The sequence below is a fragment of the Panthera uncia genome, chromosome A2, assembly GCF_023721935.1.
Source record: "Panthera uncia isolate 11264 chromosome A2, Puncia_PCG_1.0, whole genome shotgun sequence".
NCBI lineage: Eukaryota > Metazoa > Chordata > Mammalia > Carnivora > Felidae > Panthera > Panthera uncia.
The window spans coordinates 55,535,766-55,679,944 of record NC_064816.1 but is presented as its reverse complement, the minus strand read 5'-3'; the positions used below and the strand labels follow the sequence as shown (position 1 = coordinate 55,679,944).

Genomic DNA, 144,179 nt, shown 5'->3' with positions numbered 1-144,179 from the left:
TTAGAGGGATTTTTTTCTCTATTATATTTATGAACATTCATCTGGTCAATGTCTTGGGTTCTGTATTTGACTCTCGTTATCTTTACGTTGGTTCATTTTGTCATTCCTGCAAATCTGTCACCTTCTTCATTGCTTTAGTCCTTTTGTATTTTTCCTCTGAAGTTACTGTGATTATCTCAAACTTTTTTTCTATATCAGGAATTTGATTTCTGGCTCCTTTTAAATTATGTATCAGATCTGTCATAGTGTTTGGATCTCTTTTCCGCATCTCTTTTCCGCATCTCTTTCCTTTTCATTCTGTTATTTTATTACCTCAATATTGAGCTAGTTTGATTGGGGGGCGCCTGGGTGGCGCAGTCGGTTAAGCGTCCGACTTCAGCCAGGTCACGATCTCGCGGTCCGTGAGTTCGAGCCCCGCGTCAGGCTCTGGGCTGATGGCTCGGAGCCTGGAGCCTGTTTCCGATTCTGTGTCTCCCTCTCTCTCTCTGCCCCTCCCCCGTTCATGCTCTGTCTCTCTCTGTCCCAAAAATAAAAAAAAAAAAAAACAAAAAAAACGTTGAGCTAGTTTGATTGAATTCATACCCTCTTTCAATTCATCTGCATCATGAAAAACACCTTGAAGTTTTCTTCTGTTTCTCAAATTATGTTTTCTTCCAGACTGGGTTCTTTATTTCCATGCAATATTTTGTGCATTTCTGTTGTTACAAACTTGCATAGCTGTGCGCCATTTCTTTTCATCTTGCACATACTAATGATGGTCCCCATCTGTCCAGATCTTCTATTTTCTCTGCTATCATGTGGACAAGTCCCCCTTAGTGTTTTCTCCACCTGATCTGACACTCCTGGGTCTTCCCCTGTGAGCCACAATTGATAGTCTAAGAGTTGTTTTAGACTAAATTGTGTGTCACTTGAGGGCACGTGTGGTGTGGGTCGGAAGCAATGCTGTCCCAGCTGCAGGTGCCTGAAGACCTTACCAGGGCACTGCCCGTTGCTCTCTCTTCTGCACATTCATTCGGTGTCTTGTATCTGGGACAACCATCCTCACAGAGATATGTCCCACTCTCATGGGCATTGAGTCATTTTCTTCATGTTTTGGGCAAAACGCCAAAGAATCCTGAAAATGGCCCCTTCTGGCCTCCTCTATAATCCGTGGTGATGTGTGAGATGTCCTACTAAGAAAGATTTTCCTTTTCTCTTCCCCAGGGCTGCATAGCTACATACTGCATCCACTTTTCTTCCAGTTGGAGGCTATTTGGTATTTCTTTTATATACTTTTGGTATTTCTTTGCGACAGTCAATGAAAAGGAGGATATTCATGAGTTTAAAATCTCTCTCAGGGGGGTGCCTGGGTGATTCGGTATGACCTTGATGAGCTTCCAACCTTGGCTCAGGTCATGATCTCATGGCTCATGGGTTTGAGCCACGCATCAGGCTCTGTGCTGACAGCTCAGAGCCTGGAGCCTGCTTCAGATTCTGTGTCTCCCTCTCTCTCTGCCCCTCCCCCACTCATGCTCTGTCTTACTCGCTCAAAAATAAATAAACATTAAAAAAAATTTTTTTTAAATCCCTCTCAGGAATTTCAGCAAATGACCTTAGTGGACCATCCAACATATTAGAAGTTAGACTCCAGAGCCCAGCCTAGATTGGCAAGGAGAGAAACTACAAAATGAGAAGGGGTACTGGGGGATTGCAGCAAGCCAAGGGGGAGAAGAGGAGAAGCAGAAAGGAGAGAGCCCAGCTACATGGCCAGATACTGGGTATCAGATGTAAAAAATGACCAATGAAAGATCCATAGAAACATACGCATCATTTGATGTGCTTTGTTGCATTATGAAACTATTCCGCGGCTTCAAAATTCCAGCCCTGTGGACTCCACACACAACCTTGGGTGAAAATACTGTGCTGGCATTATGGATGTCATCCCAGGAAAAGAAGCAGCATGAAAAGAGCAAAGGAAGTAAAACTCTAGAACTCAGATCACAAAATCAGTAGAAGTCAGGAGTGATCAAGGGAATTATAATTCCTCCCCCACTATTAAGCCCCATATGTATTGCCAGGGGAAATCAGGTTTTAAGATTTCTTCTCAGCCAAAGGGAGGATGGGGTGACATCCAATATACTGACACAGTTATAAATGTTTAATAATAAAAGTTACAAATTGCCCTTGAGACAATTTTGGTTACATCCACGTTTTTTGAGTTTTGATAATGTGGAGTTGTAGTTATGCTAATTAGTGTAGTTATCAATGTGGGACTATGTCAGAAGACTTCTAAAGACCTCTCATATGTAAATATTTGACGAAACTATTATTCCTTAGGAATGTTTGCATTTTTTTCATTGAAGTAACATTTACATATGGTGAAATGCAGATCATAGTATGCAATCAATACATTTTGAAAAATATCTACACCCATGTAAGTGACACTCAGTCAAGATAAAGAACATCTCTATCATCCAGAAAATTCCCTTGTACCTGCTTCTAGTCAACTGTCCCCACTCAAAGCAACCACTACTCTGATTTCTGTCACTGTAGATCATTTTGCCTTTTCTAGAATTCCATATAAATGGAATCATACAGTATGTACTTTTTTTGTCTAGCTTCTTTTACTCATATTATTTTTGAGATTCATTCATGCTGTTATATACATCAGTGGTTTGTTCCTCTGTATTGTTGGTTAGTATTCCATTCTATGGATGTGATACAAATTGTGTGTCTATTCTCCTCCTATTTGACATTTGTGTTGTTTTTAGTTTGTTTGTTTTTTACTATTTTTTCTGTGTATCTTCATGTGAAGATATATTTTTGTTTAACTTTGGTAAAACCTGTAAATGGCATTTCTGGGAACTGCATTAGTTAATGTGCTGGAAAACACCAGTTTTCCAAAGTTGTACCATTTTATACTCCCACAAGTCATATGTGAGACTTCTGGTTGCTCCATATCCTTGAAAACACCTGATATTGTCCATCTTTTTAACATTGGCCACTCAGTTGGATGCATAATGGGACCTAATTTGGGTTTCAGACTGCATTTCTCTGGTGACTAAGACATAAACATCTTTTCATGTGCTCATTGGCTGTTTGTATTTCTTCTTTCTGAAGTACCTATTTAAGTCTTTTGCCTTTTTTTAAAATTGGGTTCTGGTGCCATTTGTTGAAGAACCAATTGACTATGTGTAAGTCTATTTCTAGACTCTCTTCTATTCCAATATCCATTTGTCCATTGTGACACCAATACCATGCTGTGTTTCAATTACTTTAGCCTTGTAGTAAGTCCTGAAATCAGACTGCGTGAGGGCTTCAGCTTTACTGTACTCTTTCAATATTGTTTTGGCTACTCTATATTCTTTGCACTTCATGTAAGTTTTACAATTCACTTATCCATTTTTCCTGGGCTTTTGATTGAGATCAGATTAAAACTAAAGATCAGTTTGGGGAGCTTTTACATTTTAACTAAGTTGAGTCTTCCAATTGATAAGCATGGTATATTTCTGCACTTACTTAGACCTGTAATTTTTCTTGCATAAAATGCAAGTGCATTTTATGTATATATAATATATGAATAATGTATACACAAATAGTCAAAAAATATGAATGTGCGATATATTTTTTTAAATTCTGGAGTTCTAAATGACTGACAAAAGACTCAGCACAGAGGGAGAACCCTCAATGAACACTATGTAGAAGTTTTAAGTACTACTATAATAATGATGTTTTGATTTTTAAGCATGGTAGCAGCTCTTAGTGAAGAAAAATGATACTGGAAAGAAGACGTCAGTCTTGTGTAAACATCTTCCCCAGGCTTACCTCCCATGACTTGTTGCCCCGCTCATTTGTTCCTCTCAGAGGTTTCTGCTCATTGCCACTTAGTCTGTCCCCTTGCTTCCGACCGAGTACCACTCCCTGGGGTCAGGTGCTCCCCGCCTCCTTCCCAGACCATTGAAATAATGTCCTAACTGGTCTCTGTGCCTCCAGTCCTCGAGTTGCCAATTCACCCCGCATGCTGGACTCCAAAGTTAGTTTTCAAAACATACACCTGCATATGTAATATATGTTTGTTATTTCTGTTAATTAAAGCAGTTCAGACATATTGGTTGTTTTCCTTTAATATGGCTTGCCAAATATAATCTCTGTATATCTATGGTTATTCTGTTAAAGTAGAAATGATTAATCTCCCAGTAAATAAATTAAAAGAATATGCTCTGAGTAATTTGGTTGTTAAAATATCTGAATCATCACTCAGATTTCTTATCTAGTTACGAAAACATATGAAATTGAAATACTGCATTAAAGCAGAATACATCTTCTACCTCTGTGAAAAAAAAACCCATTAACTTACCACCAAACCAAATCACTGGACTACATGCACCCTTTGCAGAAGAACAAATAGAAATTGAAGTCTCCTTGGGGCGCCTGGATGGCTCAGTCAGTTAAGTGTCCGACTTCGGCTCAGGTCATGATCTCACAGCTCGTGAGTTCGAGCCCCATACCAGGCTCTGTTCTGACAGCTCACAGCCTAGAGCCTGCTTCGGATTCTGTGTGTCTGTCTCTCTGCCCCTCCCCTGCTCATGCTCTGTCTCTCTCTCTCAAAAATAAATAAATAAATAAATAAATAAATAAATAAATAAAATAAAAAATTTAAAAAAAAGAAACTGAGCCTCCTTGATTAATGATCTGAGTTGAGTCTTCCTGATTGTGACATAAATCATGATGTAAAATGTGATTAATGCTGACTGGATGTGAATAAAATCCACACTACCTGGAAGCCATGTATTCAAAGACAGATGGTTTGCCATCACGTAAACTACCCTAAGAGAAGGCCCCCTGTGTAATTTTCAAAATATAAATAAGCAACAGGAAATTTCTCCTCAATAGAATTACAGTTTTGTGCCTTAAGGTGGTATATCTGCTTTATTTTCATTACCAATGACTCTACAATCCATTCTACAAACGTGACATAATTATGTTGAGGAAAAAAAACAAAACAAAACAAAGAGATGTGATACGCTGCTGTGTTTCTGCTTGCCAAGTTGGAAAATGCTCTACCGCTATATTCCAGCAGTTCCGACTGACAAACTAGCATCCATCATGCTTTGCATTACAATTTTTCTTTGCCATTTTCTCCCAGCTCATCATAACATAATTATGTTCCATTTTTTCTAGCCAGGGGCCTGTATTTTCTTTCATCCAGGACAACAGCTGCGAAGCCCAACCTTGATGCTTCCTCAAAATGGTGAAATGTGTTTGCTTTTTCTTGCAGTCTTGGCAATTCCAATTTTCACACTCCTGCTTGACAAATTTTCTTGCTGCCCAAAAAAACAAAAAAACAAAACAACAACAACAAAAAAAACCAATCAGCCCTGAAACTTTCATAGGGCTTTGCAAAGGAGCTCCCACGGTACTTAGTTCTTCTCTGTACTGTAATTGATCCTTGAGCCACGTTGTTTGGGAACGTGTTGAGAACACTAGCTGCTCTCGTTCTTTTTATAGCTTCATAATTGCCAAAGGAGAATTGTCTTTGTGTCAAACCCATTGGAACATTTTTATTCTTCTTTCTATTTATGTCTACTCATATATACGCACATCAACATTTTCAGAGAGATAGGGATGTCAGGCCAAAAGCTTGTCAATAAAAATCTGATGCTTCATGGCAAAAATTCTAAGATCTTGTGTCCATGGCAATAATAGCTACCAGTTTTTTGAGCGTTACTCTGTAATGAACACAGATAGGTGTTCTGAATGCTTTTGGTGAAATAGCTCACCCAAGCTTCACAAAAACAGTGAGAGAGGTGCTACTATGATCCTCACTTCTCAGAGGAGGGAAAATAGGCCGAGAGGGGTTGGAGAAACTTGATGGAGACCCCACAGTGGATGTGGTTGTGCCGGGCGGGGGGGATATCCAGGCAGCCAGAGCCTACATCAAGTCTCTTGCCCTCCCACTGTCCATGGTGGTCATCACCAGCTCCCAAAACACACGAGGCCCAGGTTTATCCCCTCCTGGGCTTGTTCCTTGGGAAGTACAGTGATGTTGAAAACCTGATAGACAATCCAAGACTTGTATACTAGATGCCTTCTTGAAATTTCTCTTCCTGATTTATATAGAATTTAAACTGCTGTGGTCCTGGCTGCACACTATTTATTTGAGTATTTACGGTTTTCTTTCATCCCCACGTGGCGATGTCGAATAGGAAATACAGAGATTCACAAACTGCCAGTGAATGGAGGCTTCCATGGTCATGTAAGACTGGAGAGGCCACTTGTGGGAAGACCAGAGACAGAGACACAGAGGTACCTGTGGAGTGCCAGACACTCTTCCAAGCCTGGGTGGCAGACATGTGACTAAAGAGGCTTTCAAGATAACCCAGCCCCAGTCACCAACTGCCTACAGCCCCTTAAGAGACCCCAAGCAAGGACTACCCAGCTGACCCAATCAACCCCCCCAACTCGTGGACTTTTGCTATTTTTTTTAGCCACTCTCTTGGAGTGGTTTGTTACATAGCCTTAAGATAGCTAAAACACCAGGCAAAACATCGGCAGAGAATATCGGGGAGAAAAAACCCAGCAGGCTCCCATGTCAATCAACTGTTTGCAGAAGGACCCACTGCTGTGATGTTCTCATAACATCTGTCGCACTGGGGCCAGGGGTAGTATGTGGGTAGGCATCTTACCTGTTGGACTTGTATCCCGTAGACTGGATCTGACTTAAGAGTGACATAATGCATTGTGTCAGTTATCAAAATTTTGCTTATCATCTGGGGACTGAGAAGAGTCTATCAGTCCATAAACAAGAACCAAGAGGAAGGACCTTACAAAGGCAGATAAAGTAGAATCACTCTCTTGACCAGGCAATGAGCAACTCACCATGTCTGAGAGGCTGAGTCTGTGGGCCATTAGTGATGCCTACCAGGTGTACCCAGGCCAGGAGCAGGGAAAGAAGAACCCCTGTCAAGAGCCTGTCTGGTTGTACCAGCCTCTAGGGGCTGGGGAGGAAAGAAGTGAGTGGCACAATGCCCACATCCCAATCAAGTCTGCTAAACTAAAAACTTTTGTAAGCAAAACTCTTCTTATGCTTCTTGTATGTTCCTGGCTTTCTCTTTTGTACCCCTTGATGTTTTTAACAAGTTCTTTTTAAAAAGTCCATCCTAGGGGCACCTGGGCGGCTCAGTCAGTTGTGTCCAACTCTTGATTTTGGCTCAAGTCATGACCTCACTGTGAGTTCAAGCCACGCATCAGGCTCTTTGCTGACAGTGCAGAGACTGCTTGGGATTCTCTCTCTCCTTCTCTCTCTGCCCCTCCCACTCATGCTCTCTCTCACTCAAAATAAATAAATAAACCTGAAAAATAATAAAATAAAATAAAATAAAATAAAATAAAATAAAAACTCCATCCTACTTTGGTGATGCTATGGGAAATCATATTTGGACCACAGCTGTAGAAAGGGAATGATAAGATAGCAAAAAAAAAAAAAAAAAAAAAAAAAAAAAAAAAAAAAAAAAAAAAAAACCAAAAACAAAAAAACAAAACAAAACCCAAATAATCCAATTAAAAATGGGCAAGACACCCAGATAAACATTTTTTCAAAGAAGATACACAAAAGGCAGACAAGTACATGAAAAGACGTCCAACATTACCAGCCATTAGGGAAATGCAAATCAAAACTAAAATGAGGTGCTAACCTCACACCTGTTAGAATGGCCATCCTCAAAAAGACAACAGATAATAAATACTGGTGAGGATGTGGAGAAAAGGGAACCCTGTTGGTGGGCATGTAAATGGTGCAACCACTATGGAAAACAGCATGGAGGTTCCTCAAAACATTAAAAATAGAACCACCACATGACCCAGCAATCCCAATTCTGGGAATATAACCAAAGGAAATGAAATCACTAGCTTGAAAAGATATCATTGTAGCATTATTTACAATAGCCAAGATATGGAAATAGCCTAAGTGTTCATTGGTTGATGAATGGATATAGAAGTTGTTGTGTATGTATATATATATACACACACACAATGTATACACACAACATATATTTACACACACACACACACACACAATTTATAGATAAACTTATAAAATTGGAATATAAATCTGGAATACAGATGGAATATCATTCAGCCATAGAAAACAAGGAAATCTTGCCATTTGCAACAACATAAATGGACCCTGAGGGTGTTATACCAAGTGAGATAAGTTGGAGAAAGATGAATAATGTATGATCCCACTTATACGTGGACTCTAAAAACAAAACAAAACAAAAAAAACCCAAACTTATAGAAAAAGAGATCAGACTTGCGGTCACCAAAGGCAGAGGGTGGAAAGAGAGGGAATTGGAGAAGGCAGGCAAAAGATGCAGCTGTAAGATAAAGAAGTCCTAGGATGTCACTTTCAGCATGGTGACTACAGCTAACACCCCTGTGTGATATACAGGAAAGGTGCTAAGAGAGTAAATCCTAACAATTCTCATCACAAGGGAAAATTATTTTCCTTTCTATTTTTGCTCCTTTTTATTGTCCCCATATGAGATGATGGATACTAACTAAGCTTTGAGTAGTCACCATTTTCCAAAATATGTCAGTCAAACTATTATGCCATATACCTCAACTTACACAGTGCCATTTGTCAATAAAACCAGAAGTGGGGGAATAATTTCATGGAGAGAAAAGTAAAATTACTATTTCAAAACCATGACAAAAAGAGACAGTAATCTCAAAGAGATATCTGCACCCCCATATTCATGGCATCATTATTCACAGTAAGCAGGACACAGAAACAACCTGAGCATCTGTCAATGGATGAATGGATAAGGAAGATGTGGTCTATACACAATGGAATACTATTTAGCCATGAAGAAGGAAAGCAATCTCATCATTTGTGACGCCATGGATGGACCTTGAGGGTATTATGCTAAATGAGATTAAGTCATACAGAGAAAGACAAATATGGTATGATTGCACTGATATGTGGAATCTAACAAACCAGAACCCAGAGAAACAGAGAGTAGAGTGATGGTCACCAGAGGCTGGAGTCTGGGGGAAGTTGGGAGATGTTGGTTGAAGGGTGTAAACTTCCAGCTGCAAGATTAACAAGTCTGGGGAGCTAATGCATAGTATGGTGATTATAGCTAAGAACACTGTATTATATACTTGAAATTTGTTAAAGAGTAGATCCTAAGTGTTCCCACCACAAAAAAAAAAAAAGAAAGAAAGAAAGAAAGAAAGAAAGAAAGAAAGAAAGAAAGAAAAAGAAAGAAAGAAATGGTAATTAGGTTATTAGGGTATTCTTTTCCGGCACTGTGGTTTGCAAAATATGTCCAAGTGGGAAGCCAGGGTGAATTTGGAGGTCACCTCATGTGCTTCCCTTGGCTCAAAGATCATGGCTCCAAGCTACTCACTGCCCAATGCCTAAAAACTATTGCTTAAGTTCTATCCATTTTTTAAAGTTATCCGCAGTAAGAGGTCACATTTTATACCAGCTACTCCATCACGGCCAAACTGGAAGTCTGTTGAATAAGTAAATAGGACATCAAAATACATCAAAAAGGACAGTTCAAGGTTACCCAATAAATGAACACGGAAAACTAAATTACTGGCTCTCTCCTGCTGGACCCATCCTATATCTAAGCCAGTATCTTGAGCACAGGTCAGAGTTTCCTCCTGTTTCACCAGCATGTCTTACAGCCCGTCCCCCTCGGGTTGACACTCTATTTGTTTCCCCCTCTCCTTCCATCCTGAGTCTTTCCTAAGGCACAGGAATCACAAAATGGCCATTATGTGGAAGAAAGTGAAATTCGCCAAAAAAGCCCAAAAGGGGTCTCAAAATACAAACACCATATAACATGATATGAAACAGGACAATGGCTTCCAATACAGAAATGTATTCTATTGAAGGCCAAATACAACAGGAGAAATTAGAAACCCCTGAATAGCTGTTGGCTTGTATTGCATTTCTTTTTTTTTTTTTTTAATTTTTTTTTTCAACGTTTTTTATTTATTTTTGGGACAGAGAGAGACAGAGCATGAACGGGGGAGGGGCAGAGAGAGAGGGAGACACAGAATCGGAAACAGGCTCCAGGCTCCGAGCCATCAGCCCAGAGCCTGACGCGGGGCTCGAACTCACGGACCGCGAGATCGTGACCTGGCTGAAGTCGGACGCTTAACCGACTGCGCCACCCAGGCGCCCCTGTATTGCATTTCTTAAAAATGTTTGTGTATTTATTTTTGAGAGAGAGAGAGCATGTGCAAGAGAGCAGGAGAGGGGCAGAGAGAGAGAAAGAGAGAGAGAATCCCAAGCACGGTCCGGCTGTCAGTGCAGAGCCCAACACAGGGCTCGAACTCACGAACCGTGAGATCATGACCTGAGCCGAGATCAAGAGTCAGACACTTAACCAACTGGGCCACCCAGGCGCCCTGGCTTGTATTGCATTTTAACAAGACAGAAAATCCTCTGGATAATACGCCCTAATAGAGGAATAGCAGTGACAGTTTGAAGCTCAAAATAGCTATTCAACCAAAATAGGAAAAGAGAATATATATTTGCACTTATATTTTTTTATATCTTACATTTGAAGTGCTACTGAATGACCTACCATTCCCACTCTCTAGCTGAGGTTAAATAGATAAATAAAAAGGTATGTTCCAGGAAGGTAGGCAGGAAGGCCCCAAGAATATTCTGGGCACCTGCTACAGCTAGCCAATATAGGGACTGAGGGTTTATCACAAAGAATCTATAAAATGGAACGAAGCATATAGACAATTAACAGCATTAACAAGCCAGCATATGCAGCGCTGGGCACACTTATAGGTGCTTTAAAATATTTTTGAATAAACATATACAGCTCAAATCTTTAAGCATTCATCCCCAAGACTTCCCTTCACAGACTACGCTTAGATTCTTTCCTGATTCCCTGTGTTGACCCGAGATCTTATCCACTCACCCTGTTTACTGTTTTGGAAAATTTGTTTAACTTGGAAACCACTGTTGCATTTCTCCACAGCATTCTGTCCTCACATCTGGCTTTGCGGACCATCAGCTTGCTGAGTGCACTCACGCCTGCTAATGTTTCCACAAGCTTTATTTTGGAAATTTGGTGCACTTTGGCTTTGAAACATGTGTGCAGAAGATTTTTAACTTAAGAAGCCCTGCATGCATTGTTATTTTTAAATAAATGTATGCGACTGTTAAACTTTGTGCTTCTTGGGTTTTGTTTTCCACAGCTGACTGGGACATTCCCAGTCGCGAAACAGGGTTGGCAAAACAGCTGCCATGAAAAAGGGGACCCGTGACCAGGAGAGACAACCGATGACAGAGTCTGCTACTGTATCGGCATGATGTTGTGAAAAAAGCGCCCCATGTGAAGGTGTGAAATACTAAGGTATGAGACTCCCAAACAAGACTTCTTTTTTTATGTTTATTTATTTATTTTGAGAGAGAGAGACAGAGAGAGACAGAGAGAACGAGAAGGGGAGAGGCAGAGAGAGAGGGGAGAGAGAATCCCAAGCAGACTCTGCACTGTCAGCACAGAGCCCAATGTGGGGCTCGAAATCACAAACCGTGAGATCATGACCTGAGCAGAAATCGAGTCAGAAGGTTACCCGACTGAGCCACCCAGAGGTCCCTCCCATACAAGACTTCTTAAAGACCCAGAAAATTAAAAATATATGGACATATTAACGCATATTAAGTATATCATATGAAACATAACATTTATCTTAAAATATGCCCATTCTAATGAACATTCAAGTGGTGGAACTGGAAGGAATTTAACATTTTTCTTCCTAGAAAGCAAGAATTTTGCTCTGATCTCAATCCTGCCTCTATTTGTGACCACAGGTGAGTCACTTAAACAATCTGAGTTGTCTTGGTTTCCTTGTTTGGAATCAATGGTTCCTCAAAATTCCATTTTACTCTTCTCTTCCCTCCCTATCCCCTACCCCTGGGAGTGTGTAATTCTCTGGGAATTTACTATTGTTTGTTTCAGACACTTAAACTCTTTTAGCTAAGCATTTAGCCTAAGGATTGCAGTAAGAGAATGGTTGGTAGGAAATACTTTTCATGCATCAAAGCTAATGTTCAGAGCACAGAAAACAACCAGCAAATGTCTGACTCCCAGTGTCCTGGTTACACTGTCTTTGCGAAGCCTAACCTTTTAAATTTTTGGGGCTCCTAGGTGGCTCAGTCGGGTAAGCAACTGACTTTAGCTAAGGTCATGATCTCGCGGTTCGTGAGTTCAAGCCCTGTGTTGGGTTCTGTGCTGATAGCTCAGAGCTGGGAGCCTGCCTCGGATTCTGTGTCTCCCTCTCACTCTCTCTCTCTCTCAAAAATAAATAAAAATTTAAAAAAATTTTGGTTTTTAGTCAGATGCTCTGGGGTTAGTCATATGATGAGTTAATTCATAAATGACTATGTTTCTTGTTACATGGACCAGCATTGTCACATTTGTCCTCTATAATGAACATACAGATGGATGCATTTTCCTTAAAATACTGAAATCATCAGAACAATTTGCTAAAAATCTATGGATTCACAATTCTGTTCGCTCAAACAACTAATTACACTTCCCTATGGCTCTTCCAATCTTTAGGCACTTCTAAACACCCAATTTGCAAGTTATAATGAAATAACACAGTCGCACATGTGTGATGTATTTGTTTCTCGTATGTTTGTACACTATTCTAGAACTAGGTAATCCTCATTCGCAATGGCTACAAAATATTTAATGAAGTTGATACAACAATTTTTTGTCAGCTTTATCTGCCTTCTACTGAAATAAGTGAGTTAAGGTCTATGATCAGTGTGCTTTGTCTGTTTCTCCTTATGTCTCCTTAGTTTATGCTTCACGAAAGATGTTATGATTTGATGCATAGATATGCATAATTGTTATATTTCCATAGTGGTTTGTAACATGGTAAGGTGTCAGCTTTTGTCTTATTTAATACTTTTGGGCCTGAATTTTACCTTATTTTATACCAGGATTATGTCTCCATCTCACACACACACACACACACACACACACACACACACGGTGTTTTTGCTGGTGTATCTTTGTCAATGCTTTTTATTTCTTTTTTTAAATCAAAGTACAATTAACATACAGTGTTTAATTAGCTTCAGATGTACAATACAGTGATCCAACAATTCTATACATTATTCAGTACTAATCACAAAAAGTGTACTCTTTTTAATTTTTTTTAATGTTTTTATTTTTGAGACAAGAGAGAGACAGAGCATGAGCAGGGGAGACACAGAATCTGAAGCAGGCTCCAGGCTTTGAGCTGTCAGCACAGAGCCCGACGTGGGGCTCAAGCTCAAGAACTGTGAGATCATGACCTGAGCTAAAGTCGGACGCTTAACCGATTGAGCCACCCAGGCGCCCCACAATAAGTGTTCTCTTAATCCCCTTCATCTTCTTCACCCCTCCCCTACCCTCACCTCTCCTCTGCTAACCATCAGTGTGTTTTCTGTGCTTAAGAGTCTTCTTTATTGTCTCTTTTTTCCTTTATTTGTTCATTTGTTTTGTTTCTTAAATTCTACATATGAGTGAAATCATATATTTGTCTTTCTGTGTCTGACTTATTTCACTTAGCACAATACCCTCTAGGTCCATCCATGTTATTACAAATAGTTTTTAGTTTTAGTTTTTCTATTTTGCTTTGCAATGTAATCTGAAGATCTTTTTCTTCTAATGGGAGAATTATATTTGCATTTATTAGCATGACGTGTCTGGTCTTGGTTTATGTCGTATTGTATACCATGTTTTCTGTTTTTAGATCTGCATTGTAGCAATTCCCGGTCACTTTTTCACATTGTAGCATCTTTGAAATTGAGATGTCTTGCAACCAATGGTGCCTCACGGTTTAATTGGCAACAGAGATGATTAAAATGATAGTGATCTTACAACTGATCCAATGTTAAGATTTAATAAAATTTGGTATATATTTTAATATATATGTAATGTATTTCCTCTACTTTTTATTGCAGCTCTTCAACTACTAAGGAATATTTGTATTCTGTTCTAGTGGTCAGCTTTACATTTATCTGTTTATACAACACCTGTAATGTCTTCTTTGTTTTGTCTAAAAAGTGAACTACGGAATTAGCTTCTGTCTCTGCTTCCTTCACCTCTCCCTGTCTTTTCCTCCCCAATTTTCAGCAATAATACTGTTTTTCCTAGTGTTTATCTTTTTATTAAAACATTCTTAAGTTTGGACAACATGATTTGTCAGCATTAAAGGCAAAGCAATCCACAAGCTTATTGTATTTATACATTGCCAGGGCATACAACGATTACATTACGTATCATTTAGCTTTCTGTGTTTAACAAAACACCTCAGAATGGAGTGGCTTAAAGCAATGAACATTCATTATTTGTCATCATCCTATGGGTTGGCTGAGCAGCTGGCTCCCCTGGGCCAGCTTGGCTACATGGTGTAGTCACAGGGTTGGCAGCAAGACTGGTCCTGAAGGGCCTCACTCAGGGGTCTGGCAGTGGCTAGATGTCAGCTGAGGCAACAGCCACACACCTCTAATCATCCAGCAGGGGCTCGTTCAGATGGCAGCAGAAGGGCTTCGGCAGCAAGAGAGGGCAAGCCCCAACACACCAAGCACTTTTCAGGTTTCCACTCGCATTACCTCTGTTGCTCCACTGACCCAACAAGTCACTGGGCCAAGCCCAGAGTCAGTGTGGAAGAAAAGACCATTTTGCATGGGCTACCCCGCACTCTGTTCCATTCATCTTGTCCCCTGCTTTGCTTTTGCCCAATGTCTCTGATCAAATATTTCCAACATTCAATTCTTTTGTGAAGTCTCCTCTGCCATTCCTTGGTTGGTTGGAGTTCATCCTCCAATATTTCCCTGAAGAGGGGCTCATGATAGCAGGGGTGGGGTGGGGGAGCCACCCTCTTCTAATCTGTTCAAAGGCACCGTATGTGCTGGCTGCAGCCAGGGCCTGAGTCTCAGAAGGAGGATGTAGCTAGAATATATAAGCTGGGGGATCCTACTCATCTGGCCCAGCTTCTGTTCCTGGGCTGCTATATGTTATTCAAGTCAGCCGCCAGCCCTTGGGTCTCACTGGGTGCAGAGACTTTCTCATATCCACTAGCCAGACCAGAGGTCTCAGAGGCCCTAGTGGAATTTATATTCCTGAAGAGGAGCCAGCATCATCACCCCAGGGTCCTAGAGGAGGCCCTTCCCACAATGTGTCAGACCCATTACAGTTCCAGCTATTTACTTGTTCCCCAGTTACCAGAGTAAGACATCCACACCCACTGCTATGTAACTTCCACCTGATAGGAGCGAGGCACACTTTGCTATCTTCTGACATGCTATGGTCGAGGGGATGTTCGCAGATGAGATGCAACCAGAGGTCTTGAAAGCTCTTGCATGGTTGGGCTTGCCATCTTTGCCTCTGTCACATCCATGAGAAGAGCATTCCTAGTGAGTCCGCTGGCTGAAAGAAGATGAGAGACCCGTGAGCAGAGATGCTCCCACTGGACTCATGGACCAGAAGCAGGAAGCCGAGCTGCCTTGTGGCCACAGCCTGCAGCAGGGCCACCTGCTGAGCCGAGATCAAGATCAACCCAAGCCAACCAGCGATAACAAATGAATATTGCTTCAAGCAACTGAGTTCTGAGGTGGTTTGTTATGCAATAGTATTATCATTGCAAACCAATACACATCACAATTTTGTTTGTAGGTGTGGTGTCTCTACCAAAACCCCTCAAGGGTTCCCAATGAATAGGTGACCTACTTTCTGGCCTGAGCCACTGGCCATCTCAGGCTCAAGTTGGAACTTCTCCTCCCACAGCCATTGAAAGCTGATGACAGAATTCTGCCAAAGGATTAGATGGGAGCCACACCAACGATATGGGTTTCTTGGATCCCCCAAATTCTCTTATCCCTTACCACTCCCAGACTCTAAAGTATCTCCCACTCCTCTCTCTCAGCACAGTGCTAAAGTTCCCGAAGTCCTTTAATACCTACTATTCGAATACATTCATCAGTGAATATATTAGAAGGTCCTTTTCTGAAAGTATCACGTGAGTTAAAAGGTCCACCATTTGTTGTATCTGACACACTTAAATATACCACTGATCTTATGAATAAATGAGCAAAGTTATATTCCAGTAGAACTTGATTTTGATTGCATTTCATTTAAAATCTAGCTCTAGTATTCTGACACATTTTAATGGGCCGCTGGGACCCTCTGACAAAAGGGGGGGTGAAATGCCATTAAATCTCCTCTAGCCCTTCCAGAGTTGGCGTTAAGGGAAACCCATTTGGCCTAAAAGGAAACCATCCCTTGCACTAATATACTTGCTTAATCACTCAGCAGAATTAAAACTGGATTCTTTCCTGCCGTACTTCTCAGAACTTTTAATATGCTAATGCACATTGTAGAGCTCTGAGAGGGGAATTAGCAGGCAGCATTTCCTAAGCCAACTTGGCCCTGGCGCCCTGAGAACTTTTTGTACTTAGGGCATTTGTATGATTAATATCAGCCCATGGAACACAGTTTGAGAAATTCTGCTCTTTTCCAATGACCTACAAAGCAATAAATCATGTTGTCAGCCACACAGCTATATTTAAATCCCACCTTCCTGGCCCTAAATTGACTATCCCCCCACTCCTTGGTAACCTTTTTATGGCTACAGCACACTTGAAGGGAATAAAGGATCAAGGCAGGGAGGGGGGCGGGGAGGAAGCCACTAAACAGGTCAGAAATAATTACAGTGAAAACACTTTCTCAGTGGAACCAAGTCTTGCGGGTCTATAAAAGAGCCCACGGTTATCTCACTATTCACCCTACAACACTGGGTCTTTGAGTGAAGCTTGTGACTGGACCTGCCCTAATAAGGAAAAGTTTTGCAGCGTTCCAGGGAACGCTGGTTTTTCTGGCACTGGCCAAGGCTACAGGACACCCTTTAACTCTTATTGGTAAAAAGCAGTATCTTGAATCTTACAACCTAACTTTGCCACACTGCATATACTTTGAGTATATACATACTCCATATACAGGTGCCTATCACTTGGAATATGACAGATTGGCACAGATTCAAAACATAACAGACGCCTGTCCTCAGAAGTCACAGTACTTCTGCAGCAAGTTCCCCGCAACCAAAGGGGAACCACTGAGCAATCATGGCAAATTACATAGCACCAAAAACTACATACACGCTGGTGATTAGACATCTAAATAGAGCACTGTTTTCCTCAATTGTACTCTATTTAGAGTTATTTCAAAATAAGCAAACACAAAAATAAAAACAAAAAATGGAAGAATGCCTCTAGCCCACTTGGTCCTCCAGAGGTCACTGGAACAGCATGGATGATATGGTACCCACATGGGTCGGGTTCTAAAAATCTACATGTATGGAAAAATTAGTGATAATCCAAATTGCCCTTGAAAGTCTTAAATTTTCTGGGGCGCCTGGGTGGCTCGGTCAGTTGGACACTCGACCTTGGCTCAGGTCATGATCTCACGATTCGTGGGTTCAAGCCCCACATCAGGCTCTGTGCTGGCAGCTCGGAGCCTGGGGCCTGCTTTGGATGTTGTGTCTCCCTCTCCCTCTGCCCCTCCCCACTCATGCTCCATCTCTCTCTGTCTCTCAGAAAAGAATAAATGTTAAAAAAAATTTTTTTTAAATCTTAAATTTTCTCTAAGGTGCATGACACATAGTGTGTGCCTCTTGGTAATGTTGCATGATTTTTTTTTTTTTTACCTCAATGCTCAGGCGTCGTAGTCTAGCCACTTCAAATAAGGAAGAGGTGGACAGAAAATAAAATGAGCAGCAGGCAAAAGTTTATTAGAGTATAAGAGAAGATCAGAAAGTAAGAAGAGTATGAAAGCTCTCTTTACAGAGAGGGGGCATTCGAAAGTGAATGCCCTTGACAACAGGCAAGCGTCCTTGTTTTACAAAGTTCTGGTCAGCACCCCCTTCCCTTCCCTTCATTCCTTCTCAGGTTCTACCCTTACTGGGTGGATCATTCTAGGTGCTAGGTGGTCCATTCCTGATTGGCTCAACTCCATTGTGTGAGGAGTCAGATTGGTCATACTGTCCCTCCTATAACATTAGTTTTATGATTTAGTTTTTTTAGTTAGCTCTTTTGATTGCCAAATTCCTGAGGAGAACCTGAGGGGGTGTAGGTGGTGTCTGTTACGTTCTTAAGAGGGACCTTAGGCCCTCTTAAGGGGTTTGCTGAGGTCAAAAGCTCCTCAGCATTATTCCAAAATAGGTGTTTCCTCCCACACCCATACCTTAACTCTGTAACCTTTCCCTCTGCCTATTTTATCCTATCTTTCCCTATCATAGTGAGATCCACCCAGGCCAAGAACTAGAGGCATTTTTCATAAAAAAAAAACAACACTACCTGAGGGATGTAATGGAAGTCTTCAACAATTGGGAAGGTATGTCTGAATCTTGGACAAAATACTTAATATGATAAAATTATTTTATTTCCCCAAATAATATATTGGGCTTTTTTGCAATTCTAAATAAAATGACAAAGTGAATTTTCTTGGACACTTGACAAAATGATGTTAAAATTGAAATATAAAAAGTTATACAAGGATGGTCAAGAAAATATTGACAACAAAGAGAAACTTATCCTAGCATGAGTTATAGAATATTATAAAGCTATGAGGACTGAAACATTATGTTACCATGACAGGACAAACAGACAGCACAGCAGAAAAAAAGAGAGTACAGAAATGGACAGAAGCAAATAAGGAAATTTGATACAGGAGAAAGTTAGAATTTTAAATCAGAACACTCCAGATGGAGTGATCAATAAATAGAATTGGAATAACTAACTCAACACTTGGGGAAAAAAAATAATAATAAATCTGGATGCCCACGTCATTCTTGACACCAAAATAAATCCCAAATGGGTCAAAAATTTAAGGATTTTAAATAGACAAAGCCATAAACACACTAGAAGAAAAACTGATGCATTTTAAAAATAATCTGGGGATTAGAAAAAACATTTCTAAGCATACTGCAAAACCCAGAAAACAACAACAGAACTTTAAAAAATTCCATAAAGCTGAAAGACAAGGGGCCTGGAGAAGAATATTTGTAATGTATTACAGCAAAAAAAGTTACTGTTATTTCTATCTCAAGCCTCAAATGATAAATAAAAAGCAAACCCATAATAATAAAACAAAGCAAATAAACAAAGCAATAAATAAAATAAAGCAAACGCATAAAAATGGGCAAATACATTGTACAAGAAAAATTACAAAAGAATACAAATATAATCATATGCAAAGATGTTCAACTTTATTAACAGTAAAAAGCAAAAATAAAAACATGATAACAACTCTCACCTAAGAGAATAGCACAGAGGAAAGACCATAAAGTCTGGTGGTGGCCAAGATGTAGACGCTGGGTACTCTCACATCCTGTGGGTGCAGGCTGCTGGGAAAAACCCTGACTGTAAACTCTGCACACCTTAAGACTATCCAATGGGAAAAGAACCATTTCTTCAACGAATGGTGCTGGGAAAACTGGACAACAATATGCAAAGGAAAGAAAATGGATCACTTTCTTATACCACACATAAAAATAAATTCAAGATGGGGGCGCCTGGGTGGCTCAGTCAGTTAAGCGTCCGACTTCGGCTCAGGTCATGATCTCGCAGTCCATGGGTTTGAGCCCCGCATCGGGCTCTGTGCTGACAGCTCAGAGCCTGGAGCCTGTTCCTTTCTCTGACCCTCCCCTGTTCATGCTCTCTCTCTCTCTCTGTCTCAAAAATAAATAAACGTTAAAAAAAATTCTTTTAATAAATAAATAAATAAGTAAATTAAAGATGGATTGAAGACCTACATGTGAGACTTAAAACCATAATAATCCTAAAGGAGAACATAGGTAGTAACTTCTTTGACATTGGCCATAGCAACTTTTTTTCTAGATATGTCTCCTGAGGCAAGAGAAACAAAAGCAAAATAAATTATTGGGACTCCATCAAAATAAAAAGCTTCTGCACAGCGAAGGAAACAATAAAACTGAAAGGAAACCTATGGAATGAGAGAAGATATTCACAAATGACATATCCAATAAAGGGTGAGTATCTGAAATGTATAAAGAGCTTATACATCTCAACCTCAAAAAAAAATTATGTGATTTAAAAATGGACAGAAGATATGAAAAGACATTTCTCCAAAGCAGACATCCAGATGGCCAACAGACACATGAAAAGATGCTCATCATCACTCATCATTAGGGAAATGCAAATCAAAACTACAATGAGATATCACCTCACACCTGTCAGAATGGCTAAACGCAACACAAGAAACAACAGGTGTTTACAAGGATGTGGAGAAAAAGGAACCCTCACGCACTGTTGGTGGGAATGCAAACTGGTGCAGCCACTCTGGAAAACCATATGGAGGTTCCTCAAAAAAGTAAAAATAGAACTACCCTACAATCCTGTAATTGCACTACTTGGTGTTTACTCAAAGAATACAAAGATACTCATTCAAAGGGATACAGGCACCCTGATGTTTATTACAGTTACAGTAACCAAGATATGGAAGCAGCCCAAGTGTCCATCAATTGATGAATGGATAAAGAAGATGTGGTATATATACACACACATACACACAACAAATATTACTCAGCCATAAAAAAGAATGAAATCTTGCCATTTGCCATGACATGGATGGAGCTTGAGGGTGTATGTCAGAGAAAGATAAATACCGTATGATTTCACTCATATGTGGAAATTAAGAAACAAAACAAATGAGCAAAGGGGGTAAAGAGAGAGAGAGAAACCAATTAACAGACTCTTAACTATAGAGAACTATAGAGAACAAACTGATGGTGACCAGAGGGGAGGTGGGTAGAGGGATGGGTTAAATGGACGATGGGAATTCAGGAGTGCACTTGTTGTGATGAGCACCAGGTGATGGGTCGAAGTGCCGAATCACTATACTATATTGTACACCTGAAACTAATGCAACACTGTATGTTCACTAACTAGAATCAAGATGAAAACTTAAAAAAAAAAAAAAACTACAAAATATTATAAAACCCCTGCCCAAAAAAGGATATACTCCTTTTGCCCAAGAAATCCCATTTCTAAGAATCTATCAGAAGAAAATTATTAGAGGCTCAAAAAGCTGTCTGCACAATGAAATTCCTCACAATACTTCCAACTGCCAGAAAAGAAAAAGAGAAAAAGAAAACTGATACAAAAGGAACACCAGTGAAAAGCAGTCACATGTATTCTGGTACGCTCTGGGCACCATACCAAGCAGACACCAAAAGTTGCAATCCATGTTATTGACATGTCTATAAATTGTCAAAGCATCAGAGAAAGAAATGTGATTCCTTTTGACAAACAGTGTGTCTATTATCTAAACAAGTGCATGGTGTTGTTGTCTACAGCGATGCTGGCCAAAAGGCTTCTGTTGTTGTTATTCCTTGGGGTACAACGAATTAGTTCACTATGCTTACATGAAATTTTCTGTAAACAATGTTTTCAAAAGAGAAAAAAGATGGATAGATGGGCAAGGAAAGCCAAGAATTTTTTTTTAATGTAATAAAGGGGCATTTGCCCTTGCTGGTGGTAAAGCATAGTCTAAAGATACAACCATTAGAACAGAGTGGTAACGCTACAGGTGGAGGCAGAAATTTGAAATGAAGAGAGGGAAAAGAAAGTTGAGAGAGTGATTCAATGACAGAGGGAAGTTTAGTTTATGGCTGAGGTAGCATTTCAAATTAGGGAGAAAGAAATGAATTATTAATAAATGGCTGCAGGAAAACTACTGCATCACTGAGGGCAAAAATGAACACTCTCCTTTATCCATGATCAATCCCAGATGTATTAAGCTGTAAGTGTAAAAAACAAAGACAAAAAGGCGACTAGAAAATACAGCAGGAGAACGTTTTTATAATCTTTTGGTGTGTGTTTCAGGGGAGGGGTCTTCTAAGCGTATGAATCCCAGAGGCCCAAAAAAGAGAAGATTGATACATCTGATTACATAACAACTTTAAATTTCTCTAGTAAAATGTACCATAAACAAAAATAAAAATCTCACACAAGGGGAAAAAAAAATATTTTCTGTCAATATGACAAACTCTGCATGGAAGGATATAACCAAAACATTAAACATGTTGATCTTTATTTCCTTCTTCATAATGTTTTGTATTTTCTTGATTTTTGTTATTGAATATAATACTTTCATAAATTAAAAAAACCCCTTTTTAAACATTGAACCTGAAAAAACATTAAAAGAAAATAAAATTATTCATAAAAACTTTTGAAACAGGGGATGAAAGAAGTTTCTTCTAAAAAAAATTTTTTTTAACGTTTATTCATTTCTGAGAGAGAGAGCACAAGCAGGGGAGGAGCAGAGACAGAGAGAGGGCGACACAGAATCCGAAGCATGCTCCAGGCTCTGAGCTGTCAGCACAGAACCCACGAACCACGAGATCATGACTCGAGCCGAAGTCAGAAGCTTAACCGACTGAGCCACCCAGGCACCCCTTGAGCGTGTAATTTTCTAAGCTTAAAGGTAAAAGATGGAAAGAAAGTTCTTTCCTATGAGGGACCAGACTGACATATCTAATGGCATCCTTGAAATCTCCAGTTGGGCATCTCATAGACATCTCAAAGTTAGTCTCGGCACAGTGCAACTTCTTGGTTCCCACACCAGATCTAAACCTCAACTACCAAAACAAAATGAAGTTAACATATAACCTTTTTTTAATTATTTTTTTTTTTTTTATTTAGAGAGAGAGAGAGAGAGGGGACATGTGTGAGTGGGGGAAAGGCAGAGAGAGAGGGAGAGAGAGAATCCCAAGCAGGCTTCACACAGAGCATGCAGCCCAACATGGTGCTCAATCCAATGACCCCGGGATCATGACCTGAGCTGAATTCAAGAGTCAGACACTCAACCGACTGAGCCACCCAGGCTCCCTTCAACATATAAAATGTTAAGTGAGTCCATCAAGACATAACGGGGTCTGCTGGTTTTTGCTAAAAGCCCTTTATACTGTCATCAGTTGGAAGGAAAAAGGGACAAGAGGCAGCCATGTCCCTTCCTCCTTGAGGACCTGACCCAGAAGTTGCCCACCTCATTATCTTTCACGTGCCATTGGCCAGAAGTAAGTCATATGACTGTACCCAGCTGCCAGGGAGACTGGGAGACGACATCTTTATTCTAGGAAGTCATGTGCCTAAATGACTTTACTATGGGAGGAGAAGAGGCTGGATATGGAAAGACCAGCGGTCTCTGGCATGATTATAGCACAGCACGTAGTGCATAATCTCATTTGTATAAAATGCACTGCCCACACTCTCACACACACATGCATCTTGATGGATGGAAAGACACAAAACTATTGGGAGTTTGGGTGAGTTTTACTCACTCCTTTGAACTTTTCTGTATTGATTGAATATTTATAATAGGTATATTTTTCAGTAACTTTTTTTCCCAAAATGAATGACCTAAATTTAAATCTAAGGTCAGAGGCTGCCTCTTGAAAGACAAGTAACCCATGGGGAGCTCTGGGTCTGGGAAGGCTCTTCAGATCTGTCCCAAACTGAGGGCCTGTGTATACCCTCAACAACCAATCGCTGCCCTTGGGGAGGGGGGAAACCTCCTCTGGAGGGGACTGAGCTATGGGTCCTCAGCAGCCAGCACTCAGTCGGTGGAATGTAGCTCTGCGCTGAATGGGGGATCTTGGTGGTGCGCGAGGGCATATACTACACCAGGGATAGATATAAGGCATCACCTGCAGCCAGGAGAAGGAAGGAAAGGAAAATCAGAAATAGCATTTTACACATACTACGTGCCATGTGCTTGTCACTTCCTGTGTTACCTTCTTCAGTTCAATAGTCTTGCAAGCTGAGTGCTTAAATTCACCATTTTTATATGTATGGAAACTCAAGTTCAAGGATGTTAGGAAAACGTGTCCAAGAAGAGGCAACAGAGGAATAATAGAATGAGGATTCAAACCCAGACAGGGAAAGCAAAACCACTTTGTACCTCCAACATGAAGTCATGAAGATGGAGACTTTATTTGGTTTGATTTCAATGAAAATTGTTAATGGCATCACAAAAGACTTTTACAACCATGTTGGCAATGAGAACAAAGGAGGGGAAGTTCTGGAATAAGGGAAAAGTCGTGAAAACAGATTAATAATAGAAGAAAGAACTACTACACGCAACTATTATTTTTCTTCAAATCTTCCTCTGTAAAGAGAATGGTCTTTTTTGGTTTTAATTTTTTTAAATGTTTCTTTTTGAGAGAGAGACAGAGCATGAGCTGAGGAGGGGCAGAGAGAGAGGGGGAGACACAGAATCCAAAGCAGGCTCCAGGCTCTGAGCTGTCAGCACAGAGCCCAACATGGGGTACGAACTGCAAGATCGTGACCCGAGCCAAAGTGGGAGGCTTAACTGACTGAGCCACCCAGGTGCCCCAGGAAGGGAATGGTCTTAAAATGAAACCTATATATGGCAAAGTGCACAACTGGAGTCTGAGCAGGAGAAAACATTAGACATACCCAAACTGGAATGACTCTATGAAATAACTGCCCTGAACTTTTCAAAACGGTCAAGGTCATGAAAGGCAAAGGAAAGCTGAGGAAATGTTCTGCTTCCGCAGAAGCAGATTAAAGGAAGGAGAAAAGATACGACAACAAATGCACTGTGAAAATTGTATAAGGGGTGATATGAGGGCTTAGGCATAAAGTTAGTACAGATTGTAGGTACAATAAAAGTTTTGTTATTGACATTAAACTTCCTGATTTTGAAAATCAATCACACCATGGATATGTAAAATAATATTCCTGTTCTTAAAATTATGTGTATGTGTTTAAGGGTAATGGGTCACAATATCTGGAGTTTACTCTCAAATATTCAGAACACAATATATGTGAAATAAAAGTAAAATTAAATATGTATATATATAAATTATAAGTATATAAATACATATATATACATATATAGATCATAAATATATATATTACATATATATACACAGAGAGAGAGAGAGAAAGTAAGTGTGGCAAAAAGTTAATAACTGGTGAACCTAGGTGAAAGATACATTGAGAATTTATTGTAATATTCTTGAAATGGTTTTGTACGTTTGAAATTCTTTCAAAATGAGAGGAGAAAGAGAAGGGTCCCCAAGACAGGAGAGCCAGTAGAACGAGAGAATCCAACCACCTAAAGGAACTCAGAGCTGGTAAGTCTCCTGATAGGCAAGTGTTGCAATTGATACAAAGTGGATGAGGATCATTATGGATTGATGAACTTGATCCTCGGGGAAATCCTGGAATGAATCTTCAAATAGATGGGCTATGAACATTTAGAAGAGACGGTGCTCTAGCAGTCAATGTGAACTCCCCCACAAAAATAAATAAATAGATATATATACGCAAATTAGGTCAAGCTAACCTCATTTTCCTTTCCAAAGTAAATTAAAGAAATGATCACCAGCACAGTGTATCCCTACGTAGGCGAAGTTTTTGACTAAGTTGTCCATAATACCTTCATGGATAAGAAGACAAAAAACCTCGGAGAGCATTTTTACAGCAACCTGACCACCACTACTCACAGTATAGACACAACCTGCTTGGGGCGGAGGTGGAAGATTAGTCTCCCAGGGCTGCTGTAACAAAGTACCACATACGAGTGGCTTAAACAGCAGAAATTTACCTTCTCACAGTGCTGGGGGCTAGTAGTCCAAGATTAAGGTGATGGCAGGGGCAGCAGGTTCCTTCTGAGGGCACACAGGGCAGGGTCTGTTTAGCAGGGTCTATACAAAGTGGATGAGGATCATTACGGACTGATGAACTTGATCCTCGGGGAAATCCTGGAATGAATCTTCAAATAGATGGACTATGAACATTTAGAAGAGACTGTGTGCTCTAGCAGTCAATGTGAACTGGGTCTATTTAGCCCTCCTGCCTTGCCTTGTCAATGGTGGTCTTCACTTTCGCGGGGCTACCTCCCTGTGTCCAAGTCTCCCCTTTCGATAAGGATGCCAGTCATATTGGATTAGGACCCACTCTAATGACCTCATTTAACTTGATTACCTCTGTATAGACTCTATCTCAAATAAGGTCACATTCTGAGTTGCCAGGGAGTTAAGACTCCCACGTATGAATTAGGGAGACACAATTCAACCCCTAACAGTAGAGGTGGGGGGGAGGATCTCTAGCAAAGTGCCACAAAGCCTTGCTCTGTTCAACTCTATCAGGAAAAGACAACATGAGACCCTCTTCTCACACCTGGGGACCATCTAAAGCTGCAAAGGGAGAATAATCAGTAGGATGATGATGAGACAGCTAGTGTAACAGATACAGAATTAGGGGGCGGGGTTCCGCAGCCGGCTCCCTCACCGGCAGGGGGCACCACCCTGTCATTCCCCATACAGGCTCCTGGGTGGCGCAAGGATTAAAAGAGAACCAGGTAGGAGGCATTATGCAAAGTGCAAGGCTCACAAGACCCACAAATCACGGGCACCACCTCCTGCTGGGGACGGAGTCAGAGCCCCAGCAGCGAGAGCGCCAGGCAGGAGACAGCCCTGACTTCTGGGAGCGACAGCACTCTGTCATTTCCTTTACAGCTGTCTGTAGCGGGTCTGGGAGGCTGGGAGGTGTTTGTGCTACTTTGATTCCCAGTTCCTTCCCACCTCCTTGCCTTGACCCCTCCAACACTTGGAATCTCCCCCCTTTCCAAGGGTGTCTCTCGGTTCTTGCCTTTGTCTCGACTTACAGCTTCTATCTGGACATATTCTTAACTTACCCTGAGGTCCTGTTTCCCAGGTGTGCCCCACAGGGTCTCAGCATGCATCATACGCAGACCCATATTCACACTGTAGATCCAGAGTCAAGAACGCTTAGGAAATGCTTTGCATCTTTACTGCAGGATTCATCAGGACCTTTCATCCTGCATTCTGACTCCAACAAGGGACATGGAACGCAGCATTTCCCAAATGGTTCTAACGCAGAGCTCCATTTTCCAAATATCTGGAGGAACTAATGTCCTGCTCTTACAAGTTCTGGTTTGCACTCAGTGTCTCCGCTTCCAGTTGGTCCGTGACAGATGACTATGCGCCAAAATCCTTTCCAAGGGGATGTGAACAGGTGTGAGAGTTGCCCCTCTGAGGCCTGATCTGCAAACCTGCTATGTGCCCTCTTCCTCATCCTTTCCCTTCTGGCTGGCCAGGAGATGAACACCCAGGGGCCCTCGGCAGTGCTGCCACCAGCCAGGGTCCCGGAACCACTAGATGAAAGGCAGCTACCTTGATGATCTGAATACGTGCCTAGAATTTTGCATAAGCAAAGGATAATTCCTATTATGTTAAGCCATGAAATGTTGAGCCCTGCTTATTGCAGCCTAACACACTGCCTTATTTGCTTCTTTACTACCTGTAATTAGGCACGAAAGAAAAATTAACTTCCTTCTTCTTTAGGGAACTATCATTCAAATTCTTTGTTAGAGTGGCTAAATCTCTATAGACCTTAACTTACACATGGTATAAATAGTGGTCACTGCATAATAATGGAACCAACAATCACAATTGGTCATGCTTGTGTTAAGAAACCACTTAGGAGTCTGCCTAAAACAGCAAGATTTGATTATTCATATACTCAGGATTTGAGGATTTCATTGCTGGGGAAAATGAAATAATATCGGGATACAGAGAGGGAAATGTGGCTTTCAGAAAGTTCATGACCTGTCAAAACCCCTCAAATCTATTAGACTTAGCGCGCAGCCTCGAACACCTGCAGGCTGAAGGCTGGACTGTCTGAGCATGGTTTATCATCACAGAAGTGGGGAAGCAGGGCTTAGGTAGCTAACTCCATTCCCCATGCTTCCCTGTGATGGATTCTTAAAGCAGAAGAGCCTCCAAAAGAAATACGGTCCGATCTCTGCCTCAAGACAGGATGCAATAAATATTATTGGGAAGAAATGGATTTCTGTCTCATTTTCAAGATCTTTGGAGAAGGGAATTTCCATTTAAGAACACATGCCTCATTAGGGAAAATGACGTGGAGTCACTTCATCGTTTATGAAAGCCCTTGTTCACATCTGTTAGTTCTCCTCATTCATCCTCCACATAATCTGTGAGAGGCAGATGAATTATCACTTTGCCTATTATTATCCTCCAAGAGTCTGCGTTACATGAGGCCATGAGGCCTTCAGAAGCAGTGCCAAGTTAGGATACCGGGTGTCCCATCCCCAGCCCCACTTTCCTGTCACTTACCAGCTTCACCTCTCAGTCACCCCAATCAGTAAACATCCCCTGACCATCTATTCTCTGGAGGGCCTGAGGCAGGCATGTGAATGTGCCACAAAGGTGAACAGGACAGAGCCCTTGGCCTCTGGGAGCTTTTGGGCTGGATGGGAAAATATGACAGGTGTATATACCTGCTACAGTGTGAAGTTCTGTAGGATGGCACCATGTGACAGCCACAGGCAACAATGCGCTGAGCCCTTCAGACCCAAACAGCCAGTAAAGACAATAAGATGATGGCAACTGCCCGGGACCCCGCCCTCCCACACCTACAGGTGCTGAGCCTGAAGCTGCAGGGGTGAATACCCCGTCCCCCCCACCCCACACACACACACTTACCTCCAGCCCTCTAGGCCCTCTCGGGGGTGGTGGCTAAGTTCCTCACAGCCCACAGACCTCAGGATGAGGAGGTGTGGCAACATGTGTCCCAACCCTCCAACTATAAGAACTGGAAAGTACAAAAAAAATATTTTTTGTAAAGTTTATTTATTTTGAGAGAGAGAGGGAGAGGAAACGAGTTGGGGAGGGGCAGAGAGAGGAGAGAGAAAATCCCAAGCAGGCTCTACGCTATCAGCACAGAGCCCGATGTAGGGCTTGAACTCATGAACCGTGAGATCACAACCTGGGCCGAAACCAAGAGTCAGATGCTTAGCTCATGGAGCCACCCAGGCACCCCAAAATTCCTTTTTCTTAAAATTCCATTTCTTAGACTGCCTCGAAGCCAGGGTGTGGACAGGTGACCTGGCTTCTGTCAATCAGTGGCACCCACAGGACACTTGGAGGTGGAGGTGAGTCGAGTCACCTCGAGGTGAATCCAGGTCCTGTGTCAAGGGAGAGTGTGAGGCAAGCTGTGGAAGTTTCTGAGACTGTCCCCTCATGGGGCAGAGCAGCAGGTGACAGGAGCATTTCTTCTGACTGTTGCCCTGAGACACACTGCCCTCCCCCCCCCCCCCCCCCGCCACCCCAGCGCTCTAACATCCAAGCCCGATTCAGGGGCACTCCCAACCTAGCCAGACTGAATTCCACCACCTGCCCCTCAACTGCTCTGACCCGCTCATGTGTTCCTTCACTGTACAAATAAGTACTGAGCACCAACTTTGTGCCAGACACTTTTTCAGGTGCTGAGGATCCAGCAGTGAAGGAGACAGGCCTACTGCCTGGCCTCAGGGGGCTAACATTGGGATGAGAAGGGAACCAGCCACAGACAAGACCTATGTCAACAGTGTGATATGGTAGTGATAACTCTGGGTCCTGTTTCTTAGCTCTCCCTTTCAAGTTGCTCTTTGCTGCTCGCGAAAACTAAAGTTGAATATATAATCTCTAGGGGCTCCTGGACGGCTCAGTCGGTTGAGCATCTGATGCTTGATTTCGGCTCAGGTCATGATTTCACGATTCACGGGATCAAGCCCTGCACTGGGCTCTGCACTGAGTGTGGAGCCTGCTTGGGATTCTCTCTCCCTCTCTATCTGCCCCTCCTCTGCTCGTGTGCATGCTGTCTCTTTCTCTGGAAAAATAAATCAACTTAAAACAAAACAAAACAAAAACAACGATCTTGAGGTTCTGTGCATTCCATCCCTCAGAGGGTGAAAAACCACTTCTGCTGTTGCTCGTTTTCCTGCACCAGACTTTGTGTATGTCAAGGTCTCTGTTGCTACGGTCCACAAACTACAGTATGGGTCAAACACTACTTTATTAGTGCCAACACATTCTAGTTGAAGTTCCCATGTTCCCAGGATGGCCAAACCTTCCCTTTCCCCAGAGTCCCATCTAAGTTCTGGGGCACAGGGGTGTCTAACCAATGCACTAGAGTCAGGCCAAGGGGCGTGCCTTCCCATGCTCCATATCTGTCATCTATCTATACTGACCCATGGAGAGGTCGACTACCCCTAGGTCCTCGGTCTTGCAAGAGTCTCCATGTACCTGTCTGCATGGGCCTCTCTGGTTCAGTGGCTCTCTCCACCACTGGGGCCTGGGGGATATGCAGGTCTCTGGAAGGGTTACCTAAGCCCTTGCTATCCAAGATGCTATGGAGTCATTTCCTCTCTTTGGGTTCTGGCTGCCCCCCGACAGCCCTTCTCAATGAAGGAGACATTAGTTCCCTGTCTTCTCAGATCTCACAAACCTCCCCACACTTAGTCCAGCGGAACAGGACATGGGTCTTCTTTATAACTTCTCCTCCAGAGACCTCCCTGCTCCTCAGTTGGGAAAAGGGGTATAGGAAGAAGATCCATTAACATAATTTAGGTTTCCTTCTAAGAACTCATTCCTTTCTTGAAAGAGCCTAGGCTTCTGGAATCAGAAGACGGTGTTTCTTTAATTTCCCTCCCTCTAGGTTTTCTGAGGTCCTGATTTCTCCACCCACAGGAGGCAATAAGCCTAGAGCAGTTTTAACTTTTTGAAATGGCATCGAGAAGCAAAGCATCACAAGGATATATGCTAAAGGAAGGAGGTGGGAAGAAACAGGTAATATTTCAAAAATATCACTCCACGGATGGGAAGATACAGCAAAAGAACTACAGCAGGAAAGTAAGAATGAAGACACGGAAAGGCAAAGAAAACTGATCCATGAACAGATACACTGGTATGTACCCATTCATCATTCCGTGGCAGGCTGTTTTGGAGGACAGATTAAGTTTGAAATAATCAGGTTGGTTGTTCATTTTTTTCACTTAGAAGAATGGTTTCCTCTAATCGAGGAACTGATTGAGCGAAATTATAGATATAGTTCAAGATAGGAACCAGTGTGCTGTGTCAGGAATAGTTCAGATGTATGTACTTTTCCTTTAACAGGTGGAGATGTCATGGGATGGGAGTGGATATGTAGGGAGAAAAGTGACTTCTCAGGGTGCCTGGGTGGCTCAGTCGGTTAGGCGTCCGACTCCGGCTCAGGTCATGATCTCACAGTTTGAGAGTTCAAGCCCTGTGTTGGGCTCTGTGCTGACAGCTCAGAGCCTGGAGCCTGCTTTGGATTCTGTATCTCCCCCTCTCTCTCTGCCCCTCCACCACTCATGCTCTGTCTCTCTCTCTCTCTTTCTCTCAAAAATAAATAAACACTAAAAAATAAAAAAAAACTGACTTCTCTATTAAGAAAAAGCTGCCCAGAGGCAAATCACAATAAAAGAGAGCCAGACACTGGTAGATTAGCCTTAAGGAGGAATAAATTAAACCAAAATGGCAAAATATGCCCAAAGGAATACTGGAAAGCAACTCAACACTGTAAGAAATTGAAGGCTGAAAATGAAGCAGTAAGTCACTGCTGAGTAAATAGTTATATGTAATCTATTCAAGAAGTATGTTCCTTAAAATAAGTTTTTGGTTAATCAGTATATTTCATAATATTAGTCCTTCATTAATCATCTTGAAAATCATCTGAAAATCAGCTAAAGTCCCTGAGAGCCCAGCTTCCAAGTTAGCCTCTTGATGGACCGGAAGCCCTAGCCCTTCACACCATGACTCACTTCCTCTAGAGACCAATGAAACAGATGAAATAAAATAGCCACGTAGGAAATCAAACAGGGTCTTCAGAGCAAGCTAAGAAAGATTCATTAGCTTAGCATAATCATCTGGTAAACAAAACCAAAAGCAGGAATAGAATCAGGTGTAGAAGGACCTAATGGGGCTATCAGGTCAAGAGATCCAGAGAGAGGAGTTTTATCAAAGAGCTATAATACGTACATGTAACTACAAATGCATGCAAGGATTGACATGAGCTTCTACAATGTTTTAAGGAATTTTACTTACCAACATGAAATGTGTTTTGTTTTAAATATGGCACATGTACACACACACACACACACACACACACACACACACTGGAATATTCAACTTTAAAAAGAATGAAATACTGATACAGGCTATTACATGGATAAACCTTGAGGACATTATGCTAACTGAAATAAGCCAGACTCATAAGTACAAATACTGCATGATTCTATTTATATGAAGTACCTGAAATAGGCAAATTCATAGAGACATAAAATGTAATAGAGGTCTCCAGGTGCTGGGCGGGAGAAGGGGAGCAGGGGAGCAAGGGTGAGAATGGGGAGTTACTGTTTAATGGGTATAGAGTTTCTGCTTGGGAAACTTTTTTTCTTTCTGATGAAAAAATTCTGGAAATGGCTAGTGGAGATGGCTGCACACCACTGTGAATGTATTTAATGCCACGGAATTACACACTTAAAAATAGTTAAAATGGTGAAATTTATATGTATGTTTATTGTATAATATATGTATATATGTATTGTATAATATATGTATATATGTAAATTTATGTATAAATAATAGTTAAAATGGAAACATTTATGCATATTTAACCAACCATAATTTAGGTAAAAAACAAACAAACACAAAAAACTGAGGAGAGATGCAGAAGAGTTAGTGCAAAGTGCAACCTGGGAAACACTCAACTCTGTTTCCAGCTTTGAAGACAGAGGAAGGGGCCATGAGCTACAGAGAGAATGAGTACAATTAATAGAAGCTGGAAAGCCAAGAAAACAGATTCTCCCCTAGAGCCTCCAAAAAAAAGTATAGGCCTGCGGACACTGCTTTTAGCTCTTAGAGAGACCCATTTTGGACTTCTGACCTCCAGAACTACAAGAAATAAATTTGTGTAAGATAACAACTTTGTATTATTACCACCAAAAACAAATTTTGTTTTGTTCTCAACTGGCTGACCTCATACTACTGCCTTATCCACACAGTAAATAGTCTGTTAACAGTTGCCTCCAGGGAACATTCCTCCTTCCTGCACTACCCCAAACCTGGGCATAACTAATGAGTCTTTTCTCAGGCTTCTAGGGGACCTCCCAGTTGAGGCCCAAGGTCACGGAGCTCCTGGTCTCCAGGTAGACTTGCCAGATGTAGCAAATAAAAGCACAGAACACAAAACAAGAACAAGAACAACAAAACCCACAAGCAGTATTTGGGATATATACTTAAAAACTGTTGGTTGAGAATCTAAAATTTACAGTTAACTGGGCAGCCGGTATTTTTTCTGGCAACCCTACTCCCTACCCACATTCAGTGAGCCCACACATAGTGGATTTGGGTCGTTTTGCATTTTCTTAAGAGATTAAACGGAGAGATGTGTCATTTATAAAAATTCCGTCTCCGGATTCTCTTTACCTCGCCCAGTCCTGGCAGACCTTCAGCCGCCCTGGCACGCGGGCTGGCGCGGGAAGACCCGCGCAGGCGCAGAGCGGCCCGTCGCGGAGCCTCGCGGACGGCCCGCGCAGGCGCAGAGCGGCCCATCCCGATCGCCAGGGCGGGCACCTGTCACTTTAGAGGAGCTGCCAGCGCCCTCCCTCCCCCTCTGCAGGGTGACGGCCGTCGGTCCCCGGGGCTCCCAGCGCCGTCTATTTATATCGCTGGGCCCGCACAGGCCCATATTGGGCAGTGCCTGCCGGGCAAGCCCGCCGGCCGCCCCGCCCCAGCCCATCTGGCTCGGTCCACGCGGCCACAGGGCCAGGTCGCGGCGCCATCGATGCGGCCTCTGCGGAGCCAGTGGGGGCCGTGCCTCAAGCCGGGGGGGGCGGCAGCTCGTAAGTAAGTAACGGTGACAGGAAACAGGGGCGCCTCGGGCCTTGTCTCGGCTCTAAGGGCCAGGCCGGACTTGGGGGCAACCTCCGGGCCCTTGGCATTTGCGGGGCCTTCCGCGCTTCCCTCCGGTGGCCTGGGGGCCAGCTACTGCCTTCACAGCTCAGCCCAGCATTCGCTTCCCAACGAGACCGTCTTTGCCCAGCCAGGGGTCTCTCCCCTCCTTAATGTCACAGCATCCATTGTCCTGGCAGCATTATTCTCTGAATTATCTACGTTGTTTGCCTCCCTCCCTAGACTGCAAGCTCCGTAAAGGTAGGGACACTTCCGTCTCTCCCGTTCCTGCTTGTCTGCCTAGAGCCTTGAATAGTGCCTGGCACTTTAAAAAGCTTCTGTAAGTATCAAAAGTATCCCCAGGCAACTCTCTTAACTTGAAAGCCAGGAATATAATTGCCCTGCGTCCCCCCCCCCCCAACGTGATTCTTAAGAGGAACTAATGAGCTACTGTATAATGCACATTAAAGCACTTTGAAAAGTATAAAGTGCCCAGAGAACGCAAAACTGAACTCCTCAAAGGAAAGCCAAAAGGAAATCTGTCCTATTTAGCTTTATCACTCATATGCCTGGCCGTTCTTAAACACCCAAGTGTGTGGGATGGATTATTGCTATTAAGTGAACCAGGTGTTTTTCCCTACTAGTGGGAGACTCAGAATGCATTTAGGGTGGTGCGGGTATTCTGAGCCATTTTCTACCAGTGTCTGCACCTTGTTGTGATGCTGAGGCAAAGTAATGTGTGGGGATGGAATGGTGAAAGCCAGGGGTCACAAATAAGTGGCTGTAGGATAACTAAAAAGGCCGGAGGAGAAAGGCAACAGCGTGAGGAGAATTATAAATGAAGACAGACACTCCAGTCCCAATAAAAGGATAATGGGGGCTGTGGACCAGAGAGTAGAAGTGCCATCTGAGAGGTGGCAACGGAGGACTCAGGTCCTGCACCCCATTGTCGCCATGGGAATGAAGGGCCGGCCCACTGTTGCCATATCTTCCACTGTTTTCAATAGATGCTGCAATGTGTCAGTTTTGCCTGTTGACAATTAATTTGCAAAAAAAAAAAAGTCTTTGAGCAGGTAATTTGTGATCTCGGCTTCAGTTCCCTAGAAATTGGGGCCAAATTCCTGAGAGCACATGGTAACAAAATTAGAAGTGAGAAGTGGGTGTCACAGTGCATTGAGTTCTAGGCAAGGAAATCAAGTTAATGATTCTGGGTTGTTTGCTTGACTTGGACAATAGGTTAGCAACTTGAAGAATCAGGCACAACTTTTAAATGTAGAAACAAAATCTTCCAGGTAGTGGTTTAATAATATATATAAAACCAGAAGGATAAAAGGTTATCGTGAACTTACAATTTAGGACTAAGCAAAACATTCATAAAATTGCAGAGACCTTAATTGAGCGACTCTAATGCACCAGGCATCATTGGGGACAGAGGTTAAGAATATGGAAATGATTAAAACATGAGCCCTCTTTCTCAATGTGCTCATTATTGAAAGGGGAGGCAGACAATTGCATAAATAAATTGCAGTAACAACAGTGCAACAATCACTGTGTTCAAGGCAGGAGCAAGGAGGAAGCAATGTCTGAGCTAAATTTTGAAGAGCCACTTGTATTTTTTCAGGTGGAACAGATGGAAGGGGGAGAAGGATATTCCAGACCTCTTTCCTGAGCTGCCCCAATTTCCCGCCCCACTTGATTCAGCCCGATGCTTCTACCAAACTGGGCTACCTATGAAAACTAGCATCTCTGTTTGACGGGGGGAGGGGGGGGCTGACATGTTTGGGAGTGAAGGGTGGGAAACCCACACTCACAGTGACAAATGGGAAAAGGCTGCATCTCTCCTAAGCTGAGCTTTTAGTCCTGGTCAGGATAGCAGCAGACAAGAGAATTAGCCAAAAATTTAATAGGGATCTTCCAGGGAAATCCTGGAAATGAGAGTCATGGAGGGGCTTGATAAATGCTCCACACATCCCTAGAGACTAGGGAAGCTATAGAGACATGCAGCCCAGAAGAGGATACAAGTTGCATCAGAATTGTTAGTGGTTCAGTACTACTGAAAGATTGAGAAGTATAAGGAAGGAAAGCCAGGAGATGAAGCAGGAAAGGTTGGGAGATGCCAGACTGTGAAGGACCTCATAATGTTTGAACAAGGAGTGCTGGCGGTGAAGAGAAGCTCAGGAGAAATTTTGTTAATCCTTATTATTGAAGTATATTTGACCTACAATGTTATAATAGTTTCAGGTGTACAACGTAGAGATTGGACAGTTTCATACATTACGCGGTGCTCACTGTGACACGTGCCGTGCCGTTCTCCAATGTATCCCCTCCTTCGCACTTCTTGAAGGCAACCCTATCCTGAATTTGGTCTGTTTTATAATTATCCTTCATTTCTTTATATTCCACCACAGTTGTATGTATATAACATGTTTAACTTTTTATTTTGATGTAATTTCAAACTCACAGAGAAGTTCTTTGTTTATGTTGTGCAGTATTCTCTTGAGGGAATGTACTACCGTTCTCACGTTAATCGATATTTCGGTTATTTCCAAAGTTTTGCCATTTCAAACAGTGCTACTATTAAATTTAAACTAGTTTTGACTTCAACACATGGAAGAAGGTCATGTATCATTTGTTATTTAGGAAAAGGTAATGTAAAGATTATAAAATCAAACATCATAAAAGCAAATCATTGGCAGTTTAAATTAACATTTTTATGCCGCATTAAAATTTGTAGCAGTCCATCTCTCAAAACTAAATATACTGGACACGGGTATAACTGCATTTGGATTTGCAGAGTAATTAGGCATTATTCTTGTGATTTGTATTTATCTTTGCTACTCATTTTTCTCTGTTATTATGGGTACTATTAATATGAATGCACCAGTTCAGTCTTCTATAAATTGGAGCAGAGAATAACTTCCCATTGATATCATTGAGAACATTTATACAGTTTTGTTTTGCTGATGAAAGGAGAATGCCCTCTCTGCCCTCATTACAAGAAAAAGTTTCTGTCAGCTCTCTTTTATTTATGAGCTGTGTCTGTACCCACAAGCAGTTTGTATATGGACCCAAACATCGTTATTATTAGAAAATTATTTGTACAGGTATATCCTACTTCAGCTTTACCGAGCAGATTTTACCAAGCAAATTACATATTATAAATGCATGACCTTATTTAATTCTCCCGACTATTATATAATTCTCAAAGCTAATCTCCAGTTAAAAGACTGAACGAGGCTTAAGAAACTTGCTCATGTCACTAGATAGTAGAGCAGGGATTCAAACCCAGGCCTCAGTAATCCCAACCAAAGCCCACGTTTCTAGCCTCTGAGCTGCACCCTGCTATACTACCATAAAATAACAGTAATTTCCATTTATTGAGCACTTGGATGCCAAGAACTAACCTAACTACCTTATTTATGTACATTATGCCCATTATACAGATGAACAAACCAAGGCTTTCAAAGGTTAAATAATTTTAGGATTATAGCAAGTATCCAAACAGATGCAAAGCCAGGACTGGTGTCCCTTCAAAGCCATCTCACTGCAATGCCAGTATCTTCTCTACACCTTATACATACAGGAAACAATGCTGAGAATGTCTTTGAAATATGGTGGTGAGTTTAACTGCTTGGGTATTTTTCAGGGTTTCCATCAGCAAATTCATTTGGCCTATAAATACATAGAAATTTAGAGCATATTTCAGGAGGTGTGTAAAAGGCAATTGGAAGGAGGGGGTACTTAAATATTTACATGCATCTAAAAAATTCATAAATGTTTCTTCATAGTGTTTGTAACAGTTATTTTTGTTTTAAAAGTGTTTGTTGTTGTTGAAGCCAATGTTTGGGGCAGACAAGCTGCATCCAAATAAAGTATTTATGCAAGAAATTGATTTCTCTTTGGGGACCTTGGGAAAAATCAGATGATCATTTTGAAATAGGGATCTGACCATTACCCTTCCCAAAACTGCCCAGCTGGGTTTAAGCAGAGAAGTGGAGAATAGGCACCCAGATGGGATATTGTCCTACTCATGATCTAGAAAATGGATTTATTTATAACAGTAGAGCAAGAGTCATCGACCTGTGGCCTGTTTTTGTATAGCCCATAAGCTAAGAATGGATTTTATAATTTTAAATAGCTTTGAAAAATCAGAAGAATGTTAGGGTGCCTGGGTGGTTCAGTCTGTTGAGCGTCCAACTTTGGCCTAGGTCATGATGTCACTGTTCCAGAGTTGGAGCCCTCCCTGAGTCAGGCTGTGTGCTGACAGCTTAGAGCCTGGAACCTGTTTCAGATTCTGTGTCTCCCTCTCTCTCTCTCTGTCCCTCCCCCACTCATGCTCTGTCTCTAACTCTCAAAAATAAATAAACATTAAAAAAAAATTTTTTTGAAATCAGAAGAATGTTTCGTGACACATGAAAATATATGAAATTCAAGTTTCAATAGCCCTAAAACATTTCACTGGCACACAGCCAGGCTCCTTTGTTTATGTATCAGTTCTGGCTGCTTTTGCATTACAATGGCAGAGTTGAGCTGCGCAGAGACCCTAGAGCCTACAGAGCCTGAAATATTTAGTCTGTGGCCCTAGTTTGTCTGCACTTGCACAACAGGGAATGGTTAAGAGTACAGACTTTGGAGTCAGATGGAACTGGGTTCAAGACTCCGTTCCTGCACCTGTAAAATGTTGTGGCCATTTAACGAGAAGAGGTAAACTCAGAAGAGTGACTTAGTGATAGTTGTCTTCTGTCATGAAGAAATGAAGAAAGTTTCCATCTTTCTTTTACTTGACAATGTAATAGTAGAAAACATAAGAACATAACAAAAGTGAAATTTTACAACATATACAACTGCAAGTATCTTAGGCAACCTTTTCTTGATATTTTTGCACCTGCCACTTGTACCATAAGGACTCTTGAGTGTCAGTTCAGCAATCCCAGTTCAAACTAGCGTAAACAGTAAAGGAAATGGTTTGTCACTGAAACCTGAAAAATACAGATGTGCAGCATGTTTCGAACCCGTCGCTCTCTATTCTCTGCCTTCTTCCCTGTATTAGCTTTGTCCTCATGCTGGCTTATGGAGACGTGGCTGTAGCCGATCCAGACCTCTCATCTATATGACACATGGACACCTCCAACCATCGAACCAGAGACGTGAGCTTCACACTGATGAAGCCAACCTCAGGTCTCACACCATCCTTGAACCAGTCACAGTGGCCCTACCCCATTGACTCCAAGAGAAGGCAGGTTGGGATGCTGGGGGAAACCCAACATTGTCCACTGTAAAGTCATTTATAAGATACTACTATGTTTATAAAGAAAACAAACATATTGTACTAGTTAGTCCATTTTTTAACTCTCTTTGAAACTAATGCTGCCTGTGTTTTTATTAAGATAGCCCTATGCCACCAAACTCAACAAGGGTGGTTTGGTTCCTGCCTCAAAAATACAAAACCCTAGGGTTATGGTCATAATATTTGGGTCCCCAGCATCTCGTTTCTTCCTAGCAGCATCAAGGTCAACACTTTAGAAACTGACGAGTCTTAACTGCCTGCATTATACTAGATCTAGTGACCCTATCTGGAAACTGCTCTTGGCTTTCCAGCACTGGGATTGGTTATCCTCTGAGGGATACATATCCTCTTATGTATCCCTACAGATGGAATAGTAGAAATTTTCTAATACTTATTTCCTTATGAGGAAACTTTTCTGGTTTTCAGCTCAAGGTAACAGCTGCCATCTATAAAGTGAATTGTGTGTTTATGTACAAAGAAGCCCACGTAATATTATTTGGGCTACCCATAATGTGGTGTAGGAGAGCTCAGAAATATGATGACCTCCTAATTACCGATAATTGGATTCTCTTTGTAAAATCTAAAACAAATGAAAGTAAAAAGCAGAGGTCCGCTTTTAACCTGCAAGGCCTCACAAAGAAAGCCTTAAGCTTTTATTGAAATCAAGCTGAGCCATTAATGCTGGAAAATCTGGCAAAGAGGGTTTTATTCCTATTTGAAGTCTGTGCAGACTCTTAGATTGGCTGGTTGTTATAATTCCACACACTCTAGCGCAGTGATTTTTAGGTCTTATAGTTGCCATTACATACTTAAACATTCCTGTCATGCCTAACACTTGTTTCCTGAAATGAACTTTCATTCAACGCTGAAACAAGTGCCATTGCTCATTGAGACACAGTGAGAATGGAGATGGAGAAATTTCATCGAGATTTGATAGGGTTACAGAAATGTAGAAAATTTACAACCTCTATAGCTGACAAATTATGCTTTCATGTGATTGAAATAATCACCTCTCTTCCTCTCTTAACTCCTAGCACTGACTTTCCTACCATCATTTATTCTTATTGCTTACAGCTAATAGCCAAGTAAGAACTACAGAAGGGATGGGGCCTGGAGATCTGCTCTTCGCGTGAGGGTTGCTGACTCTAGAATGCCCTTCTTTAAATCCAAACAGCTCTTTAACTCCCTTGAAATACCCTGTTACCATTCCTCTGGGCAAGGTGAAGACGAGCTTAAAGAGACTTCTGATTAGACCAGTGCTTTTTAAGGGCGGAAGTGAGTCCATCTACGCCATGAGGAAGTCAGGAACCAAGAGAAGCTGAGCAAGGAGTGGGGATAGAGACACAGGCTGGCTTTGGGGTCCTTTCTAAGTTTAGGATGAGTTAGTTCTGAGTTTCAAGTATTGTAAATTCTCAGGTCAGCAGACATTTGGTTGTGCTTTGCAAAGCACTGTTTTGAGTTGTTTGCCCCGTAGCAAAAGTTTGCACAGAACTTTAATGGACTTCTTTTCTCGGCCATCCTGTATGGTTTTGTGGCCATTAAACATGTGGGTGTGTTTCTTTGGGAGGGTGCACATAACATTTTCAATGATGCATCTCCTCAGAGAGAAGGCTACCTGCTGCCCCTGCCTCCTTTGCTTGCCGGCCAGCTGTATTTGGTAACTGGAAATGTATTTGCAAAACATGCCAGCTTATCACCTCTCTCTCCATTCACCTTGGAAGGGAGGACTTTCCAGCCCTCCTAGAAAAATCTCTGCTGCTGATTAGGTTAATGTTGTCAGTAGTTAATAATTTACTGTTTATGCAATCAATGGCATTATTTTTAGACACAAAAGTGGTTGTCTTAAACTCTGTTTGGAGTGGATAATATTTATTTACAAATACTTCTTAGTACTAACGCTCCATATTTAAATTACAGAGAATTTTTTTCTTACAAGAAAACATTCTTTTCTCTCCCTCAGGAGTGTTACAGGACATCTCTGTTGCTTTGTGAGTAATCAGACATGCAAATAGCCCCACAAGAATCAAGCTAAATTTAAAGAAGACTTACTTAGCAACATTGAAAAGTGTATCATGGAGTTCAAGGCTGAGGAAAAAGAAAAATACCAACATAGCTTGAATTTACTGAATAAAGTTAAGAACATGAAAGAATTAGCAGAAATGATTGACGTAGTACTCATAGCAGAAGGGGAGAAATTTCCTTGCCACAGGCTGGTCCTGGCTGCATTTAGTCCTTATTTCAAAGCTATGTTCACTTGTGGACTGCTTGAATGTACTCAAAGGGAAGTCATACTTCATGACATTACAGCAGAAAGTGTGTCAGTGATATTGAACTACATGTACAATGCGGCTTTGGAGATCAACAATGCCAATGTACAGACCGTAGCTATGGCTGCCTACTTTATGCAGATGGAAGAAATCTTTAGTGTGTGTCAAAAATACATGATGGACCATATGGATGCCTCGAACTGTGTAGGTATCTATTATTTTGCAAAGCAGATTGGAGCTGAAGATTTATCCGATCAATCAAAGAAATATTTATATCAGCACTTTGCTGAGGTGAGCTTACATGAAGAAATACTAGAAATCGGAGCACACCAATTTCTGACGCTTATTAAATCGGATGACTTGAACATATCCAGGGAGGAGAGCATCCTGGACTTAGTCCTGAGATGGGTAAATCATAACCAAGAATTGCGCACAGAACATCTTGTTGAGCTTTTGAAGCAGGTCAGATTGGAACTTATAAATCCTTCTTTTTTAAGACAAGCCCTAAAAAGGAACACAATGCTTCTGTGTGATGCAGCTTGCATTGACATCATTCAAAACGCATTCAAAGCCATCAAGACACCCCAGCAGCACTCTCTAAATCTTCGTTATGGCATGGAGACTACTAGTCTTTTGCTTTGCATTGGCAACAATTCTTCAGGAATCAGGTCAAGACACAGGAACTATGGGGAGGCCAGTTTTTGTTATGATCCCGCTTCACGGAAGACCTATTTCATTTCATCTCCCAAGTATGGAGAGGGTTTGGGAACCGTGTGTGCTGGTGTCGTCACGGAAAACAACACTATAATTGTGGCCGGAGAAGCAAGTGCCTCCAAACTCGCTAGACAAAAGAACAAGAATGTTGAAATCTATAGGTTTGTATCTAGCAAATATTTGTAAATTGGTTTTAATTATCTTGACTCTAGCAACAGTAGAAGGAAATACTTCCCAAAGAGCGATCATGTCTTAATTACATGTAGTCAAAATTACCCCGTAATTTCATATTCTACATATGTATATCATTCATAATGAAATCACCCACATTCTAAAATTATTTTTCTCCTTTTGTTAAGAGCATACAGCTGGATTTCTATAAGGTAAATGTATATATATTATGACTCCATTGTATATTTTCATGCTTAGCTTTCATTTCTGATCCAAAAGAAAGGGTGTAATTGAGGGGCTCCTGGGTGGCTCGGTCGGTTAAGTGTCTGACTTGGCTCAGGTCATGCATGATCTCATGGTTTGTGGGTTCCAGCCCCACATCAGGCTCTGTGCTGACAGCTCAGAGCCTGCTTTGGATACTCTCTCCCTCTCTCTCTCTGCCCCTTGAACTCATTCTCTCTCTCTCTCTCTCTCTCAAAAATAAATAATAAACTTAAAAAAAAATAAAGTGTGTAATTGATTAGGTTTTGAAGAGCTTGTTGATATAACTTAACAAGAAGAAAAGTTTATTGATTCCTTTGAGCTGATTTTCTAGTTCATAATTCAGAGGAACAAGTAATTTTTTTTTCTCAACCAAAAATTACTAATTATCTATCAGTTTTCACTCTGTATTCTTAATTTGTAGATCTTTCCTAAACCTTAATAGTGTAAAATGTTTGTGGTCTAAGAAAGCTTCAAATCCTAGAATCATAAAAGGAACGAGTGTCTGCTAAGAGGTAGCATAGGTCTTGTATGTGAGGAGGATGTGTCTGTTTACTGTTTATTCAGCAAGTCTTCAGAGAGCATTCAGGTCTTCAGCTAACTGGGTAAGTGAGAAATAGGCACCTAGAATAAATACTAGGTAGAAAAGCTCTCCTTCAGTATCCTTCCCCTCTCAGTTCCCTCTTACGAGGGTTTGTTCAGACTTTTCAGTGAGAAAGTTCCTCTTCATGGCAAAGTTGGGAGGAAGAATTAAGAGGTCTATTATTTTTCTGTCATCTCTTAACACTCCATCATCTCTTTTGAACTGTAGGCCTGTCCCTTTTTTACCATCATCTCCCCTAGTAGTGATAGGGGAAGGACTGCAGAGCCCTGGGTGAGTGACCTGGCCCTATGCCCATGGGGACCAAGCATGTCCCTAGGAAGCAAGAACAGTCTTCCTCAGAATAATCAGGTATAGACTACAGAGCCAGGCTATCAGATCCCTCGGTGTCCCTCTTTTCATCGTAGAGCCTCTTGTACAGGTACCTTGGGTTCTTTAGATTGCTACTTTGCTTCCTCGTCAAGACAGGCTGCAGTTCTGTCATTATTTGTTTTAAGTATACTTTCTTATTTTGAGAGAGACAGAGAACGAGCAAGGGGAGGGACAGAGAGAGAGGGGAAGAGAGAGAATCCCAAGCAGGCCCCGCACTGTCAACACAGAGCCTGATGCAGGGCTTGATCTCATGAACCATGAGATCATGACCTGAGCTAAAATCAAGAGTCGGACGCTTAACAGACTGAACTGCCGAGGTGCCCCTAGTAGGTCATTTCTTTAAAAAAAAAAAAAAAAAAAAAAAGATCTACCTTTCCATCTTCTTTAACTCTCCCTCATACTTCAGTTATACAAACAGCTGAGGATATAAGGGCTGTCTTTACACTTTCAGCCTCTGTGAATGCTGAACCTCTTTTGTCAGTCTTTTTATGTTCTATCCATTTCTCTTAATAATATGTTCTATACTTTTATCTGGTCCTTTTCTCCTTCCCATTTTCATTTTAAAGTATCAAAACAAAAATCAGATTAGCAAGCCTGCCCAGAAAACGTGTACTTCCCAACCCTCATGGGACATATTTCATCCTTGGCTTGTTCTCTTAAACCATGTCTCAGTAAGCCAAAACCCCATTCTTTTAGTTCTCTTGATATACTAATAAATTGGCTTTACTTCAGTATTCCCCCATCCGTGACACCTAGCCCTCCTTCCTCTTCTGAAACCCAATACAATTAAAAGTACTGGTGAAAATTCCAACTGTGATTCAAGGGACCGGTGTCCTACCTAGAATTGCATAGACAACAACTAGCATTAAGGTTCTGCATTCAGATTGTGACAAACCAGACATGCCCTCTAGGAAAGGAATGTAATCTTCCAACTTCCCTGTCAAGCCCTAAGTAAGCAGTTATCTCTGGGGAAGAATATAAGAATTGGCCAGAACTGCTGGGGAAAACTCCTATAATCCTGTTAACTGTCAAATGTTTGATGCAAAATAAGTAGTCTGTACTTTAAAACTGTACTCTGTATAGAACACTCATGGTTTCTTCATTTGTTTCCAAACAGAATAACTTTTCTTATTTTCCACATTTTCCTGGTTTTGTTTTAGTTTTGAATTCCAGAATACATTCTGGATTTCCTGGGACAGATCTAATTTCACACCTCACTGTCCCCATGAGTAATTTTGTCCATCTTAGACTGTGTGTCCCAAATCATGATTGGAGAAAACAGACTTCCTATTATCAAGAGGCAAGACAAAGGATACCCACAAGATCATATATTTAGTGACTCTATAATGCGCCACACACACACACACAATCAAAGTGTCAGACTCTAGGAGATATTGAGAAACCAATATCCTGGTGTCTCTACCACCCCAAACCCTTCTCAGACAGATACACTTATTCATGGAAGAAATTACGGAAATTAGCATACCCAGAGCATTAACGTAGATGCTAAATGTATCAGACACCTACAGGTGCTCTTGACTCTGTTCTCAGCCAGTTAGAACTACAAGAAGAATCCTTAAAATTCTACATAGCATACATTGTCCCATTAAAAATCTCTGAATTGAGGTATTTTGAGTTTGCTGGAAAGCTGCTTGCTTGAATATGGTATTAAAGTGAGACTTCTACTCCACAGACTAATACATTGTGCCATTTTTTCATTTTTACTTATTCCTCCTTTCTAGTAAAATTACAAAGGATTTTCTGAAAGACTTCCTATTCTTGATTTGCTTTCCCGGAACTAGGAAATGAAAGCTATCACCTATACTTTGTCAGTATATTTTCTAAAATTCTACTCCTGAAGCCAAGACGACACTGTATGTTAACTAACTTGAATTTAAACTAAATTAATCAATAAATAATAACTACCAAAATAAATAAATTCTGCAGAGAGATACGGTTAATTGTTTCTATGCACATTAGAGTCTGTTCATCAACCCTTGCCAAAAAAAAGAAGCACAAACCTGTATTACTATCTTATATTAATGTGTCTTCCTCATACCAATAGTAGGACCCAGATCATGTTGTTTGTAGCTGGAAAAGAAACTTAAGTATGTTTCTCGGGTAAGTTGTGTTCCAGTTAACACTAATCCCAGGTTCTCTCTCTTAATTGGCAGGTATCATGACAGAGGGAACCAGTTTTGGGAGAAGTTATGCACAGCTGAATTTCGAGAGCTCTACGCTCTGGGCTGTGTCTGTAATGACCTCTATGTTATAGGAGGACAGATGAAAGTCAAAAACCAGTATCTCATCACAAACTGTGTCGATAAATACTCAATAGAACGGGACAGTTGGAGAAGGGTGTCTCCCCTTCCACTGCAGTTGGCGTGCCATGCCGTAGTCACGGTGAATAATAAACTTTACGTGATCGGAGGCTGGACCCCTCAGGTTAAGAAATTTCCTGCATCCCTAACTGGCATGGCCGTGCCGCGTCTGGTTGCTGTGTTGAAAAATGTACTCGTGGAACACTAAAAGAGCATGACTTATATTTGGGTAAAATGCCTTTTACTTTATAGAATATTAAACTTAAGATTGTAAAGTGTTAAAGCATTTTAGGGGAATGAATTTTAAAGTGTGTTATTCATAGATATGACTTCATTCAGTATTCATGCTATGCTCTTTATAATCCTTCCCATTCTTGCTAATTATGAAAGATGCTTATGCTGAGGAATTATCTGTGGGGAGCATCTAAGTTAGAGGCAGAGAAGCTGGATCTTCATGCCGCTTCTGTCTGCTCAATAGTTGTGTGAGCCAAGGCCAAGTAACTCCGAGGTCTCTTCTAAATATAAAGCTCTTACTCTAACCAGGAAGCCAGAATACCCAACCTGTGATGGTACGATCATTGCCACAAAAGTATATTGTCACTGGAAACACTTCATGTCTTTGCTGAGCACCAGCAGATATAGAAACCAGGATACCGTTTGTGGTAAAGCCCTGCGAGGAGATACACGCCGAGATGGCAAAGTCAGTAGAGTGTGACCACAGCGGCCCTTCCTTCTCTCTGTGGCCGTCCCTCCCAGTGCCCTGAGCTCTCACAGCAGTAACATGCCAGCTGCCTTCTGCCTTGGCCTGCGGGTCTTCCTTATAAAAACTCTTCTCCGTAGCTCACTGTCCATCCTCATATCAAAAAGTCAACCTCTTTCAGCCCATAGGATTTCTTGTTTTGGAAATTCGCCTTGTGATCAAACTGATGCTTTTTGCATTCATTTCACGAGCTTGGATTTTGCCATTTATCATACCTGTTTTTAAAACTTAAACTCCGCATTTAATGCTTCGTGAAATTTGTGCTGTGCGTCAAGAAGCAGTACAGATTTAATCACAGCTAGTAGCCGAGACCTGACTGATTATGTGTAGTTAAGCTTTTCAGAGCTATCCATTTTATAGTTAATATTGCATGAATAAGCTCCAAAGACAACATAGAAGCTTTTCTTTGGTTTTTTTCCCACTAAAATAAAGATCAAATACTTAAAAATGAGAAGGAAAATTAAAACAGTAAAGTCAACAATGTTCCTGTATAACGTCTTCACACAAATGGCACATGAATATTTACCGTACAACAAAAGCATTTGCAGGGCTGTAACTACAGAGCATTAAACTGAAAGCTCACGTGGGTTCGTGATTGTATCACAGTGATCATAACCCCTGGTGGATTTAAAGTAATTAAATTAATTACAACTTTCATAAGTATGGCAATTATTTCTATATCAAACACCTGCATCCAAAACAAAAGCCATTTAAGCATCCTTAGACTGAGGCCATAAAAGTTCTTGACACATTGAAGACAAAACACATCACTTCACCTAAAGTTTATGATTAGGGAAAACCATATTCTTGTGTGTAAGAATAAACAGTTCAATTTTTACTGTTTCTAGTCATTAAAAATGTATGTAAATAAATACATTAAAATAACTGCAAATAATTTATATTAATCCATAAATCTTAAAAATTGAGTTCAGACCATTCCCATATAGGTCGTAATTATAGTGTAAAAATACTCTAATGATTAAAACACTAAAACGTTTTTATAATTTCATTCCATTTGGATTAGAAAAATATTAAAAAGAAAAATGCCTTATGAATTATTAAAATTAGTCTGTTGCAAATATTATTAAACTCTAGCCCAATAACGTTTGCGGAAATAAAATTACACTTTAAATACTGTTCAAGAAAGTTTGGTTTCATTTTTAAGGCTCTGCCATCACTTCATTTTCTAAAAAATGCTGCCTTGTCTCATGGCTAAGATCACAGATTGTTTGCTGTAGGCCGACACCCTAGCTCCATTATTACAGAACATCAATTCCTCTGACATTGACAGAGTCCTCATCACCCCAAGTCACGGGATCTGGTGTGTTTGTGAGTGTGAGTCACAACAGCTAACTTCTATTCATCTCCTTGGCTGTCTGCTTTGATTAATTGCACTCATGCACTCACAGAGATTTCTAAATGGTATGTTATTACATCGGCTGTCATATTTCACACAGATGGATCTTCCTGATGAAGAACCAGATCGACTAAGCAACCGACTGTTGCAGTATGACCCCAGCCAAGATCAATGGACAGAGCGGGCGCCCATGAAGTTCTCTAAGTACCGATTCAGTACAGCCGTAGTCAACAGTGAGATTTATGTTTTGGGTAAGAAGCAGCAGATTGCTAAAAGAGTATAACTACTTTTATTTTCCTGAGCAGTTCACCTCAGTAAAAATGACATATTCTTCCTTCCTCTTGCATCCCAGTTCAGATGTATCTATAACTAGCCAAAAATGTTCTTTTGTTTCTTGTTTTTCTAGTAAAGTCCACTGACTTATTGAAAGCAAAATTATTTGTATGGAATTTTCAGGTCCCTTGGAATGCAAGAACAGTAGTGATACATCTTTATATATACTATCAACTAAAATATTTTGAAATGGGAATAAGCCTTTGGCCACCTTTAGTTGATGCAATGTGGGTCTTAGCAACCTTGATTGTCTCTGCTTATAGAAGATTCAGCCACTATAGGTAAGACACCAGTTATGCCAACCCCCTTCATTTTGCCTCACCTACCAAATTCCTGTAGAGGTATTATCAAATAATTCTCATCTGAATGCATTTTTTTTTTCTTATGTCCTAAATATGTGTGGTCTTGTCCTAACCAGTAGGGAATGGTGTAAGACTGGTTCATACCCACTAAAGTGGGTAGAAAATCTAGAACATCTCCTAAGTTTCCCCTGTCCTTCTTCACTTCTTGTTTTTTCCTCTTTTATTATGTCCTTGGCTCTTCTAAGCAGATTCCATCACTTCCTGTCCCTCTCCCACTGTCCTGCTCCTGTGTAGGAAAGGGTGAGACTGGGACAAGGAAGCGGACTTGGCAGGTAAACTGATAAGTATGCCAGTATTGTTTATGTCATCTCATCCACATTGATGACTAACTGGAAAAAACACAGGGAAGGTGATGGGTACCAAAGAGATGGCAAAGAAAAAACGCGAGATATGGGCTCAGAGCAAACCAAGCATTTGAATAGCTTTTTTTTTTTTTTTGCTAAAAGGAAGCCATTATCTCTTGGCTGCCTGCACAGCATGAAGCAAAATAATTAATGCACTCAAATATTAATAGTTTTATAATTTTAAGAACATTATGCAACATAATTTACAACTACCTCAGTTATGAGACTCGTAATTATAATCAAGTTTTTCCTCTGGAAATATATCTGTTACTTGGTAATAACCATATGCTGTGTCATAGGCCCAGAAGAGACCATATCTAAACTAGAATAGATTGCCTAGGACAGATATATAACTCCGGGGAGGGAAGGGCCGATCTCCTAATTATATTAAAGTTGGAGGCAGTCAAAAGAGGGATAAAAGTGATGTATCAATTGAACAAAAATGAGATTTCCCCTAATGTGGAGCCACGGCTAGGCTAGATGTGGGATAAAAATGTAAATTTTTGTTTGTTTTTTGGGTAAGTTAGATGGGGGAAAGGAACCTTAGAGACAAATTTTGGAGCTTATGCTTCTTGGCACGAACAAATGTCCACAGCTGAATGAAAGGAGGTAGATGTTAAAGGACCCGTAAGATTTGGGTAGGTGAGGAGAGAAAAGAGCCCACCCGGGAAGAGAGATCATGTGGAGGGGCAGGAAAGAAAACGAGTAGGGAGAAAGCATAAGCAGAGGTTTGGAGGTGAGAATGAAGGTAGTAAGAATAGAGAATGGAAGGAGAGTGAGTAAATGAGCCTACCAGGAGCAGGGAACTGTGGGAGATAGAGAGTTTACAGGTAAGTTGGGAGCCAGTTACAAAGGCCTATAGTAGAGAATTGAGAATAGTAATAAGTAGTGAGAAACCATGCAGAAGCAACATGATTAAAGAATGTTTGGGGAATGTCAGTGAGGCAAGGATTAAAGAACAGATCAATGGTGAGAAGAAACTAGATATGGAAAAGACCAGTCAGGAAGGCTTTTGTAGTAACTTAGAATCTAGTTTCTGAATATTCAGAACTGAGAACCGGTCTCATAATCACTCAAATGAATGTCGCCCACTTGTAAGATTCAAACCAAAAAAGCCAACGTTCCCAACATTCGCTACTTAATACCCAAATATACTTACCAGCTTTGAAACGGAATGAAGTTCAGCTGTTTAAGGACTTTTGTGGTAGCCTTAGTTCAAATATCATTGTTTATAGTATGTGTAACTGGAATTTGGGCAAATACCACATAGAACCCTAAAACCTTATCAGTGTCAATGGTTCACACAGGAGCCTTACAGTCATTTGTTACTTGTTTTAGCGAAAGCCCTGTCTACTTTTGGGAATCTATATGTGCCCCACTGTGATGGGGGTCACTGCCAGTTACTATAACAATAACCCCTCCCCCTGATACCTGTAATAGACTTAATTTCTTACTATGTCCTAGTTAGTCTAGAGGCTACTCCAAAATAACAACCTCTGAAATCTCCTTTACCATAGAAGCAGTGTGGTAAAGTGGGGAAGGTACCAGCTTTGGAATTGAGTAGATTTGGATTGAGATCCTGACTCTACCATTTATTACTTACATGTCCTTGGCCTAGTAAATACATATATATTTTTTTGCTAACATTAAAATTGGCATGGCTACCTCTTATTAGAGTCAAGATTAAATAAAACAAGGTATGTAAAATCCCTACAATGTAAGTGTTCAGACATTATTATAACTACTGTATTTTTTAGCTCCTTTCTGTTACAGACACTTTGCTGAATTCTTTGCATAAAGAAATTCACTTAATGCTTATAAAAAACTGATACAGTATTAACTCTCCTGTATGGAACACTAGATATCTAGACTGATTCTTCCAGTGGAAATACCAAAAAAATGTTGAGAAAACATGTTTTAAATTTTCTGAGAAGCCTCTACACTTTGTGTGGCAGTAAGAATTTAGCAGGCCAACAGCAAAGTGAGAGCAGGCTTCCGGCTATTGAAGAAGTGAATGAGTTGACATCCTCTCCTCAATAAGCAATTATAAAACCAGAGTTTTCTAAACAACCCTATCAGGTCTCTAGAAACCAACCAAAGATAACAAATTGAGAAGAGCTTCGCTTCTCAAAACTGCTGAACTTGACGTGAGTCTTCAGGCAATCCTTGGCATTCTTTCCTGAGCTGCCCCAATTTCCCGCCCCACTTGATTCAGCCCGATGCTTCTACCAAACTGGGCTACCTATGAAAACTAGCATCTCTGTTTGACGGGGGGGGCTGACATGTTTGGGAGTGAAGGGTGGGAAACCCACACTCACAGTGACAAATGGGAAAAGGCTGCATCTCTCCTAAGCTGAGCTTTTAGTCCTGGTCAGGATAGCAGCAGACAAGAGAATTAGCCAAAAATTTAATAGGGATCTTCCAGGGAAATCCTGGAAATGAGAGTCATGGAGGGGCCTGATAAATGCTCCACACATCCCTAGAGACTAGGAAAGCTATACAGACATGCAGCCCAGAAGAGGATACAAGTTCTTCACACATTCCTGGACGACTGGGAGGCTGAGCACATGTACAGAGATCTGAGAAAGCCAAGCAGAAGGTTAAAGTCATGGTAGACTCGAAAACTACCTGAGCTTTGAATGTGCTCCCAACCTACACATAGACCCACCCAGTGAGGCTGGAAGCCTTACTAGTGTTTGACTACAACAGTTAGTCATTGAGGAGACCTAAGCCATGAAGACATAAGAGTAACCCCTATGCTGAAGAGAGAGAGAGAGAATTTTAAAAAATGAAGCAGAGACAGAAACAAACCACAGGGGAGGCGTATTCAATCTGAGCAAATTACTTAAAAACAAACAACAGCAACAACAACAACAACAACAAAAATACCCTAGGGGTGGAAATAAAATTAAAAATTGCTACAATATATTATTTTAAATGTCTAGTTACCAGCAAAGATTTACAGCACAAAGAAAAATAAACAGGGAAGTGTAACCCATGCTGGGCAGGGGCACGGGAGCATTCAATAAAATCTGTCTCTGGGTGGCTCCTGATGTTGGATTTAGCAGGCATAGGCTTCAAAATAGCTTTTTAAAAAGTGTTTTTTAGGGGCGCCTGGGTGGCTCAGTCGGTTGAGTGTCCGACTTCGGCTCAGGTCATGATCTCACAGTCTGTGGGTTCGAGCCCCGCATCGGGCTCTGTGCTGACAGCTCAGAGCCTGGAGCCTGTTTCCAATCCTGTGTCTCCCTCCCTCTCTGCCCCTCCCCAGTCTCACTTTGTCTCACTCTGTCTCTCAAAAATAAGTAAATACAAAAAAAATTTTTTTAAAACAAAAAAAATAATAAAAAGTGTTTTTTAGAGAGCAGAAGTGGGGGAGTGGGACAGAGGGAGACAGAGAATCTCAAGCAGGCTCCACTGTCAATACAGAGCCCAACATTGGGCTCAATCCCATGACCCTGGGATCATGACCTGAGCCAAAATCAAGGGTAGGATGCTCAACCAACTGAGCCACCCAGGTTCCCCCAAAGTAGCTATTAAATATATGTTCAAAGAATGAACAAAAATAATTTTTAATGATTTTTCTTCTACCCAAGAGGTTCATCAAACTCCAAGTAAGATCAATTCACAGAGATCCTCACCTAAACGCATCATAGACACATCATTGAAAAAAATCATAGACAAAAAATTATTACAAGCAAGGAAAAAATGACACACAATATATGACAATAATATGCTCAATAGGTGACTTATCAGAAGCAGGGGAAGCAGCTCTTCAGTAAATGGTGTTGGGAAAACTGGACAACGACATGCAGAAGAATGAGATTGGACCACTTTCTTACACATACACAAAACTAAATTCAAAATGGATGAAAGACCTAAATGTGAGAGAGGAAATCATCAAAATCCTAGAGAGTAACACAGGCAGCAACCGCTTTGTCTCTGCCAGAACAATTTCTTACTAGACATAAGGGAAGGGAAACAAAAGCAAAAATCAACTATTGGGACTTCATCAAGACAAAAAGCTTCTGCACAGCAAAAGAAACAATCAACAAAACTAAAAGGCAGCCTACAAAATGGGAGAAGATATTTGCAAATGACATACCTGATAAAGGGTTAGTATCCAAAATCTATAAAGAACTTATCAAACTCAACACCCAAAAAAACCAAATAATCCACTTAAGAAATGGGCAGAAGACATGAATAGACACTTATCCAAAGAAGACATCCAGATGGCTAACAGACACATGAAAAGATGCTCACTTATCATCAAGGAAATATGAATCAAAACCACAATGAGATACCACCTCACACCTGTCAGAATGGCTAAAAGTAACAACAAAAGAAGCAACAGGTGTTGGCGAGGATGCAAAGAAAGGGGAACCCTCTTGAACAGTTGGTGGGAAAGCAAACTGGTGCAGCCACTCTGGAAAACAATATGGAGGTTCCTCAAAATAGAACGACCCTACAGTCCAGCAATTGTGCCACTAGGTATTTACCCAAAGGATACAAAATACAGATTCAAAGTGGTACATGCTCCCCTGATGTTTATAGCAGCATTACCAACAATAACCAAACTATGGAGAGAGCCCAAATGTCCATCAACTGATAAATGGATAAAGAAGATGTGGTGTGTGTGTGTAATGGAATATTATATATAATGTGATATGTATATAATGGAGTATTACTCAGCCATCAAAAAGAATGAAATATTGTCATTTGCAATGACATGGATGGAGCTAGAGAGTATTATTGCTGAGGGAAATAGAGAAAGACAAATACCAAACGATTTCACTCATATGTGGGATTTAAGAAACAAAACAGATGAACATATGGGGTGAGGGAGAGAGGGAAACAAACCATAAGAGACTCTTAATGATAGAGAACAAACTGAGGGTTGACGGAGGAAGGTGGGTGGGCAATGGACTAGACGGATGATGGGCATTAAGGAGGGCACTTGCTGGAATGAGCACTGGGTGTTGCATGTAAGTGATGAACCACTGAATTCTACTCCTGAAATCAATATTGCACTGTATGTTAACTGACTAGAATTTAAATAAAAATTTGAAGAAAAGCAAAAAGAAACAGTGGAGGCGAGAAGGCACTGGAATAATATATTCAAAGTGCTACAAGGAAAAATACTCAACCAAGAATGCTTCTGGGCCTATCTTCTATGTCCAGCAAAACTATTGTTTTAAAATGAAAATGTACCAAAGACACTCTCAAATAAATACAGAGATAATTTGAGGCTAGCAGACTTACAAGAAATACTAAAGGAATACCAAAGAAATACTAAAATAATTCAGATTAAAAAGAAATATACCAGAGTAACTCTAATCCACAGGAATAAATGAAAAGCACTGGAAGTGATTAAAATGTAGGTAAACATAAAAGACTTGATACATATTTCTCTTTTTTCATCTCAATTTTTTCCATGAAATAAGAGCAAATAAAGCAATAATTATGGAACTATACTGTTATATTTATTACATATGTAGATTTGGTACATATAACAATATTAGAATTAGAGGGAGAGGAAATAGAGATATATTGGAACAAAGTTGCTATATTTAAGGCAGTATTAACCTGAAGTAGATTGTGATAAAGTAACACACATATTGGAATTTCTAGAGCAACTAAGAAACGATTCAAATAGTTTAAAAATCAAAAGAATTAAAATGGTACACTTAGAAAATGATAAACACAAAAGAAGACAGTGAAGGAGGAACAAAGGAACAAAAAAGATATGAGACCGAAAACAAATAGCAAGATGGCAGCTGTAAATCCAACTATATAAAAAAATTACATTAAATGGGAATAGACCAAACACGTCTATCAAAAGGCAGAGATTTCAGACTGAATCAAGTATGGTATCTATAAAAGATACTTTATATTCAAATACATAATAAGTTGAAAGTTTTACTATTATAGAAAAATACATACCATGCAAACTAACTTTAAGAGAATTGAAGGCAATATATCATTATCATACAAAATTGACTGTCAGAAAAGAACTACAAAGAGAAATTTTGTAATAAAATGGTCAATACAATAAGAATATATATCAACTATAGATGTACCACACCCAAAAACAGAGCCTTAAAGTATATGAGGCAAAAACTAACATGAGAAATAGAAAATCACCATTGGAGATTTATATCCCATCAATAATTGAAGAACCAGACAGAAAATCAGCAAAATTTTAAAGACTTTAACAGCACTATCAACCAACTTAACTTCCCTGACATTTACAGTACTTGCATATAACAATAGCAAAATACACATTCTTTTTAAGTGTACATGGAACATTCTGCAGGTTTAATCATATGCCAGGTCATAAAAACAAGTCTCAACAGATTTTTTTTTTAATTGAAATTATTCAAAGTACATTTTCTGACCATAACATAATTAAATTATAAATCAAAGACAGAAAAAGGAAATCCTCAAATATATGGAAATTAAACAGCATACTTCTAAATAACCTTTAGGTAAAAAAAAAAAAAATCACAGAAAATAAAATATTTTGAATTGAATGAAATCAATATCCCTCATGACTATAGATTCAAAAATCTTTGAGAAACAATTAGAAAATTTAATCTAACAACATAAAAAAATGATTATATGCCATAAAAAATCCTTAAGAAACAATGAGCAGACTGAATCCAGCAGCATAAAAAATGATTATAAATCCCATAGCCAAATGGGATTTATCCCAGGAATACAGGAATGCAAGTTTAGTTCAATATCCAAAATTCAGTGTAATACCCCATATTAATAAAGGATACAATCACCTCAATAGATGTAGAAAAAGCATTTGACAAAATTCAACCCCCATTCTTGATAAAATTCTCAACAAATTAGGAATAGAAGAGAATTCCTCAGCTTGCTAAAAGGTGTCTATGAAAATCCTACAGCTTAGGTGATCTTTCTACTTAAAAACAGGGAAAGATGTCTGTTCTTGCTCCTCCTATTTGACATTGAGCCAGAGGTTCCAACGCATACAATAAGGCAAGAAAAAGAAGTTAAGGGTATACAGATTAGGAAGGAAGAATTAAAAAAGCCTTATTCACAGATTATATATTATTGTGTGTAGAAAATCCTAAAGGGGGGGGGGGAGGGAAGAAAATCCTAAAGAAGCTACCAAAAAAACCCAAAATGTAAAAAGAAAGAAAGAAAAGAAAGACTACTAGAGCTAATAATTTTAGCCAAGGCTGCAGGGTAAAGAGGTCACAAGATATGAAATCAGTATACAAAAACTAATTGTATTTCTATGTGCTAGCAATGAACATTCCAAAAATGAAATTGAGGCAATAATTCCATTTCCAATAGTATGAAAAATAAAAAGATATGTATGAATAAATTTAACCCCCAAATTGTGAGAGTCCTATGCAGAAAACTATAAAGCACTCCTGAGAGTTAAAGATCTAAATAAGTAGAGATATATTCTTGATTATGTATCCGAAGACTCCATATTGTTAAGATAGCAATTTTCCCTAAGTTGAGCTGTATATTCAGTACAATCCCTGTGATATCCTAGCATTGTTTTTCATTTTTTTGTCTTAAATCTTTTTTAATTTTAATTTTAATTTTTATTCCAGTATAGTTAATATACGGTGTTATATTAGTTTCAAATGTACAATGTAAATTTCCCCAATTCTATATATTACTTGGTGCTCATCAAGATGAGTGTACTCTTAATCCCCTTCACCTATTTCACCCATGCCCCCACCCACTTCCTCTCTGGTAACCATCTGTTTGTTCTCTATTAATAAGAGTCTGTTTTGGGGTTTGTCTCTCTTTTTTTTTTCTGTGTTCATTTGTTTTGTTTCTTAAATTCCACAAATGAATGAAATTATATGGTATTTGTCTTTCTCTGACTGACTTATTTTGTTTAACATTTACTCTCTAGGTCCATTATGTTGTTACAGCTGGCAAGATTTCCCTTTTTATGGCTGAATAATTGTCCATTGCATGTGTTTACCACATCTTCTTTATCCATTCATGTATCAATGGACACTAGGGCTGCTTCCATAATTTGGCTATTGTAAATAACAAGGATTGTTTTTAAAAATTGACAAGCTAATTCTAAAATTATGTGAAAATATAAGTGATGTAGAATAGCCAAAAGAATTCTAAAAAAAGAAGAAAGCTTGAGAACTTAACTCACTTCAAAAGCCTACTACAGAGCTATAATAATTAAGATATAGTGGTATTGGCCCAAGGACAGGCAGCTAAATCAATAGAACAGAAATGAGAGTCTAGTAATAAATTTTTATATTTATAGTCAATTGATCCTTGACAAAAGTGTCAAGACAAATCAGTGAGGAATGATGAACTTTTCAACGAGGATGCCAAGACAGTTAGATCTATATGCAACCTAATGAGCTTAGCCCATTACCTTACACCATAGCAAATTTTTAAAAAAGGGGGGGGTGGGGAATAAACAAACAACTCAATATGGATTCCAGACTTAAGAAAACAGGTGAAAATGTGATGACTCTGGATTAGGCAAAAATATGAAACTAAAAGCATGATCCATAAGAGGAAAAGGGTTGAATTGGACTTCATCAAAATTTTAAAAATTTTGCTCTTCAAGAGGCAACATTAAGAAAAAGGAAAAGACAAGCCAGAGACTGGGAGAAAACATTTGCAAATCATGCATCTGACACAGATTTGCATTCAAAATACAAGTAGCTTGTAAATAATTTTTGCAACTCAATTATAAGAAAATAATCCTGTTTAAGATCAGCAAAAGAATTAGGGGCACCCGGGTGGTTCAGTAAGTTAAGTGTCTAACTCTTGATCTCAGCTCAGGTCTTGATTTCAGGGTTGTGAGTTCAAGCCCTGCATTGGGCTCCACACTGGGTGTGAAGCCTACTTAAAAAAAAGGGGGGGGGGGCAAAAGATTTGAATAGACATTTTACATAAGAAGATATATGCCTATCTGGGAAGTACAAGAAAAGATGGTGATTTCTCACCAAACACCATGGGAGCAAGAAGGCAGTGGAAAAACATTTTTAAAGTGTTAAAAGAACTGTCAACATAGAATTCTATATCTCATGAAAATATCTTTCAGAAGTGGAAATGAAATACTTTCAAGGAAAGCTGAAATTTATGGGAGTAGATTTACTCTAAAAGAATTGCTAAAGGAAGTTTTTCAGAGGGAAATGATGACAGAAGGAAACTGGAAACATCAAGAATGAAATAAGACCAATAGAAATGGTAAATATCTGGGTAAATATAATAGAAAATTCTTCTCCTTTTGAGTTCTTTAGAATATCTTTAGTGATTGAAAGTAAAAAACTACATTTTCTGATTGAGTTTTCAATGCATTTAAATATAATACATGAGATATATTTATATAGTATAAAGAGGGAAGGGTAACAGGACTTATAAGGTGGTAAATCTTCTACATTCTAATTACAATGACACAATATTAATTCTATGTAGACTATGAAATGTTAAGTAATTTTTAAATATCCAAACCAATCACTGTAAGAACTATAGTCAGAGATATAGTCAAATCACAATAATATATTAAGATGGAAAACGAAAAACTGTTCAAGTAATCCAAGAGTAGACAAGGAAAAAAAGAGGAGCAACAAAGAGCAGAAGGAATAAACAGAAAACAAGCAATAAAATAGTAGACCTTATTCCAGCCATAAAAATACTTAGTAAAATGCAAATGGTCTAGTGACACCAATCAGATGACATAAATTGTCAGGATGGATTAAAAATAGAATGATCTAACAATATGCTGTCTACAAGAAATCCACTACAACCATAATGATGTAGATAATTTAAGAGTAAAAGGATGAAAAATATATATGATGCAAACACTAATGAAGCAAAGTCTGGAGTGTCTATATTAATGTCAAAGTAAACTTCAGTGCAAAGAAGATTACCAGGGATAAAGAAGAACATCACATAATGATAAAATGATTACCAGAAGATATAACAATAGTAAATATGTATGCACCTAATAATAGAACTTCCAAATACATGAGGGAAAAACTGACAGAACTGAAAGGTGAAATAGGCAAATCTACAATTACAGTTGAAGATTTCAACACTCCTCTCTCAGCTAGAACCAGTAAACAGAAAATCGTAAAGAATATAGAAGAACTCAATGCCCCCATCAACCCAACTGGATCTAATTGACATTTATTGACCATTCCATCCAAAAAGAACACATGGAGCATTAAGTGCACATGGAATATTCACCAAAATAGAACCTATCTTGAGTCATTAAACCTTAACAAATTTAAAAGAAGTGAAATCCTACAAAGTATTGTCTCTGACCATGGCGAAATTAAACTAGAAGTCAACAACATAAGGATAACAGGAGAGTCTCCAAACACTTGGAAATTGAGCTATACACTTCTAAATAATCTATGATTCAAAGAAGAAGTCTTCAAAGAAATTAGAAAACATGTTGAGCTGAATGGAAATGAAAACACAATATATCAAAAATTATTGGGGCAACTGGGTGGCTCAGTCAGTTGAATGTCTGACTCTTAATTTCAGTTCAGGTCATGATCCCAGGGGTTATGGGATCGAGCCCTGCATTGGGCTCTTTGCTGAGCATGGAATCTGCTTAAGAGTCTCTCTCTCTCTCTTTCTCTCTCTCTCTCTCCCCCCCCTGCCCCTCTCCCCTGTCTGTGCTCTCTCTCTCAAAAATATTTTTTTTAATTAAAATTATGGAGTGCAGCAGAAGTAGTGCTTAAAAGTTAATTTATAGCATTGAGTGCGTAAGTGCTTAAAAAAGAAGAAAAGTCTCAAATCTCTAAGTGCTAGCTTTAGGAAACCAGAAAAAGAAGAGCAACAGAAATCCAAATCAAAAAGGAAGGAAATAAGAGAAGAAAACAATGAAAGAAGAAACTGAAAGCTTAAAAAAAAAAAATAGAGACAATCAATGAAACCAAAGCTGTTTCTTTGAAAAGATCAATAAAATGAATAAACTTCTAGCAAGAGTGACAAATAAAAAGAAAATTAAGGGACAAACTACCAGTATCAGAAATGAGAAAGGGCATATCACTACAGTCTCCACAGACATTAAAAGGATAAGAGAGCAGCGCTACAAACAACTCTAGACACATATACTCAACAACTTAAATAGACAAATTCCTTGAAAACCGCAAACTACATAAAGCCACTCAAGATGAAATCAGTAACCCTAAACAATTAAATGCATTGAATTCTTAGTTTATAACATTCCAAAAAATAAATTGCCAGGCTTACAAGTTTTCACTGGTAAATTTAACTGAACACTTAAGAATGAAATAACACCAATTCTGCAACCTCTTTCAGAACAGATAGGAGGAGGAAACACTCAACAACTCATTTTATGAGGCAGCTTTACCTGATATGAAACCAAAGATTATACAGAAAAAGAAAACTACAGACCAATATTTCTCATGAACATAGACACAAAAATCCTCAAGAAAATATTATCAAGTTAAACCTAGCAATATATAAAAAGAATAACATACCATAACCAAAAATGAGTTTTATCCTGGAAATGCACGGTCAGTTCAGTATTCAGAAATTAATCAATGTAATCTACCATATGAAATCTATAGAAGAAACCACACAATCATGTCAACGGATGCAGAAAAATCATTTGAAAAAAAAATATAACAACCATTCATGGTTAGAAACTCTCAGCAGGGGCACCTGGGTGGCTGAGTTGGTGAAGTGTGTGACTTCAGCTCAGGTCATAATCTCGCGGTCTGTGAGTTCGATTCCCACGCTGGGCTCTGTGCTGATGGCTCAGAGCCTGGAGCCTGCTTCGGATTCTGTGTCTCCCTCTCTCTCTGCCCCTACCCTGCTTGCACTCTCTCTCCCTCAAAAATAAGCATTTAAAAAAACAGTTAAAAAATAAAAAAGAAGCTCTCAGCAAACTAGGGAGAGAAGGGGAACTTACTCAGCTTCTCAGAGAAACCTGATAAAGGCAACCTATAAAAAAGTTACAGTTAACATTATTCTAAATGGGAAAATTAAATGCTTTTCCCCTAAGTTCATACATAAGACAAGGATGTCCACTGTCACTGTTCAACATCATACTGAAAGTCTTAATGCAATGAGGAAAGAAAAAGAAATAAAAGGCAAAAGAAAAAGAAGAAATAAAATTCCCTGTTTTCAAATAACATCTGCATAAAATCATCTATGTAGAAAATCTCAAGGGATCTATTTTTTAAATTCTTAGAATTAATGTGTTTAGTATCAATCTTATTTCTATACATTAGCAAAGTACAAAACCAAAATTAAAAAGACTATTTACAATTGCTCCAAAGAAAATGAAATATTGATGTATAAATGTAACAAAACATGTACGGGAGCTATATGCTAAAATTACAAAGCAAATGCTGATGAAATCAAAGAGGATTGGAAGACTCAAACTAGTAAAAATGTCAGTTATCCCCAAATTGATCTAGAAACTTAATGCGATGCCAGTCAAAATGCCAGGAATTCTTTTGAAGCTATAGACAGTCTGATCTAAAATTTATATGGGTAGACAAAGAAACTAGAATAGCTAAAACAATTTTGAAAAAGAATAAAGTTAGAAGAATCACACTGAGTATAAGATTTTCTATAATGCTAAAATAATCAAGACAGTGTGGCATTGGCACAAAGATAGATAGGTAGATACATATACATCTATGGAACAGAATATAGAGCCCCCAAATTAGGTCCACACAAGTATGGTCAATAGGTTTTTGACAAAGATGCAAAAGAAATTCAATTAAGAAAGAATAGTCTTTCAACAAACAGCATTGGTGTTCTAATAAACTTTTATAGATTCTGTCTTTGAAGATTTGGCATCCATTGGTCACAGAGCCAAACTAACTGCCCAAGGTTACATCTCTCCTGCATTCTGGCTTTTGTGGATGCTTGCACATGATATTACAAATCTCCAACCACAATTTCTAACATCTGTGTTTCTCTTCCTGCCAAATAGTGGCTATCTCTACCTAACAACTTCCTGCCATAGAGTAAAAAAACAAAAGTTTGTATCCATGCCCTTCCCTTCTGCCTCCTGACTGACCCTGGTTCTTTTCCCATCTTTGTGGCATGACATGCCCCTTTCTCTCAGGAATCGTAACTAATAAATTCTTATTTCAATGTCACTGACCTCTCTATGTCATCACCCAGTCCCCTGTATAAATTAAAATCCTATACAATCAAGACAATTGGAACAACTGGTCATATGGAAGAGAAAAAAAAAAAAAGAATTTCAGTCTAAACCTCAGAACTTACCCAAAAAGGAACCGAAAATAGATCATATATATAAATGTAAAACACAAGAATTTAAAACTTCCAGGGTAATAGAGAAGAAAATCTTCATGACCTTGAGATACACAGAGTTCTTACATATGGTACCAAAACCTCAATCTATGAAAGAAAATATTGATATATTAGACTTCATAACAATTTAAAAGTTTTGCTCTGTGAAAGACACTGTTAAGAAAATGAAGGCACACTGTAGACTGGGAGAAAATATTTGTAAATCATATATCTGACAAAAGAACTTTTGTCCAGATTTTATAAAGAATTCTCAAAACTCAGCAACAACCATAACAATAAAAACAACCCTCAGCAACAACAAGAAAATGAGCAAAATACATGAACAGACAATTTACCCAAAGAGGATATGAAGATGGCAAATACACAGATGATAAAATTTTCAACATTATTAGCCATTAGGAAAATCAAAATTGAATAGGAAAATATATTATTTACAATAGTATAAAAATACAAGTGTTCAGGAATAAACCTAACAAAAGCAGTACAAGTCCTCTTTGGAGAAAATTCTAAGACTTTACTGAAGACATTGAAGAACACCCCAATATGTGGAAAAAAACATGATATGAACAGAAGGGCTGAATCTTATAAATATGTCAGTTTTTCCCAGAATATAGAGCAGCCTCAAACTTTGAACTGTTTTTTTCAACTTGACAGGCTGATTCTAAAACATTAAAGTATAAAGGATAATAATAGCTATCTTTAAGAAGAATAAAGTGGTGGGGTACCTGGGGGACTCAGTCGGTTAAACATCTGACTTTGGCTGAGGTCATGATCTCACTCTCCATGAGTTCGAGCCCTGTGTTGGGCTCTGTGCTGGCAGCTCGGAGCTGGAGCCTGCTTCGGATTCTGTGTCTCCCTCTCTCTCTGCCCTTGTCTGTCTCTCTTTCAGAAATAAACACACATGCACAAAATTAAAAAAAAAAAGAAGTAAGTGGGATGGCATCTTGTATCAAATATTAATACATATTATAAAGCTGTAATATTTAGAGCAATGTAACATTTGCATAAGGATAGGCAAATATTCCAATGGAATAGGAAAAAAACCCTAGGAACTTGACATCACAGACACAGTATTGAAGATCATCAGAGAAAGGTTGATAAATGGTGCTAGGATAATTAGGTATATGTATGGGGAAAAAATGAAATTACAACAGTATCTACTATTCACAAAAATTATGTATATTCTAGATTGAACAAGACCTAAATCTGAAAGGCAAAACTATAAGGTGTATTACCTCTTATAAATATGTCTTTTAGACCATGTACATTTCACGTAATTAGTAATGTAGTTGGATTTAATTTAACCATCTTGCAACTTGTTTTTATATGTCCTATGTTTTCTTTGTTTCATTATTCCTCTTTTCCTGCCTCCTTTTGGATTATTTTTATTCTGTCTTTTAAAATTATACATTCATTAGGGGCACCTGGGTGGCTCAGTTGGTTGAGCGTCCGACTTCAGCTCAGGGCATGATCTCACAGTCCGTGGGTTGGAGCACAGCATCGGGCTCTGTGCTGACAGCTCAGAGCCTGGAGTCTACTTCGGATTCTGTGTCTCCCTCTCTCTCTGCCCCTCCCCTGCTCATGCTGTGTCTCTCTCTGTCTCATAAATAAATAAAAACATTAAAAAAATTTTTTTAAATAAAATAAAATTATACACTCATGTAATTTTTCAGTAGTGGCCCAGGGATTTCAATATGCATTCTGGACGTTGGAGTCTGCCCTTCCATTAATCTTTTTACCGCTTCTATAAGAACCTAGCAATAGTTTAACTTCATCCCCTCTACTCATTGTACTTTTGTTGTCATACACTTTACATACCCTTATTTTGTGGTTATTGTTTCTGCTGCTGTTGTTGTTTAAACAGCCTTTGATAGCTATCCACAAAATTGCTATCTCCAGTGCTCTCTTCATTCCTTCCTTACATTACAGGCTTCCTTCCAACCTTCCAATAAAGAGCAATTATCTTTAGTCTAAAGAACTGTCTTTAATATTTCCGGTAGTGCAGGTCTGCTGGTAATGAATTCTCTTGGCTTTTGATCGTCTGCAAATGGCTTTGTTTTGTCTTCATTTTTGAAGCAAATCTTTTGCTGGTTAGAGAATTCTCGGCTGGCAGATTTTCTTTTCGCACTTTAAATATGTCAGCCTGTTGCATCTGGCTTTCATGGTGTCTGTTTAAAAAGCCAATAGTCTTATTGTGGTTCCTTTGACGGTAATGTATGCTTTCTGTCTGGCTTCCTTTAAGATTTTCTCTTCATTTTTGTTTCCAGTGATTTCACTGATGTCTGCCTGAGTGTGATGTCTTTTTTTTTTCCCCATTCTGTTTGGGGTTCACTGAGCTTTTGGAATTTATAGATTAATGTTTTCATCAGTTTGGGGGAAATCTTTGGCCCTTATCTTGTTGAATATTGCTTCTATTTTATTCTCTCCCTTCTCTCCTTTTGTAAGACTCCAGTTAGCTGTATGTTAGACCTTTAGATGTGGGCCGTGTGTCCCTTATGATCTTATCTGGATTCTCCTTTCCTACTTCTTTCTTCTGATACTTCAGATTGAATACTTTTTTTTGAACCATCTTCAGATTCACTACCCTGTCTTCTGTAGTCAGGCTGCTGCTAACTATCCTATGAATTCTTATTTTCAGTTATGATTTTTGTTTGTTTGTTTGTTTGTTTGTCTGTGTGTTTCCAGAATGTCCACCTTATTCTTTTTCATAGATTCCAGTTCTTTGGTGCATTTCTCCAATTTTTTCATCCTCTTTGTCAAAGATCTTTTCCTCTTTTTTTATCTTCTTAAACAGTTATTTTATTGGTCTGCTAATTCCAGTATTTGGATAATTCGTGAATCTGACTCTATTTTTGTTTTTTTTTTTTTTCTTTTATCAGTCCTAGTTCCCTGCCTACTCACATGTCTGGTAATTATTCATTGTATGCTGAACAATGGAAGAGAACCAAAGAGGTTCCCAATGCTGTCCTCCCCCAAGAAAGAGTCTGCCCTCATTGGCAAAACAGAGCAAGGGACTAGTCACCTCAGTGTGATCAGGGGTTGAGCAAGGCCAGGGCTGGGTCGCAGCCTTAGTAACACTTAGTTCACCTGTTGTTTGTCCCTGTTCTCTGGTCATGGTCCTTCCAGGTTTTGGACTGAGAGCTTCATGGATCTCTGTATCCTCTCTCCTGAAAGACTATGGAGATTCAGCTCTTCCCTTCAGATTTTTTTGAGCTTTGCTAATTTTTTTTTTCCTTCCTGAACAGCTTCAAAACCTGACAACATCTCAAAAGGGAGACCTCTGGCTTGTGCCAGGGAACCTCACTTCAGTCATATTTGGTCTTCTACATACCATGCAGCTCTAAGAGATTTCCCTCTGACCGTTAAAAGTATTTGGCCCAGAATCCCAGATTGCCTTAATAACTCAGCGTTTCTGAGTAAAGAAATGGCCATGTGTGGGAAGTTCCTCTTTGCAGATCCTCTGGTTTTCAGTTTGTCACACGGCCTGCACAGCTGCCCCCAGCCCCCACCCCGGTCTCTCTTTCTCTCACTACAGTCTCTCTGTGTCCAATCCAGTTCTTTGCCTCAGTCCAGAATTAACATGTGCCCCAGGTGTAGAAAATGGCCCCGAAAGGGCTCTTTCCTCTCTGGCATTTTAGTCCATCCAGTCTTTATGGTTTCCACACCTCTCTAACATCTCTAAAAATGTGATTGTTTTCAATGTACTCCTGTTTTACTAGTTGCATTAGGATCATTAACCTGCCATGACCTACTACTACGTCGCCCCAAGAAATGGAAAAATTATTGCTGTGATTCGTTTTTTTAGACACAGTTCCTTTGTATGAAATGTTTGTGTTACGATTTTGTAAAATGGGAAATGGGAAAGAACAAGGTCTCAGGGTAAGTACCCTATTCAAACTTAGTTATTAAATGGCGGAGCAGAATCAGAACCAGTCATCTGACAAGAGAGCCTTACTTTTGGCCACTGTGCTGTTCCTTCCTTACAGCAGGGTTACTGACTTTGGTCCTGTCATTCAACTAAGACTGCTTCAGTAGCCATGGTCAGTGGTTAACAGAGGCCCTTAGGGAAGTACCTGGTTCTGTCTGTGCCTTGAGTCAGCTGAGGGTTTTCCAACGAGTTATGTATTGGATGCTGCTGGCCTTGCAACTCTCTGCCTTCAAGGTTAGGGCTTTCAGGTTTCAGTAGTTCTTTATCTCCTGCCAAAAATCATAAGCGAGAGACTCTCCACAGGGGCTGACCTAGGAAATCTGGTTTACCACTATGTAAGCATATAAGTTCTGTGATGTTTTTCCATAACTGGAAGAATGAGATAAATCATAAACTCGTATGCTCTAGCCAAGATCATGACATCTCGTATGTAAGTCCTGAATGAATAGGACCTACAGCACTTCTCACAAAATCCAAGCTGAGAAACAGAATGATTGAATTTTTTCTTTTCTTTTCTTTTTTTTAAGAGAGAGAGAAAGAGAGAGGGACTGAGTAGGAGAGGGGCAGAGGGAGGGAAGGGGGAGAGAGAGAGAGAGAGAGAGAATCTTAAGCAGATTTCATGCTCAGTGTGGAGCCTGACATGTCACTTTATCCCATGACCCTAGGATGATGACCTGAGCTGACATTAAGAGTCAGATGCTTAACCAACTGAGCCACCCAGGTGCCCCCAGAATGGTTGAATATTTGAAGTTAAAGTTCTAACTGGGTCTTTTAAGAAATTCTCACTCTTTAGAGACTGAAGCAAGTGAGATCTCTATGTCTTTCCATTACCTGTGATTTAGTCACTACACTGTTGATGTGTAAGCCAGATGGTGAGCCAGAGAAAGGAAAGGAGCTGAAAATCAAATTAGCTACTTTTGCCCTCTGACTTAATAACTTTTATACGTGGTTTGCCAAGGCAGTAGCTAAATTATGGCTTGGGTAAAATGTGGATTTTTATTATCTATGCTTTCTTTCTTCTGACTTAGTATGAGAATTTAAGAATTGGCTTTATAGTGTGACCTATTGGGTTTGGATAAGAATATAATGTGGTTTTTGTTACCTTTGTAGTATTTAAATTTTGTTTACTGCCATCTGAGCCTGATACAGTAATATTTGCAATATGTACAAAAGTTAAAATTATAAACCCATTATCAGATACATGGTTTGCTAATATTTTCTCCCATTCCACAGGATGCCTTTTTACTGTTATTATCTTTGTTGTACAGAAACTTTTAGCTTGACGTAGTCCCATTTGTTTGTTTTTGTTTTTGTTGCCTGTGCTTTTGGTATCAAACCCATGAAATCGCTGTAAAACCAGTGTCACAAAGCTTTTCTCCTAAGTATCCTTCCAGGAATTTTACAGTTTGACATCTTATATTTACGTCTTTAATTGATTTTGAGTTGGCTTTTGTGTATGGTGTAAGATAAGGGTTTAATTTCAATTTCTTGCATGTGGATAAGTGTTGGCAAGGATGTGATGTAATTGGAACGCTGGAATGCTGTTATTAAGAAGGCAAGTGTGTGGCCACTATGGAAAATATTAAAGGAAAGTTTTTTCCTCAAAAAATTAAAAATAGAAATATCCGGGGTGCCTGGGTGGCTCGGTTGGTTGGGTGTCTGACTTGGGCTCAGTTCCCGAGTCTGAGCCCCGTGTCAGGCTCTGTACTGACAGCTCAGAGCCTGGAACCTGCTTTGGATTCCGGGTCTCCCTCTCTCTCTGCCCCTCCCCACTCACATTCTGACTCTCTCTCTCAAAAATAAATAAATATTTTTTTTAATTTTTTAATAGAAAGACTATATGATCCATCAATCCCACATCTGAGTATTTATCAAAATATTTGAAATTAGAATATCAAAAAGATACTAGCACTCTAATATTCATTGAAGCACTATTCACAATAGCCAAGATATGGAAACAACCTAAGTATTCATTGAGAGATGAACGGATAAAATGTAGCATGTACATACAATGGAATACTATTCAGCCTTAAAAAAAGAAGGAAATTCTGTAATATGCAAAAACATGGATGAACCTTGAGGATATTATGCTAAGGGAAATAAGCCAGTCGCAGAAAGATTTCACTTTTCTGAGGTCAGTAAAATAGTAAAATTCACAGAATCAGAGAGTGGAATGGTGTTGCCAGGGACTGGGGGAGGTGGAAATGGAGGTTATTAATCAGTGGGCATAAATTTTCAGTTAAGCAAGATGAATATGGTAGCAAGAGAGCTACTGTACAACATTGTATCGAGAGTCAATAATACTGTATTGTACATTTAAAAATGTGTTAAAAGGATAGATCTCATGTTAAGTGTTCTTACCAAAATAAAATTTTCTTAAATTAATATTACAAAACATGCCATTGAGCTAAGAAAGATGTAAAGGGATGGGAAGCACACATAGTAAGGAAAGAAGATATGGTCTAGAAATTCAAAATTAGTACAGTGAGGGAAGTGGGGAGAAGGAGATAGCAAGTAGCAAGGCCTGGGTTAATGGGGAAGAAGCATCATCAAGAGACTTATGAATGAAAACAGTTCTTAGGAACTAGATGAATGAAAATGAGCAAGATCTGGCCTTTCAGAATTGAAGGGAGAAACAAGCAGGGAAGGAAAGCCTTTCTAAATAACAGGTAAAATTCAACTGAGTAACATTGGTATCAGAGAGACTAATAATTTCCAATGGAGAGATATTGCATTTTCTTATCATACCGTAATTTGATTCAACAAATACTTTTTGGGCATATAATATGTCAGACCCTGGCCTGGGTGCTGAGGATCTAGAAATGAAAGACAAACTCTATGCCCGGAAGGAACTCGTGGACCAGAATAAGATACAGTCAGGTCAGTCGTGCATACGGTTAAGTGCACACCTATAGGGACATGTGGAGGGTCGACTCGGTCACCCTACAGGTGCGACTTAGTCAAATGAAGGAAAAGGGGAAGGAGGCTTGGCACCAGGGTCAGTAGAAGTCAAAGCATGGTAGAGAAAGATTAGGTTGAGTTGCTTTAATACATTCATTTCATGAGTGCATATTAATTTTGTCTGTTTCTGAATTAAATGTCAATTATTTACCACCATTAAAGGATGAGACCAGCACTCAGTATCTTGGAGTCAAAAAAGCTGAGTATATTGATTTCTTAGATGCAGGAATGGCTAACTGGTGAGAGATACTCCCACTCAGGATCTCGGGCAGGAGCTTATTTTGGTTTAGTATTGTTACAAAGGTTGCTGTCACCTTTAGAAGGATAGATTGTGTCCATTACAGAGGCAGGAGTGGGTGGAGTCCGTCCTAGCAGAGGGGTCAGTTGAGTGAGTCGGCCTCAGATTGGCTTCCTTTCAGAGTCTGAGGCTCCAGCTGACTGAATGGTTCCAGAGACACGTTCACAGAAGCAAGTTGTCATTGATTGATTAACCAGGTTGAAAACCACTTCCGATATTGATTTGTTACCCTGGCTCTAGAACAGCCAGACTTTTCCTAGGAGTGTGGAAGTTTGATATATTCTCCCCCTCCCCTTCTAGTCTTCTCAGCCCAAGCACAAGGAGAGACCATCAGGGTTGGTCCAGACAATCTTCATTATCGTTGATCCTTCTTGAAGAGAAGGTTTTACTTGTGGGTCAGATTTTAATTTACTTGTCGATCAGCACGAATTTGTCCTGTTTTTGTCTTCAAATCATTTGTCAAAACATGTGTTAGGACAGTGGCTGTGTAGATTTAAGACTCTGAATAAACACATCAAGCTATGCGATATACAAGTGTAACAAGGTATTACAAGAAGTGAGTGGAAGGCACTCTCATAGACTTTTCCAGGTCTGACCATCAAAACAAGGCCCAGCAACTCCCTGAGTCTTCCTTAACAGTTCTTAACAGAAATTGTTCTACCTCCCCTGCGATGTTAATCTAGGTACAAAATGAAGTGTCAGCAATGGCACAGACTCTTTTTGGTTAGCAATGGAAAAATCAAGGATTATGCTAATTCATAGCTCTTTGGGCAAAGGAAGTTTAACTGGTTTGTTTACTATTTTCTATATTGACCAAATCGAGGGAGAAATTTCCAAGGATCACTTGAGTTGAGCAGCACCTGGGGATGGGATTGTTACCCTCAGAAATCTGTCCCACCAATGTGGGAAGGGTTTCTATCCCTTCAGACTCTTTACAAGAAGACATAACCCCCAGAGGGTACTGGAGAGTTGTACACCTGGTCTAACTAAAAGACTGATAAAACAGTTGTCCTGGTCCTGGATCAGCATCAAAGAGCCTGGTTCCTACACATAAAAAAGACCCTGAGTGCTGCAATAGAGACATGATCAACGCTACTGGGGCTGGAGGTAGATTTGTCTTAAGGGCTCATGATAAACAATCGCTATCACATCCTGTTAAATCACAAAACTCAACCAAGTAAATCTGACGTTCTAACTGGCTTCATTAACCCATTCATGAATTGGGCAGCCCCCACCTAGCACGTGGAGAGGCACCAGAGGAGTGGGACTAAACAGAAGGTTGTTACAGCCCAGTGTGGGGACAAGAAAGTTATCAGCAAAAGAAAAGGATTATTTTATGTGAGGCAGCTTTCTGGGGGAGGGGAGAAGCAAAGTGCCCTATCATGCAGATGACCTCATCTTTCCTTGGGGGCCCTGAAAGGACTCTGGTGCAGACTCACTGGCAGGGACTGAAAAATTCTTGACTGACCAGCTAAGACTATATTTCGGGGGGAGGTTGAAACTGCAATTAGATTATAGAGCACTGATGTGAGAACTTGGTCTAAATGACACCATTTTGGGCCTTGTGCTTTTTGTGGGTTGTTTGTTTTAACAATCTCAAGAAAATTGTTATCCCTCTCTCTCAATGCAGGGACATTTTTTTTTCCATTTTTTTTATTGTGTCACTATTGGTAACATCAGTTTGACATATCTGTATACCATACTTAAAATTCACTGCAAAAGCAATAGTCTGGGAGAGACAAATTAAAAAGTTAGGATGGCCACCAGCCCTTAGTAAACCAGTAAAGAGGGAAAAATATGGCCAAAGGGATAAAGAAGTACACAAAGAAGAGCCTGACAGTGGTTTTACTAAAGTCTTGTCCTGATGGTCTGAGTCTAAGTGATGCAGTTAAGTGGTGGTGGGGGTCCGGAGCTGACGGCCGAGAAAGAATTCTTGAGACGTCTTTGGTGCAACAAGGTGATTTTATTAAAAGCACAGGGACAGGACCCATGGGCAGAAAGCTGCTCTGAGGTTATGATGGGTGACTGATTATAAACCTTCAGTTTGGGAGGGGGTTAGGGACAGCGAAAGTCTCTAAGGAATTTTGGAAGCAAGGTTTCCAGGACCTCGAGGGGCTAGCTATTGTTAGGAAAAGGTCATTTATTACTGTTTAGTAAAAGTTCAGTCATGAGACCTTCAGATGTATGTTGGGGGGCCATAAGCTTGGAGGATGATCGCCAACATATATGGGGAAGCGGGTAGAAATAAAGGAAATTTCCAAAGGAATATTTATATGTTAAAGTAGACTTACAGGATGCTGGGGGGGGGGGGTGTCGACATAATGTTAAGCTAAGGTTGCCTTTTGGCCTCAGCAAAGTGTCACCAACTTCGAGGCAGCCGAGCTCCTAGAGGGAGGTCACTCTGCCTGTTTCAAGGACTTGTCAATGGGCTGCAGGCAGTAAGGGAATTTTTCATTTGCCTTTGTTTCCCACATCCTAAGGATGCTCCAAGGAGTAAATGCTTCTGGGGGTTGTCTGGAGAATTTCCCTTTAAGATCCCCAGTGGCTGGGTGTCCGGTCCTCCTGCTCTTTCTCTTTGAGAATGTTCAGCCCATCTTAGAGATCTTCTAAATCAGCAATTTTTTAATTCCAATTTACTTTTCTGAGACTTCTGTTTCCACTCTGAATCCGTTTACAAAGAGAGAGGACAAGGCTTACTTTACCCTAAATTGTTTGGAAGTTTCCTAAAATATTTTTCCAACCCTCCTATTGATTCGCCTTTATTGTGTGGACAATTTTGCTATTACTTATCCGGCACTATTTAGGTAATTACGTGGACAAAGCCCCTATCCACAAAAAGTTTATTACCTTACTTGTGGAGTAAAATATACCTTTAAATAAGTAGATAATCCCCCTTGTCAGTCTATGCTCTGAGTGGTGCCAAAACTGTTTCCCAGGCATTGGAAAAGGAAAGAGTCTACAAAGTTACATTTGCCAAATAACTGGGGCCGGCACCTTTAAGTGCCATCATCTGATAACATTTTTAACTAGACAGAAAATGTTTTAGGTTATCACACTTTTCTCTGCCTCCTGAAGAAATTTCTTTGAAGGAAAGTAATTTGTGTTGAAGAATCACTAAATGCTGGTGCTTTGCATGTGTTGTCCGAGTTCTCACAATGTCCTACAAAGGTAACGTCTCTGCTTATTTTTATCGTACAAGTAGTGCGATTAAATCTAGGGTTCAAACCCAAATCTGCCCCATGTCAGGGTTAAAATAACTTGTACAGGTAATCATGAGGAACATCAAAAAGTGTACCACTCTGTATGTGAGTGCCGTACAAATCGGCTGTGAATTAGGTAGGACCGTCTGCCCCCCGAGCTAGAAGGCCAGCAGGTGCTATGTTGTGATGGTCCTTCCTTTCCTTCCCACTGCTCCGGTGCCGCTTCTTCCCCTCTCCTTGCCTTCCCCAAGTTGTGCCTGAAGATTGCTCGGGCAGACGATTGTGCATTCACACAGATTGTGCGGCTGTGGACCTTTAACAATGTCTCCAGTTTTCTTCAGAATAGAATTCAAGGTCTCCGTCACAGCACTGCCATTCACTTCTCTTTACTTTGTTCAGTGTTGGTATTTGTGTTCTGGGCCATGACTTGAAATCTGGCTTCTTGTTAAATGAGGGGTTAGCGTGTCAGGTTAACTGGAGCCCTAGGGGCCTGAAAGTCCCAATAAGCATCTAACCACCCTGGGGAGAGATTTAGGCCCGGGGAGGTGGGGGGGGGGGGGCGGCATCTGGCTCATTTGATTAATGGCCCTTGCCTTTACTTTTTTATACTTTTACAAATCTGAGTTAATGCCATCTGTACAAAGATTTCCCAGGTTTCTTCTTTACCTCAAATAAGCCGTATAAAGGAAAGGTCCTTCTGCAGACAAATCCTATTTCTGCAACTTATTAATGCCATGCCATTTTGAGCAAGTTGCTTAACTGTGAGTCCGTTTTCTTCATAAAATAAGGATAATAATAATACACCGTCATCTCATGCAGTCGTGAAGCTTGAGAGTATTATGTCAGATGAGGAATACTGTGCCTGGCACATATATAAGTGCACAAGAAATAAGAGTTATAAGGATAATTATTATTATTACTCGTAATAAGTGACAATTGCACTTTGGTCCCCAAAATGCTCAGCCCAGTCCTCCTAACCTCAGTAGCCTGAGCTGTCCCAGCTCCTCGGCTGACAGGTCTCTGTGCTGTGGCCGCAGGGCCCAGCTGGGGAGCCATCTGGGTGCTGGGATCGCTCTGCCCTCACGCATTGGGGTCAGAGGTCTGTTTCTGTCCACTTTTCTCATTCCCTCCCATTGTAAATACACACAAAAAAACACACACTGCGTGTCCATCCAGCCTGCTTTTCTGTGTGGAGCAGGGACACATTTTCATGTGAGGGGCTCTTGGAGAATCCTGTCCAGAATGTATTCTTTCCATTTACACTACTGCACGTTGTGGCTGAGGCTGACCCCAAGGTCTGATAGGCGCTGTCAAGATTTCAGAATATTGGCTTCAGTTAACATCTGTGCTAAATTTTTGCATAAGTGTCTTGCCACAGATAATGACTTGAATTTAGACGAAAATGGCCCCTGGAATGATGGCAAACTAGCCAAGAGGCATATTAGTCAGACACTGTATAGTTTTTCCTGGAAATCTATAAATTGCATTTTTAAAATAAAAATACAGGAAAAGATACGGCCAGATTGTTTGCTTAAATGACTCCACTGTCCATTCAGTTACATGTGTATTTGATCAGTTTTGCACACTGTCTTTGGCTCTTCTGTTGAATACCTTCCTGGAAAGCTTTAAATAATTGAAAGAGTCTATGTAACCCTTATGAGTAAATGGCACCCTATTGAAAGCCCAGGTATTTAAAACTGGCTGATTTTCATTTTGGCTTTTTTTCTGAGGGCTTCTCTGGAGCGTAACCATTTTTGTGCAGGAAGGAGCGGGCCGTGGGCTCGATGGCAGAACCATTTGAAACCCTCTGGGAAGAGAGCAGAGGGTGCTGTTTAAAGCCTTGCATTTTAAAATGCTGTTTAAAGCCATGCATTTTAAAATGCTTTATTTTTCAAGAACAATCTTTTGTCATTTGTACTATGAATGCTCATTATAAGAGATAGTTAAGCTACTTTAATCCAAAATACATCCTAATCTGCCAGAAAATGTTCTTTAAACAGGCAGCCTTAAAATTTTAGGTGAACCTATCCCATCACTGTGAGAAAATGTTAACTCCTTGTTTTCAAGGTTAAACTCATATTTTTATGAGTAATAAAGGAGGAGATGAATTAAATGCAGGCTCCTATTAGTAAAGTTTTGAGAAAGATGGAATCTTCCAGGATCCACCTCATTAATCCCTGGTTATGAGCTCTTGTTGGGTGTCTGCATGACCAAAAAAAAAAAAAAAAATGATTTTAAATATGGTACCAGGGGTTGTCTTTGAAAAAGAGTTTTTGTAAAATAAACTAGCAAGCATTTTCGCTCTCCTGCTCTTAGTTAGGCTTTTGAATAAATTATGCTTGATTCTGAAATGGCAATGGATACTCACAAATATGGGATTCTGGCAAGTGTTTTTAAAAAGTCAGAAGTTGCTTCAGCTTGATGGGTCAGGAAACTCAAATATAGAAAGTGAGCACCCGTGTCTATTTGTGGAAAGGTTTAGACCTTTCCCAACCTGACCCCAGCCTGCCTGTGAAGTCTCATCCCCTCCAGCCTCTCCCCTCCCAGCCCCACAAAACTTAAACCCCAGCCACAGCAACAGTCATTTCCTGTCCACACCTCCATTATGTACCTGTGGCTACTCTCCTCCCTCTGCTTCTACTGCCTCCTCCTTTGTTTCCCTACCTCCTACACATCGTTCAACACCTGGCAAGAAATGCCCTTCCCCTTGGTGGCTGTGTGGCCACTAGGTCTGGGTTCCCCACAGCATGCTGCTCTGCGGCTGTCATTGCCATCATCACGCTATACTCAGACGGACTAGGGGAAGAGACCTTGGCTCATTTGTGTCCGCATCTCTTCCAAGAGCCAGCCCAGGGCCTGGCTTCTGTGATAGTGGCTTGATACACACTAGTTTACCGAGCTGACTTCCCTCATCTCTGTAGCCCGTCGTTTTCTCCCATCGTATGAAAAGCCACAAAAACAATCAGTTCCGGGTATCGTGGAAAATTTTTTAAAGTAGGACTCTTGGGGCGCCTGGATGGCTCAGTCAGCTGAGCGTCCAACTTCGGCTCAGGTCACGATCTCACAGCTCGTGAGTTTGAGCCCCGCGTCAGGCTCTGTGCTGACAGCTCAGGGCCTGGAGCCTGCTTCGGATTCTGTGTCTCCTTCTCTCTCTGCTCCTCCCCCGCTCGTGCTCTGTCTCTCTCTCTCTCTCTGTGTCAAAAATAAGTAAACATTAAAAAAAAAAATTTAAAGTAGGACTCTTCATTTTCCTGTCTGGGGAGCCAGCTAACAAGAAGTCTTCCCACACAGCTGATGTCCCAAACCACCGGGTATCACTTTCTCCAGGAGACCACTCTGTGCCTCACTGGCTCGCTGAGGCAGCCATACTGTGCAGTCTCTCAGCTGGAGTGCCAGCGAGGGTGACACAGGGGAAGTCACACAGAAGGTTCCAGTCACTAGAGTAAATGCACTTCAGAGATCACACTAGAGGTGAATGCTTTTATCAGATGGAAGCACTAAGTTTTATTATGGTAAGATTTTGCCTTTATCTTTCTTCAGATACAATTTGAAGCAACTTTTTAAAAGAGAAAAGTGTTCCTCAAATTACCTCAGTTATTCGTCAAAATGGCAGGTCCCTGGCCCTCACCCTTGGCAGGTTCTGAGCTAGTAGGTCTGAAGTGGGACTTAGGAACCTGAATTGCAGGAAGCATCCAGGCAGTTCTGGAATGACTCGTCGTGGGACTACCCTTTGAGAAATACAAATATGGTGAGGACAGAGAAGAGGTAGTATCATGTGGGTTGGAGTGTCATATGCCCAGAATATTTACTGAGCGTGCATCACACAGGCCAGGCCCTGAGGCGGCTCTTCGAAGAGCTGCAGAGAAGAATGGAACCACATCCCTTCCCCTGGGACAGCACTGTCTAGTCAGGTGTTCTCGGAGCATGTCAAGGTTATTTGGTCAAAGCATCCTGGCCGTCATAAGTTATCAAGCAGGCTGTCAGTGTGTTCTGATCTAATTCCAGAGTGTTCTGGACTGGGACATTTCTGAAGTCTAAGTGGCTCCCAAATTACAACTTAGCTATAGTAATTTTTATCACTGATATCCTGAAAGTTCACAGAAAGTTGGCAGTCCCGCGTTTCTTTGTGACAGTTAGTTAGAAATTATATTTTATGTATATATTTCATTTATAAGTTTATAATATATATTTTATTTATATATACTTGTTTATTCAATCCATGTATAATTATAATGCTATGTGACTTGTGATTTCATATTTGCCTTTGGTTTCCCAGTACACTGTGTCTTTTTTTTTCTTTAATTTTTTTTTACATTTACTTATTTTTGAGAGACAGAGAGAGACAGAGCACAAGCAGGGGAGGGGCAGAGAGAGAAGGAGACACAGAATCCAAAGCAGTCTCCAGGCTCCGAGCTGACAGCACAGAGCCCGACGTGGGGCTCGAACTCCCAAACTATGAGATCATGACCTGAGCTGAAGTCGGACGCTCAACCGACTGAGCCACCCAGGCGCCCCCACCCACAGCCCCCAGTAGACTGTGTCTTAAGGACAAAAAAAAAGGTTCTTAAACGTATTATTCTCAGATACCTAGTATAAATACAAAGTGGATATCCAGAATATACTTATAGATTGCTTAAAATTAACTATAAATTTAAAGCACTTTTTTACTCTGAAGTCAAAATTGGAAGCTTCTCCAATGTGAAAGCCCCTGATGAGCAGTGATGATAATGTTCTTGAAAGTGAGTGAGAAATATCTCTGGAGACTGTTGTCTTGGCCCCTGATTTAGCATAGTGTTCCACAGCCAAAGGGCTGTGCACCTAGACATTCTATGCTTTGCTTCTATGAAAAGAGGTAAATTGCTAAAAGCCACACCAACAGCAAAGATTTGCTCATGAAAGCAAATCTTGGGTCTGTTTTCGCGCAGCCTAATGAATAGAGTCATCTCTGTATCTATGGCATATTATGACAACAAGTTGTATTGTTACTCCTGAATCCTTGAGAAAATGTTTAATTACATTTGGTATCTTCAGTTCACTAAGGCAGAGAATAACATATGTTTTAAGACATCATAAAAGAGTAGAATGTATTATCTTCAACGAGTTTATCCTGATTCATATATGTGAGCATTTTTTTATCACTCTGATTCTCTACAAGTTCTTGGGTAAATATGGAAATGAGCACAAATTATGGTTTTCTGCAAATCATTTTATTTACACATGAGATAAACATGCCACACCCTTATTATGGCCTTTTTTCTTTAATAGTTAGTTACTCGACAAAGCACCTCAGAGAATATAGCAATACGCATACCTTGCCTTCAAGGATTTACATCCTGTGTGTCTACATTTTTCAGCCGGGGAATATATCTGATTCATAGTCCTCACCTCAGAGAAGTATTAGCAGAGTGTGGGCTCCTGTCAGGTCAGGTCCAGCCCAGGTTAAGAGAAGTTAACTGATGTAGGCAGGCTGACCCGGGGGGAAGAGCTGAGCCCAACAACAACAGACTCACACCCACAATTTCTCTTAATACCTGGGCGGACATTCCTGTATCCTTAAGAAGATGATTTTTATAAACTGACAGGAAGTGAATTTTCAGCCCTTTGGACTCAGGGCTTGCCACATTCTGGGAAGCCAGTCATCGCTTTTTGTTTTGACAAAATGTGTAAGAAAAAAGATACCTGGGATGAGGGTGAGGAGCGGATCCATTTCTGCATTTAGTTAAATGTTTATTTCGTAACTATCTGTAAAAAGTGTTGAGGATACAGATGTGACCTAGACACTCTTCTGCCCTCAAGTGACTTACAACCTAATCTAATAGGGAAACATACATAAAGATACATAAGAACAATATATCTTATATAGAGAATCTGATTTCGGTTCAAAGGACAGTGGAAGCCCAAAGAAAGGAATGGCCAATTTTATGTAGAGACATGAAAGATTTTTTTTTAAGATTTTTTTATTTTTAAGTAATCTCTACACCCACCATGGGGCTCAAACTCACAACCCCGAGATCAAGAGTTGTGTGCTCTACCGACTGAGCCAGCCAGACGCCCCTAGACATGAAAGATTTATTGATGGTGACTATTGAGCTGAGCCTTAAAAGAGAAGTAGGAGTTTTTGAAGTGGAGGAGGAGGACGAGGAGGGAGAGGAAGGAGGGGAGGAGGAGGAAGAGAGGCCATTCTAGACAGAGATCAGCCTAAGCAAAGGCCAAGAGCTACATAGCCTCACCTGTTTGGGGAGCTGCAAGCAGCCCAGCATGCCTGGAGCATGAGGTGATAGGAAGGTGTAGCACCAGGCAGTGGCTGGGTCATCAAAGCTTGTGTACCTTACAGGGAAGGGGTACATAGGAGACGTGTTGAGGAGGTACCACCAATGGAATTGGGTGACGGGTGAGATACAGAGGTTGCTGAATCAAGGAGGACAGTGGTGATATTCATCTGAGGCTGAGCCCTGTCACCCCTGACCTGGCGTGACATCTCTAGGTCACCTGCTAAGCTTGCTCCTACCCACCGTTCCCAGGCTCTCCCTGGTTCTCCCCATAGGGACTCAGCCTTCAGACCTGTCAAGCCTGCAGAACAAGCTAGTGAAGAGGTGTGGGGAAGGAAGGAAGGAAGGAAGGAAGGAAGGAAGGAAGGAAAGAAAGAGGACCCCAGGGCTTGAAAGAACTGCTGGGGTCAGGCCACGTATTTGAATATGTCTCACATATTCAAATCCACTGACTCCCAGGACTGGGTCCAGTAAAGCCCAGGGATTATCAGAATCGGGTGGGACAGCAATTTTGTAATTGCAGCTTATCTGGCACCCGAGGGCTCAGTGCCAGAACTTACTATTCAGCTGCCTACATTTCCAGTGGGAAGTGTATCTCTCTCTCTCTCTCTCTCTCTCTCTCTCTCTCTCAATGTGGAAATGTATTGTTTTTTAATTTTTTTAGGTTATTCATTTATTTTAAAAGAAACAGACACAGCACAAGTCGGAGAGGAGCAGAGAGACAGGAGAGAGAATCCCAAGCAGGCTCCATGCTGGCAGCGCAGAGCCCAAGGTGGGGCTTGAACCCATGAGACTGTGACATCATGACCTGAGCTGAAACCAAGAGTCTGACACTTAACCGACTGAGCCACGCAGGTGTCCCTGGAAATGTATTTCTAATTCCAGTGGAAATGTAAGACATTTCAAACACATGATTTGCCCTCAAGCAAAATCAAGCTTTTCACAATCAAGAACTTTTCAGCTCTTTTATTTGATTTTCAAGCTAATATGTTTTGAAGAGCAAATTAAATGCAGACAGATGATTGTTTTCTTAGCCTGGTGAGAAAAAAACTGGCAAAGGACAGTAAAGGGTTAGCAGGTGAAGAGAATGGCCTTATTACAAGTGAGGACTGTCAGACCATGTTCTGGGAGCCAAGGCACAACACAGATAAGCAGTGCCTGGCATCACCCGGAATTTTGTAAATGGCAGATAAGCCTGCTTTCAACCCAGTCCTCAAGGACTTTTTTCTGAAAATACCCAAGATGCCTGTGTTAGACTAAGAAAGGAACAAGATCGCATCTCCTAGGGTCTTAGGCTCCAAATCGGGAACTCTAAAATGAGAGTAGAAAAAAACTCGGAGAGCAGAAAACTCAAGTGAGAACAAAATCGTCACAGGCATTATATCAGCAGTGAATAGATCGCATTTGACACACAAGTCAGAAAGTAGTCCATCCACTCAGACGGGTGGGCCAGCTTTGCTCCTGGAAACCTGCTCACTGCAAAATCCTTTTCTGGCTTTTAGGATGTCACTTGATAGCCTCTGCCTCTCTCTGACGTTCATGACCAAATGAATTCCTCTAAATCTTGTCAGGGAGCTTTTCTCCTCATGATGGCTGAGATGATGGCTCAGCCTACTTTGTAGCCCCCTGACCTCCTGAAGACGAAACTTTAAGAGAGATTTGACCACACAGTCAAATCAACCATAGACATAGCAAATAGTTAAATTGAGAAGAAGCAAACATAAGATTTCAGCAACTTCGGTGACCACTGGCTTACTTACCCAATATTGCAGAACATGCAGGAGAAAGAATTCACACTGCCTGCCAGCCACTTTGTTTACATACAGTACAGGAGAATAAAGAAAATTCCCATAGGAATGCCTGTGAATAGATACACAGCAAACGCAAGTACCTCCTTACCCCTCTTCCCCTTTACATAGTAATATAATAACGTAATCGTTGCCACAACTTATGACATTGGTATTATTATCCTTAATTTACAGATGAGAAACCTGAGGCTTGGGTAAATCATATTGACCCATGTTACCAGCTAGTAAGTGGCGACCCAAGCATGTAAACCAGAGTCTGGCTGTTTCCAAAAGCCCACGTGTTTTTCCTGCGTCACAAGGGAGCTTACGACACCAAAGATATTTACTAAAGCTTGTTTCTAAAGCGTCTTTAGCAATGCAAGTAACTTTGGGAGCTTGTCAGAGCCATTACACAACCCCTTCCTCTTTTGGATCCAGCCCAGGGAAGAATAGAGTAAGTCTGCCACCTGAAGGCTACCCGTCAGGGCAGATGCTGGGAGCCAGCCCCATTGCAGGCAGGGTGCTGTGGACAGGGAGTCCTTGGAGGGGGTCAGAGAAATGCTACTCCCCTCTGCCCTCAGCCACCTCCCCCCCAGGCCACAGAAGAGAAGGAATCAGTAGCAGCCAAACCCAAGAAGAGTGGGTCTTCATTTTTGTAGAAACAAAAACGAGGAGAGGCAGAAACTGTCCTCTTCTATAATTTCCACCCACTGAAAAAACCCTAAGGAGTATAGTTTGCACTTGAGGTCGATTTGGGGATGACTCCCAAAGCTGATTTCTATTCATTTGCCTGTTTTGAATAAAGAAAAGTCAGGCTGAGAGGTTCTGATAGCATATAAATTAAAGATATGGAGGTATCTCATTGAAATTCTAAAGATGTGCTGATCCTACCCTAGATTTCTCTCATCAAAAGAGTTCTCTTGTGGTGCCGCTGCTGACTTATTAATAAAGATCACGCTTTTATTTGATTATTTATCTAATCAGGATTCACCTTCAGTTTAAGCTCATTAAGTCTGCTGTTACAGAGTGACGCTCTAAGTGTACTTGATGGTGGGATTACATCCAAGTGAGACAGGGAACATATTCACGCATTAATGGTCAGGAGCAAAGACAATGTCCCGTAAGCCATGTGGCACCCGCAAGCGGAGTGTGCACGCGGTCTGCCAACCAAACAGAAAGGGCACATGTCTCCAAGAGCAGAGTGAGGGCTGCACGTGATAATTAAGTGCACTTAGTACCAGAATAACAAAAATGGCAAGCGCTCCGATTATTCCAAAAACCAAGAGAATACTACCATTCTTCATACACATTATGTTGGGAAAGCTTTTCGAATGGGCTCTTAGTGAAACTTCTAAGTTCTGTTCAGGATGCTGGGTGCTGCGCCTGCCCCCAGCCTGACTCCCAGTGGCTCACATTTAACCTGCTTGCTTCCACTTGTTCATAAGTTTTCCAAAGTGGTTGTAATATAAACCAGCCTAATAATACCTCTCCTGGGTCTTTGCAGAGCAGGTAACTAAGTCGTCTCGTTCTTACCTGATGAGTAGTTGCCAGGTTTAGCTGCTGGTGATAAATCCTCTTCTTGAAGGCTGTCTTGCCCCACACATAGGAAATTCCACTTCTTGTTGGCCTAAGACACCTCTGACTACCACAGTGCCACGCTGAAAGAGGGCCCGTGAACAGCAGAGCCGTGCGGTTAGCCAAGGCCAGCGCGTCCCCTCCTTGGAAACGCTGCGGCCCAGACTTGGCACTGGAATGGGCTAAATTATTTATCTGGTCGGATACAAGAGAAAGCAACTAGGAGCTTCCTGAGCTGATAGTCTCTGTCCCTGGATTCATACTGAGACAGGAAACAGGCCAGGCTCCATCAGCAAAGAGGGGGGATAAAAAAAATGGAATCTTCCTCCAAAGTCCTCTGCCATCACCTCTCCTGCCTGGCGTAGGTCCCGACCAGGGTGAAAATAAGCTGTTCCCATCAATCTCCTTGAATTCTTTGAGCACTGGGTGTGAGGCACTGTGAGATATGAGGTGTAAAAAGCAACCTTTGCCCTCAGTGAGCTTACAATACATCCACTTGGACAGAGAAAGCAGAGGAAGAGTTAAATTTCTCATTCATTCATTCATTCATTCGTTCCAGGCACCCATGTGTCAGACACTGTGCTAGGTATGAAGAAAGACTGAAAAAAAAACAGGCAGTGATGAAAATACCATCTGACTAGCACAACGATGGGCAAAAGGTGTTAAGTAACAGTGAAAGAAAAAATGCCATGAAATGGTATCTGATTAAATTCTCAGTAAGTGGTACGTGAGGTAAATGCCAGGAGGTCAGAGCAGCTCAGTTTAGGTTTTTTGATACTGCTGTAAACAACACAGCCAAGCCCCAGCCAACACGACTCTTCTGGACCCCCGAAACAGGAAGGAGATTGGTCATGCAGAGCAGGGTTGTCAGATTGGGTCAGCATGGAAGGAGGTCACCCATGAGAGGAGTGTCTGTCCTTCCGGGAAATTCACCTTTGCCTCAGGAGCCATCCTTCAGGTCAAGAAACATGGCCCTGGCGGCAAAGACCTCTCACTGTGGGACTTCGGAGGAGAGAAAAAAAAAAGATCACCTACAAACGAGTGTTTCTTATTACAGTGTATTAGAAATTCTTATACGATTACTTTTCCCATGAAGGGCTGGACTTAAAATCATAACTATGTAAATGATATATCTGTTACTTGTCACAGACTCTGGACCTCTGAGTCTAATTTGTATCTCTTCTAAGTTACCTGTCATGATGTTGTCTACGTATTTATCTGCATACATGACCCTTTGTGTCTCGTTAATTTCATTTAAAAATTTTTTAAGGTTTATTTTATTTTTTAAGAGAGAGACAGAGCATGGGCAGGGGAGGAGCAGAGAGAGAGAGGAGACAGAATCCAAAGCAGGCTCCAGGCTCTGAGCTGACAGCACAGAGCCCAATGCGGGGCTCCAACCCACGAACCGTGAGATCATGACCTGAGCCGAAGTTGGACATTTAACCCACTGAGCCACCCAGGTGCCCCTCCACCTCATTAATTTCTTAAGAGCAAGAAACATGCCTTATCCATTTCCCTAAACTTCTTATAATTTAGCACATTGCCTTGATAAAATAGGCAACCAGTGAATAGCTGTTGAATGACCTGTATCATCCAAAAATGGAACAAGCCCTGGGCATTTGGGTTTGGAGCCTTTCTTTGACCTCAAACTTGAAATTCATTAAAGGAGAGCCCTTCCCTCATGGGGAAAAGTTCATGCAACTTAAGAAGAGAGGAAGAGACAAGCTTACAATGATGAAGAATGGAAAGGATGCATCCCTACTAGCAGATTAGTGAAATCATTGCTAACAACCAACAGAAAGACAGATGTCAGAGTTGAGTTACCCTCACATTCAAACTTGAAATTCTTATTCTAAGGGCGATGCTCATTGTGTGAACCAGTGTTGGAAGTTGTAGAACATAGAAGGGAATCAGCCTCATGCATAGCACAAACATACAGAACACTATGAATAAAAATGATGTGAAATTTGGGTATGGAGTACGGAGCAGACATCACTATTGCTTGGAAATTATCTGAGGGGCACCTGGGTAGCTCAATCGGTTGAGCATCAGACTTCGACTCAGGTCATGATCTCACGGTTCATGAGTTCGAGCCCCGCGTTGGACTCTGTGCTGACAACTCAGAGCCTGGAGCCTGCTTCGGATTCTGTGTCTTTCTCTCTGCCCCTCCCCTGCTCGTGCTCTCTCTGTCAAAAATAAACATTAAAAAAAAAAAAAAACAAAGATGGTGTGCCTGGGTGGCTCAGTCAGTTAGGTGCCTGACTTTGACTCAAGTCATGATCTTACGGTTCATGGGTTTGAGCTGCACATTGGGCTCCGTGCTGACGGCTCAGAGCCTGGAACCTGCTCCCGATTCTGTGTCTCCCTCTCTCTCTGCCCCTCCCCCGCTGGCACTCTGTCTCCCTCTCTCTCTAAAAAAATAAACATAAAAAGAAAGAAAGAAAGAAAGAAAGAGCAAGCAAAGGAAAGAAATTATCTGAGAAGTAGCACCAAGCAAGGAAAAGTCAAAGGCCTGTAAATGTGTGATACAAACTATAGCAGGAAGGGGGTGCTAACCACGATGAAGGGGCAGTTCTTGGTCATCTCATTTCTGTGTATCATTCTCTGTAGGTGGAATTGGCTGTGTAGGTCGAGACAAAGGCCAGGTTCGAAAGTGCCTCGATGTGGTAGAGATCTATAACCCTGATGGGGACTTCTGGAGAGAGGGCCCACCTATGCCAAGTCCCCTGCTCTCCCTTCGAACCAATTCTACCAACGCAGGAGCAGTGGATGGGAAGCTCTATGTCTGCGGGGGATTCCACGGAGCAGGTACCGATCCAATTTTAAATGTTTTATCACCTCCGCCGGTGTTGGCTTTAAACTCCCTTAACTGACCCAGCCCCCAAAGGATAATCCAGACAGCAGGGTGAGCCCGGGAAGAAGCCTGGCCTTCAGAATTCAGTGGCCTGGAGCCTCTCACCGAAGCTCTGAACTGGGTTTTCACAGCTGTAAAATGGAACCGCCACCCCCACAGGGTATTTTAAGAGTTAAATGAGATCCAGTTTATAATGTGTCTGGCCTACAGCAGTCACTCAGTAAATATTAGCCGAATATGAGGAGAGGAGAAGTGGGAGAGCAAGTCTAAGGCCCGACTGCAGGGCTAACGAGAGATTTGAGAACGTGAAGACCAGGCAGAAATAGAGCCATGGCCGGACTGTTGGGTTTCATCACTGTCTTTAATGACCAAGAGATCCCACCCTCAGAGGACACTCTTATTCGTCCTCCACGACTATCACTTGAAATCAATTGCTTGAAAGCATTTCTAAATACACACGTATTTATTACCACACTTAGTTCCCACGTACCAGACTCTACCGTCACTGCAAAACACAGTATGGATTTAGAATTTTTAATGTAACAGAAATTGTTGAAATAGGCACCAATCTCATAAACAACTGTCTCCAAAGTTATTTCGCCTTACCAGTAAATACGGCGGAATGCAGGTATATTGAAATGACGAACTGTTCAATTCTAACCTCACTGATAGAAGCGCTAGGCCAGTATATATCCATGAAAAGCATGCCTCCAGAGCACTTAAAACTTTGGAAGGGGGCCAGATTAAAATAAAGCTGACACTGCAGCAGAGCAAAGCCTTTTATAAGCCCACCTTCATTTTTAATGCACATAATTAGACGTAAGTTAAGAATGAAGTTTTCATTACCAACCACAAGAGGAGATGGATAGACTGAATACAACAAGTGGGCCTTATTTGCCCCTTGATTCAAACAAATCTCCTGTAAAAAGATATTTTTCTGGGCGCCTGGGTGGCTCAGTCGGTTAAGCGTCCAACTTCAGCTCAGGTCATGATCTCGTGGTCCGTGAGTTCGAGCCCCGGGTCGGGCTGTGTGCTGACAGCTCAGAGCCTGAAGCCTGCTTTGATTCTATGTCTCCCTCTCTCTCTGCCCCTCCCCCATTCATGCTCTGTCTCTCTGTCTCTCTCTCTCTCTCTCTCTCTCTCTCTGTCAAAAATAAATAAACATTAAAAAAATTTTTTTAAAAAAGGATATTTTTCAGATAATCTGGAAAATGTTAATATGGACTGGAGAATTAGATGGTATTCGGGAATTGTTAATTGTTCGGTTATGATGATAATGGCCTTGTGGTTTTATATAAAGGAGAAAGGAAAAAAGAGAAATGTTAACAATTAGAGATCATCTAGAAGTATTTATGGGTGTCAGTGATATGCTGTCTGAAATTGGCTTTAATCTACTCCAGCAAAGACTTTTTAAAAAGTGATTGGGGTGAGGGGGGCGAGAACAGGTTTTATAGCATTGGTAAAATGTTGCTAATTGGTAAAGCTAGATAATGGATACACTGGGGTGTTATTTTACTACTTTTGTGTATGTTTGAGTATTCCCATAATAAAAACCTTTAATTTTCCTTTCTCTGTCGGTTCTTCAGAGGACTTTCCAAAGAGGTTTTTTAAAAAGTGCTTTTAATATCTTTTATGTTAAACTGCACATGCTTGTGTCATCTATCACAGTAGCCAAGAACCCTGGCTTAGGAAGGAGATGTATAAGTGCCCCCAGGTTCAAGCTCTGTGTGTAAGAAGGATACGAGTATGGAGTCAGGAGAGAGATTCCAGCTGCTGGATCCACACACCCACCAGGGCTCTCCTCCCGCTGGGATCACAGGCCTCCTCTTCATCCCCTGGCTTTTGGCTTTCTCTTCACCAGGAGAATACAAAGGATGGCCTCAGAACATCCAGAGGGGTGGGTGGCAGTTAGTGTCTAAAGACCGAGAAGATCATTCTGTTTTGTCTCCTTTCTTTATCTTTTCATTCCTTGTATAATATTGACTTAGAGAACTGATAACCTCCAACTTTTCAAACGGTCTATCCTCATACTATGAGCCAACCTCTTTTCTTGGTACTACAGGGGACTAATAATGCTCTCAGCCAGAGGGAAAGGGATTTACCATATGAGCTCTCAAAGTCCATTTTAATTATTTGGTCCTAACATGATGGATTGTCTGGGATTAGCTGAATGAATCATTCCTGGGGTTTATGAAAAATAGAGCAATTGTATAATAGCATGCCCGTTATGAACCAGAAACTTCAGCATCAGATCTAAAAACAGGCACTGGATTTCCTCTCCTTGTGTGACACAAACCTAGTCATTCCATTTATTTATTCAGAAAACCACAGTCCAGCAACGAATGTCTCATAATCTGTGTAGTTGATTCAGGAAAAAGGCGATTGAAACATGAAGCCAAGACGATGAAGACTGGCTGGAAGCAAGGAGGAGCCAGTCTCCTGCCCCACTCTCAGTAGTGACACAGAGCCCCTGCTCACCCCAGTGGAGACCGAAGCTGAGGCCGGGAGTGGAGGGCAAGCACTCGCTATTAAAACAGGCAGGCTGAGCGAAAATTGCACACTGAATATTGAGACACCACTTTTCTTCCCTCCCTGGCTCCCGGAATGTGGGCAGCCTTAGCCTCCAGCAGGGGGCCGGAAGACTTGTCTTCGGGGACCTGACCAGCCCCAAAATAAAGCATAAGTCAAGTCACCCTGTGGAGAACCTCACAGAGAAAGTTTCCATGGCATTCCATGGCATCCCACTCTCTCTTTTTTTTTTTTTTTTTTTTGAGAGGAGAGAGAGACAGAGACAGAGACAGAGAGCACCAACAGAGGAAGGGCAGAGAGAGAGAGAGAGAGAATCCCAAACAGATCCCATGCCCCGTGCAGAGGCCGACACGGGGCTCAATCTTGTGACTTGAGATCATGACCTGAGCCAAAACCAAGAGTCAGATGCTTAACCAACTGAGCCACCCAGGCGCCCCCATAGCAGCAGTATTTTTAACACCCCAAAAGTAGAAACAACCCAAGTGTCTATCAACTAATGACTGCAGAAAGGAAATACGGTACATTCACACAATGGAATATTATTTGACACTAAAAAGGAATGGAGTCCTAACATACACTACAACGTAAATGAACCTTGAAAACATTATGCTAAGTAAAAGAAAGCCATCACAGATGACCCTGTATGGTTCCATTTCTATGAAATGTGCAGAATAGGCAAATGCATAAAGATAGAAAGTGGATTTGTGCTTGTCAAGGGGAATCAGGAACAAGAAATGACTGCCAGTGGGTACGGGGTACAAGGTTTCTTTCTGAGGTGACAAAAATGTTTTGAAATTAGATGCTGGTCATGGTTGCATAGCTCTGTGAATACACTAAAATACACTGAATTACACATTTTTTAAAGATGAATTGTATGGCATGTAGATCATATCTCAATAATGCTGTTATTAAGGAAAAAGAGGCTCTTCCTCTCTCTCCCCCCAAAGTAATTGGCTCTTGTGTTTAACACTAATAAGGAGAATTAGCTGAACTGCCCACAGGAGAGTGCAGTGGAGGGGAGTTCTTTGTGTGGAAGAGGCAGAAATGGCTCTATCCAGGGACAGAAATGTTAAGTTTCCAGAGACAGAGAGACAGTGGTGGCAGGTGACACCTAGTGGCGGGAACTTATTCCTGCTCATAAAAGCCTCCAGGAGGAGATGGCATCGTGGCCTTAGGAACTTGCAAAGGATCCCTGTGTCGATGACACAGAAATCCTGCCTTTTTGAGAAAGCGCCAGCAGGAGAGGGACAGAGAGAGGGGGACAGAAGATCCGCAGCGGGTTCTGCGCTGACAGCAGTGAGTCCGATGCAGGGCTCGAATTCCGAACCGTGAGATGTCCCGAGCCAAAGTGAGACTCTCAACTCACTGAGCCACCCAGGCACCCCCAGAAGTCCTACCTTTCGAGGGACCAAGTGAGCTTGGAGAGGAAGCATCCCGTGTTTTCTAGCTCCAGTGAGCACCCAAGATACTTGAATATCCCGGGAGTAGGGGCTGCTCCCAGGGCTCAGCTGGCTTCCTGTTGACAGAGCCCCCACTTTGGCTCTTGTTCCAGCTACTAGCTCTTTGAGACTCACCTGCGTCTTCCTCCCAGCCTCTGGTTTTAGTGTGTTTCCCCCTAAGTCCCTGGGGCAGGGTCCCCTCACCTTTTACCACTACAGCAGCCAGTTGGCACCTGCACTTATTTGCAGTCTGTAGCTACTCTTGCAATCCTTCCAAGGTCACATAGGAACGCCTTGAGCGAGCTGAGGGAGCACACCTCTTCTCCACTTTGGCTCCATGCTGGCTACCAGAGTGGGTAGAGCTCTGGGCAGAGAGATTCCGCCAGAGTCCAGCCGTAAGGCCCTTCTGCTTCCAGTCCCCCTTAACCCAGCTGACTCATTTGCACCATCTTCCCTGGATAATTCTAGGGGAGCCAGGAAGCTGCCCCTTCTCTGCCCAGGACCAGAGAAGCTCTCTGCCTTTTCCCTGTCCCTGGCAGGAATTTCTCGCAAACCACCCCTCTGTCTTCTCTCATTCAGCACGGGGCCCAGCCCTAAAGGGAGAAAGGCTGCCGAGGACAAACTTGAATAATCAAAAAGAGGAACTGCGTTGGGAAGTATTTCAAAAAATTAATTACTTCATTAACAAATGTAGAATCAAATGGACATCTAAGACTTACTTGGTGTTGACTTTGCGAGGAGCCGAGGAGCCGTTGTGAGCACTTTGCATATGTTAATTTATACAAAGCTCACCGTGACCTGTCTGTGAGGTAGATGTTGTCATTACCTTTACAGACCACTGGAGAAACAAGCCACCTAAAGAGGTCACACAGAGGGTACGTGTTGATTCTGGGATTCAAAATTCAGATAGTCTGGCCCCACCATTTGTATTGTGTTTTTTTAACCAGAAAGCTAAATTGTCTCTCCATGCCAGACAAGTTAAATCAGAATATTTGGGTATGGGGCCTAGACATCAATATTTTTTAAAAGCTCTTCAAAAAAAAAAAAAAAATAGGTTAGAGTGGAAGAGAGCCAAAGCATAAGAGACTCTTAAAAACTGAGAACAAACTGAGGGTTGATGGGGGGTGGGAGGGGAGGGTGGGTGATGGGTATTGAGGAGGGTACCTTTTGGGATGAGCACTGGGTGTTGTATGGAAACCAATTTGACAATAAACTTCATATATTGAAAAAAATAAAAAATAAAAAAATAAAAGCTCTTCAGATTGTTCTAATATGCAGTGGTTCAAATGAGAACCACTGCCCTGGCTGATGTCCATTGTTCATTCATTCAACAAACCTTCATTGAATGACTTCTAGATAAGCCCTAGAGAACCAATATATGCAGTCCCAGCCCTGAAGGGGCTAAGCGAGGACCAAATAGGAAGTTGCTACCTTAGTAGAACAATGCTTTCAGTCAGAGGCTTAGAAAGTAGCTGTGCTCCTTAGAGAAATAGCCGGTTCCAGGTGTGGAGCATGAAAATGGTGAGCTGAGCTTGGGATGTCCTGTTATACCAGAAAGCAGGTGAACTATCAAAGACTTAAGGGAGTCCCATCAAAAGACAGACAAGCCAGTGTAAAAGGGCAGTCCGTGGCCAAATTTGAAATAACTTGACCATCAAAAATCATAATTGACTATAATTGATTGAATGAATAATAAACGTAGAAGGAATGATAGAAGACTACATATAATAATTGGTTCTGGGAAGTCATCAGCGGATGCTAAAAGCATTGATTGAAAGGTTATGAAGAACAGGATATGTACATGACACCAAAGTATTAGCCTAATAATACAAATAATACCAATACTAACCACAATTCTAATCAATACTAATTACAATGAGGAAACATATATACTCTTACAGTGGTGAAATTGGATGGCTACCGTTGCAACCAAATAATCATCATTTAAAATGGGATAATTTTATAATACAGTTGACCCTTAAACAATGTGGAGTTAGGGTACCAACCCCCCGTGCAGTCAAAAATCCACATATAACTTCTGACTCTCCAAAAACCTAACTAGTAGCCTACACTCTTGACCAGAAGCCTTACCGATAACATAAGCAGTCAATTAACACATATTCTGTATATGTGTTATATGCTGAAATAATTGTATTAAGATAAGCTACAGAAAATAAAATGTTAAGAAATCATAATAAGGAGAAGATACATTTACAGTACTTGCTATACTTATTGAAACAAGTCTGCATATAAGTAGTCCCATGCAATTCAAACCCAGGTTGTTCAAGAATGAGTGTATTTTCTTTCTGTGTAATACAGTAGGAAGGATTCTTGCCCGCCTACCACCACCAAAATGATTAACTCCTGTGTAATCAAGCCTCTAAACTTCCAATCTATAGGGAATACAAGGGAGAAGAACAGGTTAAATGACCCTATGAGAAACAGACAAATTCAGAATGTAGACATTCAACAAGAAAACTGGCCCAGATACTCAAAAAAGTTAATGTCATGGGGAAAAAAAGATGGTTCCATCCTAAGTGAAAAGGGATCAGAGGGACATAAAAACCAAATACAAAATGTGAGCATTTATTGGATCCTGATTGAAAAGAACAACAATGTAGACATTTTGGGGAAATCAGAACACGGACAGAATATTACTTAATGGGATAGAATTAATGTTTTTTCATAGGTATAATGGTATTGTAATTATGTAAAGGAATATCTTTATTCTTAGAAGAAGCGTGAAGGGGTGAAGTGTCATGTCTGCAACTAATTTTTAAGGGTTTCAGAAAAAGAAAGTGCGTGTTCATGTGTACACATGAGGGAGGCAGTAAAAATATGGGAAAATGTTAGCTACTATTGAATCCGGATGTAAAGTCTGAAGGTATTCATTGTACTCTTCTTTCAACTGTTTCAAATTTCTCAAAATAGAAAGTTGAGAAAGGAACAAACAACTTTGGTCGCAACTACAGGATCAAATTCTGTTTTATCCCAGGACTATCGACAGAGAGAGATACACTGTGATTGAATTTGTCTGTTTTACTATTGCTATTTCAGTCCTCCCTGGAAAAGTTGTACTGAACTTGTGATACCCTGAAGGAGAGTTGCTACCTCTGGTTTTTGCTCCACATACACCACATATTTATACTGTATATGTCATATATGCCATTTGTATTCCAAAAACAATGGAGACAATTTAAAGGATAAGTGTAGGTGCAATGAAACTACAAACATGCTTAGTAATAAGTAGAGGGGGTAATTTTATCAGAAAACCTAAGTTAAGAAAAATTTCCAGAACTTAGCTCAGCTTCTTGGCCACCAAGGCAAAGAAGGAAAAATGATGGTTTCTGAAGCTCCTATTGATAGAGGCATGTAAGTGCCTCCTTCTACTGCTTCTCATCCAAGTCTGCCTGAATCTTTAATCTAGTGGGAGTTCTCTGTGCTTCATGGAGTTTAATATCTGTGCCCTTCCCCAGATTAGGAACGTTTTCAGCTATAATTCGGTCACATTAACCTTCTGACCCTTTTTGTCTCTTCATCTTCTGGGACTCCTATGATACAAATGGTATTCCTCTTTAATAAGTTGCCGACTTCTCTAAGTCATGTATCGTGATCTTTTGCCTTTGTTTCCCTCTTTTTTTTTCTGCTTATTTTCCATAGTTTTATCTTCTGTATCGCTGATTCACTGCTCTGCTTCATCCATTCTTGCTGTTTCAGCATCCATTCGAGATTGCATCTTGGTTGCAGCATTTTTAATTTTGGCCTGACTAGACTTTAGTTCTTTTATCCCCGCAGAAAGGGGTTCTCTGGTGTCTTCTGTGCTTTTTTCAACCTCAGCTACTATTATTACTATTTAAACATGGTTTTAAATTCTAGTTCAGACATCTTACGTATATCTGTGCTGATTAAATCCCTGACCGTCATTTCTTCTTGTTCTTTCTTTAGGTGTGAATTCCTCTGTCTTGTCATTTTGGAGGAAGAAAAAAATTAGTAACATAAACATTTTTTAATTTAAAACAAAACAAAAAAAAGTCAAATAAAGGAAGCTAGATCCTAGGTGTATTTCAGTTTGCTTGTTGAGGGAAGTGTGCCATGACTGACGGAGTCCTTTGTCTCTGACTACAGTTTCATGTCTTCTGCCAGAATCCTTTGTCTCCTCCCAGAGTGACAAGATAATAAACTGCCTGCCTGATGAAGTGAAGCCAGGTTAATGATTCAGGCTCTGTCCTGACTTATTTTCTTTCTCTTCCACTTGTACCCTTCCCAGAGACCTTCCATGATACAGGGCAAGATGGTGCAACAGCCATCAATTTTACCCTGTTCTGCCTCTCCAGTCATCCAGCACTGTTCTCTAGATGCTAGAGCAATGGAGTGGGCCTCAGTTCATGTTCAGGCCATCAGAAAGGTAATATCCTCCAACTGGTGTGACCTCCTGTCACTAGAGAGCGAGAGGCTAACATGTCATCCTGAAATCCTGGGGTTACACCACATCAGCTCCTGTCCTGACTGCTAAGGGACTAACTCCTTGTTCCACATCAGCCTTTCTTTCCACACCATTTGGCTTAATTTTCCATTTAAGTTTCCAATTAATAAAAATAATCATCTGCCTTAGGTTGAGCTCCTCCAAAATATATGCTGAGACAGGATTTGAGTTTACATAATTCTGGGAGGCATTAAGAGAGGAAAAAGATGGGAAAGTAGGGGGCCACAAGGGAAAATTAACTGACAGGTTACCGCCTTGGGCCACTGGCATTCAATCCCATTTGAAAACTTGGAGACAGTGTGGAACAGCCTCTGGGCTGTTCCTTACCAGAGGGTGCAGAATCTGAGGTATTTATCCTCAGATTGACTTCTTGGCACTCCCAACTTGCCGCACTTGAGTGGAGAGAAAATCCTCAGGCAAAAAGAGTAGCAGGTGGATGTAATCAGCGTGTTCTGGAACAATGATCACAGAGGGGATATGGCTGACAGCTGATATTTCAGTGATATTACTGACAGAGTTTTCTACACCAGCCTAACCACCCACCTTTAAACAAAGAGGGTTTATTACTTTTAACTAAGAAGATGCATCTGAGCAGATTCAGCTTCTGGTGATTTTAGCCGACTGTCACTGTTTTCATCTTGCACCAGCTTCTTCTTACCATGTAATCGCTGGGTTCGCATTCCTTTTTCTAGAACACATCCAAGAATAGGAATGCAGCCTCTATGCTCTGTGCTGAGCTGGCATACAGATCTATATATGTTTTATAAGTTTTTGCAAGCTTTAAAGATTGACATTGATTTGTAAGCATGACATACAATTTTCTCTCCAATCTCAGCAAGCTGGGAAAGGCTGGGGAAGACTGCTATCAGCTGGACTGCAGGTAGCAGAAAGGCCTAGGATCAGTTACTGCCATTTGCAACATAGATATCACAATGCCCATGACAGAACAGAATTTGGGAAACTGTTGTTTTTTGTTTTTTGTTTTTCAAATTTTTAGTTAAATTCAAGTTAGTTAACATATAGTGTAATATTGGTTTCAGGAGAAGAATCTAGTGATTCATCACTCACATACAACACCCAGTGTTCATCCCAACAATTGCCCTCTTTAATGCCCATGACCCATTTAGCCCATCCCCCACCCACCTTCCTCCATTAACCCTCAGTTTGTTCTCTACAGTTAAGAGTCTCTTGTGGTTTGCTTCCCTCTCTCTTTTTTTCCCCTTCCCATGTGTTCATCTGTTTTGTTTCTTAAATTGCACATATCTGAAAAAGGGTTAGTATGCAAAATCTATAAAGAACTTATTAAACTCAATATCCAAAAAACAAATAATCCAGTTAAGAAATGGGCAGAAGACATGAATAGACATTTTTCCAAAGAAGGGAACTCTGATCTTTTTAAAACTCACTCGGAGACAACTTCAAACTTACAGAAAAGTTGCAAAAATAAAAGTAGCATACTGAGTACGCAGGTTCACCTGTCACTAACACATTGTCCCTTTTGCTTTATTTAGCATGTGCTTAGTCATTGAATCCATCTGGCCATAGTTATGTATATGTTCATACATGCTGACAGATACATAACTTTGTTCTAATCATATGCGAGTAAGTTGCAAACATCATGCCCTTTAGCCCTAAATACAGGAGTGTGTGGAATACGAAGAATAAAATATTCTCTTACATAACCACAATATAACTAACAATTTTAGGAATTTTAACATTGATTCCATCCTTTTATTCTCTTCTTAGTATCCTAATTTTGTCAATTGACCTAATAACATCCTTCATAGCATTTTTTCCTCTCGACACTATAAGCAGGTATTGCATTTTGTTGATATGTCTCTTCAGTTTCCTTAAATCTGAAATATTTCTACATACATTATTTTGCCTCTTATAACATTGATATTTTAAAGTGATGCAATCTTCCCCCTTTTTAAATAAAACATTACTCTTCTGAGATCCAGCTGATGTTTCCTTGTGCTCAAACTCAGGTAATGCTTTTCTGGCTAAAATATTACATATCCACCATGTCCTTCTCAGGGCATGACAAAAAGAGGCAAGTCAAGTCCATTACCCCTCACTGGCAGTGAAGTTTTTATTTACCTGCTCAAGATATTGTCTAATTTCTCCAATGTATAATTCCTATTTTTCCCTTGCAACTAATGAGCAATGTGTGAGGAGATGCTTTAAAACCACACATTTAAATTTTTTCACTTAACAGTATCTCCCAGAAATCACTCCATATCAGGTAATAGAGATCATCCTTGCTTATTTTTACTGGCTAGTGTTCCATTGTGTTTATGTATCATAGGAACTCTGTTCTTTATTCTTTGCTAAGGCAACTCCCCAACATCTCTTTGGACCAAAAGCTAGGGCCATCTGCCTGATTTTAACAACAGATTGTAAACTGGGTTCCAGTCAAGATCAAGTAAGTGCCTTTCACCCTGTTTCTCCCACTGAATGCAAGCAATATCCCTGGGTAGAATGCATGGAGCAGCTACCTGAGAACTCTTGAAACTAAATGGTCATGAGCAAATTGGGGAAGAGAACCAGAACTTGCAATACTACCAAATCAGTAAGTTCCTCATTTGTTTCCCTTGGTACCCACTGGCCAAGACTCAAAAGCAATCTGAAACCTGGAACCTTGCACCAAGTGTGGAGAGAAAGAGCTCTAAGAGAAGCCCTTTATTTCTGTTTCAAGGAACAAGAAAGAGGACCCCATAGGTTAGAGGAAGTGGGGGGGGGGTTTCTTCTTCATTTTCCCTTCTCTCCCACCCCAGCCTTCAGGCAATGCCAGGTAGTGCCTGGCAGCTGCAGGGTCTGGGCTGGCATCCTTCTCTCCTGACCAGGGAACTTTGGTCCCAAGTATGTGAGGAAAGACCCCAATGCTTTTCTCTCTCAATCTACCGGTCACTTAGACCTGGAGGCAAACACATTCGAGGAACGTGTGCTGCAGAGCCAGGAATCTAAAGCCCCAGCTTTATAGCCAGAAGGCCAGAAAGGAGAACAAGGGAATCCCTAGGGGCAGAAAAGTGTCAAGAAGATTGCAGATAGGAGTGAGCTCAAGAAAATGATCCCATAGCTTTGGGCTTTTGGCTCAGAGGAAGGGAAGGTGCAACTATCTTTCATCAACCCAAATCTGGGTTCATCTGATACCAGCCACCTCCACCACACCACCTAAGTTCAACACCAACAAGATCAAAGTCATATACCTGAGGTACATGGGTGAGGCAGTCAGTGCCACATCTTCCCTGCCCCAGAAGATCAACCCAATGCATCTGTCTCCATAAAAGTTTGGTGATGACATTGCCAAGGCAACCAGTGGTTGAAAGGGTCTGAGGATCACAGTGAAACTGACAGGCCCAGATTGAAGTGGGAACTTCCACGTCTGCCCCGATTACCAAAGCCCTCAAGGAACCAGCAAGAGACAGAAAAAAGCAGAAAAACATTAAGCACAATGGAAATATCACTTTTGATGAGATTGTCAACATTGCTCAACAGATACAGCACCAAGCTTTAGCCAGAGAACTCTCTGGAACCATTAAAGATATCCTGGGGACTACCCAGTGTGTGCGCTACAGTGTTGATGTCATCAATAGTGGTGCGGTGGAATGCCCAGCTAGTTAAGAAAAAAAAAAGGTCCCGTGAAGTTGGTTATGAACTCCTGAGCTCATGCCCAAGGTGCACATGGATGATTTAGCCATATATTTTGGTATACCAAAGTCTTTGAAAACTGATCTGAATAGTAAACCACTGCTCAGTCGCTGCACAGCCACTGCATGGGCACACAGATGGAGAGAGCCCAGTAACATTGCAAGGGCTTTGAGAACTGAGCTAACACCAGGAGCATAGCCTGCAAAAGATAGATGGGAACATACCTCACTGGGTTAGTTTTCTGCCTAAAAAAAAAATCAATATTTTTCCACAGGATTTAAACAACACCCAGAATCATACAATATTCACAATGCCTACATGTAATTCAAAATTACTTGACATACCAAAAACCAAGAAAATATCAATGTCTCACAAGGGAGGAGACAAGAGAAGATACCAACTCTGAGATGGCATGGATTTTGTCTTTTGGGGTTTTTTTGAAATATTTTTTTAAGTTTATTTATTTATTGAGAGAGAGAAAGAGTGAGCAAGCCAGCGAGGGGCAGAGAAAGAGGGAGAGAGAGAATCCCAAGAAGACTCCATGCTGTCAGCACAGAGCCCAATGTGGGGTTTGATCCCACAAACTGTGAGATGATGACCTGAGCCATATCCAAGGTCATACACTTAACCAACTGAGCCACCCAGGCACCCCAAGATTTTGAAATAACTAGACAGATGCTTTAAAGCAATTATATTAATGGGGCTCCAAGAAGGAAGAGTGACTACTTTTGAAAGTTATGTAAAGATAGGAAGTCTCAGTAGAGAAGTAAAAATTATTTTTTAAAAAAGAACCAAATGGAAATTTTGGAACTGGAAAATGAAATAGCAAATAGATTACTCAATGGTCTTAATATCACAATGGAAATGACAGGGAAAAATGAGAAGTGAGTACATTTGAAGGTAATAAATAAAACTTACCCAATCGGAGTAACAAAGAGAAAAAATTGAAAAAGAAAAGTGAACAGAGCCCTGGGGACCTATGAGACAATATTAAAAGATCTAATACTCATATCATGATCCCAGAAAGAAAGGAGAAAAATATGGGTGAAGAAAACATATTTAAAAGAATAATGGCTGAAAACTTGCCAAAATTGGCCAACTAAATACACTTACAGATTCAAGAAACTCAGCAAACTAAAAACAAGATAAACACAAGAAAACTCACACCCAGACACATCATAACCAAACTTCCAAAACCTAAAGATAGAGGAAAAGATCTTGAAGAAACCAGAGAAGAACAAAAGATAACATATGAGGGGAAAGCATTAGAATGGGTGTGAATTTCTCAAACCAGGCCAGAAGGAAGCAGAACAAAATTTTTAATCTCTGAAAAAAAAAAAAAGGAATCACCTGGAATTGTATATTCAGTAAAAATATCCTTCAGGAATGAGGGCAAAATTAAGGTAAGACATTCTCTGATGGAGAGGAACTAAGGGTTTCTTGCCAACAGACCTCTAAAAAAGAAAGTTGAAGCAAATTCCTCAGATCGAAGGCAAATGATGTAGAGAAAGTTGGAACCTCAGGAATCAAGGAAGAGCAACAGAAATGGTAAATACGTGGATATTCGTATAATCGACTGCTTTTCTCCTCTTCAGTTCTTTAGAATATGTTTGACAGTTGGCAGAAAAAATTTTTACATTGTCTGACAGCGTTTTCTTTTTTTTAAGTTTTTATTTTAATTCCAGTTAGTTAACATAGTGTTATATTACTTTCAGGTGTACAACACAGTGATTCAACAATTCTGTACATCACTCGGTGCTCATCACAAGTGCACTTCTGAATCCCTGTCACCCATTTAACCCATCCCCCCACCCACCTCCCCTCTGGTACCCATCAGCTTGTTCTCTCTATATATAGACATATAGGAACAAAACAAATGAGCAAAGGGGAAATACATATTATATATATTATATATGTAAATTCTTAAATATATATTTAAATATATATTTATATATAAATTTTAAATTTATTAAATACAGAGAGAGATTTCTTAAATTCCACATATGAATGAAATTATATGGTATTTGTCTTTCTCTGATTGACTTATTTTGCTTAGCATAGTACCCTCTAGCTTCATCCATGTCATTGCAAATGGCAAGATTTCATTGTTTTTTATGGATGAATAATATTTCTTTGTGTACAAAGAAATATTATATATATATAATAATATCCATTCATCAATTAATGGACATTTGGGCTGCTTCCATGTCTTGGCTATTGTAAATAGTGCTACTATAAACATAAGGGTGCATGTTTCCCTTTGAATTAATGTTGTTGTATTTTGGGGGTAAATACCCAGTAGTGTGGGTGCTGGGTGATAAGGCAGTTCTATTTTTTATTTATTGTTTTAATATTTATTTATTTTCGAGACAGATACAGAGACAGAGAAAGAGCACAAGTAGGGGAGGGGTAGAGAGAGGGAGACAAAGAATCCGAAGCAGGCTCCAGGCTCTGAGCTGTCAGCACAGAGCCTGATGTGGGGCTTGAACTCACAAACCGCAAGATCATGACCTGAGCTGAAGTTGGACACCCAACCAACTGAGCCACCCAGGCGCCCCCAAGGTAGTTCAATTTTTGACGTTTTGAGGAACCACCATACTGTTTTCCACAGCAGCTGCACCACTCTGCATTCCCACTAGCAGTGCATGAGTGTTCCTTTTTCTCCACATCCTAGACAATACCTATTGGTTCTTGTGTTTTTGATTTTAGACTTTCTGACAGGTGTGAGGTAATAGATATCTCATTGTAGTTTTGACTTGCATTCACTGATAAGCGATGATGAGCATTTTCCCATGCTCCTGTTGGCTATCTAGGTATCTTCTTTGGAGAAATGTCTGTCCATGTCTTCTGCCCGTTTTTCAGTTGGATTATTTGGTTTTTGGGTGTTGAGTTTTATAAGTTCTTTATATATTTTGGATACTAACCCTTTATTGGATATGCCATTTGCAAATATCTTCTCCCATTCCAAGGGTTGCCTTTTAGTTTTGTTGATTGTTTCCTTCACTGTACAGAAGCTTCTTATTTTGATGTAGTCCTAATAGTTTATTTTTGCTTTTGTTTCTCTTGCCTCTGGAGACTTCTTTCTTCTAGAAAGAAGTTGCTACAACCAATGGTCTGATAGTGTTTTCAGTGTATGTTAATGTTATACAGAGAGGACTATCTCCCCAAGGGTAGGAAGAGGAACTACATGGTTCCTATGTTCCACTTGAAATGATAATATACTAATCTGTTAAAAGTTAAGTATATGTATTGTAATCCTTAGAACAACTGCTCAAAAAACTATTTTAAAAAGGTGTGTAAAAACTCAAGATAAATTAAAATGGATATTAAAAATGTTCAAAGAATACAAAAAGAAGGAAAGAGAAAATCAAGGTACAAAAATAAAAGGAATCATAAAATAGTGACCTAAATCTAAACATATCAATACTTACATTAAATATAATGGTCTTTATCAGGTAATTTCATCTCATAGACCTTCCACCTGTGCTTAAGGAAAGTGTAATCTCATTTAAAAAAATAAAAAAGATGTCTTCCTCTTGGGAAAATAAAACTCAAAATATTTTCTTGAAAGAATCATTTCCTATTTTAACTCCTCCATGTAACTTTAAGCATAAAATGAATTCTATATTTCTTATACATAAACCCAGAATACTTAGTAGGAGTTCATTTACAAACCATTACATAGAATGTCAATTATCACTTGATCAAAAGGAATTTTACATATCCATTTCTACAACTTGGTGGAAAATATAAAATCTTTGATTAACTAATTGAATTTATAGACAGAGAAAGAACGTGACCATGCAACATGATTTTATAATTACACTGATATCTCTAGAGGGCTATAGAGAACCATTGCTTCCCCGTCCACCTCCTTTGCAGACAGACAACTACGTATACTCAGCCATTCATTTGGGGTTTTTTTCCCCATTTGAATGGACTCTTGGTTTCTTCCACTAGCTGAAGCCATCAGCCGCTGGTTATGCCTACTTGTGACATTTATGACCCTCCTCTTCCTGATTGAGTCAGGAGCAGTTAAGTGGCTCCTTCCACTGATATGTGGCCCCTTCACCACTAGGGTCCCCTCAGCGGAGGACAAACCAATTTAGCCTGGGGTCCATTACTCATTTCATGATTTATTATTTATTCACATTCCCCTTCATTCAAAATGAAATAGAACTTGAGATGGCTTATAGAGATGCATACAACGCAATAAGATAGAAATTAAAGTAAATCAGGTAATTGAATGAAAGGAAAATGAAAATAGAAAAAGAAAATCAAGCAAGATGAGGTGATGTCAGTACATAAAGGTGCCTGAAGTTCTTTTGCCCTGGCTATGTCTGGACTGCCAATTTATCTCTGATCTTACTAGAGGCCAGAGCAGAAAGGAAAGCACTCCCTGTCAGAGATGTGCAGTACCCTCAAGGGAAGAACAAGCCACTGCTTAGAACGTACACATCTTTTAAACATGGGAGAAACTTCTCCCCATAGCCTCATATAGAGTAGTGGGAAATGCCCCCAGCAATGCTCCCATAATGAATAAAATGGCAAGTTAGCATCGCACTGAAGAGTAAGTCAAAAGAAAACAACTCTACAAAGGTCTAAAATATTCTAAGTTTTTGGCTTTCTGGTAGTCTGATTGAATTCAAGGATGAAATTTAAATTTTTTTTTAATGTTTATTTATTTTTGAGACAGAGAGAGAGCATGAATGGGGGAGGGTCAGAGAGAGAGGGAGACACAGAATGGGAAGCAGGCTCCAGGCTCTGAGCTGTCAGCACAGAGTCCAACGCGGGGCTCGAACTCACGGACCGTGAGATCATGACCTGAGCCGAAGTCAGAGGTTTAACCGACTGAGCCACCCAGGTGCCCCTCAAGGATGAAATTTAGACTGAAGTGTGCTTCTCAGATTTTTCCACTGAGGTACCACCAACGACAGACAGCACCCCCCTAAAATACATAGGGGTGCAATCCAAGACAGTCTACCACATAGATGGAATTTCTTTGACAGCTCATTATTTATCTCAAAACTTCTATTTACTTCATGTAAAATAATGTTTCAGACCACTTACTCTTGGAAGTGTCAGGATGCAGGGAGAGTTTCTTGACTCCTTTAATAATTAAGTGTGTTTATTTTTGGAATATTAGCTGAATTGAAAAAAGCTGACATTGAGTTCAACCTCCAGTTTCTTTCTCCTTGTTAGTGTGATAATGTTTCCAGAACCCAAACTCTCATAAATAGGTAGGTACAAATGCCAACCCCTGATTCCTTGCTTTATGAGCTCTGTTAGCAGAAATTTAGGACAGCATCCAGGATGGCCCCACCAGAACGTGTGGCCCTGCCCAGGTGATTCTGGGACGGGGGAGGGGAGGGGCAGCGTGGCAGGGGTCTGTGCTCTTCCTGAGAGTTCAAGCCCCCCACAAGCATGCCTGTTTTCTAGAACACTAGTTCAGAGCTTTCATACTCAAGAGAGCTTACTGGCTGTCTTCTTCACTTCCTTGCCACTGATGCAATAATTTTCATTCCATATAAATAAAGTAAGAGATTTCTAGAAAAGCTGGTAATAGGCATACATACATGGTTTTTTAAAAAATGTCTCCCCAATAAACACTGCAATGAGCAGAAGGAAGCAAAATTAGTGAAGAAAACTGTCTACTTGGAAATTGTAAAAGGCCCCAGCCTGCATTAAGTTGCAGAAGGACGCCAGAAGCCTTCACCCAGCTGAAACAAAGCAAAACAAAAAAAACAGTAAGCCAGATGTGGCAACGGTAAAAGACACATTCCAAGACAATGGTAGTAAGATGGAGAAGGCCGTTTCATCTCAATAGGAGTAACAAGCAAGAAGATGGAACATTGTACTGGACGCCTGTCATGTTTTAGGGGCTGACAGCATTTCCAGCAGCAGTGCCCACAGCCACAGCAGCCAGCCGTGTGAAGGAGCAGTGGTAGTGCTCTCCCCTGACAGGGCCTCCCGCCAAGCCTCCAGCTCTCCTCAATCTGTTGACCTACCTTCCTTGCAATAAATCCCCATTTTTGGAAAGCCAGCCCAATTTGGTTTCTGCTGTGGCTACCAAGAACCTGAACTGACACAAAGGGCATGACCCTTTTGTGTTTAACAACTTTGAAATATACATACCAGAAATGTATACAAATCATAAGACAAATGGATAAATCCGCAAAATCTGCATGGACTTTAAGATACCTTTCTCATAAATGGACAGATCAAATAGGTATTGAAAAAAAGAAATCAAAGCAAAAAGAGATTTAGAGCTTTGTGTTAATTTAAGCTAATTAAATAAGAATTCATTATTAGATTAATTAAATTAATCTAAATAAGAATTCAAATCAGTTCCTCAGTCCCACTAGCAATATTTCAAATTATTCAATACCACATGTGTCTAAAGGTTGCTGTGTTGGACATCATGGATTATAAAACATTTCCTTCATCACAGTAAGTTCTACTGGACAGAATTAGTATAAAGAAAATGTCACACACACACACACACACACACACACACACAGAGGAATATTATTCGACCATGAAAAAGAAGGAAATCCTGCCATTCGCCACAACAAGGATGAACTGGGAAGACAACGTGCTAAATGGAATAATCTGGACACACACAAAAAAACAAATACTATACCATCTCACTTATATGTGGAATCTAAAATAGTGATGTTCACAGATGTGGAGTGTGGAATGGTGGTTGCCAGGGACTTGGGGTGGGGAGACTGATGATGTTGGTCAAAGGCTTTCAGTTATAAGATGAGTAAGTTCTGAGAATCTAACATACAGCATGGTGACTACAATTAGCAATACTGTATTGTATACTTGAAATGTGCTTTAGTGTTCTCACTACACACATGCACACACACACAAAGGTAACTGTGTGGTGACGGATGTGTTAATTCACTTGATTGTGGTATTCATCTCACAATGTATACCTTAAACATATATAATTTTTGTCAATTAGCCTCAGTAAAGCTGGAAAAAAATATTCACCTTTATACCTAATTTTGTATTTGTAATTTTGTGATATTTTCCTTAAAGAGGACCACCAAATTTATATAAGCTTTAGGTCCCACTCATTGTCCTCATCAATATACTGTGGAAAATACAGTGATACCACGATGTCCCCCTTCATTCAATAGAGCTTAGTAGTTACGAGCACAGGTTTTGAGAACTGCGTATCTGGGTGCATATTCCGGGTCTGCCACTTCTAACTGTATGCCTGTAGCCACAGCATTTAATTGCTGTAAGTTTTTCCAAATCTGTAAAACTGGAATAACAAGAGTGCTGGCTCACAGGCTTATTTATGAGGATGATATAACACAGTGTCTCAAATGCAGCCAGCACATAGTGAGCACAGTAGACAGTACACATACAATAAATATCAGTTTTTACTATTTTCTGGTGTTTGGGGAGTGAAGAGTCTTTCAGGAAATGCAGGTGAAAAAAAGACATTTTCAGGGAAATGAAAGCTGAAGGGTTTGCAGTAGACCTCCTCTAAAGTATATACTTTATCACAGTATATACTTTATCATACATTATCATAGGTGAAGTCTAAGATGCAAAAAATAATGAAGAGCAATGAAAGTGTAAATATGTGGGTTAATTCTAAATGAGCATTTACTGTGTAAAACAATAATGATAATGTCTTGCACAGTTAAAAGATATGTAGAATTTAAATGCACACCAACAGTTGCTAATAAATTGGGAGGGCAGTAAATATAATTAAACTATTCTAAAGCCCTCCAAGAAGAGGGTCAAGCATTGATTATCTTTAGGTCTTGATAAGTTGAGTATGCATGTTTTACTTTCTAGGATAAACACCAAAAAAAAAAAAAAAAAAGAAGAAGAAGAAGAAAGAAAGAAACAGGGTTTATAACTTCTGAATCAGTAGAGGGAAGGAAATGGAATAATAAAAAATACTCAGCCAATCTAAAAGATGGAGTTAAAAGAGAAAAGAAAGTGAGACAAGGACAATCCACAAATGAGGTGGTAGATTTAAACCAAAATAGATCAGTAATTACATTAACTATAAATGGATTAAATTCTCCAGTTAAAAGACAAAAATCATTAGAATCGTTCTTGAAATCTGACTTTTTAGTATTTATCATATCAGTCAAAAGACTGCTGATGGAACTTATTCTAGAGTAAGAAGATCACTCATAACAATGAATTTATAAATGGTAAAATTTATATGTACTTAATAACAGACTCAAAATGTGTATACTAAAAATTGACAGAACTAAAAGGAGAAACAGACAAATCCATAATCTTAGTGGAATATTTTAACAAAACTCTCTCGGTACCTGGAAGAACAAGCCCACAAAAATCAGTAAATACATGGAAGTGTTAGCTAACATGACCCAATGAGTGTATATGGGACATTGCACCAACAACTACAAAATACACATCCTTTACAGGCACATATGGACCATTTTCAAAAATTGACAATATGCCAGGATTGGGCACTTTTGTATATATTATCTCCTCTGATCATCATAAAATTATGAAATAGTCATCCAGACCAGGAATCTTCCATCTGCCCCTCCAGACTCACCCTGCCCCATTCTCTGTCATGCTCTATGTCCTGCGAAGCCGACGTATACTGGGTGCATTCACAGACACCTTTCTCCTCTGGCTTCTGGTTGGGTTCAGCCAATGGGAGGCAAGAGCAGAGATTGTTGGGTGAAAGGAGGGTAGAGTCAGGGCATTTCCTGTCCCTGCCTCCTCCCTGTGGGGTTGCTGAGGATGACTGCTCCATCTTCTCCACCTATGTCTGCTGCAACCAGGCTGCACTCTCCAGACAGCTTCCCTCCCCAAGTCCAGTCCCTATTCCTTCCCTTGCTGCCTCTCAGGTCTAGGGGTGGTAATAGCCCTTGATGTTCTTATCCCTGGAGGATTGTGCCATCCCTTGTGGGTCTTCTTGAACCCTGCCCACACCTTTCCAACAGTCCCTTCACTAAATTCTCTTCAAATCATCCAGATAGGGTGAGCCATCTGTTTCCTGCAAGGACCCTGGCTTAGTATTAGCATCCCTGTCTGCCTTTATGGAAACATAAACTCAGGGAGGTCAGCAACTCATACAAGGTCACAAGCTGTATCTCCCCTACAGGTGTAGAAATAGGACAATTTCATCTGTAGCTCCCAACATTAATAAATTAGCAAATGTAGACAGTAGTATACCCTGTTAGTATGTCAAATAATTTCTGAATGTGAGTTGTAACATGGCCTTTGTTAGTTTCTTAAATGTCAGGGGCATTGTGCCTTCCATTTAAAGTATGTTTATTCAGTTGTTTTTTCATTTTGGTACTTGATGCCTTTTAGAGGAAGTTGTTAAATAGAGTGAAAATGGCCTCTGAATTTACTACCCCCATGATATTTTTGTCTTCCTACCTTGCTATTTTTCAGATCGACATGAAGTTATCTCCAAAGAAATACTGGAGCTAGACCCATGGGAAAACCAGTGGAATGTTGTAGCCATTGATGTCCTCATGCATGACAGTTACGATGTCTGCCTGGTGGCCAGGATGAACCCCCGAGACCTCATCCCCCCACCTTCAGATTTGGTGGAAGAAGGCAGTGAGCACTGAAGTCAGTGTTTGCTGTAGGACCTCCTGCTACATCTGCACAGGAGGCATTAGGAATGGAGAGAGCCACAGGCCCCAGCCAGTCACCCTGGACATGTGTGTTGCAGGCATAGCGGTCCATGTGCATAGCAGCGTGTGCTTGGTGCTGTGATAGGGAGTGAGCAGAGTGTGTGCTCAGGGACCTCCAGTCGGCTAGGATGGACAAGACATTACAAGGCCAAGTGTGGCGACAGCACAGGAAGAACACAGGGTGGGTGCCATAGGAATCGGGTGATGGAGGGACCTCATGCTGCTGGGACTCAAGGACTGCACTGTCAAGGAGCAGGCCTTTCACCAGGGCCTCGGAGGATGAGGAAGAAGCAGTCCCATGGGTGCAGCTGATGGGGACATCACAGAAACAGCTGAGCAAAGGCCCAGAGCTGGGTCAGGTTGCCGGGGCCATAGGCTCTGCTACTAAGGTTGGAAAAGAAGGTTGCAGATAAGTGACCAACACCTGGAAAAGCAAGGACTGTGGACCTGGTGTCTGAGCAGGGGAATTATCTCAACATCCTGTGATGTTAAAGGAAGACTTCTCTCTCTGCTCTGTTCTGGTTTCAGTCTTACAAAGGCTTTCTATTCTCGTGTATGATACTCTTCTACTGCAACGACATTGCCCAAAACGGGGCTAGCGGTGGACCACAAGTTGCCAACAGCTCAGGCACTCAAGCCCAACCACAGTGAGCAGAGAGGAACTCCACCCTGGGCCAGGGCAGTGCCAGGGACAGAGATGGGGAGCCCTGCTACCCTGGCCCACTCAGGTTGGCACAGTGCCCTGGACGAGACTTATCCAAGCTGCCCTTGGTCGGCTCTCAAGTGCATATGACCTTCTGGACACTGGCCCTGGCTGCATGCAACTGGCCTAGGCCACCCATAGTCCAGGCCCTGGAGTGAAGGAGAGAGGAAGCATATCCTTTTGGCTACCTGCCGCCTGCCCTCTTACCCAGCCTTTGCAATATCTTCCCCAAGACTGGAAGGTAGGGATGGAGCTGCCTGCTTCAGCCCCCGGTTGAGCATCATCAGAAAACAGGCACTCCCAAAATATGCTTTAGGGCTGACATGTAAATGACACGTGGGAAATCCATCTATTTTCCTGGCCATCCATACTCTTGGAAGCACAATGGATTCAAAGAATGCATTTTGGTAGCTTCTCCCGAGTTTCCCAGTGCACGGGACTCTTGCTTACACAGGAGTGGTCAGCAAATTCCCTAGAATTTTCCCAGAAGGAGACAATGCTAGATCGAGATGGCTCTTCTCTGGTGCAGAGCTGTGTGGCCGTGATGCCCATCAGCCCATGTCGCCAGATTCCAGCGAGAGGCTACACCAGGCAGAAGAGCCAGGTCCATGGAAACTGGAGCCAGTTGGAAACCTGCTTCTGCCACCACCCAGGGGGTCCACTTAGACCAGTGCAGGTTGTCCCCAAGTAGGCCAGGCTCTGGGAGGGCAGGGGCCGTGTCTGTCACTTTGCACTTTGCAACTGTGCTACTCGAAGCCCGCAGTGAGCAAAGTGTGCTTGTAGGCAGTGAGGTGCAAACACATTCTCTGTGTTTATACAGAGGGTTCTAAGAACACTACTCACGTGAGTTCAAATGAGCTGATCCTTCTCCACAATCTGTGGATTATTTTTCTTGCTGCAAAGGCAGAGCAGTTCTGGGAGTGGGCAGTGCTGGCCATGGAAGCCATGGTTGCAGAGAGCCCCCCACAGGTCTGTTTCCCCAACTTCCTCTTAGCAGAACCACGGTGCCTGCTGCACACACACACTAGAAGCTGCCACATTTCCGTGTGTCAAGGAGGCCTGTTCGGCACGTCGTGATCCATCTTCTAGAGGCACTGGGTTCAAGATCTCGGCCCTAGTGCCAGCGTTGCTACTTAGCCAGCCGTGTGATCTTGGCCAAAAATAACCTTTTCTAAAGCCTCATTTTCCCCACATGAAGGATGGGAAGAAAAATCATTTCTAGGGTTGGTGTGAGGACCGAGTGAGAAAGTGCTGAGCACAGTCCCTGCTCGATACTAAGACAATAAACATCCTTCACCTGCCGTTATTTCTAGTAGCACCGTCATTGTAGTCTGCATTTCCCAAAGCATGGTGCCCACAACAACCAGTACTTGAGTGGACTCGTGAGATTATAGGGGAGCCGTGCATGTGGTGTGAGGGGGTTCTTAGCTCCCCAGAGCCAGCCACTCAGGCCCTCCAGGTGGTGTGCAGGTAAACAAGCAAGCCTTCGCTTTAGTGTCTATTTTAAGCCCGAGGTGCTTTTTGTCTGACTTTCATATTTGTAATTAAAAACAAGATGTCTCTGCCCTCCTGCTGGCAGATATTGTCAGAGATTCGGCTTTGAATTCCTCCTGCTCCTTTCCTCATCTCAGCTGAAGGCTGTCCCAGTATCTCAGTGGAGGACTCTCAGAAAACATCGACTCTGCGTGAGGCAGGACTTCCGGACACTGAGCAGCACACCATAGTAGGGAAATGATCCGGAGGCTGAGGCTGGCAAGAGATGGCAGCCATCAGCTCAGCCCCGTCTGGTCTGCATCCGCCAAGAAAGCACCACTGTTCTCACTGATCGACTTTATGATGAGCAAATGCTTTCAGTTTGAACTTACAAAATAAAAATGTACGATAATGAACCATCACTTTTATTGTTTTTCATATTGCAATTCCATGTAGACTTCTCTTGAAGAAGGGACTCCTGTGCCCAGCAAGTACTGAGCATCCCAGGGAGGGCAGGGAGGGACGTCCCGCCAGAAGATCACGGGGAGCAAGCAAGGCCCAGAGGCCAGGACGTGTGAGGTGGGAAGGGGGGCAGGAGGTGACCCTGCTTCCAGGACGGTTGAAACACAGGAGGATGTCAGGAAAAAGAGATGAGGCCAATCATGAAAGGCCTTGGATGCCACACCAAGGAGTCGGTCGCTGCCTTGACACCTCGGTTTCAGGCAGGGAAGTCCTTCAGGAACAACCCTCCAGGGTGCAGTGTGGATGGGCAGGGTGAGAGCAGACACGGGCAGGAGTCCCTGTCACCGAAGCTGAACTAACCTGGTAACCGCGAGGTTAGGACAGCAAGTCCATTGCACAGAAACAGAGGGTGTGTGTGGTTTGCTAGCAGATTCAGAGAGCAGAGAGATGCTGGGAGCTTTACCACAGGAGAATGGCCAGTCACCCAAAACCAAAACCCAGAAAATGTTTTCAGGGGTCCTGCCCCCTCTACCAGTGACCCTTAAAGACAGCCACCAACCAGATGGCTTCAGCCGTTCACACAGGGCCCAGCCGGGAGTCATCAAGAGAGAAAAGAGGGGGGGCGCCTGGGTGGCTCAGTCGGTTAAGCGGCCGACTTCGGCTCAGGTCATGATCTCGTGGTCCGTGAGTTCGAGCCCCGCGTCGGGCTCTGTGCTGACAGCTCAGAGCCTGGAGCCTGTTTCAGATTCTGTGTCTCCCTCTCTCTGACCCTCCCCTGTTCATGCTCTGTCTCTCCCTGTCTCAAAAATAAATAAAACGTTAAAAAAAAGAGAGAGAGAGAAAAGAGGGTTTGGGGTGTAGTTGACTCACCCCACTTCTTTGCCAGCCCTAGCGGCCCCAGCTGGCCCCATCCTTGTTTGCAACAACAAGGAGGCTGTCCCAGCTCATCAGGAAGTCCTGCATGAAGCGGTTACAGAAGCCACTGCTTGTACCATAGCTAGCTTAACAGGCCATGTGGAATAGTCTCAGCCAAAGGGATCTAGAGGGACATCTCTAGAGGGACTTTTGGAAGGGTTTTCTCTGCCAAGTCTTTTCAAGTCTGTGTGCCACTGGGGCTGCAGCCACTGCCCTGCAGTGACAAGGAGACAAACAGAGGCAGCTGCAGTTGACCCATAGATGGGGACCACCTGGGGGCGTGGAGAGACCCAGGTCCTGGATAACACGCTGAAGCCACGGAATGAACCAGCCATGGGACTTTTTGCCACATGCCACCTGTTTCGATAAATGTTCCCTAAGTTCAGACTTCCCTGAGTTACTTGCAGCCCAAGATTTCCCAACACTCCAACCCTCCCCCACCAAAGCCACTTGCTCCTGGGGTGACATTTGCTAGCCCCGCCCAAGGGAGGACTCAAACAGTCCAGTTGCTGGGATATCTGAGAGTGTCTTCATTCCCTCTGTGAGGGGAGTTCTGCATGCCTGGCCGATGGTTTCCGAGCTATCTCTCCAGTATTTTCCTCTCAAAACTCCAGTGTTTTTGTTTCCTACTAATCCCACCCGCCACCTGTTTTTGTGAATAAAATGTTCTGGGGGCACAGCCACACTCACCATGTACGTTTTGTCTTTCCGGCTGCAGCAGCAGACCCAAGGAGCTGCGATGGAGACCTCCGGCCCGTGAAGCCCAGAATATTTACCATCTGGTCCTTCACAGAAAAGGTTTGCCAACTTCCAGTGCCTTCCATCAGATTCCCTTGACGAGAAATACTGAGCTAAGGAAATACATCCATTATAAAGGAAAATAGATGCCTAGTCTTTTGTTTTCACATATATACCATGGTTCTCTTCCATTCTGCTTTTACTCAGCAATATGGCTAAAAGAGAGGGTTTCACTTTCTTTTTTATGGGCCATATTGCACCTTATCACAGGTGTGACCTAATTTCTCTAACAGATCACCCAGGGATGGGGATTTCACAGTTGTTCCCTCCAGCTGTTACTTGAAGGGGTAGGGATCTGACCTGCTCTATTGCTGTGAGCTGTGGCACCCAATTCCAGACTGGCGGTTGTTTGGAAAGTGGGCTTTGCACGGCACTTAGGTTCTCTGTAGAGGCCGGGAGCCTGGGAGACAGATGCAGGGGCGTGCCCGGCTGTGCTGCATGTGGTCTCAAGCCACTCAGTGGCATCTGGGCTTATGGAGAGACATGACAGGTAGCAGCCAAGTTAGGAAGCAGAGTGGATTCATGCAAAGGCTGGTCTGAGCCGCACTGAAGGGCTCACGAGGAGGGCACCCAGTCAGCACCGAGAGGGGCACCTGATGTGTGAGCGTGGTCACAGCCCACATGGGAGGCCAGGCACCTCCCTCAGCATTGAAAGACCCAGCAGTGGGTCATCTCCAAGGGCCAGTGCAGCACAGGAAAAATGAGGTCAGAAAGAGCAACCGAAGCTTCTGGTGCCACACCAAACCCGGGGCTCTTCACCCCCAAGGGCACTTCCTTTGAGTCAGAGGCATGGTCTAAGGCCCAGCAGTGGCAATGATCACCGGTTTCTCTGCCTTCGCAATGCTGTGGGTCTCCAGAACCATATTCTAAGGGGAGCAAGCCGACTCTGTGTCTGTAGCATCTGAGGGGCAGGCCCTGGGAGGACGGACCAGGGAGAGGGCAGGATCAGGACATCCCATGGCACAGATCTGACAGCTCCGGCCCAGATGGAGCCACTCTCCCCCTTTCTCCACTTGGCACATTGGAGGGCTCAGCCCTGAGCTAGCAGGAGGCCCCTTGCCACCAAGGAGCTACTCAGAGGGGAGCCTCGCGAGGAGGATCAGAACTCACCCGCAGTGGGGAACCTGGTCTTTCTCACTTTTCTTGAGCCAGGGCTGAGCTGGGCAGAGATCCGTGATGCAGGGCCCTGCCCTCCACAAGTTCACGTTCTAGAGGAGAGATGAATGCATATGCAACAAAGGACATCTTATGAGGGGTTGGAGTCTACACATTTTGCACTCACTCTGCCCAAGTGGTTTCCAATCATTATGTGCACAACTTTCAGCCGGAAAAAAAGTCACTGGCTGGCTCAGTGGGTAGAGCATGTGACTCTTGATCTCAGGGTTGTGAGTTCTAGCCCCACATTGGGCATAGAGATTAGTTAAAATACCAGCACACATACTCTCTAATCGCCACCAAGCCCTACCAAAAAAAGTTTTCTGTCTCAAAAGCAGACCCACGCAAGCACCACCTTGCTGGCCTCTCTCATGGCCCAGAACCCCAGGTGCAGGTAGCTGGGTGCAGAGAAAGCGGGGCCAACCAGTTCCCATCCCAGCCCCACACCCTGCTGTGTGGCCTTGGGCACCCCTCATCCCCTCTCCTACCTTTCTGGTCCCTACCTAGACAGTGGGACTAATCATTTCTACTCCACTTGCAGGGTGTTGGAGAATGAATGAAGTGAAGTGCATATCCCCCCTTGGAGGAGAAAATTTCGTAACCTGGGGGAGTGACCCTGGGGCCTCTCTCTACCCACAGCTCTCCAGGGCCACATCCCACACCACCCACTTTATGTGACCTGAAACCTCTCTGCCTCAGTTTCTCAGTCTGCGAAAAGAAGGGTGAGAAAGAACAGCATCGGTCTCAGGATACCTGTGAAGACCAGACATTTGGACCAGACCGTTGTTCAGAGCTATGAAGAGATTAGAACAGTCTTCTGTTGCTCTGATTTCTCCAGCTCCCCCCACAGCACCAAGAACTCTTCACTCTTGCGACACACTCTTGCTGAGTATCTACCATGGTCCATGCACTGCTCTGGGAACTCCCCTCTTCAGTCTCTCCAGAACATAGAAAGCTAAGCCAAAGGAAAAAAATAAATAAAAATCAGGGCATCATTAACCCCGGAGAGGAAAGCTAGCCACACCTTACCAAGGCTCAGCTATGACTGGTGTTTACATCAGTTTATAAGAACGCAAAGCCTGAGCTGGAATTAATGACTAGGAAGGGAATAGGGGCAGGGACATGGGTGAGGACAGGGACAAAAGATCCTCAACAAGCAGGCACCCTCCACTCCTATGCCGGGTGTTCTCCATTATTGCAGGAAAGGGCCTTCCATGCCCGAGTCACTGAAGAGCCTCGGCAGGGCAGCGCCTGGTTCTCAGGAGCTAATGGACCCACAGTTTGGAGGCCCTGGAACCAGCAAAACTCAGAGCTGGCCTGGAAGCACTACAGGCCCAACCTCTCACCCACCAGAAGGGGGACCCCAGGCCCAAGCTGGGAAGGACTCTTGCAAGGCCATACCAGGAGCTGGTGGCAGAACCAAACACGACCCACTCAGCTGACCCCGGTCCCCTCCCCACTCGCTCTTGTGCATGCACGTGGTGGAGAACGTCACTGCTTAAAGACCACGAAACAGCACCAGGTGTGGCCCTCGGGGCCTCTCTGAGCCTCTGTTGCCCCATCTGTAAAATGGGGGTATAGTAGTATGCAACCCTTAGGGTATGGGGGTTAAAAGCACGCATGTAGATGAAGCGCCTAGGGGAATATTGACTCACCTAAAAGTTAGGGGTCTGCATTACCATTAATTATCATTAATTCCTCTACCAGGAAGAGACAATCTCTGTGGTGCAATGTCAAGTGAAAAGGGCAAGATGGAGAACTAAGTATATAACCCGGTTCCATTGGCGGGATGTTGACAAGGCCATGAGCACCACCACACGTCTGTGTCCATGTATGCATGTGTGTGAGTGTTTATGAGAGTGTTATGTGTGTATGCAGACGCATGTGTATATGTGTACAAGAGCGTGTGTGCCTATAGTGTGTGTATGGCAGTGTGTGAGTGTGTATATATGTATGAGTGTGCCCTGTAGGGGTGAATACAAACCTAAAACTAAAGAAATTGAGTCTTATCTGGTGCATGACAGGAAAACCAGACCCTCTCCTACACTTCAGCATTTCCTTTAGAAAAGTTGACATTGTAAATGCTATATCTCTGTCTCCTTGAGATGTATGTAAATCTCTCTCTTTTTTTTTAAGTTTATTTATTTAGAGAGAGAGAGCAAGAAAGCAGGGGACAGAGAGAGAGAGAGAGAGAGAGAGAATCCTAAGCAGGCTCCACACTGCCAGCACAGAGCCCCACGTGGGGCTCGAACTCACAAACTGTGAGTTCATGACCTGAGCCCAAATCAAGAGTTGGACACCCAACCAACTGAGCCACCCAGGTGCCTGGTATGTCACTCTCTTTTAAAGTTTAATAACGGGGTGCCTGGATGGTTCAGTTGGTTGAACATGAGACTCCTGATTTCTGCTCAGGTCATGATCTCAGAGATCATGAGATTGAGTCCTGCATCAGGCTCTGCACTGACAGCATGCAGCCTGCTTGGGATTCTCTCTCTCTCTCTCTCTCTCTCTCTCTCTCAAAAATTTAAAAAAAAAAAAAGCTAAATAAGGAGGCACCTACCTGGCTCAGTCAGAAGAGCATGTGACTCTTAATCACAGGGTTGTGAGTTCGAGCCCCACATTGGGTGTAGAGATGACAAAAAAAATAAATAAATAAAATAAACTTTTTAAAAATAAATAAAAGCTAAATAAGCTTCTTGACGGTTTTGCATCCTGGGACTGGTTTTCTCAGAGTCAAGCCTCCCTCTTTAAAATGTAAACATTCTGAAGGTTGGTGCCTGTCCCCCCTCTTGCCAGGTCCCAGGACGCAACTGCCTGCTTGTCAAAGGATGGGAGGAATTTCACTTTTCCTCTGGGTAAAGACAACTAGCACGTGGGCAATGGCTTGTGTCTGCCAGGCTGTATAAAAAGGTAAGCTGTCATTTTCTTCTTTGCAACCTCTTTAGCGGATTACCCATGATGCATGCAGTCTGGTTCAATGCTTATTCAATAACAAAACTGTTTTCTTTCTCTTCTAACTTCGTGGAGAGGTTTTCTGGGTTGGCAAGAGATTTTAATTATTTTCCCAGCAGTATGTGCATGTGTACACGACTGAGTGTGTGTGTATACATGTGTGTGTGCCTGGGTGTATATGTAGGCACTGGGGGGTGTGGGGGTATATAGCAAGATTCCTAAGAAGCTGGTACACTGCACCCCTCCAGGACTCTGGAACTGGGAGACTGGGGTCAGACAGGGAAGGGAGAAACCAAATTTTTTTTTAAATTTTGTTTTAACATTTACTCATTTTTGAGAGACAGAGAGAACAGAGCATGAGCTGGGGAGGAGCAGAGAGAGAGGGAGACATAGAATCCAAAGCAGGCTCCAGACTCTGAGCTGTCAGCACAGAGCCCGAGCCCAGGCTGGAACTCATGGACCACAGGATCACGACCTGAGCCGAAGTCAGACGCTTAACCAACTGAGTCACCCAGGCGCCCCTGAAACCAAATTTTTTCTATATACTCTGTGTGGCAATTGAACTAAGCACATGCATTGTCTTTCAGAAAAAGACATAATTTCCAGTCACTTTGCACTGTCTGCAGGAGGGTTTTCTCTATATGACTAATGACAGTTAACCCAACCACAGCTCCCTACGGGCCCTATATCCTTCAGTCATTTAACCTCCAAAGCGCTTGGCAGACTTGCCAGCCAATCGCTGCTGCTGTGATCACTCCCATTTTAGAGACAGGAAGACTGATGCTTGTCCAAAGTCAGGGGGTTGGGGGCACACCGGGGTGGGGAGTCACACCCAGACCTGTCTCTGTGTGCCAACCACGTGCCCAGTGTGCTTCCAGCGTAGGAGTCCGAGTGGCGGCACCCACAGCTGGTCCCTGGGGACCTACAGCCCTCAGTCCTGCGTCCCTGGCTCTCTCCGCTGGGAGCCACCCAGCCAGACTCTCCCCCGCTTCAGGGCTTTCGTCTCGCAGGATTCCGCCGCCCCCCGCCCAGCCCCAGTCTCGCCTGCAGCAGCTGCGGGTCAGACAGGACCCGGGTCAGACAGGCGGGGTGTGAAACTCAGGGCAGTCGGGACTCAAGGGCCAAGAACACTGATTACATCAGGCTCCCCGGAGGAGGGAGGTCAAGCTGCCAAACGGATTGCTCTTTGGCCCACTTAAACCCAGGAAGGACGAAGGATGGTAGCATATGGAGCGGGAAAACAGGGCCACCTGGAAAACGGCCTTGGACCTGGTGGCTCCAGCCGCAGACTAGCGGGTCACTGTCCCGTGGACAAGGGCTGCCCCGCCCAGGCGTCAGGTGCCAGCTAGCCAGGGCCGCCTCCTTCAGCGCCACCATCAGGGGGGCTCACCCTGCTTTTAGGGTCAAGGCCACGCCCCTCCTGGGGCGCCAGCCCCGACCCACCCTCTTTGCCCCTCTCCGGGAGGCCGCGTTTCCCAACTTTGCGGCCGTGAACCAGGCGAGGATGTCAGGGAAGCAGCTCCTCCCCCTGGTGGCCGGACCCGACAACTGCCTGCGTTGAGGCGGTGGGCCCCCACCCTACCCCCGGGACCAGGCTCGCTCCCCAGGCCCTGGCAGGGCCTGCTCCCGACACAACCAGGACAGCAGGGATCCGGAGAAGCAGGAACCGCATCGGCAAAGTCTCTTAGACCTGGTTTAGAAACAGGGTACCTAAAGAAGGTCTACAAAACGATAAGCAAAAGAGAAAAAAAAAAGAAAGGGGGGGGGGGGGGGGGGGGGGGGGGGGTGGTCGGGGGGGATGAGCAGCTGAGAAGACACCACTCCTCACCCCTCCTTTGGCAGAAAGCAGACAAGAGCGCCGTCCTGACCTGGCCTGGCCGGGACCCTCTGCCGCGTGGCGCTCCTCAGGGCAGCCTCTTTGGAGAATGGCTTGGCATTACTTGGTAAAGCTGAACGTGCAAACGCCCTGCTGCCCTCGCCCTTGCAGATGCAGAGGGAAGAAATCCTTGCCCCCAGGCCAAGGGAGGTGTAGGCATGCGTGCCAGGCATTCACAGCAGTGTTTTTTGTAATAACTGGGAAGGTGTCAGAAAATGAACCCAGCGCCCCTCAACGGAAGAATGGATGGCTACTCTAGGTGCATTCGTGCAACGGAACCAGCTGCAGAAATTAGAACAAACCAGAATACACACATCTGTGTGGATAAATCTCAGAAACATAACATTGAATGACAACAAGCATGTAGCCCGATTATAGATCCCGCATGAAACCACAGCGTAAAACATGCGAAATGATGCTGTGTATGAGTTAGAGATGTGTACGGATGTAATAAAGTAAATAACGTGGATGACAGAGATTCACAATGACCTCAGACAGGGTTACGTGTAGGGAGAGAGAGAAACGCGATGGAGAAAGGCCCATAGCTGACTTCGGTTTCATCAGAATGTCTCCAGGACCTCAAGGATTCCCAACCAAGTAGGAGGCAACATCAGGATTTGTTCTAGCCCTGTGATCTTCACACAGATATCTGTTACATTGTTCTCTATTCTTTCCTACATGTTTCCAATATATTTTATAAAGAGCCACACAGCACTCCATGGTTCTAACCCCAGCTCCCGCGCCACTGGCTGTGTGGCCTTGGCCCAGTCACTTAACCTGTCTGAATCTGAGCTTCCTTATCTGTATCAGGAAAATAGTAAGAGCTACCCTGTCAAGAGAAATGAAGGAGTCGGGGTCTGGGTGGCTCAGTCAGTTAAGTGTCCAACTCTTGACTTTGGTTCAGGTCATGATCTCATGGTTCATGGGTATGAGCCCCGCATTGGGCTCTACACAGTGCAGATATATATATATATCCATATATATATATCATATATATATGTATATATACGTATATATATACGTATATATGATATATATATGTATATATATGATATATATGTATATATATGATATATATATATGATATATATATATATATGATATATATATATATATATCACGATATATTTCCATTCTGCCATCAATCAACACATAGTTTCCAGTTTGGGAAACTGTTATGAAGGGTGCTATGAACACTTTGTCCATGTCCTTTGGTGAACATATGCAATCATTTCTCTTGAGTATCTTCCTAGGAGTGGAATCTCTGAGTCATAGCATAGGTGTATGTGTAGCTTAAGGTAAACTGTTTTCCAAAACGGTCACACCAATTTCCACACCCATCAACAATGTACCAGAGGTCCTATGGCTCCATGAGCTCACTGTCCCTTGGTGTTATCAGACTTGTTCATCAGCTAGTCTGGCACATGAGTGGTGATAAGGCAGCTTTGAAAAACCTAGCTCCATGCCAAAACACACATAATCCAATTTAAAAAATGGGCAGAAGACATACATAGACATTTCTCCAAAGAAGACATACATGTGGCCAACAGACACATGAAAAGATGCTCATCAACACCCATTATCAGGGAAATATAAATCAAAACTACAATGAGAGACCACCTCACACCTGTCAGAATGGCTAAAATCAACAACACAAGAAACAACAGGTGTTGGTGAGGATGTAGAGAAAAAGGAACTCTTGTGCACTGTGGGTGGGAGTGCAAACTGGCATAGCCACTCTGGAAAACAGTATGGAGGTTCCTTAAAAAATTAAAAATAGAATTACTTTATGATCCAGTAATTGCAGTACTGGGTATTTACCCAAAGAAAACAAAAACACTAACTCAAAAAGATATATGTACTTTAAAAAAAATTTTCCAATGTTTATTTATTTTTGAGAGATAGAGAGACAGAGTGTGAGCAGGGTAGGGGCAGAGAGAGAGACATACACAGAGGAAAAAGGTTCCAGGCTCTGAGCTGTCAGCACAGAGCCCGACGTGGGGCTCAAACTCACAAGCGGTGAGATCATGACCTGAGCCGAAGTCGGATGCTTAATTGACTGACCCACCCAGGCACCCCCAGACTCTTAATTGCAGAAAACAAACCGGCAGCTACCAGAGGGGAGGTGAATGGGGGATGGGTTAAATGAGTGATGGGGATTCAGGAGTGCACTTGTCATGATGAGCCATCGGGTGATGTATGGAATTGTTAAATCAATGTATTGTACACCTGAAACTAATATGACACGATATGTTACCTATACTGGTATTTAAAATTAAATTTAATTAAATGTTTAAAAATAGCTCCATAACATGTCAAAGGTCACAAGGAGCCCCCTAAAAAAAGGCCCCATTGTCCAAAGATGGGAATATTTGAGCATTAAAAAGAATTATTATAATTGATTAAAACCCATCAAATAAAAATTCACAAGTTTATAAGGATAATCAAAATAAGGGAAAGCAAAAATAAATCTAATTTGCCACTATTGGAGGTAGCTATTGAGTATCAACTCCTTATTCTCAAAATTATTACGGGGCATAATTAAGTGTGATTCCCGACTTCCCGGTACAAACGAATTCCGGGTTACCAAGGAACTCTAGCTGATGTGGGAAAGCTCTTCTTTGCAGAAGCATTCCATTTATAAATGTGGAAGTAGGGACAGCTTTAAAATCACAATTGAAATAACTGATCCAGGCTACAATCATCAATGAATGCCAAAGCCGTGGGGTGATAGCCACAGGCTGACAAAGTCTCATCCCCTAGGGAAAAATCCAGAGGAAAAATATACCTTATAAGGTAGAACAAGTTGTCATTATCTGGACCCACTTATCAGTAAGAGCAAAACAAGCAGACATTCTGTGCCATCTGACATGATACAGAATGAAGTACCCACCACCACCTGTGAAGGATTCTTGCCAAAAATGTTGTAACTACATCCAATACATCCTTCAATATAACTTTAAGTTGTTAGGAAACAAAAAAATGGAGAAGCAGTTAATACAATGCCACAGGGGAGCAAGCAGATCAATCCAGAGAAAGGGACTTTCTACAGGAAAACTGGCCCCATCTCTTCCACGGGTCCGTGGCACAGGGAAAACTACGAGGAGGAGGGGCTTGAATCGCTTCACTGATTGTTCTCTCGTCCACGGCAGCTCTCTGGCATCCTTGCCCACCCAGGCTGAACTTCTCAGAGGTAAATACGAGTTGGCCCCGTGGATCTTCAAAAACAGTTTTGGAAGTATGAGTCATTGCTGGTGGAACACTTCATTTATCCCTAACATGAGAGAATAAAGATTTTCTAGTAAGCATAATTCCTAGGCCAACAGTATTCAACTGTCATGCTGGAAAATGCATTAAGTCACATATGTGACTTGATCAGAGTAAAGTGCACTGTGAGAGATCTGTCCGTAATGATTTGCTTTATTTAAATCAGATCAAGCTCATCATTTGCACTTTAAAAGTGGCTTCTTGGGAGGGAATGAAGGTGTTACAGGGAGTACCAGGAAGGTACAAGCAAGACACTGCGTACAACCCAAGGGACTGCTTGCAACAGAACTACTACCGGTCAGAGACATCCCAGCAGAGAACAACATTGGGACTAGCTGTTCTGGGGGTTCAGGGTTTATCCTGTGATCAACACACTTTTGTATAACGGGACTTGAATATATGCAAAATACACCTTACAATCCCCTGTAAGAAGGACTAACTACTGTACCAAACTGAAAGCCCCCTTTTAGGTCTCGTGGTCATCACTGTGACTGTCATAGGCTTCCTTATGCTTGCCTGGGGCTTAGCTCGCTCTCACTTTTCTGTCTTTCCCTCAGAACGGATCATCTCAATTGTTCTATCTTTATGTTTGTTGATTCTTCCTCCCGCCTGTTGAAATCTGTATTGAGCTCCTCTGGTGGAGTTTTCATTTCTGTTACTGTATTTGTTTTTTTACTCTGTAATTTCTATGTTTGTAATTTGTAGCTCTTTATTGGTATTTTCTATTTGGTAAGACAGTGTTCTCATACTTTCCTTTAATTCTTTAGACATGCTTTAATTTAACTCTTTGTACATGTTTTGGAAAAGCACATTTAAAGTTTTTGTGTAAGGAGGCATTCAGATGGATAAAAAAACACATGAAAAGATGCTCAACATCACTCATCATCAGGGAAATACAAATCAAAACCACAATGAGATACCACCTCATATCTGTAAGGATGACTAAAATTAACAACACAGGAAACAACAGGTGTTGGCGAGGATGCGGAGAAACGGGAACCCTCTTGCACTGTTGGTGGGAATGCAAACTGGTGCAGCCACTCTGGAAAACAGTATGGAGTTTCCTCAAAAAGTTAAAAATAGAATTACCCAATGATCCAGCAATTGCACTACTAGGTATTTACCCAAAGAATTCAAAAATAGAGATTTGAAGAGGCACATACACCCCAGTGTTTATAGCAGCATTATTAACAATAGCCAAACTATGGAAAGAGCCCAAGTGTCCATCAACTGATGAATGGATAAAGAAGATGTGGTGTGTGTGTGTGTGTGTGTGTGTGTGTGTATGTATATAAAATGGAATATTACTGAGCCATGAAAAAGAATGAAATCTTACCGTTTGAAACAACATGGATGGAGCTAGAGTGTATTATGCTAAGCGAAATCAGTTACAGAAAGACAAATACCATATGATTTCCCTCATATGTGGAATTTAGGAATCAAAACAGATGAACATATGGGAAGGGGAAAACAGAGAGAGGGAAGCAAACCGTAAGAGACTCTTAATGGTAGACAACAGACTGAGGGTTGATGGAGAGAGGTGGGTGGGGGATGGGCAAAATGAGGTGATGAGTAGTAAGGAAGGCACTTGTTTTGATGCCCTTCTCATGTGTTATATGTAAGTGATGAATCACTAAATTCTACTCTTGAAACCAATATTACACTATATGTTAACTAACTAGAATTTAAATTAAAATTTGGAGGAAAAAAATTAAAACATAAAAAGAACCCTTACCTCACACTTCACACTGTACATAAAATCATTTTCCAGTGGGTCAAAGACCTAACTACGAAACATAAAACAATAAAAATTCAAAATATAAGAGAAAATCTTCATTCTTTTGAGGTATGCAAAAAAATTTTTTTAAACACTAACCTTACAGAAGTACAGAAATACAAACTATAATATAGAAGATTTATAAATTGTTCTTCATTGAATTTAAGAACTTCTCTGTCTATTAACAGATATCACTAAGAAGTGAAAACTCAAGTCACAGAACAGAATTATGTTCACAATAGAGCCAAAAATAAGGAAATCCTGCAAATTAACAAGAAAAAACAACCCTGAAAATTTCACGTAAAAAAGACCAACGATTTGGACAGACATTTCATAACCAGATAATAAACCCATGAAAGGGTGATCAACATCATTAGCCATCTAGGCTAATGCAAATTAAAAGTACAATGAGAGATCACAACATGACCACTAGAATGAATACAATTTAAAGGAGAAAAAAGGTAAAACCAAGGGTAGACAACCATACAGATCAACAGAAACTCTCGCTCACTGCTCATGGGAGTATAAACTTCTAGAATCACTTTGGAAGTCTGTTTGGCAGTGTGACATGACCATATGATAAGCGATTCCATTTCTAGATACCAATGAAAAAGCATAGATATATGCAGCAAAAGACATGTACAAGTGGGTTCATAGCAACACTGTCCAATATAGTAAAAGATGAAAAGCAAACCAAATGTTCCACAACAATAAAATGAATAAGAAATTGTGCTATATTGTACAATAGAATACTACCAGTAACGAAAAAGACCAAGGTCTTACTACATGGAGCATGGATGAACATCACAGGTGCAATGTTGAATGAGAGAGCAGAGACAAGAGAATACATATTGTTTAATTCTATCTACATGAAATTCTAAAACAAGTAAAACTAACATACAGTGATAGAAGTCAAAATAGTGGTTATATTTGGTGAGAAAGTCATGACTGGGAGGGTGCATAAGAGGCTTCTGGATGTTGGTGAATTAGATCTGATCATGCTTAACAAGTGTGTAGGTAAGTAAAATTTATTGAGCTGGACACAGATTTGTGTACCTTATAGTATGTATGCTGTACCTTACTAATAAAGTAAACACACCGACAGGGGCACCAGGGTAGCTCAGTTGGTTGAGCACCAGACTTCGGCTCAGGTCATGGTCTCACGGTCTGTGAGTTCGAGCCTGGCGTCGGGTTCTGTGCTGACAGCTCAGAGCCTGGAGCCTGCTTCAGATTCTGTGTCTCCCTTTCTGTCTCTGCCCCACCCCTGCTCATGCTCTGTCTCTCTCTGTGTCTCAAAAATAAATAAATGTTAAAAAAGTTTTAAAGTAAACACACTGACAAATAAATGAATCATTTAAACATACATACATACATACATACATACATACATGTCATGTGTATTAAGTCCAACATCTAGGCTTCCTCAAGAACAGCTTTTATGGATTGCTTCTGCTTACTGTGTATGGGTCATATTTTCTTTCTTTCTTTCTTTCTTTCTTTCTTTCTTTCTTTCTTTTTCTTTCTTTCTTTCTTTCTTTCTTTCTTTCTTTCTCTTTTTTTCTTCCTTTTTTTGGGGGCATGTTTTCAAATCCACATTGAAAACTGGATATCTTAAACAATATAATAGGGCAACTCTGGAAGCTGATTTTGTCCCCTCCCTAGGGCTTACTTTTATCATTGTTATTGTTTGTTTGCTTAGTGATTTATTTGGACTAATTCTGTATCCTTTGCTGTGTGTGGCCACCGAAGTCTCTGCTGAATTAGGTTAGTGATCACCTAATGATTAGATGGAGATTTCCTTAAAACAGGAGACCAATATTCTCCTAACATACACAGAGGGGTTCACTGCCTGAGCAAACCCTCAACACTCAGCTAGTCAGTGGACAGCTCAAGGAGTAGAGCCTCCAGGTCCGCCCCGTGTTAGAGTCTTTGCTGGGCACATGCATAGCTGTACGCATGTGTGTGCTCAACCCATGCATGTGGCCTTCTAGATTTCAGGAATGTTTTAGAGCTCTTCAGAGCTGCTATGGATGCCCATTCTCCAGTTCTGCCTTTTAACCTTTTTGGCTAACTTATTGTCTCAAGCATTATTTGCTACTTCAGGCAGTTGTGAAGGCAAGTTGAACCCTTGCCTGCACCCTTGCCTGCACATGTTATTGGCAAATGCCCTTGGGGAAAAGGCTTTTTTGCACTAGGTGAATTCTGAGCTCCAAATCAAGTCAAATAAAGTGGGGTCTTGCAAGTGGGGTCTTCCAGAGATGCTCCGGACAAGTCAAGTAGTGCCAGTTCTCTTGGAATGGGGTTTTGAAGCAGCTCCACCCTGCTCTGCACCCTCCGGTGACTGCCAGGCCATCGGTTTTCGCCATTTGCACCTGCTGCTCTTCCGGGGGTACCGCAGAGCTGGGGGCTGTGGGGAGAGGACAGGGCAGGTTCAAACACCACAAAGTTCACCACTTTCATCATGATTCTGCTGTTGTTCTTGAATCAATGCTCACCAGATTGCCGCAAGGCTTTGGCTACCCTTCAGAGCTCTGAATAAGTCGATTTTTTTTTTAAATCATTTTTGGCAGTTTTCTTGTTTCTTTTATGAAGGAGAAAATGGGTGAGGTCCTCACTCTGCCAACTGCACTGACATCAACAGCAGTCCAGTTTTAACTACTGTGGGTATTGTTTTTTCAGGCAATGTCAGGTTGGTAAAGGGGACAGGAAATGATCAGAGAAAGACACTGGCACCAAGAGGAAGTGAGAGGTGCCACAGCAAGAAAAGGCAGAAATATCACCCTGGGCCAGCAGTGGAGGGGGAGGAGCGGGCGTGATAAATGGCTCCTATCTGTCAATTGCCCTTGAACCGACTCTTATTTCACCCCAGCTGTATTAGTTTGTTAAGACTGCCATAACAAAACGTCACAGACCGTGTGGCTTGAACAACAGACATTTATTTCTCACAGTTCTGGAGGGTGGAAATCTAAGATTAAGAGGCTGACAGAGTTGGTTTCCTCTAAGGCCTCTCTCCTGGGTTTGCAGATGGCTGCCCTCCTGCTGCCTCTTCACGTACATGACCATCCTTCTAGGCATATTCATCCCTGATGTTTCTGTGTGTCCACATGTCCTCTTCTTAAAAGGACACCAGTTGGATGTTGGATGAGGTCCCCCCCTCATGGCTTCATTTTAACTCATTAACACTTTCGAGGTCTTATCTCCAAGTATAGTCACTTTCTGAGGTCCTAGGGGTTGGTCAGTGCTTCCGCATAAGAATTTTGTAGGGAAGGATAGTCTTGTCAATCAATGGTGCTGGGCCAATTGGACATCCACATGCAAAGCAATAAAGTTGGATCCCCACCTCACACCATATACAGAAATTAACTCAAAATGGATCTAAGAGCTAAAGCTATAAAACTCTTAGTAGAAAATGGCTGTAAATCTTCTTGACCTTAGATGAGGAAATAATTTCTTACGATATCCAAAACACAAGCAACAAAAGAAAAACAGATAATTGGATTTCTTCAAAAGTAAAAACTTTTGTGCTTCAAAGGTGGCCATTAAGAAAGTGAAAGGACAGAGGCACTGGGTGGCTCAGTCAGTTGAGTATCCAATTTCAGCTGAGGTCAGGATCTCCCAGTTTGTAAGTTCGAGCTCCACATCAGGCTCGCTGCTGTCAGCGTGGAGCCTGCTTTGGATCCTCTGCCCCCTCTCTGTCTGCCCCTCCCCTGCTCTCTCTCTCTCTCTCAAAAATAAAATTAACATTAAAAAAATAAATAAATAAAGGGAAAGGGCAGTGCTCAGAATGGGAGAAAATATTTATAAATCATATATTTGCTAAGGGACTCATATCCAAAATATATGTTAAAACTCTTGCAACTCAACAGTAGAAAGGCAGTTCTATTTAAAAGCGGGCAAAGAATTTGAATAGACATCCTCCAGGTAAAATATATGCAGGACCAATAAGTATTAAAAAGAAAATTCTCAACATCATTAAAGATGCTCACTTCATGAGCCATCAGAAACGGAAATGAAAACCTCAACAAGATACCACTTCACTCTCACTAAGATGACAATTAAAAAACAACAGATGATAACAAGCACTGGGGAGGATGTGGAGAAATTAGACCCTTGTATGCAGCTGGCAGGAATGTAAAATGGGGTAGCTGCTTTGGAACACAGTTCGGCAATTCCCCAAATAGTTCAACATAATGATATCATATGATGTAGCAGGGCCACACTATGTATACATAACCAAGAGAACTGACAACAAATACTGACACAGAAACCTATACATGAGTTGTCGTAACAGCATTATTCATAGTAGTCACAAAGTAGAAGGAATTCAAGATCCACCGACTAATGAAAAGGTGAAAAGTGCTATTAAATACCAGACAACGGACTATTATTTAGCCATAGAAAGGTATGGAATACTGATGCAGGCTCCACCATGGATGAACCCTGAAGACATTATGCTAAGTGAAATAAGCCAGTTACAAAAGACCACATATTATATAATTCTACTTAAAGTATCCAGAAAATGTAAATCCTTAAAGACAGACCAGGTGGTCACCAGTGGCTGGGAGTTAGGGGTAAGGGTGGTAGAATGGGGATTGACAGCTAATGGGTGTGGGGTTTCTTTCGGGGGTGATGAAAACGTTCTGAAATCAGATAATGATGTTTGTGCAAACATGCGAATATACCAAAGCCTCTGAGTTGTACACCTTACGTGGTTGAATTTTATGGTATTTGAAATGCATCTCAGAAAACAAATACATACAACCGTACCTCTAGAAAAGCAAATAGGTCTGAAATGATTCTTTCAAGAGTAAAGTGAGCCCTAGGACGGCTGTGAGGGCCATGTGGGAGTCTCCTTTGATTTACTCTCCGCTGTTCTCTTGAGAGCTGAGGTTGCCATTAAGTTCGCCGAACAAGTGAGGAGTCACGCTGAGCATTTTGTAAGACTGATGTTGAGCACCACGCACAGCCTGCTGGCCTTGACCTGACAGACGGCCAGCAGGTGCTTCCCCAAATCTAAACATTGAAGGCCACTGAAAACCACTGCGAGTTTTGGGAAAACCTGTCATGAAAGCCTACCAAATAAAAAATTGGGTTTATTTGTGATCTATAAAATATTTTCTTTCTTTTTTAAAAATATTTTAAAGCTATTTATTTATTTTGAGACAGGGAGAGCGTGCACGCATATGTGAGTGCAGAGGAGGAGCAGAGAGAGTGGGAGAGAATCCCAGGCAGGCTCCACTCTGTCAGCGCAGAGCCTGATGCAGGGCTTGAACTCAGGAAACGTGAGAACATGACCTGAGCTGAAATCAAGAGCTGGACACTTAACCAACTGAGCCACTCAGGCACCCCTAAAATATTTTCTTAAAAAATATCTCAAATTTATAGTTTTGAAGTAAACAACTTTGTGAGGACTCATGGCCTTCGGAGAGGTGTTAATGAAAACCTTTTTAAGAGACAGAAGACAACTAACTCTCTAACTCTCTCAACTAACTCTGAGGCCAACGTGGTTGGAGCAAAAGTGCTTGAAGTCCTTTCCAGAATTACAAGCATGTATTTTCACATGAAAAATCCAAGAAACGGCACCATCTGACTTTGACAGGACCCTGGAAGATACTTCTGCTACCATATCCAGAGCATTATCCACTGAGTAAATAAATAAACCGCATCGTTCCAAAGCTTGTCAATCTGACACATTTCACGATTGCTATAATTGCTTCAAATTATTTGGAGGAGGTAGAAGATGCTCCAGACTGTTTATGTTTCTGTCCCTTTCCTAGAGGCTAGGGATAGTAAATGAGTCAGCTGGCAATATTCTCAGCTCCAGGGTTCTGGTAGGCGTTTTTTATTGAGGGTGGGGAGGGGAGGTTGGAGATGGTTTTACAAAATGAAATGGTCTGTCCTCTCCCTCTGCCTCCCCTCCCGTCCCCTCAGTGGAGGACTGTACTCATTGTGGATCCTGAGATTATGCTTATAATGCCACAGCAAGGTATCTCCAAAGGGTACAGTTTCCACTGGTTCATGTCACTTAGTCGTTAAATGACATTAGGCAAGTTCCTTAACCTAAGTTACAAAGATCTTTGTAAAAAGGGTTAATAATACCATCTTCACGGGACCAAGGAAGACTGACTTAGTACCTGTAAATAGGACTGCTGCATTGCCACCCCCAGGGGGCGCCGTCCTCATTGGAGTCTGTGATTGGCCAGATGGGGAGCTGTGCAGCCCAGTCTGTGTGGGCTTGTGAGACAGTCCTATCTAACAATGCATATGGTGCACAGCAAACAATAGGTGCTAACAAGTGTGATAATTATTAACTCACTTTTTTTTTTTTTTTTTTTTTGCAAGAAAGGTGAACTTGCCCCTGGATGCTTCAAAGAGGCTTGAATTAATAGCAAAAAGGAAATTTGCAAACGTTAGGCTGTCCAGGCCCATTATTTTGTTAGGTGTCCTCACCTGTGTTATTCCACTTGTCCTTCACAACAAACCCATAAGAATATTAGCATCTCTCTCTGATTAAAAACTGAAACTCAGATTTTAAATAACTTATGTGACTATCAAATATTTGAACCAGAATGGGAATGTGAGTCTGTTGGACTCCGTATCCAATGCTCGTTCCAGTGGCAGGTTGTGGACAGGTAGGGATATGCATATTTTTTTGCTCCCCCAGGATCTATTCCTCCTTCTTCTGGAAGGGGCACCCTGATTTTCCACGATACAACCACCCTTCGAACATTGTCCATCCATTATGGTTTGGATGAGATTAATCTCAGGCCTGACCAATCAGTTTATTTCATCCCATATAGTCACAGGGACAGCTCAGGGATGCACACCTGGTCCAAACCAATCCAATGATACTCAAACCCAGGACTTTTGTAAGAACTGTGGGAAAGAGAGAATCTTTCCTTCTGGGGGACTTGAACCAGGAAGCCTGGGACTTTGGAGAATCAGTCTAAGGGGGAAGCCTATATACAAAAGACAGCAGAGAAGAGGTGGAGAGAAATTGAGTCTGATGACATTTTTTGAGCCCTTAGACTCACCTATGCTTAGATGTACATCAGCTAAAAAATTCCAGGATTGTTTATTTTCTCCAATGTATTCAAACTGGGTGTTTTTTTTTGTTTGTTTGTTTGTTTTTTTGTCATATACAGCTAAGCCAGGAGGGTGAGGAAATTAATGCAAGGGATTCTTAAATCCACTGAAGCACCCAGCCTTGTCTGTGAACAATCTGTTGACAATGTTAATTGTGAGTGGTAGGAATAAGGATGTTTGTTTCATTTTTGCATACCTTTTTCAACTTGACAAAAAGATTAGAAGAGGTCGGGGCACCTGGATGGCTCAGTCGGTTGAGCGTCCGGCTTCGGCTCAGGTCATGATCTCACAGTTTGTGGGTTTGAGCCCCGCGTCGGGCTCTGTGCTGGCAGCTCAGAGCCTGGAGCCTGCTTTGGAATCTGTGTCTCCCTCTCTCTCTGCTCCTCCCCTGCTCATGCTGTCTCTCTCTGTCCTTCAAAAATAAATAAAAACATTAAAAAAATTTTTTTAAATAAAAAGAAGAGGCAACACAAATTGCATTTAAAAGTAAAATTTTTAAACATAATAAAATAAAATAAAAACAGAAAGGAACAATTTCCCCCACAGAAGAGAGAAAAGGAACAAATTCCATTTGGTAGCTCTCCAATCTAAAACCTAATTCCTAGACTTCTCTCTGATGGTAATTCCCATATTAACATCCTATGCTCAGGCTGTCTCCCAATATCCATTCTCCCTTTCTTCCTTGGTAATTCTGATTTTTAGCCAGCACATAACGTTTCAAGATAGAGACTACATTTCCCAGCCTGCTTTTCAGATAAGTGTGGTCATATGACTAGGTGATAGCCAATGGGATATGAGCAGAAGTAATGTGCTCACCTTCCAGGTTGTTTGTTAAAAGGAAGGGCATGCCAAAACGTAGACACAGTGATGTGCCATGATGGATTTTGTAGGCAAGGACACCACCCTAAAGGGAGAGAAGTGATAAGATATGCAGAACTTGAGTTCTATACTGCTACCCAGACTTCCTCTGGTTTATTGTACTGTGTTTTTTTCGGACTCTGCAGCAACAGCCAAATTTACATCCTAAGTAGTACACCAACAAACTTGCCAAAATAACACGCCCCCTCCACTCAGCCTTTCTACTTCTTGAACTACTGCTCTTCCTCCTCGCTACCCTTAAACATGGGTGGCGCTCTCACTTTCAAGGTCTTTCCTTAAATCTGGTTTCTCTCCATGTTTTCTTCCTTGGAAATCTCATCTACTGTCATTGAAGAGGACTTCAAACCTTTCTAAACCTAACCCATCTCTCAGCATCAGTTCTGCTTATCAGACCTCTCTTCCCTGATGCATTACCAGCACATCAAACTCTGTATGTTTAAAATCAAGCCCACAGTTCTCCCTCTCCTTCACACACACACTCACCACAGAGCTAACGGTAGAAAACTCGTTCTGTTCCTGATTCCTCTGATTTAGTAAATGGAGTAGATGACACCACCATCCAGCCAGGAGCCCAGGCTTAAAACTCTAAAGCAGGGGCCACAATTTCAAATGCTTATGGGAGCTGAAGAGTTCATGACCAACCACTATGTGGCTGAGTTCTCACTTGCAGGAATGTAGGCACAATGTTGTAAGGTCTTCTGATTTTTCAAAGTAAAAATTTAGATTTTATGCTTTATGTACTCTCCCTATATTTATTTAAAAAATAACAACAAAAGCTATCTTCCACAGAAATATTGAACTAGCAATGTTAATATATGGATCAATATGTAAATGAAAAACTTAAAACACATCTTACGCTATTTTCTAGATAAACAATGTGTATTATAAAATGGCTAGTTAAATAATATAATTGTAGCAAAAATAATTCATCAGATCATTCCAGTAAGGGTAAATCATTTGTTTATATTTGGAAATTATTTATCTTTTGATGCAGCTGTCACTAAATTCTGTCATGATTTGACATAGGGAGCGACATCAAATTCTTCCAAAAACTTCCTCATTAAATTGATAACCACTAGATGAGTTTTTTAAGTAGCCAGTCTTTCCTCACATCAATGACAGTGTTGAATTCTCAGCTTCTGATGAATAGCAATTATATTTAAACATTTCCCAGACTTATACTCTGAGGCTTTTACATATTCAATATTTCTATTATTGACTAAATCACAAAAATCATTTATTGAAATGCCTTTTAACCAGTTGGCTTAATTTACTACTTCTTGTTCACCCTCAATCTGCAGAACTGCATAAACCAGTTGGCCAAATTTCAGAACTCAGTAAATTGAAGCAATCAGAAAGTTCATTACATTTTTCACTTTTGTCCTCAAATACGTTTTCATATTACCTGTTGGACAATCTTACAGTTTTTTTTTTATTGAAATTGATACTTTATTTAGTTTCAAACAGTATACCTATTTTTTCACATCTGTTTCACAATTTCCTTTATTTGTTTATGTTATGGACTGAATGTGTCTTCCCCAAATTCATACTAAAGTCTTGTCCCAGGGCGCCTGGGTGGCTCAGTCGGTTGAGTGTCTGACTTCAGCTCAGGTTATGATCCCGCAGTTTGTGGGTTCAAGCCCTGTTTTGGGTTCTGTGCTGACAGCTCAGAGCCTGGAGCCTGCTTTGGATTCTGTGTCTCCCTCTCTCTCTGCCCCTCCCCTGTTAACGCTCTGTCTCTCTCTCTCAAAAATGAATAAATGTTTAAAGAATTTAAAAAAAAAAGCCATGCCCCCCCCCCACCAATGTGATAATTAGAATTAGGTAAAGTCACAGGGTGGGAGTCATAACGAATAATGCTCTTATAAGAGTCACTAGAGAGCTTGCTTCCTCTGCTCTGCTCTCTACCACGTGGGGACACAAAGAAAAGTCTGTGGTCTGCAACCCAGAAGAGGGTCTGTACCAGAACCCACCCTGTGCTGACACTGTAATCCGACTTCTAGCCTCCAGAACTGTGAGAAGTTTCTGTTGTTTATAAGTAACCAGTCTTTCATATTTTATCATAGCAGCCCAAACAGACTAAACAGTTTACATACGTTCAGCTGTTTCATTTATGGAGCTCATTAAAATATCAGCTACAATAATGAAATCACTTTTCTCATTAAACTGAAATGAATTTTGACATTTCCATGAAAATATCATTTATTAAGGCCAACATGCTTAAAACATGTTTTTGAAACAGTTAACCACTCCGTTTGTTTCTGGCAGTGAACAAACGTATACACAACTTACTGACTTCCAAACTGCTTTTGAAGTTCTAGGGCTTCAAGCTGTCTATCAAGGTTCCATTTTCACTCTGTAATTTGCAGTTCTTTCTGATCTTTATTTGATGTGTGATAGTAAATATAGTGCATCAAGCAAAATATGAGAATTACTTGACTTGCATCTTGTGTATTGCTTTATCCAAAATTAATTAAATTTGGTAACTTAGTGCCAAGTTAATACATCCAAATTTTTTCTAAACTTTTGGCTGAAACCCCAGACCCTCTAATATTACATTAGTACTTTTTGTACAAAATCCAATGGCTTTTTTTTAATTGCTGTCAAATACTCCGATGACATTTTTATGGAAATATTTTTCAGTGAAATATAATTTTTCTTACCTAAGAACAAAGTTCTTTACATTGTATTAAATGTGGCTCACATCATAAGGTCAACAAAAACCATCATCTTCAAAATCTTGAAATTTGTATTTTAAGCAAATTATTGAAACACTTTAAGTAAAACAAATGAAGTTTCTTTTTTTCAAAATATTTTTTTTTATTTTTTTTATTTTTGAGACAGAGAGAGACAGAGCATGAACAGGGGAGGGTCAGAGAGAGAGGGAGACACAGAATCGGAAGCAGGCTCCAGGCTCTGAGCCATCAGCCCAGAGCCCGACACGGGGCTCGAACTCACGGACCGCGAGATTGTGACCTGAGCTGAAGTCGGACGCTTAACCAACTGAGCCACCCAGGCGCCCCTCAAAATATTTTTTTAATGTTTATTTACTTTTGAGAGACAGAACATGAGCAGGGTTGGGGCAGAGAGAGGGGGACACAGAATCCAAAGCAGGCTCCAGGCTCTGAGCCATCGGCATAGAGCCCAACGCAGGGCTCAAACGCATGACCTGCGAGATCATGACCTGAGCCAAAGTCAGACACTCAACCAAATGAGCCACCCAGGGGCCCCAAAATGAAGTTTCTTTGATGGTGATTTAAAACGATCTGCCTGGGGTGCTTGGGTGGCTCAGGCAGCTGGGTGCCCAACTTCAGCTCAGGTCACGATATCGCTGTTCCCAAGCTGGAGCCCCACGTCTGGCTCTGTACGGACAGCTCAGAGACTGGAGCCTGTTTCGGATTCTGTGTCTCCCTCTCTCTCTGCCCATCCCTGCATGTGCTCTGCCTCTCTCACTCTCAAAAATAATAAACATTAAAAAAAGAAAGAAAAGCCTCTGACTTCAGCTCAAGTCGTGATCTCACAGTTCTGAGTTCAAGCCCCACATTGGGCTCTCTGCTGTCAGCAGGGAGCCCACTTCAGATTCTCTCCTCCCCCCCCCCCCCCCGCCCCTCTGCTGGCTCTCCCTCTCTCTCAAAAATAAATAAAAACAGGGGCGCCTGGGTGGCTCAGTCGGTTGAGTGTCCGACTTCAGCTCAGGTCATGATCTCACAGCTCATGAGTTCGAGCCCCATGTCAGGCTCTGTTCTGACAGCTCGGAGCCTGGAGCCTGCCTCAGATTCTGTGCCTCCCTCTCTCTCTGCCCCAACCCACTCACATTCTGTCTCTGTCTCCATCAAAAATAAATAAACATTTTTAAAAATTTAAAGGAAAAAAATAAATAAAAACATTAAAAATATATATAAATAGGGGCACCTGGGTGGCTCAGTCGGTTAAGCATCCGACTTGGGCTCAGGTCATGAACTCACTTTTGTGAGTTCGAGGCCCGTGTCAGGCTCTGTACTGACAGCTCAGAGCCTGGAGCCTGCTTCGGAATGTGTGTCTCCCTCTCTCTCTGCTCCTCCCTTGCTCATGCTCTCTTTCAAAAATAAAGATTAAAAAAATTTTTGTTAATATATATAAATAAAAAAATAAAACGCTGTGCCTTAGGGGAGGGGCTAGAGGTTGAAATCAATTTGCAACGGCCGATGATTCAATCAATTATGCCTATGTAATGTAGCCTCCATAAAACCCAAGAGGACAGGGTTTGGAGAGCTTCCCTGTTGGTGAACACATGCAGATTTGGGGAGAACGGCCCACCTGGAGAGGGCACAGAATCTCCGAGCCCTTTCCCACATACTTTGCCCCGTGTGTCTCTCCCATCTGGCTTTTCCTGAGTACACTTTTTATAATAAACCGGGAATCTACTAAGTAAAAAATTAAATGCACTGCCTTCATTTATGCTTGTCAAAAAGTTGTTTTCTCGGGGCACCTGGGTGGCTCAGTCGGTTAAGCGGCCGACTTCAGCTCAGGTCAAGATCTTACGGTCCGTGAGTTCGAGCCCCGCGTCGGGCTCTGTGCTGACAGCTCAGAGCCTGGAGCCTGCTTCAGATTCTGTGTCTCCCTCTCTCTCTGACCCTCCCCCGTTCATGCTTTGTCTCTCTCTGTCTCAAAAATAAATAAACGTTAAAAAAAAAAAAAGTTGTTTTCTTATTTAGGTACATCTATGTTTTGTAACGAGTGGGTCCATGGTACCCATGTCCATATCAATAGCAGTCCTTTAGAAGTCCTATTAGGGTGCCTGGGTGGCTCAGTCGGTTTAGTGGCCCCCGTGAGTTCGAGCCCCCGTGTTGGGCTCTGTGCTGACAACTCAGAGCCTGGAGCCTGCTTCAGATTCTGTGTTTCTGTCTCTCTCTGCCCCTCCCCTGCTCAAACTCTCTCTCTCTGTCAGAAATAAATTTTAAAAATTAAAAAAAAAGTTCTACTAAATATTTTCATAAAAATGCTCAATTATATAGTACCAAAGATTTCACTTGAACAAGTTCTAACAGCATCCTGATGAAATACACTTGCTTAGTACTTTAATGTTTCAACACATAACTTTCGAGCACTATTTGCATCCAACATTTCTGTCACCAGCAAGAAGTCATATTCTTGCTTGGAAAAAAAAAAAATCAAGTTCTTTTTCACTCCAGAACTACAGATTTTATATGATAAAGTTTATTTAATACAAGTTTCATTTTGTGCAGATTCTCGCACAGCATCGAAACAAGTCTCAGGCTGGGATTCACTGCTCTTAGAATTCTTTCTTCCGCAGATGGACAAGATTCATGTTTATTATATTTAAAATAAATATTTAAAAATGTATCCAGATTTTTTTGTCTGTTCATTCTAGGTATTTTTTAGTATTTTATACTAAAATCTTACATGTATAAATACAAGACCCTGCACAGCTACTACTTTGAAAACAATCACAAAGTGCCAACAATAAGATTATTTTAGCTAGCGATTCTCCTAAAGCAATTTGCATTTTGTTAACATAAGTAACTCAGCCAGTTCCTTCAGTGACACAGGCCAAACTATGTCATGACTATTTCTCAGATGTAGCTACATCAGGAGGCCCATTTTCAATGGTACTAATATCCTAAAACTGTCACCAATGAGTTTATATTAAATTTATATTAACTAACTATAACACGTCACAATTAGTACAATTTACCCTTATGTATTTCAATATTAAAGAAATTTTTTTAATGTTTATTTAAAACATTAAAGCATGAATGGGAGCAGGGGGCAGAGAGAGAGGGAGACGCAGAATCTGAAGCAGGCTCCAGGCTCCGAGCTTCAGCACAACACGGGGCTCGAACTCATGAACCGTGAGATCATGACCTGAGCTGAAGTTAGATGCTTAACTGACTGAGCCGCCCAGGCACCCCTTGTCTTTCAATAATTTAACCATCAGTGTGGTACAGGGTGCAGGCTGGCTAAACCAGCTCTGGCCTATCTCCTGGATTTAGACCAGGAGCTGCCAGTTTTAGCATTTGGCCGCCACCCCAGAAAAGACTATCAATGGGTCCTTGATTGGAAGATGAGGCTGCATTTCAGAAGCACCTCTGAGAGTCGTGCATGGTCACGTTTTTGTGTGGGGGATGGATATCAAGTGATGTCACACCTGGACCACTTCACTAATAACTGAAGTCACCTGCCTGCCTCTTGCAGTCATTGTAATTTGCCACCCCGGGGTTAGGTTCTCAAAAAAAGACTTCCTGTCCCAGCAAAATTGCTGAGGCAAGAATTTGCAAATCTTGGCTGAGTGGGGAGGGAGGGGGGAAAGAGAAATAGCAACCCTAAATTAATATTATTACAAAAATGCATCTTGCCACATCTGCACCTCTAACTTATACCAGGTCCAGGTCACGATTTAGCTCACTGAAACCCTCCCTAATCCCCAGCCAGCATCGCCCATCTCCTCTTCCTCTAAATGATCACAACATAAAGTCTCTCCCTCAGTGCTACCCTGTGAGTATACCTGGCTCGGAAATAAATTCCAAACTCCCCATCTAGCATACCTTGCCCCACCCATTATCCTCCAACGCACATTAAGTCATATTGTTTCCCTTCATATAGCCTTTGCTCCAAACAGGACATTTTCCCCTATAGATCTTTAGGCAGTCACACCGCCATGCCTTGCTCACAAAGGTTTTCTCAACCTGGCGCAATCTCCTCCCTCATTTCTTATCGGCAGTATCCCTCAAGGCGTGGCACAAAAGCCTCCTCCGGGAGGCCCTCCTGGATTCCCTAGCAGGCCAGACCATTTCCTGAGCTGCCCAGTTCTTCTCTGACCCTCTGTCTCTCCAGGAACTCCTCCCATTCGTCCTGAGATTGCAGGGACCCGACAGGAATCATTTCTGGGACCCTGTGCCCAGGGCAGGCCTCCGGGTTTGCTAAATGACTCAACAAACGAGGGTGTGCCGACGGCCCCACCAGCCGGGTAACCTAGTAGGAGTCGGGCACTGAGGTCTACGCCGGGACACGGCTCCTGATTAAAGGAGGTTACGCTCTATTCATTAATTCAGAATTATAAGTGCTATGAAGGGTATAGAAGTGACCTGGGACTTCGCTCACAGGGTTGCGGCGCAGACGGGTTCTACCCTTTGCCTCAGTTTCTCCATCAGCCGACCCCGCCCTCCCCCCCGCCCTGTCACTTTGCAAGGTCTGCGCAGCCGCAGGTTCTCAGTCCCGGCGTGCCCCACCCCACCCCGCCGGCGGGCACCCTCTTCCCGGCAGGCCCCGGGAGCCCCGCTGTATGCCGGGAATTGTGGTCTTGGCGGAGGCGGTGCGGCGCCACGGCGCGTGGCAGGAAGCGGAAGCGGCCTGCGACCCGCCCCCGGCCCCGCCCCGCGCCGCGCCGCGCCGCTCGCCGCGGTGCTAGCACTGACGTGTCTCTCGGCGAAGGTGCTGCGCTCCGTAGCGGGCTGGGCCGCGGGCAGTGTCACCTCACTCGGAGCGGAGCGGAGCAGAAGCGGGACCCGGAGCCTGAACAGCCGCCGCCATGGCGAGTGAGTCCCTCGGGGCAGCCGCGGCAAAGCCGGGAAGGATCAGATCGCCCTTCCCCTCACCGGTCCGGGCGAGCGCCCACCCACCGGGCCCTCCCGGGTCCCCTCAGAACGAGGCCCGCGTCCCCTGGCCCCCTCGGTGGTCTCCGCGCGCGGTCTGCTCCCCTAGTCCCTGCTACAACTCGTGCTGGGCGGAAGGCTTCCCCAGGGAGCGCAGGAGGTTTTTACGTGCCCTAACTCTGCTTTTGTTTCTCCCATCAAAGTCAAATTTCTGGAAGTCATCAAGCCCTTCTGTGTCATCCTGCCGGAAATTCAGAAGCCGGAGAGGAAGGTAAGTTCCCCGTATCGCCGTCAAAGAAGGTTTCGTGAAACTGGGCGCTTGAAGTTTACAGTACAATTAAAAATGGCTTCAACACGCCAGATGGAAACTCTGTCTCCTGTTCCTTCCTCCTGGAGTGTAGTTGTGTGTACTCCTGAGCTTTGTCGAAAGGTGACCGGGTTGTGTGGGAGTTTGCACCGAAATCAAGTCGTGCTTTATTTGGAGCATCTCTAGGGAACAAAGCCTTCGGTTTGCTCTGTCCCAAAAAGGGATCTCGGCTGTGAATGTATAAGGCCTCAAAAGCCTCAGGATACTCGGACTGGGTTACCCACCCTTCCTTCTTCACCTCCACCAGGAGCACTTTATGGTTGGTGTTTTCCTAGGAGAAGATCTTAGTATGCATGTGCTAAAAGAGGCCAAGAGCGGTCACTTTTCCCCGTATAGATGAGTTTGTATGTAGACTGTCACAGTATTGAGGGGGGAAGAAGGCGTTTTGGGAACCCTACTTTTTACGGCAGACACGTTAAAGATAAAATGTGGAGAAGATAAAAATGTAGACCCTTTATCAGAATTTCTGCTCCTGCACAGCGACAGCCCAGGATAGCGAGTGTGGCCACTGTTAGTAAAGCTGTTAAACAATGAGAAAGTTTTATTTAGATTCTTGCATTGAAAAGAATGAATAGTGAAATATTTTTGTTTTTAGATTCTTTCAGACTGTTGCTCATGCATTCACGTGTACGTGTGTGTAATTGACAGCAGCGTGGACACTTACTCTTGGAGTCACCTTTTTTTTTTTCTTAACTTACAATCATTTTGTGTAAGAATGCTCCATATGCGTGCTGCCTTCAGGGGGCAGAATGTAAAGGTGTCCCCTCCACCCCACCCTCCTGGCCAGGTAGAAAGGGTATGGCTCTGGAGGCCGACAAGCTTCGGACCTACCCTTCACAAACCTCTTAAAAGCTGTCCATCCTTGGCCTTGTGACTAAGTGTGGTAGATGGAGCAGTGGAAATACGTGCAGGGAGTAGCAGTGGCTCAGGAAGGATTAACGGTGGAAGATGTGGTTTCTGATGGTGGTTTTAGTGGAAGAATAGAAGTTTTTTTGAGGAGAGGAGAAGGAATTCCAGGCATAAGGAATATATGGTGTGCAAAGACCAGGAAGACGAGCAGGTGGGAGGGTGTTAGCTATAGATCCGCATTGCTAGAACATAAAAGATGGTGGGGAGCAATGGAAGGGCCAGATGATTAGAAACTTGCTCTGGAAGTAGGTAGAGAGGAGAGTGGTCTAGAGGCTTTTGCAATAGAGGGTGTGTGGGGTGGGCTAGGAGACAAGGTTTCAAGAGGCTATTTCAGTGGTCAAGTAGATAGGACTGGGATAAGTGCTTTTGAAGTTTTGCTGTTGAATTTGGCTGCGTCCAGGAGAGGAGACTTGGTTATTAAGAAATGAGGAGTCGGGGCGCCTGGGTGGCTCAGTCGGTTAAGCTCTGACTTCGGCTTAGGTCATGATCTCACGGTCCGTGAGTTCGAGCCCCGCGTCGGGCTCTGTGCTGACAGCTCAGAGCCTGGAGCCTGTTTCAGATTCTGTGTCTCCCTCTCTCTGACCCTCCCCCGTTCATGCTCTCTCTCTGTCTCAAAAAAATAAATAAACATTAAAAAATAAAATAAAAAAAAAATGAGGAGTCTTCTAAAAATTATCTACTCTTTTTTTCCCTTAAAGAATCATTTCAGTACAAGTATGTTGCGTTCCTAGTTAGCCTGAAGGGATGTCGCCTTCCCTTGGCCTAATTTCTTGGTGCAGCGAGGTGCCAGGTGGGCAGGGGAACATTCTCAGGAGGAAGAAGGGTTCTGGGAATTCAGCTCAGCTTCATGTGGAGTGTGAGACACTGTATGCCCATCACCTTTGTGCTGCGACCTCGTTGGGGCCTGCCAAAAGGGGTAGTCCGGGAAGACCACAGCTTCTGTTCAGACCAGAAAGCCAGACTCTGACTCGGAGCTCGCTTAGGCTTGACTTCTCTTCCCCTCCGGTTGAAAAGTAGGTTTTCAGAACACGATTCTGTTCACTTAACACTGTTGCTCGCAAAGTATTTTCCCTATCAGAATCCTCAGCTCACACAATAGTTATGGTGTTTTTCAAACCCTTTGAAACCTTTCTTGCAGTATAGGCAGCAAGTACTAGGGATGGCAGTTGTAGAGGCAGAACACCTGGAAAAGCTACCACTACTTACTACTAGAGGGACCTTGGGGTGGCGGGTTCTAAACTCTTTAATGATACTTACAAGTTATCTATGAAATGATTCCTAATAGTCACCTGTCCTACCTGTGTACCCAAGGAAATGTGAAAAAGTCTTAAATAGGTGCCATTAGTAGGCAGTGAGTAGGTTAGAGGTGTCTTCCCCCCCAGTATTGTTTATTACACTGTTTTACCCTTAATTCATAGCAAATACACTGTTGAACGATCACAAATTGCAAATTAGTTACCTACAGAATTGCAAGATTTTATCAATTACAAAAGCTTTTCGAATGAGAATTGAATATTCACTGGTTGTAAGGGCGAGTCTGGTTTCGAAATCCCTTTCTGGAATCCCTTTCTGTCGCAACAGTCTTTGATCTTGGGTCTAATCCTATAGTGTCAATGCTGGTGGTTAAGAGCACGGGTTTTGCACTCAAACTCACTTCAGCTGTGGGATTTGGGACAAATTAGCTTTCCTAAGACTCCGTTTTCTCATACGATAAAGACGATAATGCCATGTGGTAAGAGGATCAAATGAGATAGTACATCCGAAGGTCTCTGAATAAGTGTCTTGTACATAGAAAGCATGCAGTACACATGCTTATGTTTTATGTTTGGCACGTAGTTTGGAGTGTTCAGCGCTCACTTGTCTGGTGAACCAAGGAAGGGGTCCGAGTAGAGGTCGCGTCTATTAATTTGCTTATGAAAATACCTTTGTGCCTGAATTCATCTTCTTCCATTACAGATTCAGTTTAAGGAGAAAGTGCTGTGGACCGCAATCACCCTCTTTATCTTCTTAGTATGCTGCCAGGTAAGCACAGCTCACGTCCCAGAATTGGAGTGGGGATGAGAGCAGGCTGGGGCTAAGTGTGCTGACTCCTTCTCTCCGCTTGTTTCCAGATTCCCCTGTTCGGAATCATGTCTTCAGATTCAGCTGACCCTTTCTATTGGATGAGAGTGATTCTGGCCTCTAACAGAGGTAGGACCCTGGCCACCTGCACTTCCCTGCAGTGTAGACCTGCCTGGCCTCCCTCAGTTAAATGACAGGCTTTGGCTTTATGCGGAATTCAGAGGGCGTTGGGGAAGAATGTTGGCGTGCTGTGCTGAATAGCCTTAGCAAATGCCAAATTCCGCACCGAGGCCTAACGTCACATTCGGAATTGTATTTGAATGCAACACAAAACCTGTACTAACAAGATTAGTCTAGGTCATAGAGGATAAAAAAGCATGGAAGAACTAGAATGTGTTTTAAACAGCTGAAATGGCGACATTTGTACCAGTCTTTCTCCTGTTTTGATAACATTCTTTGGACTATGTCATTTATTTCCCGCAACATTTTTTTTCGTATGTATAGGTTACATGTATGTGTCAAAGAAAATACGTAACGGTGTTTTGTGTACTTGAACCCATTACCTATGGGGGGAGGATTTTGAACACTTATGTTGATACTGCTTTTGATTAACTCATTTTTTAAATATAGTTCAAATTAAGTTCAAATCCCTTGAAAGCGTAGCTCATTTTAGCATAATGGAAGTAGACGTTTATTCCCATCTAGATACAGTGGTACAGACCTTCTTTCCAAACTCTAGAAATTATTTGAATGTTATCCTGTTTTTATTAACTGATGAAGAGACGAACCTTTCTTATCTCTGTAAAGCCAGAATGAATCTGTTTATGGTGAATTCAAATGCATTCATCTGTTTAAATGCCACGTGACTTCCTAAACAGAATAAGATGTTGCCTGACAGACTGAATGGAATGAATTGAATCACACTCTCATCATTGATATTGGGGGATTATTCTCGAAATTAACTGCCGCTAGCAAACTGAAACACATTGTATACGGTGTTCACAGTCGAATTTTGTTCATTCAGTTATTAATAATTGGTTGCTTTTCCAAGCTCATACTGGCTGTATTTTGCCTCCCCTTTCCTTCAAGGCACATTGATGGAGCTGGGTATCTCTCCCATTGTCACCTCCGGCCTCATCATGCAGCTCTTGGCTGGTGCCAAAATAATTGAAGTCGGTGACACCCCAAAAGACCGAGCTCTCTTCAATGGAGCCCAAAAGTGTAAGTGAGGTTTTGGGTAATGTTCAGATGTCTGTAGTTGGGAATTCAAATTTTCTATAAACAGGTTTACCAAAAAAAAAACCAACAGGTATTTTTGTACGAGGTAACCTCCTTGGCCCACCACCTTGTTAGGCTTTGTTAGTGAGAGAGAGCACTTGGATGGGTGGGATGAGGCAGGGGAAAGCAATGTCACAGGCCCCAGACACCATGTGATCAAGTGGAAGGAGTGGGGCTTGGAGGTCTCACTCTTCCTTACCACTTACCACTTCGAAGGAGATACTTCAGAGCTGTTGTAAGAATTCAGTTGAACAGTGTGTGTAAAACCTCTCTCAGTGCCTGGCACACAGTAGTTATTCTACAAGTGTTGTTTTCCTTCTTCTGGGAGTTTGAAAGGATTGAACTTAGGGGAAAAGGATCCTCTCATTCCAACTCTGCTATTTCCTAGCTCTGTGGCCTCGCACAAAGTTAGGTGACAGCTCTGAAGTCTCAGTTTTTTCATCTGTAAAAGTAAGGAGAATATTGGTATTTGCTTTATGGCAAATAACGTGTTACTAGTAACAGTGAGTGGGCCTCAGAATTAACCACATTCAGCCTCTGAAGTGTAATGTGTTAACTAGGAAACGACGTTTACAGTTTCCTCTGCAGCCGTATTTTCTTCCACACCAGCATGTTTTACAGATCTTAAGTTAGGAGGGTAAGTGACTGAACAAGAAAGACTAAGCCAATTCAGACATGTCAGTTTCAGACACAAATCAGGATTGAAAAGGATATACATAAATATTTTTCAAAAGTACAAACCAGCTGTTTTCTCTTCAGTCTTGGACAATTTTTTGAAATTTTTCTGTCTTAAGACTTCAGTTTTATTAGGCACTTTTAAAAAAGTCCAATGGAAACTATATCTGATAGGTACTTTGAAATAAAATTGTATTTTATGTGCAAACTAAGCAGAAAAGGGAAATTGAGTCCCAAACCCATTTGGTTTTGTGGAACCAATAAAAACGAATGGATTCCATTGTGCCTAACAATGGAGTGTCATGAGGTACAAGAAACAAACACGTCTGCATACAAAAAGAAAAGTGTCTTAGGCCAGAAGACCTTTGTGGCAGAGGAAACCGGTAACTAAATTGATGGCACTGTGAAGTTTTTCCTAAAAAACACATGAACTACAAACTGGGAAGGGGTCACTTTATCCCAGAGTTAATATTTAGTGTTTTGGACTCAGACCCAGATGAGCCTGGAGAGGGCCCAGGCATGGACTTCAGTTAAGGAGCTCTCCCAAGCCCCAGCGACCTACCCTGAGTTCGGGTGCTTCAGGTCAGCACCATCATCAAATCAGGTGTCTCTGGATGACACCTAATTCCAGACACCCTGATTCCCCGACACCTTTTTATCAAGAACTAGATTTGTCACGTTTCAACTTTTTCTCCTGCCCTCACTGAAAGGAAAGTGAATTTAGGAGAAGCTGAAATTGACGAGCCTGCGTGCTTTTGTTAGAAGGCATTTGAATTACCTTGTGCTTTGGCCATGGGGCTGTTGAGTGTTTCCTGGACCAATCTCCGTGCAGGCATTATCCATATTCTTCCTCTCCACCTTCGTCTTTTGCTGTGCCTGGCACAGAGTTGGTGTTTAGTAATTGTTCTCTCCTGGACCATGCAATGTCCCACTTTGAACACCGTTTTCTTTTCATTTCCAGTATTCGGCATGATCATTACTATCGGCCAGTCCATCGTGTATGTGATGACAGGAATG

General features: G+C 41.8%; 2 protein-coding genes across 3 annotated transcripts in view; both read left to right on the top strand.

The window, feature by feature from the left end:
- The first annotated feature begins 38,746 nt into the window (after positions 1 to 38,746).
- Positions 38,747 to 111,357, top strand: KBTBD12 (kelch repeat and BTB domain containing 12). 2 transcript variants are annotated; one of them, XM_049641111.1, is made up of 5 exons: positions 38,747 to 42,272; positions 45,691 to 45,961; positions 48,055 to 48,205; positions 84,927 to 85,124; positions 111,209 to 111,357. In XM_049641111.1, exons 1-5 carry the CDS (start codon positions 41,203 to 41,205, stop codon positions 111,325 to 111,327), a joined length of 1,809 nt encoding a protein of 602 aa, XP_049497068.1. In that variant the 5' UTR covers positions 38,747 to 41,202; the 3' UTR covers positions 111,328 to 111,357. The 2 variants fall into 2 exon arrangements, with proteins under 2 accessions (XP_049497068.1, XP_049497067.1); XM_049641110.1 differs by lacking the exon at positions 111,209 to 111,357 and adding an exon at positions 106,690 to 108,015 and having other exon boundaries at positions 38,749 to 42,272.
- A 25,977-nt stretch (positions 111,358 to 137,334) lies between these two features.
- SEC61A1 (SEC61 translocon subunit alpha 1) overlaps positions 137,335 to 144,179 on the top strand; it is a 17,022-nt gene continuing 10,177 nt past the window's right edge. The window contains exons 1-6 of the mRNA XM_049641115.1: positions 137,335 to 137,815; positions 138,076 to 138,143; positions 141,105 to 141,170; positions 141,260 to 141,338; positions 142,299 to 142,430; positions 144,124 to 144,179. The exon at positions 144,124 to 144,179 is cut by the window's right edge and continues 54 nt beyond it. Of these exons, the coding sequence (XP_049497072.1) occupies positions 137,809 to 137,815; positions 138,076 to 138,143; positions 141,105 to 141,170; positions 141,260 to 141,338; positions 142,299 to 142,430; positions 144,124 to 144,179 (408 nt within the window). The 5' untranslated portion in view covers positions 137,335 to 137,808. The remainder of the gene's footprint in view (positions 137,816 to 138,075; positions 138,144 to 141,104; positions 141,171 to 141,259; positions 141,339 to 142,298; positions 142,431 to 144,123) is intronic.

Bases quoted from the DNA above. Each gene is read 5' to 3' on its own strand.
- KBTBD12 (XM_049641110.1), top strand. From the start codon at position 41,203: ATGGAGTTCAAGGCTGAGGAAAAAGAAAAATACCAACATAGCTTGAAT. The intron at 42,273-45,690 runs GTTTGTATCTAG...CTTAATTGGCAG, and splicing joins AAGAATGTTGAAATCTATAG to GTATCATGACAGAGGGAACC. The intron at 45,962-48,054 runs GTTAAGAAATTT...TATTTCACACAG, and splicing joins TCGGAGGCTGGACCCCTCAG to ATGGATCTTCCTGATGAAGA.